The 144,179-nt window shown below is 38.1% G+C and overlaps 1 protein-coding gene across 5 annotated transcripts; it reads left to right on the top strand.

Annotated features, from left to right (window-relative positions):
• Positions 1-55,188: 55,188 nt before the first annotated feature.
• CLINT1 (clathrin interactor 1) lies at positions 55,189-122,140 on the top strand. Of its 5 annotated transcripts, none has more exons than XM_068536292.1 (13): positions 55,190-55,410; positions 83,669-83,739; positions 92,947-93,051; positions 93,584-93,680; positions 95,238-95,346; positions 96,299-96,463; positions 99,674-99,851; positions 103,429-103,675; positions 105,791-105,860; positions 113,096-113,170; positions 116,727-117,019; positions 118,678-118,882; positions 119,866-122,140. In XM_068536292.1, the coding sequence occupies exons 3-13, from the start codon at positions 92,960-92,962 to the stop codon at positions 120,210-120,212; spliced, it is 1,878 nt and encodes a 625-aa protein (XP_068392393.1). In that variant the 5' UTR covers positions 55,190-55,410; positions 83,669-83,739; positions 92,947-92,959; the 3' UTR covers positions 120,213-122,140. The 5 variants fall into 5 exon arrangements, with proteins under 5 accessions (XP_068392395.1, XP_068392393.1, XP_068392392.1 ...); XM_068536293.1 differs by lacking the exon at positions 55,190-55,410 and adding an exon at positions 79,735-79,750; XM_068536291.1 differs by lacking the exon at positions 83,669-83,739 and having other exon boundaries at positions 118,732-118,882.
• Positions 122,141-144,179: the final 22,039 nt, after the last annotated feature.

Here is a 144,179-nt window from a genome sequence, read left to right as displayed (position 1 = left end):
CCTTTTTTTTTGTAAATTTTTTTGGTTGCGTTGGGTCTTCCGTTGCTGCGTGCAGGCTTTCTTTAGTTGCGGCGAACGGGGGCTACTCTTCATTGCAGTGCGTGGGCTTCTCATTGCAGTGGCTTCTCTTGTTGTGGAGCACAGGCTCTAGGCATGCGAGCTTCAGTAGTTGCAGCGCATAGGCTCAGTTCTTGCGGCACACGGGCCCCAGAGCACGCAGGTTTCATTAGTTGTGGTGCATGGGATCAGTAGTTGTGCCGCACGGGCTCTAGGGCATGAGGGCTTCAGAGGTTGTGGCTCAAGGGCTCAGTAGATGTGGCTCGCGGGCTCTAGAGCACAGGGTCACTACTTGTGTGCACGGGCTTAGTTGCTCCACGGCATGTGGGATCCCGGACCCAGGATCGAACCTGTGTCCCCTGCATTATCAGGCAGATTCTTAACCACTGCACCACCAGGAAAGTCCCTGTCTAGCAGTTTCTTACAAAACTAAACATACACCTACCCTATGACCCAGAAATCCTACACCCAGGTATTTACCCAAAAGAAAAACATCTCCACAAAAAAGAATAACTATAACATCTTTATTTATAACAGCCAAAAACTGGAAATAGCCCAGGTGTCCATCAATAGGAGACTGGAAATACAAACAGTGGTGTAGTCATACCATCCCCAGCAACAGAAACAAACTACTGATACATGCAACAGACTGGGCAAATCTCAATAACATTATGTTGAATAAAAGAAGCCTTACATAAGACTATATACTATATGATTCCATTTACATGAAATTCTATAGCAAGCAAAATTAATCTATGCTGGAAAGAATTAGAACAGAAGTTGATTTGGGGACAGGAATTGACTAGGAATGAGGGAACTTTCTGGGGTGATGACAATGTTTTGTATCTTGATAAGGATTTGTCAAGTGGATGCATATGTCAGAACCCACCCACTGAATGCTACATAGGATTTGTGTATTTCATTGTAAGTGAATCTCATAAGAAAAAAGTACACAAACAAATATTGAATCTTAACAATATGTATGATGAAGTACTTGGGAAGAAGTGTACTGATGTCAACAACTTATTGTGAAGTGCATCAAAAAATAAGATGAATTAAATAAAAGACTGGATACATATGTGATAAAGCACATGTAGTAAAATGTTGATTGTAGAATCTAGATGGTGAGTATATGAATATTCATTGTAAAAGTTTTCCAAATTTTCTGTAGATTTTGAAACGTTATAATAAAATGTTAGGGAGAAAAGTTAAAAAAATTGTAGAAAGTATGGAAAATTCAAAAAGTTCAAAGAAAATGAGAATCTTCCAAAACACTACTGCCCAACAGCAATATGGAAAACAACAGTGAACTGCTTTCCAACATTTTTTTCTATATTTACAGGTGTGGGTGGGTGTTTCACAAAACTAGTATCAAACAGATTTATATCTTCCTATTATGAAGTAGCGTTTTATCAATGGCCCTTTTCCAGATGATTAAATATTTTGCAAAAGTATTGTATTATCATTTATTTAAACATATTTGAAATATTTTAGGTTATAACACTTGGATGAACATACACAAGTAAATATACATTTTCCCCGGGGCCTGACAGCTACCTAATGCTTTTACCAAAGGAAGTGTTTTTTTAGGTCAGTACAGCATTGTGGTTTAAAGAGTGCACATGAGCCCAACTCCTGCACCTACTCCACTGTTACCTTGGGAAATTTACTAAATGTTTCTAGATCTATTTCTTCTCCTGCGCTCTGAGGTAGTTTGTGGGAAGTGCCTAGCACTGTGCCTGGCACATAACTCCCAGTAAATGGCAGCTATTATTATTTCACCCAGCCATGTTACTTGTGTACTGCGACAGCTAGTCGAGAATATTTCAGACAAAGGAAATATTCAGGGTTACATAGAGAGAACCATAGATATAACAAGGACCATATCTAATTTGACTTAGCATCACCATGCCTTGCATGGTTTCAATCACATAAGAGGTGCTCAATAAATATAAGCTGAATAAATAATGAATGAATGTATAAATAAGAGGGTAGCTACCGGGCTTTAATTCATCTAGGCATGAGGCCAGCCTCAACCTCCCTTGTAAGTTTTTCCTGCCCCATCCCCTGCAAGCAGCTGAACACATCTCTCCTTTGTTAGCTGAAATTGTATAATACACCTCAATTAACTAACTGGGAGACCAAGGTTCAAAGTCTGGCTCCATCTCTAACCAGTGGTGTGTCGGTGAACCAAAACATTAGTAACAACATTCCCATTATTCTATTAGACTCTTAAAATAGTCTCCAGTGAGGGAGGGGAAGCAGAGCATGTCATTCTACCCCCTGTTCAGAGGAGGAAACTGAGGCCCAGAGAAGTGAAATGATTTGTCCAAATACCCTCCTCCAGATCAGGAGGCGGTCAGGTAAAAAACCTCTACAGGCTGGTTTGGCTCTATGGGTCTTAAACTGCGACATTTCCTCTTGACCACCGCCTGACTGCAAGTAAGTTCCCTGATTGTATTGTCCTTTCTGCTACATCCTTCGTTGTTAACTCCCCTCGGGGCTCCCTTCCCCAAAGTCAGCTGTGCCAAGCTGCGCTAGGGATTTTGGACAGCAGAGGGGGCTGCTTAGCCAAACCGGGCTTTCTCCAAATAAGGAAGCGAAAGAAGTATGCTTGCCTGCTGAGATGCAGCCTGACTTCCTCATTCTAACCTGAGTTCTGAGAAGACTCATAGGTCGCAGTAGTACAAAATACTCTAGGGATCTGTAGTACAGAATATAATCCATGAGGAACATGTGCTCTGGTCCTAGCTCTGCCAATAACAATTTGTCACCCCAGGAAAGTCCCTTCATTGAAATGTAAAAAAGTCCTAGCTCAGGGGTTCTCAAACCCTGAGCTGCACATCAGGATCTCCAGGGCTGCTTATTGAAAATACACAATCTGGGGTTCCAAGCCAGACCTACTAAACCAGAATCTTCAGGGGCAGAACCAAGAAATCTATCATTTTACAATTTAAGATCCCGGGATTTTCTAAAGCACAGACATGTTTGGGAACCACTAAACTAGATACATTTGAAGGTTCTTTTTTTCATTCTAAAACTAAAAACTCAAAATGTGTTGATCTCTTTCCCACTTCCATAAAACATGACTGCTTTTATTTCTGGTTTATTGGTAATTGACTGCCTAAAGAACTGTCTTAAGAATGATTTGAAGGCAGGACCATACGGTAGTAATAAAACACGAGCCACAAGTGTGAATACCACATACAATTTTACATTTTCTAGTGGCCACTTTAAAAAAGTTAAAAGAGGGGCTTCCCTGGTGGCGCAGTGGTTGAGAATCCGCCTGCCAATGCAGGGGACACGGGTTCGAGCCCTGGTCTGGGAAGATCCCACATGCCGCAGAGCGACTGGGCCTGTGAGCCACAACTACTGAGCCTGCGCGTCTGGAGCCTGTGCTCCGCAACGAGAGGCCGCGATAGTGAGAGGCCCGCGCACCGCGATGAAGAGTGGCCCCCACTTACCACAACTAGAGAAAGCCCTCGCAGAGAAGCGAAGACCCAACACAGCCAAAAATAAATAAATTAATTAATTAATTTTTTTTTAAATGTACTTAAAAAAAAAATTTTTTTTTAAAGTTTAAAGAAACAGGTAAAATTAATTTTAATAACATATTTTGTTTAACCCAATACATGCAAAATATCATCATTCCAACTTGTAATCAATATAAAAATTATTGAGATATTTTATATTTTTTCTTTTGTGCTAGGTCTTCATGATCTGGTATGAATTTTACCTATAAAAACATATGTCTATTTGGACTAGCCACATTTCAAATGTTTGATGGCTGCATGTGACCAGTGTTTACCAAATTAGACAGGGCTGTGAAGCCACATCAATAGGAGAAGGTGCAATAATCAATTAGAAGCATCCACAATGAGCAGGGAATTGGAGGGGAGGCACTAGTGCCATATAGTTGTCATCACCGGGTAGTGGACACCAAATGGCCTAATTACTAGTTCTCTGAAGATCAGGAAATAAAAAGAAAGATCAGGGGTGACTCGGCCTAGCATTCAATCATGAGGAGGAAACATGATTGAATTCCACACTAGTAATTAGTGGTTAGGAGCACTGTAATTGAGTATAACATTAAAATAAGAAAAAGATTTAACCAAAACAAGTGTAGAATAGACCCAAGCACCAGCACTTGAGAATATATGTTGTATTCTTTCTGTGAAAATAATCTTCCTGACTGTCACTGTCAATATAAGGGGCCTACTGAAGGGCTAATATTGATTGATTTATAAGGAGCATTCACAGCGTGGTTGAATCTCCACTATGAGAAACAGCCAGCTGATACACTGCAGAAGAAGTGGGGGAGGAGGGTATCTATGGCCATGAAAACAATCATGTAATCAGTAATAATAATAGGTCATATTTAAAATTTATGATTTTAAAAAGCACTTTATCCATTCTCATTTGTTCCTCATGACATATGGGACAGGCAGGTGAGATGCATGTCCCCTTTTAGACTGGGGAACTGAGATTCTGAGTGTTTGCCTAAGTCTCATAGCCAGAGAATGAATAGCATAGTTTCTCCACATGAAGCTCTCTGGTCCATATGGGAATTCAACCTTGCCTTCATTATCAGCGAGCTCTTTCCAGCTACTTACCTGATGCAGCTATAAATATCATTAATTCACTTTTCAAAGGCCTTTCCTCTTCTAACAGATTAAGTTCCTGTTAGCCTCCTATCCACCCCCTCCTCTGTGTCTGTGTCTGCATCTCCTCTGTCAGTCTCTAATCATATGTGTCCCTGGAAGGTGTAAATGCCTTTGCCTGGGGCAAGGCTGCCTTTTCTAAAGCACCATGTGGAGCCGCTAGCAAGCTTGTAATGTGGGAGCAGCACTTTTCTCTGATGGCTGAGTCCAGATAACAAGTTGCAAAGTCACTCAGGAGGCATGGAAGGGTTTCAGGCTTAAAAGTGATGTGATAAGACAGGATGGTGCGTGAGGCAGGTGTGGTCACCTGCCTCACACACCTATATAGCACTAGAGCACTGTTGTTGAAGTGGAAAGAGAGAAACGGAAATAAAAAGAGGAAGACGAGAATCATATCATCATCATCATCATCATCATCATCATCATCATCATCAATATCGGCTCACCTTTCAGCTCTCAGTTTATATCAGTTCCTCGAGTCCAATCTACCTGTCCAACCTACCTAAAGTAGCCATCCCATCACTCTCTATAAGATCATCATCCTTTACTTTCTGCACAGCATCTGTCACTCTCAGATGTTTTTGTTTGTTATTATCTGTCTCCACTCCAGGTTGACTATCGGGTCCAGGAAAGCACAAACTCTTTTATTCATTGGTCTTTCCGCAGATAATACAACTACACCTGGCCCTAGTAAACACTCATTAAATATTAGTTTAATGAATTAATGAGGGGCTGAGCTAAGTACTTAACATGGTTTACAGGTTATATCACTGAATTCCCACATTAATCCAAGGAATTACGTCTTATCATCTGCACTTTACAGGTTCCTAATCTAAGTGTGAGATGATAAGAGTTTATAATCTGCATACTGTAAAGTCACTAGTAATTGTCTAATCCCCAAAACTAAAATCCTTTTCTCAGTGAAGCCTTTCCTCATTCATTCCAGCCTTGCTTCAACATTGGAGACTGTCAACCCTAGGTTTCTCCTAGAAAATCCCTTTTGGATTCTACTCATTGCGTCATTCAACAGAAGTTTGTTAAGTACCAATTATGTACCAGTCACTATTCTAAGGGCTGTGTGTGCAAAGTTTTGATGGCCAAGCAGGAATTGGGAAGGGTCCCAATGTGGCGATGCTGCTTTTCTGGATGCTGGATTGCTTTTTCGCTAACCAATGCATCGTTTCTTCTCAACCTCCTCTATTTTTCCTCTATCCCTCAAATGTGAGTGCTCCAAGGTCCAGCTGTAGGCCTCTCTCTGTGTACATTTCCACCTGTGATGGTGATTTCAATCTACCATAGCCTCTTAAACAGTCACCTATGTGTAAATGCCTCCTAAATCTATAATCTCTAACATGGACCTTTCTCCTAAACTCCAAATCTGCATCTCTTTTCTACCTGGACATCCCATTACCACCTCATCTCAACTCAACGACCCTAAAATGGAATCTATCCATGTGCCTCACCCTCCCAAACTAGCTTGCATTCCTGGCATCTATTCTATCAGAGAAGTCACAAGAAAGAAACCAAAGGGGCAAACTATCGGTAGGAGTATTGATCTCACAGGATGACAGTCAGATTGGGAGAGTCTGAAGTACGGTGCCCTAGAAATCAGGGCTGTAAGTACAATGGAAACATTTTCAGCTGCACCTAAGGGTCAGCAAAAGGTCTAAAGGCTTCAGTGTAGAAGGTGGGATCAAGGGCTCCTACAAGAATGTTCAAATCCTTGCAATTAAGTCATTATACACTATTTAAAGCTCCCATTGTACTGATTCCACTTCAATCCCCATGCAGGGATGGGCTAGAGTCAATCAGGAAAACCTTTAACCAAATACACTTTCTTCAAAAGTTGCCCAAAGCATTTGAGTTGCAAAAACAAATGGAACATCCTTGGCCTAATGGATCCAGGTGAAAGGAATGCAGAGATTGCATAAGACTTTAGCATAAGAAGTCAACTCAACCCCCATCACTGGTGGAGGAATTCCCTATACTGCAGAAAAGACAAACTGAATTCATTGAGGACAACCGCTAACCAAAAATCAGCACCTGTGTGCTGCACATTCTTTGAGAAAGAATGCCGTGATTGATGAATGATTTCTGCCATGGTGGGGAGGAAGACACAAGGTAATAACAGGATTATTTCACATATTTGCCATCTGGGTGGTCAGATAGTTTTTAGACGTATTCTACTAATCATACTCAACAAACATCAACATTTTCTTTCGGTACAATGCAAAAAAGTAGATTTAATTTTGACCAAACATGTTTTATTTGAATTAAGCTAAGGAATAACTGCTAACAATACCATACTTCTAATGTCAAAGCCATGAGTTCGGTCCCTGTGGGCAAGACAACTTTGCTCTAGTGAGCAATTCCTAATTTCATCCCTCTTCAAAGTCACATATTTACTTATAACTACGCTATTCAGTTATGTAAAAACCAAATCAAAATGAAACGCACTGTTGGTATTTAGATGTAAATTCTCCCCAAATTAACCTATAGATTCAGTGCAATCTCAGTCATAAATCCCAGTTTCTTTACAGAAATTGACAGAAGTTGATTTTTAAATCTAAACGGAAATGCAAAGGATAAGCAAAATAATTTTGAAAAAAAAAAACCAAAGTAAGGGAACACACACTACCTGATTTCAGGAGTTATTATAAAGCTATCTTAAAAAGAAAATGTGGTATTAATAAAAAGACATACTTACAGATAAATTGAACAAAACAGAGACTCCAAAAAGAGATCCACACATACAAACTCAATTAACTGATAACAAAAATGTCAAGGCAATTCAAACAGGAAAGGATAATCTTTTCAACAAATGATACAAGTGAATAAACCTCATCCTTCCTTTATACCATACACAAATAATAACTCAAAAGGAATCTTACAGCTAAATGTAAGAACCAAAACTATAAAACTTCAAGAAGAAAACATAGGAGACTTTGGAGTAAACATTTCTTAATTCAGACCCATGAATACATTTCTTAACTCAGACCCATGAACACAATCAAAATGAAAAACTTTTACTCTATAAAAAAAAAAAAAATTATTAAGAAAATGAAAAGGAAAGTCCCAGACTGGGAGAAAATATCAGCAAAATAGTTACCTGATGAAGGACTGTAACTAAAAAATATAAAAAACACTCAGAACTCAGTAATAATAGCTTAAAAATGATAACATATGCAAATATTTGAACAGTCATTTCACCAAAATAAAAGACATACAGATATCAAATAAGCACACAAAAAGGTGCTCATCATTATTAGTAATTAGGGAAATGCAATTTAAACCACAATGGGATATCATTACACAATTCTTAAAATGGCTAAAATTAAAAAGACTGACACTACCAAGTGTTGATAAAGATGTAACTGAAACTTGCATACATTGCTGGTAGAAATGCATAATGGTAGGACAACTTTGAAAAAAATTGGACAGTTTTTTTAAAAAGTCAAATATATACCTACCATAAAATTCAGACATTTCTCTCTCCTAGGTATATACCCAAGAGAAAAGAAAGTATATATCCAAAGAAAGACTTATATGCAAATGTTCACAGCAGCTTTATTTGTAATAGGCAACTGGAAACAACTCAAATGTCTACCAATATGTGAATGGATAAACAAATTGGAATTCCATACAATGGAATACTACTCAACAACAGAAATGAACAAACTGTTGATACACATGACAACATGGATGGACCTCAAAATAATTAAACTGAGTGAAAGAAATCAGACAAAAAAGACTAATACTGTATGATTCCATTTATACAAAATTCTAGAAAATGCAAAATAAACTATAGTAAAAGAAAGCAGATCAGTGGCTGCTGGGGATTATAGTAGGGGACATAAAGAAACTTCTGAGAAGTATGAATATGTTCATTACATTGATTTCAGTGATGGTTTCACAGGTGTAGGCATATGTCAAACTCATCAAATTGAACACTTTATATATGTGCAATTTATTTTATGGCAATTATACTAAACAAGTTGTTTTTAAAAGCATGAGAAAAGACTAGAAATTTAAATAAAATGTTTAAGAAATTATATTTGATTACAGAAGTACAGACACTATACATTTTCCTTTGCCCTATTTGTATTTTCCAAAATTCTAATATTTATTATTTTTGAAGGTTTTTTCCCTCAAATATACCTTTATATTTGCTCATTATAACAAAGTTAAACAATAAAGGAGTTTAAAAGGCAAAAATCTATTCATCACTCTGACTACCAACATCAAATCCCAATCCCAAATTAACCACCATTAACAATGTGGTGTGAGGCTTTCCAGACTTTTTTTAATGAATGAATTAACATGAACTCTGTGTGTGTGTGTGTGTGTGTGTGTGTGTGTACATACACATATATAGATTTTTTTCCCACTTCTGTGGGAAGTTAGATCATGTAGTTTTAGAGATTACTGAACTAACACTAATTCTTGGAAATGCATGATGCATGATTCTACCAGTTAGAAAAGGGACTTATGACTCAGGTCCATCTCACAGTGAGTCCAGTGGTTCCCTGATTCCACGCCATGTTAAATACAAAATTTCTTGTGCACCCAAACTTATAAATGTGACTGGATCTGGCATAATATTCCTTTCACCCTCACCCATCCAGATTCATTCCCTAACATATTCCCTGGATTTCCATATATAAAAAATATAGAGAGACAAAATCTTCCACAATTTTTGGCACTTATGATCCTTCCCCATGAGTTACACTTTGTACCTGACCTCCTGGTGCCTGCCAAAACTAAGTCTGGGTTAAGTCTACGGGCAATGAGAGTGGTGGGAGGTAGGTATTGAGGAGGATCAGTATTCTACTGTAAAGCTACCACTTCAAGAGAGGCTGTTACAGGTTCTTCAGTCAAGGGAAACTAGACTTCTCCAATATGGGAGGTCACTGCTACTGACCAAAAATGTTCAGCAAAATTTGGAAGTTCAACAAATAACAAATGTTGGCAAGGATATGGAGAATAGGGAACCTTCATACATCGTCAGTGGGAATGTAAATTGTGGAAAACAATATGGAAGTTTCTCAAAAAAACTGAAAATAGAACTACCATATGACCCAACAATTCCACTCCTGGGTATATATCCAAAAAAAACAAAAGTGCTAATTCGAAAAGATACATGCACCCCAATTTTCATAGCAGCATTATTTACAATTGCCAAGATAGGGAAATACCTAAGTGCCCATCCACAGAGGAACCGATAAAGAAGATGTGGTATATATATACAACAGAATACTACTCAGCCATAAAGAAGAATGAAATAATGCCGTTTGCAGCAACATGGATGGAACTAGAGATTTTCATACTAAGTGAAGTAAGTCAGAAAGAGAAAAGACAACCACCATATGATATCACTTATATGTGGAATCTAAAATATGACACAAACGAACTTATCTATGAAACAGAAACAGACTCATAGAGAACAGACTTGTGGTTGTCAAGGGGGAGGAGGGGTGGGTGAAGGAAGGATTGGGAGTTTGGGATTAGCAAATGCAAACTATTATATATAGAATTGATAAACAACAAGGTCCTACTGTATAGCACAGGGAACTATATTCAATATCCTGTAATAAATCATAATGGAAAATAAAATGAAAAAGAATACATATATGTATATCTACATATAACTGAATCACTTTGCTGTACACCAGAAAGCAGCACAACATTGTAAATCAACCATACTTCAAAAAATTTTTTTAAAAATTAAATTTTGCCATTTGCAGCAACATGGACGGACTTAGCGGGCATAATGCTAAGTGAAAGTCAGACAGAGAAAGACAAATACTGTATGATGTCACTTATATGTCGAATCTAAAAAATATGACAAACTAATGAGTATAACAAAAAAGAAGGAGATTTACAGATATAGAGAACAAACTAGTGGTTACAGTGGGGAGGGAGGAAGGGGTACTATGGGGATGGGGGAGTGGGAGGTAAAAACTATTGGGTGTAAGATAGGCTCAAGGCTGTATTGTACAACACGGAATATAGCCAATGTTTTGTAATAACTGTAAGTAGAGTGTAACCTTTAAAATTGTATTTTAAGAATAGTATTGTACCAATATAAAAAAAATTTTTGGAGGTTCAAAGTGCTGAGCTTTACTGGAATCTGCCCATATATCCCCATCTTAATTTTCAGGATCCCACTCCTGCCTACACGAAGCATAAATTTAACATACGAGACCTTGTGAGACTTGTGAACTCCATTTGTGTTGTAATTCAGCCACTCACAGGATTAGACTTCGGGTCTGATTTTCAAAAACCTAACCCCATGGCTACAAAAGATAAGCCTTTTTTTTTTTTTTGCAGATAAGTCATAGAAGCTTTGTGTTTCCTTACTTGGCCCTTGAGCTAAGAATTAAAAATCCCTGAGCTTATTATTTTCTTTCTCCAAATTCTCTGGTGCCCTTGAAGTAGTTAATCAACTCCAGTCCTTAAATTTTTACTTCCACTACAGTGTTTTATGGTAGCAGCTACTTGGTTATCTTGCCTTCCATAGGCACTTGGCTCCAGGTGACTACAGGTGATCAGTTAAGTAAGTGATTTGCCACTATATACCATATACTATCAGTGTCCCATTTACCAGTGGCAACAGGCTCATTTATGCCATAAAATCAAATCCGATCAAACAGCTAATTCCAGATTCCAATATTTATGGTCTGATTTCCTGGAACCATTCCAGTACCAATAACTGTATCAGAGAGGGTTCGGTCAGGGAAGCAAAATCACTCTGAGTATATAAAATAAATACTTTATAAAATAAATACTTTAATATAGAAATCGGATCTTACACAATTGTGAAAGAGAGGGTTCAGTCAGGGAAGCAAAATCATTCTTGAGTATATAAAGTAAATACTTTATAAAATAAATACTTTAATATAGAAATCGGATCTTACACAATTGTGAAAGAAACTGTGAAAGAAATAAAGGTCAAGTAGGGAAAACCAGATGGTCAGAAGAACCACTAACCTGTTAATCTGAGAAGCCAAGAGCAATCAGCCTCTGAAGTATAACCACAAATAAGGAGCTTGTGGAAAGGTCTATGGAAAGCTGTTGCTTCTGTGTTACTACTGCCTCTGTGGGTCCACAGCCAAGCATCTAGTGCTCGGTCTGGGACCCACAGTTAGGAAGACCTGAGAGCACCAAGGACAAACTGGAACCCTCCCAGCACCTGTCTGTCACCACAACTGACCACAACAACCCTCTGAGAGTAATGGCCATTTCTTCACTTCCACCTGCCCAATCTCACAAAAGCTCCTCTTTTGGCCAACTCTTAACACAGAACCATACAGGGAAGGGAACTCTGGGAAATGATTCCCAGTTAAACCAAGCTGACCCAGCATAATCTAGCACGTATAGTATACTACAACATAGGCGTATCATGCTTTCTTTGTTCCTTTATTGATTACATGTACTTAAGTTGACTCTATTAGCTGTTTAAAAGTGCTCCAATAAATATCCTTGAGTATATATATATATATATACATTTTTTTTTTTAACCAGTAATTTTTAGATAAATTCCTAGAATTAAAATTGCTGGGTCAAAGGACATATGCATTTCAAGTGTTTATAGATGAGTCCAAATTGTCCTCCAAAATGGTTATGTCAATTTATACCCTTTTCTGCCTTCTTTCCTTGTCCACACTGAATATCATTTGCCAATATGATAGAGAAAAATGACATCTTGCTTTTTTATATCTTTATATCTTTCATATGTCAAGAGATTTATATTTCTTCTTTGAGTTATGATTATAGTCTTTGCTCTTTTTATACAGAGTTAACTTTTTCTTGTTGATTTTAGGAGTTCTTTATCTTTTAATATATTTTAGGTAAATATTTACAAATATTTTCACTCAGCCTGTAGTTTACATTTTAATTTGGTTTATACTGTTTGACTTTTTGTTTTATTTTGTTTTGGTTAGGATCCTATCACTTAATAATGAAAAATGTCAATGTGTGCTTGTGGGCTTCGTGAAAATATGACTCTATCAGTGTAAAAATTCCCCACTTCAAGAAAAACCACAGATGTATAGATCCAATTGATGGCAGGTTAGAAGCAAAGCTGTCCTAAATGAAGCAAAGAATTATAGCTATTCCTCTGCTCTAAACAACCCAACTGTAATTTTGAGAAAGTTCACAGAATCCTAATTCTGAATACAGAAAATCTCTTTGAATATTTAACAAATAATCGCATTAGGTTTCAGAACTCCAATTGGAATTTCTTAGAGCTTATTCGACCAAGGGATATTAAAAATGAGGCACCCGTGCTATTATCACCACCACCGACCCCTTTTTTCACCCATGGTAGACAGTGCTAATTGATTATTCTTTCTTTCGGAGCCCAGATGTGTTCTAAAAAGCTTTCTCTATGAAGCATTCAAGGGAGCTGTTACCAATCAGTCAGATAAAATCTGTTTTGCCACTCTGTTTCTAATCTAACCTCCCATTTTTAGAGGAATAAATGAGAGTCCAAGGCAGGGATGTGACTTACACAAGAACATTCAGCAAGTTAGTTGCAAAGCCAGAGCTCAAAGCTAGCCTTCTGCCTCCCAATCTAACACTCCTTCCATGGGACCGTTGTATCTTGCCACCACTAGCGAAAGCCCTTCATGGAGCATTTGGTGAAGACCTTTTCAAAGAATGAATACTACATAAATGGTTAATCACAGCATATGTGTCAATAGTATCCTGATAGCTTTAGAGCTGGGTTAACAGGGGACTAAGTTGGGCAATTAATAACCTATAAGAGGCACTGAAATACAATGACAAATCAAAGAAAGTGGAGACCTTGTCTCACTAAAAGCTCCACATGGAATTGGATGAAACACTGAGGATAAGTTGCTTGCAGAGGGCATAGGGAGCAAGGGTCCCATCAAAGAGCAAGCTCAGTACCAAAAGATCGTCTCTAAACTATTGCTCTAGGGACTTCCCTGATGGTCCCGTGGCTAAGACTCCGCGCTCCCAATGTAGGGGGCCCAGGTGCCCTCCCTAGAACTAGATCCCACATGCTGCAACTAAGAGTTCAAATGCCACAACTGAAGACCCCGCATGCCCATCCTGCATGCCGCAACGAAGATGCCGCGGGCCACAATTAAGACCCCGTGCAGCCAAATAAATAAGTAAATATTAAAATAAATAAATAAACTAGTGGTGTAATTAACTTTTGTTTTGCAAAGTGGAGCAATAATAAATTGTTGGGGACAATCAAGGAGAGACTAAAGGCTAACAGAAGCTAGCCTCCTCTCTGTCCCTCCCCCATGCATGTTCCACTTCACCTCTAAACTGATCCTGAACAAATATTTAAGGACTGTCAATTTAAAGGATCACCACATTATTGGTCTGCTCTGAGCACCAAATCACTGATCCTCAGGAGGCAGTCCCAGGTCTCCAGCTAACTCTGTATACCCCCGCCCCCAAACTCTACCCATCCTTGCATCTTAACTACTCTACAAAAGCTTTCCTGATTCCCACCCTGCCCACGGTTATCCATTTCTCCTTTTGCTTATCATCTGCATCCTGATTAGGCCCTGGGAATGCCCCACTTGTTATCAGCAAGTACCCCTCTATGGAGGGACAACCTGCTTCTTCTTCTCTATCAGGCACAAACTGTGCCTTTTCCTTATTTGTATGCCATGCAGCACCTGGTTGACACAGTCAGCGCTCAAAAAATGTCTGTTGATTAAGTGGCAAAAAGGAAAATTCACAGTGACTCCTGGGCTTGACTTTCAAAGGGTCTGTGGAGACTTTGGAAGCACACAGAGTTCCATTTCCTCAAAGACCTGACTGGGTCCTGTGCCATTTGTGGAGGGGTTCTGCTTGGAGAGGAATGATTTTGAATTGCCTACACTGGTTTTGTTTTTTGACTGACTCCCATTTTATCATAATACTACACATACAGTAGTAATTTGTTTCTATTTGCTCTCATGCCTAAGGCTAGCAACAATTTGTCGTGAGACCCACAATGTAATTTATGTTATCGTGTATCATAAGGGCTGCAATAAGGGAGAGAGATGAGAAAGAAAGAAAAGTGGGGCAGGAATAAGAGGAGGATGAGGCTGCTGGTAATGTGAGTTCACTGATAAATGCAAATCTTTATCTAGAAGAGTGGCTCTTAACTAGGGGGAGACTGTCCCCCCAGGTAGGTTACCACATTAAATATAGTATATCCAGTTAAATTTACACATTCTAAAATTTATTCATTGTTTCTCTGAAATTCAAACTTAACTATGCACCCTGCATTTTTATTTGCTAAATCCGGCAATCCTACCCAGAGGACACGTGGCAATGTCTGGAGGCATTTTTGATTGTCATGACTTAGGGGTTGTTAAAAGATAAACAGAGGCATATTAAAATTCTTAAGAGTTTATTTGAGCAAAAATCAATTCGTATTGGGCAGTACCAAATGGGAAGTGATTAGGAACCTCCTCCAACAGGAGCTAGGGGCAAGACTTTTAGAGATGAGACCACAGAAGCAATGCAAGGAAAGTATTTGATTGGCTATGGCTTAAGTGGTTGCCCTATTTGGGAAAGCCTAGGTTAGCTGTTTGTGCTTGGTTAGCCTTAGGTTTTGATACCTTAACCTTGGGGCATTTACATCCTTAGTCGTGGTTGCTTACAGAGACTGCTAAGTAAGGCATTAGAACCACCTCAGTTTAATGGCTTCCTTGTTTAATTAATTTCACAGGGCGCTACTGGCATCTAGTAGGTAGAGGCCTGGGATGCTGCTAAACAGTCCCCCCCATAGCAGAGGATGATCTGGTCCAAGATGTCAACACTGCCACTGCTGAGAAGCCATGATGTAGAAGAATAATTTTCATCCCTAAAAAGTACCTAGTATGGCTAAAATAGCACCATAGGAAAACAGTATGCATATGTATACATAAGCATATATATATATTTTGTACCCAGAAAACATGTATGCAAAGCTTTTCTAATTTAAATCTACAAGCTGTGATGATCTACGGTTTTATCACAGTAATTTCTCCAATTTCTCCCAGGGGAGATAAGACAAAATTCAGATCACATTTGGGGGAAAAATACTTAGAAATAGTAAGTGATTCTCCAGGATCCCACAGAGCCCCAAGGAAGACAGAACTAAAGCTCACAACTGCTAAACACACTACTCATTCCTATAAAGCCAGCCTCTCTGCACCTCCCCTGTTCAGCTCTCACCACGCTCAGAATAGGGCAATTGCAACGGGTTTTCGTTTCCAAGAGATCAAAAGTTTTCACAACTGATTAGTATCCAAAAAGCAACAGCCTCCTTTAACCTTGAGAGGCAAAGAGCCCAAGATTGTCAAGGGATCTGAAGGGCTGGAGGATCTGATTAGTTTCACATGCAAAGTCACAGGATGGTCCTGCCTCCCCTCCTCCAGCAGGAAAACTGTAATAAGACTCTGAGCTTTACAAACTTGGACTAATTGGTCTGTACCCACCCAGCAGAGTTCATTATTGTCATCCCCATTTCATAAAACACAGAAGGTGGGTAGAAATCTTTTTACTCCACCACCACTGGGCACGGGCTTCTTTATTTCTCTCTTCGGATCACTATACGTAAACTCCAGGTACCAAAGGTGGGGATTGCTCTGCTAATTATTCATACTAGAGGGAAGGAAAGGTCTAGAATTAAGTCAAATCTCATTGCATGTGCCTCTTAACATTCCACTTGAAGGTGAGTCCTGGCCTCAAAAAGGTTTAAAACAGTTCAGCACTCTTATCTAACAGTTCAGGAAACCAGGGAGGAAATTGCTGTCAATTACAGCCCGGACTTTGGAGCATGAGCTAAATTGATTGTGAAAGACCTGATTGCTGAACCACTTCCCGCGCACTGGCGGCCAGGACTGGAGCCACGGCTGACTTCTCCAGACGTGCCGTGGCAATCGAGATCCAGCCAGGTGGCCAAGTCCATCCTGCAGCCTGTTGTCACAATGGATTTTCCACTCACATATGTGCAGTTATGTCTGCGTGTCTTTTGTCATCACCTCACTCTCCGAAGGGCAGCATGTCAGCCTCCTCCAGGACCATTTAATGGCTGGAGAATCTTCCATCAGGAGACCCTGCGTGACCAACGAGGTTTATGACAATCCCAGACTCTCTAGGGTTTTCACCTTGATGTTTCCCTTCCTCTGGCGCTGATGAGGCTTTATCTTACGCAAGCTGGCAGCTCACTTTCTCAAATCGGCCAAAGGATACTGGTGGCAAAGAGTTGCCCAGAGAGAGTGTGGCCAGCCAAAGATGCTGGTGGAATCCTCGCTGGCAGCACTGACTCTGGCTGAACAGCTCGGCACTGGCTCCCTCACCCTTTAGGCTTTCCCCTACCTATCAAGAAAAAGGCAAGGCTGATAACAGGAGGTCCAGCCCTACAAAGACTTCTGTCCCCCTTACCTCTCGGGGATGCTTTTAACAGTAAGGTGTGGTGGTTAAGAACAGGACTCAAGTTTCTGCCACTTTGCTGAGCTCATACAAGTTACTTTTTAACTGCCATTTCCTCATCTATAAATAGGGGATAATGATACTGAGACCACAAAGAGTTGTAGGGAGCAATAAATGAACCATGGGCCCATGGCAAGGACTCAATAAATATGACCTTGTATAGTGGTGGTGGTGGTGTGGGCGTCCCCTGTCAATCAAAGTCATAGGCAAATTTAAGCCTCAGGCCCACTCTATGACACCCACGAAAATCCATCAATCATGGAAAAAACAAACTCCAAGTGGCCTCATTTTCTTGTTAGCCTGTTGCACTCTAAAACCACTCTCTATCCCCACCCAGTCCCAGTGCCCTACTCCTGCCCTGTTTTTAACAGAAATCTACACCACCCTTTGACCTTCACTCAAACAGCCCTTTCACATGCACCCTGGCACACATTAAAATCCTGCTGCCCATTCCATCAAAACTCCTGCTGTCTCCATCGCTCTAGTCTCCTCCAGCATCACAGCATACACACTGGGCTGGCCCTGGGCACTGGCAGGTCACACCACTACCTTCAAAGGGTGATTGAGGAATGTCAGGAGGCCATTCTTGTCCAAGGACCTCCCCCCAGTGGTCAGTCTCAGAGCCTTCCTTTTTTTCTTACTGGCCTAAAAGGCCCAGTGTGAAACTTTTAGTTTAGACAACATCAAGTAACCCATGAGCTACTATAGAGATGTTCATTTATTACATGAGAGGTGAAGGAAAGCCACTTCTCTTACTAGGTACCCAGTAAGTCATTAGTTCACCAAAATTGATCAGATTAGTGCATTGAAAAGAGAGCAGACTGAGAGAGCTGGGCCAGAGATGGGGAAGTTTTGCTGGGATCATTGGGGAAAACATTTTACTGTATGAAGAACAGGCAGCTCTGGGGACCATAATTATTGGGGGAAGAATGAGGGCTTGATATCTAGGAACTTAGAAGGTAAGAGGCCCAAGACTGTAGGGCAGAGATATAGGAAAGGTCAACTTCTCCCACTTCCTGTCCTATAGCCTGAGTCCTGCCTCCCTGAACCAGAAGGCAACAGCTGACTGGCTGGATATGCATGTTCATGAACCCATGCTGCTGCAGACAGAAAGGCATGAATATTTTAAATCTACATTTTCTGTTTCTGTCAGGAGCTTGAGAAACTTTTGCAATCAAATTGTGGAAGGCAGGAAATCTGAGGGTAGAAGTCATTACCTTCTTGGGCTTAAAGAACAATAAACTTTTTCACCTACAGGGTCTGTTGGGTAACTCATATCAAAAGAAAGGGGTAGCACAGGGAACTCTACTCAATACTCTATAATGGCCTATATGGGAAAAGAATCTAAAAAAGAGTGGATATATGCATATGTATAACAGATTCACTTTGTTGTACATCTGAAACTAACACAACATTGTAAATCAACTATACCCCAATAAAAATTAAAAAGAGGGGCTTCCGTGGTGGCACAGTGGTTAAGAATCCGCCTGCCAATGCAGGAGACACGGGTTCGAGCCCTGGTCCAGGAAGATCCCACACGCCACGGAGCAATTAAGCCCGTGTGCCACAACTACTGAGCCCGTGCGCCACAACTACTGAAGCCCGTGCGCCTAGAGCCCGTGCTCTGCAACAAGAGAAGCCACAGCAATAAGCCTGTGCACCACAACGAAGAGTAGCCCCCACTCGCCGCAACTAGAGGAAAGCCTGTGTGCTGCAACAAAGACCCAATGCAGCCAAAAATAAATAAAATTAAATAAATTAATTTTTAAAAAATTAAAAAGAAAGGAAGGGAGGGAGGGAGGAAGGAAGGAAGGAAGGAAGGAGGGAAGGAAGGAAGGGGTAGCGAGGAACTCCGCGCTTCCACTGCAGGAGGCGCAGGTAATATCCCTGTTCAGAGAACTAAGATCCCACCTGCATGCCGTGCAGTGCAAAGAAAGGGGCAGGGGAGGGTGCTCCACGTGGGGCTTTTATCATGTCCTTGTGGTGGGTCACTTTATATGGGAAAAGAATCCAAGGGTAGAAAAAGCAATAATAAATGCAGCTGAGAATAGCACAGATTGTAAAGTATCTCAATTTATAAAGTCATTACTTTAGGTGACCTGAAACACTTGAAGTATCAAATGTAATTTTTTTTTTTAACTAATTAATTAATTTATTTTTGGCTGTGTTGGGTCTTCGTCTCCGTGCGAGGGCTTTCTCTAGTTGCGGCGAGCGGGGGCCACTCTTCATCGCGGTGCGCGGGCCTCTCACTATCGCGGCCTCTCTTGTTGCGGAGCACAGGCTCCAGACGCGCAGGCTCAGTAGCTGTGGCTCACGGGCCTAGTTGCTCCGCGGCATGTGGGATCTTCCCAGACCAGGGCTCGAACCCGTGTCCCCTGCATTGGCAGGCAGATTCTCAACCACTGCACCACCAGGGAGGCCCCAAACGTAATTTTTTTGACTTCTATAGATGCCATTAACATTTGGCATCTAACTCCCTGATGTCTGCACACCTAAAACTAAAGAGGAAAAAAAAGTAGGCAGACACAGTAGGGTAAAAACTCTCCGCCCACCACACCAAATCTCAGTGATTTGAGAGATAAAGGTTTATTTCTCATTCCCATCACAGTCCAGTGTGGCATGCAGTTCCTCAAGCACCCAGATCCTTCCAGTGAATTCTCTCTTTGGAGCTGGTCAAGAAGGGAGAAGGAGAGAGCCCAAAGAAGGCTTCCTTGTGCTTAACCGGCTCAGCCCAGAGGTGACTCACATTACTTGAGCTTATATTACATTGGTGGGAACTAGTCACATGGCCCAGACTTAATACAAGGAGCTGGAGAAACATAGTCCAATATATGTGCCCAGGCAGAAGAGAAAACGGATTGGCAAGCACCTAGTCTCTACCATAGCAAGTGACATTAATTTTAGCATCTAGTCAGTTTCACATTTGGTTTTCCCTTCATTAGCACAATATATAGTGCAGATTATGGTTGGGTTGAGCAAGATTCTAATTCAAAGTAGTCAGAGGAATCATCTTTCCCTAGATTGCCACATCCTTGGCAGGTTTGCTGTCACTTCCTATTTCCTGACCATAACAGACATAGTTCATTAATCATGACATTCTTCCCTATAACTCTAGTCACAGCCCCACAATCCTTCTCAGTATAGAACTACAGATATTCAGGACCAATGGATCAGAGGCAGCATGTAATACAAAACCTATTTTCATCAAGAATCATTGGATTCTTTCCACCCTTTACATTTTATAGATGAAGGAACTGAAACTTAGGGAAGTAAAATAACTTCATTCACTGACAAAGTTCTCTTTTGGCCCTACTATATATTAGACATGCTAAGTTTAAACAATACTCCTTCAAACAAGATACAGGCCTGCCTCCAGGAACTTAAAGGACAGTGGGAAGTCAGATGAGAGGAGGGTAATTACAATACAGTGTGACAAGTGCTACAAAAGAGGTAAGGGCAGGATGCTATGGGAGAACGTGACTGACATCTAACCTGCTCTTGATGAGGGTTAGGCAAATCTTGCTAGAGGACGAGCCATCTACGCTAATCATAAAAATGAACAGACTTTAGCCAAGCAAAGGGTGAAGCTGAAGGGTAAGAACATTTCAGGCAGAGGAACCAGCCTGTGCAAAGATCAAAAGGTAAAAATCAGGATGGCAATATATAGAAAACTGCAAGAAATTTAGCCTGACTGGACCCCACAATACAGAGAGATGAAATTAAGGGTGTATCAATTAGCTGCTGCTGTGTAACAAACCACCCAAAACTTAGTGGCTTAAAATAATAACATCATTATTATTGCTCATGAGTCTGTAGTTCAGCTGAGCTGTTCTTCTGGTCTTGGCTGGCTCATTCATGTATCAGCAGACAGCTGAGAGCTGGGCAGGTAGTCTCTCTCTCGCATGTCTGGGCATTAGCTAGCTATAGACTGGTTTAGGATAGCCCTGGCTGTGACAGCTGGGCTCTCCTCCAAATAGTCTCTCATCCCCCTGCAGGCTAGCCTGACCTTGTCCACATGGCAGTGGCAGGATTCCAGAAGAAAGGGCAAAAGCACTCCAAGCCTCTGATGCCTGGGCTCAGAAATAACACAGTGCCACTTCCAGTGCATTCAGTAAGACAAAGTGACAAGGACAACTCAGAGTCAAGAGGTGAGAAAACAGACTCTACCTCTTGATGGGAGAAGCTACACAATCTTTTTGCAAAGCATGTGCATACAGGGAGGAAGAATTTAATCTATTTTTTAAAAAGTCAACCTGCCACAGAGGGAGAGCAGTGGCAAGAGGTAAACCTGCAAAGATAGACAGGTCCAAGACATAAAAAGTCTTGTTTTCCAAACTCAGGAGTTCAGAGAGGCAATGGAGAAACAGGGAAGAGCAGCACGTTCAGATGTGAACTCTAGAAAGGTGTTACTTTAACCCAAAAGATAGTTGATGAAGGCCTGGATCATGGCAGGAGAGACGGATTGCACAGTGATTAGATTCAAGAGATAACTACAGATACTACCTGTTGTGGGCATGGAAAAGAGGGAAGCACCTAAGGTTTTATAGCTGGTGAGTAGAAGAGCTAAGATTAAAGCCAGGCCTTCTACATCCCAATCTCATGTTACTGCCATTCTTCCCATGAGTACAGTATTTTAATTAAGTTCATGGATTTTTCCATCCCTCCCCTACCAGTTACAGTGTTTCCTTGGCTGCTTTCTGAATCCCTTACCAGGAAACAGAGGCACCAAGGCCATTCTAAGAAGTAAACCTCATTGAGATATGAAGCCCTGCTTATCAGAGCTAACTATCAGCGGTAGAAAGCCTTTAGAGATAGGGAAATAACAATAGACCCTAATAACAAAGGGTGTCCACCTGGTGTGGCCTGGAAAATCATTAACCATTGTTAAAGAAATCCTGCTTATTGCTTACCCAGGAGCATGCTTCTCAAAGTTGCTTATGTGATAAGCAGCTCAGTTGCAAATCAACACCTGTCATTAGGAGCATTCACCCTTTTGACTTTCAATTTAGGACTCATATTTGAAACCATTTTGTTTTTCTATGCCTACAGCATCTCAGTCCTTTGGCCTGTCTCTCCCAGTCAGCAGTCTGCAGGCCTCAGTTGAATTTTAACTGCTCTAAAGAATGGCTTCTTTAGAGAGAGCTCCTCACAAGTGAATCTCATGCATGCCAAATCAATATTGCCCATATTTTGTCTGATCTTTGCAAACATACCCTCCAAACCTGACGAAATCTACCTAATTGATTTTGTAGGTCATGGTGACAAACAGAAACTACTTCTGTTTATATATAGTGGATAATTGCCCATACACTGCACTTTTCTAGCAAGGGGCTTAAATCAGTTTTTGAAACTTCTTTCACTTAATATTACACCTTGACAGGTATGAGTCAGCTGTCATTATTCCTTTCTTTTTTTCAGGTCCATTGTGACAGTTGATCTCCAAAGATGGTCTCAATAATTCTGCCCACCCTTTATGTTGCACACCCTTTTTCAGCAATTCCCACCAAGAAGTGGAATCTGTTTCCCCACCTCTTGAATCTGATTTGGCCTCATCACTCACATGAACCAACAGAATATGGCATGAGTGACACTGGGCAACTCAATTAGCCTTGCAGCTTCTGGTGTGGCTCTCCTGGAGCTGCTGCCATGTTAATTAATGGGAGCCTGCCAAGCTAGCCAGCTAGCCAGCTGGAGGATTAAGCAAGAGAATGTGTACTAAGTCCCCAGCACATAGTAGGTATTCCAGTACATGTGAGTTTCTTGCCTCATTTTCTATAGTAATCAGTTCTTATCTAGGTAAGGCTTGAATTAAACTAGTAATTTCTGCACATCTCTTTTTAAGAGTAGGAGAATGGTTTTTCCCTCTTCCTTGTTCAGAAATGTACTAAGAACCTGGTGTGATCATGGCCAGTTGAAGCGTGTCAAATATGATTACCATCTGAAGGACAACAGCAGGGTTCTTCAGAAACCCTCTGCCCCTTACTGAGAGAAAGGGTTCACTTTGTAATATGTTCTCAAGCAATGAGCACAGAGAGGACTTTGAGTTCTGAATACTAAGTATAGTTCAAAAAATCCAACTCATTGGAAAGGAAAAAGGAGAATCACAGGTTTTACAACAAAGTCACTCTTCAGGTTCTCAGAATCAGTTTAAAAGACCAATTTTACTGTTTGCCTGCCAAACCTGAGTATTTTCGTCCTACGGCTGCTAACTGCATAGGTCTCCATGGGTCCCCAAGGCCTCAGAGACTGGGCTGCTGTAGCAGGAAAAACCAGTCAAACTGGTGGAGGGCAGTGCAGCAGGTGGCAACTTACTCCTTCCTTGGAGTCCTTTGAGGTTTACAAGGAGAAAGGGGTGTGGGAGGTGGGTGGTGGCAGTGGTGAGGGTAGTGTGACATTTTCTTGCCAAGACTGTGTGACAGCAGCAGTGGCAGAGCTGATAACAGTCCAAAATCTGGAGAGTCATTAATAGAAAAAAATACAGTGCCTGCTAAAACCTCCTGACCACCAGCAGGAAATACAATCAACCAGGGTCTGTGGTCTTTCAAAAGCACCCATCCAAGACTCCAATGCACGCTCTTCCATTTGCGGAGGCTGTGCCCATATATAGCGTGCTGTGGGTGCTAGGGACTGAGAACAGAGAAGGGAGGAAGTGAGAAAGTCAATAAGCCCCACAATCAGGTGGGGAAGGTTACTCCTATGCCAGTTTTCTTTGGCATATGAGTTGATGCTTGCCAATACTTGCAATGAATTGAAGCCTGTATGAAAGTTATTTTAGTGAGTAGAAATCGTGACTCAATACTCCCGATTTGAGCAATGTCACATTTTTTTAAAAAATAAATTTATTTATTTATTTATTTATGGCTGCGTTGGATCTTCGTTGCTACATGAGGGCTTTCTCTAGTTGCAGTGAGCAGGGGCTACTCTTTGTTGCGGTGCGCAGGCTTCTCACTGCGGTGGCTTCTCGTTGCTGAGCACAGGCTCTAGGTGCGCAGGCTTCAGCAGTTGCGGCACGTGGGCTCAGCAGTTGTGGCTCGCAGGCTCTAGAGCACAGGTTCAGTAGTTGTGGCGCACGGGCTTAGTTGCTCCGCGGCATGTGGGATCTTCCCGGACCAGGGCTTGAACCCATGCCCCCTGCGTTGGCAGGCGGATTCTTAACCACTGTGCCACCAGGGAAGTTCCAATGTCACATATTTTTATTTTTATAAACCATACAAAATCCACCTTCATGTCCCAGACGACAAGGTCAGTGAGAAGATGACATCTGTCATCCGTCATTTTTGTGGCTTCTCCTCTCTGTCTTGGTTTCTATCAGAGCATGGGTGTGGTGCACTTCGGGGAAAAATGGAGGTAAGAGCTCTGGTCAGTCCCTGCTGGTCACTATCATCACCACTGTGCCTTCTAATATGTGTGTGAGGGTTGAGAGCTGCTCCCTCCATTTGTTGGTACTAGCCACTCTGTGTGCTCGCTCCTTCAGCCTTCCTCTCCCTAAGTCCCTAGGCCACAGGGGCTGAGACATTCTTCCCAAGAGCACAGCAGCTACACAACCACCTGCTGGCCAAGGGCCTGTGATTTTTGAAGGGTTTTGTACAAGAGGCAGCCCAGATTTCAGACACCCTACACAGGAGTCTACAACCCCCATCCCGCCCCCGTCTTCAGGACAGAACTTCAGCACAGCCCTCTCATCTGGAAAATAAACAAGGTGGTCAATGCACCCGTGGACCAGGAACCTGAAACTCAAGGCTGCCTGCCCTTCCTCAGATGTGAATGGAAAATCTACCTCCTCATTCTTTGGCTCTGAGTCCACCACAATGAATAAAACAAAGCATAAACTAAGTAATTATTAATGACGGCCTCCCTGATGCTGAACCATGGTCATTCCTCTGTCTTTCCACTGTTGGTAAATAACAGTAAACCTTTCCTGATAGACGTAGAAATGCAAAGTCACTTACACAACTTGTCCATGCTTTCTCTGTCCAAGCTACTGTGGTCTCTAAGACAGTCAATTCCCAGGGAGTCATCAACAACTGTTTACTTTTCAGTATAATTACAATATGATGCACATCTAGGCGGTTATGTATAATGATCCCTTCTAATAATAATTATCATCATCATTATCATTATCATATATTATCATTTATTGGGAGATTATTTTGTAATAAGCACTATGTCAAGAGATATACTTGCATTACCTTATTTTATCCTCGGAACAACCCATAGAAGCAGGCATTATTATCCCCATTTTCCAGCTGTGAAAATCAAAGCTCAGAAAGATTAAATTGCCCATGACCACCAGCTAATACATACAAGAAGTGAGGTCAAGGATACATTGTCTGACTTGAGAGCCCAAGCTTTGAACCTCTAGGATACGTAGTCTCCCTACCACATACAGGATATGCCCAAGCGTGGCTTACTAAGCCCCCGCCCGCCTCTCCAGACTTTTGTACAGCCACACATTTCAGGTGCAGCAAAGAACATACAACTCCCTGAACACGACCTGCTGTTTTACACCTTGGAGCCTCAGTTTCTATGGATCACTCTGCTAGGATCACCTGCTCCCCACCGCTTTTGCTCATTCATCTCACACAAATCAGCTGAGACATAAGTTCCCCAGGAAACTTTCCCCAGGCTGGGTTTGTGTCCTCACTCTGTTGTCCCCTAGCACTCTAGGCATTCTTCTGTCATTGTCCTTACCACATCATATTGTAGTATTATATTTCCTGTTTATTTATCTGTCCTACTAGACTTTGAGCTCCTTCAAAAACAGGAGTTATGTAATATATGTTTTTATATAATATATAGTCATATATAATTTATATAATATATATTATATTATATATAATATATGAGTCCCTTGAGCCCACTGTTAACTAAAGCACAGATGAAATGACAAGGTAGCTGTGTCAAAATATTAAAGCGTATCTGTATATCAATCAGGCAAATGGTATTTATATATATATAAATATATACATATATACATATGTCCTGTTATATACATTAACGTTATATTCTATGATAAATTTGTATTTTATATATATTTTTAATCTCCAACACTTCATACATTCCCTATTGTGTATCAGATACTCAATAAATATTTGCTGACTTGTACTTCCAACAATGTTAAGTGAGTTTCCCATGCTTATCTAAAAGTATTACCCACAGCTTTGAAACAATGTTAAAAATGACCACCATTTAATTCAACCAGTATTTATCACAGTCACTAAAAGAGCACAAAGAGACCTTGGCGAAAATTTAGTTCACAATGGCATATAGATGAAAGACTCTGTCTGGAATGGGAAGCAAGGAGCTGAGTTCAAGTCCCTCTTAGCTACTTTCCAGCTCAGGCACTCGTGACCTCCCTGAGCTTCGGTTGGCTCATCTGTGGAACAGGGGGAATCGTACCTTATCTACCATGAATGGTTGGTGTGAGGATCAATTAGAATATTTATGAATACTGAAAACATTATATAATTAAATAGCTTTGTTTTGTTTTTGCTTTGCGTAGAGCCTGGGACATAGTAAATGTCCAATAGTTGCCAATAAAATGAATTAATGATTAAACTCTTCATTCTCTGGTTAAGATATCAGAAGTCAGCTTAGGGACTTCCCTGGTGGTGCAGTGGTTGAGAGTCTGCCTGCCAGTGCAGGGGGCATGGGTTCGAGCCCTGGCCTGGGAGGATCCCACATGCCGCGGAGCAACTAGGCCCGTGAGCCACAACTACTGAGCCTGCGCGTCTGGAGCCTGTGCTCCGCAACAAGAGAGGCCGCGATAGTGAGAGGCCTGCGCACCGCGATGAAGAGTGGCCCCCGCTCGCCGCAACTAGAGAAAGCCCTCGCACAGAAACGAAGACCCAACACAGCCAAAAATAAATAAATAAATAAATAAATTTATTTAAAAAAAAAAAAAAAAAAAGTCAGATTAAATAACTTGCTTAAGTTTCCCCCTAAACTATAAGCTCACAGAAAGCAAGACATTTTTTTATCCCCAGCACCTAACACAGTACCTGGCCCATGGTAGATGCTCCATGCGTTTGTGGAAGGAAGAAAGGGAGGGTAGAAAGGAGGAACATCAGATAGCTGGGAGTGACTGAAAAAAGGCCCTTGCGCCTGATTATGGCATTAGGTACTCTAGGTCAGTGGTTCTCAAAGTGTGGTTCTGAGAAACAGCAGCACCAGCACCAAGCGGAAACTTGTTAGAAATGCTCAGACTTCATCCTAGACCTTTTGAATCAGAATCTCTGGGGGTGAGTCCCTGCAATCTAGGTTTTAACAAGACCTCCAGGAAATTCTGATGTGTGCCAAAGTTAGACATCATGGCTGGAGGAGAAACTCTTCATCATCCGCTTATATCTGACACTAAATGGACAGAAAAGGGTGAATGTATTTATGGCTTTTAAATAATGTATTCAAAAACCCTAATGCATATTATTTTCATTGTCATTTCCTTCTGACTTGATATATTTATGATACAAGGGGGGGTACATTGCTGGAAAGACTGCATCAATAATGCAATATGTTTTTGGTTAAAAATAACATTTACTGAATTGTTTTCTAAGTATAGAAGACTACATGATCATTGCTAATAATATGGATAATACTGAAAATTGTAATGACACTTACATAGTGTTACTATATACCAAGCACTATTCTTTTTTTTTTTTTTTTTTTTTGGTTTATTTTTGGCTGTGCTGGGTCTTCGTTGCTGCTTGAGGGCTTCTCGTTGCAGTGGCTTCTCTTGTTGTGCAGCATGGGCTCTAGGCGCATGGGCTTCAGTAGTTGCAGCACGTGGGCTCAGTAGTTGCGGCACACAGGCTTCAGTAGTTGTGGCGCACGGGCTTAGTTGCTCCGCGGCATGTGGGATCTTCCCGGACCAGGGCTCGAAACCGCGTGCCCTTGCATTGGCAGGCGGATTTTTAACCGCTGCGCCACCAGGGAAGTTCCCCAAGCACTATTCTAAGCAGCTTTCCTATCTTAAATAACTTATTACTCAAAACAATCCCATGAGGCAGGTATAGTTTTTATCATCCTCATTTTACAGAGGGAAAATTGAAGCATGTAGAGATTATGTAACTTGCCAAACAAAGGTCACATGGCTGGTAGAGTCAGGATTTATATTCATGCGGTCTAGCTCCAAAATTCTTGAGATTAACCATGTTATACCATAAATCACCCATAATTTAGAGATAATCACTGATTATTAATATTTACAGAGAATTCAGAATTTTCCTTGAGGTTGGTAAAATATATATATATAAACATATACAAATATACACACATACCTGTGCATTTACATATGTGTATATAATATATTGATAAACATATTTATTTGTTTATAATTTATTTATTTACATGTAACTGATCTTAATAGTTTTTACATTTTTAACTTATTTTTATATTTTTTACAAATACATTTATTTACAATTTAAAAAATAAAACTGGGTCATACGCTGCTATAACCTAATTATTTTATTTAATAATATATTGTATACACATTCCAATATTACTACAACTCTACAATAATTGTAATGGCTGTACTGAATTGTCTTCTAATTTATTTAATCAGTTCTCTATAGTGAACAATCAGATCATATCCAGTGTTTTGTATGGTAACACGGTAATGAACATCTCTGAACTTAAAGTGTGACAATCGTGCACTTCAGTTTTGAATCTCTGAATCACTCTTTTTTATTTATTTATTTATTTAATTTTATTTATTTTTGGCTGTGTCGGGTCTTAGTTGCGGAATCTTCGTTGTGGCATGGAGGCTTCTCTCTAGTTGAAGCATATGGGCTCAGTGGTTGTGGTGCACGGGCTTAGCTGCCCCTTGGCGTGTGGGATCTTAGTTCCCGGACCAGGGATTGAACCCGTGTCCCTTGCATTGGAAGGCAGATTCTTTACCACTGGATTCAGGGAAATCCCTGAATCACTCTTAAACATGGGCCCACATAAATAAAGAAAAATAACTCTCTCCAAACAGTACATACAGTCCATAAACTTTCTCATTTTAATACTTTATGACAGCAAAACCTAATTATGCCCCACTGCCCAGCAGCAAGACTAATAATTGTACATGTCATTTAAAAATACTCTGAGTGACAATTTTATTAGCTTTATATTAAGGAAACCACAGGCACTATCTTCAGAGATTCAGAGATGCAGTAAAGGAAGAACTGAATAGCAATAAAAGGTCAAAATATTTATGAAGGAAAATAAAAGCTCTCCTTGTATCTAGATTCATCCCAAAGGCTAGACAGTGTCTAGAACATAGCAAATGTTTTGTGAATGAGTATCCATCTAATACCAGTAAATAGATGAAAACATGAGAGAAACTAGAGAAAAGGAGAAAATAGGCCCTTTATGCAGACTTTTCTGAAAAAGGCTGTTCATCCCATTGTGGCAAATAATTTGGATATGATTCATACACCAACACTAGAGAGAAATATAAATAGCAAAGTGATTCATTTACATACCACCACATTCCTGGTGCAGACTTCTAGGGCCTCGATGTGTTTGGATTTGGCCTGAGGTTTCTCAAATCCAAACTCCCAAGGAACTTGAGGGAAACCAAAATATTTAAGCCAAATTGGATAGGCCCAGGATGTCTGCTGCAAGCTAGTAATAATAGGATCTCTGGGTCCACACCTGTTACAGTGGGAAGGGGAGGTGCAACTCTACTAACCCAGATTTAACTGGAGGATCAGTGCTGGGAAAATGTGTGGGGAGGAGGTAGGTCGGTAGTGCCAGGTGTTTCAGGAAACTCCCTCCTTCTCTGCGTGTTGTGTGTGTGGAGAATCTGGGTAAGGAAACAAACACCCAACAGTTCCCAAAGTTAAAACCACACTGTAGTACGGGAGTGGAGCTAAGCTTATATTTGGACTAGATGTGATACCTGAAATTGGAGAAGAAAAAATAATGATTGAAATAGATGTATACTGCCGGGAGCGAGCCAGTCATTTCAGTGTCAGAACGTACCGAGACCTCGTTTCCCATCATTATCTCATTCATACTTTCTTGCCAAAGGAAAATTTCATACTGTGGAGAGACAGGTTCTTCTGGTATAACTGATCCTTTTGGATCATGTAACTAAATTTTAAAGGCATGCTGTTGACTTAAATGTTTAAGAAGCTTAAGATGCTGAAGTTGGAAGGACTTTCATGGTCAACAAATCTCAATCTAGCATTTCTCAGATGAGAAAATTAAAGCCTAAAGAGATGAAGTAACTTCTAATACCACAGAGCAAATCAGTGGCACAGCCAAGATGAGGGCCACAATTTTGATTTCTACTCCCATACCACATGGCCACTACCCCATGCTTGTGGCCTCAGTGTAATGATATTACACTTCCTCAGACCATCAGCCAAGAAATTTTATTTTACCCCAATACTGCTTAATTCCTTTGCATTCTTTCATTCAACACCTATTTACTGAACACTTTCTAGATGTCGATATTCTAAATGCAGGTGAGAAAGTAATTAGCAAGATGTGTCCTTGTCTTCATAGATTTAGGGGGATACAGACGAGGAGCAAGTAAAGAAGATAAGTTCAGGTCATGATAAATGCTATGAAAACAACATAATACCATGGCAAAGGGTGTCTAGGATTGGAAGAGGCTACTTTATAGAGAGTAGTCAGAAAAGGCTTATCTGAGCAGGTGACAATTGAGTTAAAACCTGAAATATGAGTAGGAGTTGGTCAATCAAATATCTAGGTGAAAAGCATTTCAAGCAGCGAAGAAAATAAGTGGAAAATCCCTGAGGCAGGAGTGCCAGTTCCAGGTAAGATGATGTAAGCACATTCTCTCCCAGTAGATATGGCTAGAAAGCCTGAAGTTTTCTTAACTTAAACCATAGAAGGCAAATTAGAGAAGATCAGAATTTGAAATACCACCAAACCAGCTGTGAATTTCCCCTTTTTTCCCTGGTATCCCCAACCTGGTTTCTAGACATCCTGATATCCAGAGCTTGGCAGGAGGCAGAGAAAGAGAGGTCCAGGAGAAGCCTTCTAGAGCTGGGCTAATGCTAAGGGAGAATGGAAAATTTCTTGGGGGTTGTCCTTTTCTCTGTGCTCTCATGCACCAGCCCTCAGGCAATCCCACAGTAGCAACGATAGCAACAATAACAGCAGCCAGGGCCTACAGGTGTCTACTTTCTGAGGAGGGGAGCCTTTCTCTCTCATGAGAGGGACTTTGAGCCTAAGGAGGGGAGAACACCTATTGCTTTTTTCTTTCTTACTGTTCTCCCACCACTGATGCAGGCACAGCTGTAGGAAGTCCAAGGCTGAGTGTTGTACCTAAAGGCCTGAGGACTGAACAGGGGAACACCAGGAACCTGGAAACTACAGGGAGATCATAGAAAAGGAGGAGTCAGAATTCTTTCATAAAAAAAGGAAATGCAAATGACTCTTAAACATATGAAAAGATGTTCCATCTTGCTCATAGAGAGAGAAATGTAAATTAAAACCATGCTGAGATACCACTTCTTACCTATCAGATGGCAAAAAGTCCAAAAGATTGACCACATATTCTGTGATGTTACTTTGGGGAAACAGAACTTTTCATTCCTTTATGGTGGGAAGGCAAAATGGTACAACTTCTATGGAGGTTAGTTGGCAATATCTACAAAATTTTCATTTTCTCTTTGACTCAGAAATTCCATTTCCAAGTTTAGATCCCAAAAATACACTTACAAAAATATGAAAATTTCTGTGTATGCTGTGCCAAGTGCAAATTGCATTACTTGGAATAGAAAAAGACTGGCTACAACTTAAGTGTTCATCGGTAGGAAGCTGTCTGCATAAATAATAGTCCACGCTCACAGTGGAGTTCTCCAAGCTGTAAATATGCTATGAAGTGATTTCCAAGGTATAACAATGAGTGAGAAAACAAGGCAGAGAAAAGTTACTGCAGTAAGCTCCTGTTTAAATACATATATGCTTATACATACATGATATCTATGGTATATATATACATATATATATATATATATACACACACATATTATATATCTATATATATATGCATATATATAAAAGAGACTACATATATTTAAAACAAAATGTTACCTGCTGGGGAGAGAGTGAACAAGATAGAGGGAATAAGATGAGAAACTAGACTCTGCATATAATTTGTTTTATAGATTTGACTTTTAACCACCTAAATGTCTAGATGATTAACTAACAAAAATAAAAATAAAGGCACTTCCTAAGAAATAAAAACAAAATAAAACAAAAACTAACAGTATAGGGCTTCCCTGGTGGCACAGTGGTTGAGAATCTGCCTGCCAATGCAGGGGACATGGGTTCGAGCCCTGGTCTGGGAAGATCCCACATGCCGCGGAGCAACTGGGTCCGTGAGCCACAACTACTGAGCCTGCGCGTCTGGAGCCTGCGCTCCGCAACAAGAGAGGCCGCGACAGTGAGAGGTCCGCGCACCGCGATGAAGAGTGGCCCCCACTTGCCACAACTAGAGAAAGCCCTTGCACAGAAACGAAGACCCAACACAGCCAAAAATAAATAAATAAATAAATAAATAAAATTTTTTAAAAAAATTGTAAACTTTAAAAAAAAAAAAGGGGAGAGAAGCAGTTGCACATATAGGATAATGATGCAGTAGTTTAAAAAAAATAAAACTAACAGTATATTGAAAGGAATTATTTCACATGATTTTAAAACTTAGTAATTTGGCTATGTATCCCTAGTAAAGAAAAAGAACTGCAAAACTATCTTAAACTATGTTTAGTAATCATATTGTTAGTAATAATATTGCTGTTACTATTCTGAAACTATTAGATTCATGGTAGAATAAAGCAAATAAGTAATTGTTAATGTTGTTAGGAACCAAGATTTTCAGATTAGGAGAAAATAGATACAAATACTATGAAAATCAAAGATATTACATAATACCCTGTAATAATAAATTTGTATTATTATGAACTCATGATGTCTTTTCTTTTTACAATAAAAAAAGTATTGCCAAGATCTCTCCACTGCAATGTCATAAAAACAATAATAAATCCAATAGAAATGAGCAGTGCTAATCTTCAGATCATGGCCTCCAAACACCATTTCCTTGGAAAAATGGTTGACTTGAGGTTTAAGCAGAAAATGTAAAAGACAAGTCTGGATATCGTGTAATAACAAAAAGCGAGGAAGCAGTTAAAGAAGTCTGGTGTTGTGTCAAAAGGACTCAGGAGCCATAGTGAAAAAGTCCCCCTTGACCAAAGTTGGAATAATCTGAACATTAAATAGAATAACAACTGTAATAAATTCAAACAAGTCAAATGTACTAAACTTCATGAGTTCATTTTTAAAAAGAAGCATTTCTGAAAGATGCTAGGGAACCAACTCACTATTCTGAATACTGGTGAATACAGAGAAAATCAAGCATTTATTTCTGTTCTCAGAGTTTCCAAACAATTGGTGAAGGAAACATTTCTCTTTAGAAAAAAAAATAAATCCCAGTTGAATGAAAAAGTAATGACAGAATTAGAATGTGACCATTTTTGCAAACCCTGAACGAAATAATGGATCTAGTCAATAATCCTCAATGGCAGCTTATATTGCCATACAGGGAGACGACCCCTCACTATGTGCCTCGTGATAGAAATTCCCAACACCACCTGTGTTCGTTTTCTAGCCTGGGTGGCTGAAACAAAAGAAGTTCATTTTCTCACAGAGGCTAAAAGGCTGAAATCAAGGTGTCAGTAGGGTTGATTTCTTCTAAGGCCTCTCACCTTGCCTTGCAGATGGTCCATCTTCTTAGGTTTTCACTCTGTAACTGTCTGTGTCCAAATTTCCTCTTCTTATAAGGACACCAGCCATACTGGATTAGGCACCAGCCATACTGGATTAGGGCCCACACTAATGATCTCATTTTAACTAAATTACCTCTTTTTTTTTTTTTTTAAACATCTTCATTGAAGTATAATTGCTTTACAATGGTGTGTTAGTTTCTGCTCTACAACAAAGTGAATCAGTTACACATATACATATGTTCCCATATCTCCTCCCTCCTGCATCTCCCTCCCTCCCACCCTCCCCATCCCACCCCTCTAGGCGGTCACAAAGCACCGAGCTGATCTCCCTGTGCTATGCGGCTGCTTCCCACTAGCTATCTATTTTACATTTCGTAGTGTATATATGTCCATGACACTCTCTCACCCTGTCACATCTCACCCCTCCCCCTCCCCATATCCTCAAGTCCATTCTCTAGTAGGTCTGTGTCTTTATTCCCGTCTTGCCACTAGGTTCTTCATGGCCTTTTTTTTTTTTTTTCCTTAGATTCCATATATATGTGTTAGCATACTGTATTTGTTTTTCTCTTTCTGACTTACTTCACTCTGTATGACAGACTCTAACTCCATCCACCTCATTACAAATACCTCCATTTCATTTCTTTTTATGGCTGAGTAATATTCCATTGTATATATGTGCCACATCTTCTTTATCCATTCATCCGATGATGGACACTTAGGTTGCTTCCATGTCCTGGCTATTGTAAATAGAGCTGCAATGAACATTTTGGTACATGACTCTTTTTGAACTGTGGTTTTCTCAGGGTATATGCCCAGTAGTGGGATTGCTGGGTCGTATGGTAGTTCTATTTGTAGTTTTTTAAGGAACCTCCATACTGTTCTCCATAGCGGCTGTATCAATTTACATTCCTACCAACAGTGCAAGAGGGTTCCCTTTTCTCCACACCCTCTCCAGCGTTTATTGTTTGTAGATTTTTTGATGATGGCCATTCTGACCTGTGTGATGATATCTCATTGTAGTTTTGATTTGCATTTCTCTAATGATTAATGATGTTGAGCATTCTTTCATGTGTCTGTTGGCAATCTGTGTATCTTCTTTGGAGAAATGTCTATTTAGGTCTTCTGCCCATTTTTGGATTGGGTTGTTCATTTTTTTTGTTATTGAGCTGCATGAGCTGCTTGTAAATCTTGGCTAAATTACCTCTTTAAAGATCCCGTCTCCAGGAACAGTTCACATTCTTAGGTACCGGGGATTATGACATCAACATACAAATTTTGGGGAGACACATTTCAGCCCATAACAACATCCATGACATATTCTTGCCAAAAACTAGAATCTGAATTAGATCACAATTAAATACCAGTTTACAGGGAATCTGGGGTGGGGGGGGCAGTGTTGCGGGGGTGAGAAACATGTTAAACAACACAATGGGAATGCAGTCCGCAAAATTCAGAATCTGGAAAACTACAAACTTCCAAGTGACCTGCTTCTGCAACAGATAAATTGCAAGGACAAAAGAAAAGAGAGAGGTACCCGCAGATTATCAGAGACATAAGAAATACATGGATCAAATGCTATCTATGTGCCTCATATGGATCCTAATGAAATCAAGCAATTTTTTTTTCACGTTTCATTAGTTTTATTTCTGTAACCTTTAAATCATACCTCACAAATTAGATTTTGTCACAACTGGATTTAGCAGAAGCAGAGAAATCAAGTTCACTATTTTCTGAAACACTGACAAAAAAAAGGGGAAAGGAACAAATGACTTAGAAAAGGTTTTCATAAAAAAAACAGAAAAATCCCTAAACAAAAGCTAAATAATCATTAAGTTTAATTCTAATTGGTAATGGGTTTTATCACAATTAGCTGGTAATTAAGGTTCTTGCTTAAGTTCACAAATCTCTCCCTAAATGTTACGGATCCTTTGTTAAAGGATAAATGGATGAACTCAGCAGCACTTCATAACACATAGCTAGCTGTTGGAACATTCCATAGAAAAACAGAAAATAATTTTGTAAGGACATGATGGCAACCATCAGCAGCCAAGCAATTTTTTAAAAGACATATTTGTGAGACAATTGGGAAATTTGAACATTAACTGATTCTGAGATTTTTTACATTATTAAGGAATTGTTTTTAGGTGCACTAATGTAGGTTGTGTTTTTAAAACAGTCCTTATCTTTTAGAGATAACATACTAAAATATTTACGTATAGGTGATATGATGTCAGGGATCTATTTAAAAATAATCCAGTGGGGAAGGAGGTAGACAGGTGTAGATGAAAAAAAGAGTGGCAATGAGTTAATGCTCACAACTGGGTGATGGGTACATTGGGCTTGCTTATACCACGCTCTCTACTTTTGGGTATGTTTGAAGTTTTCCATAATAAAAAGCTTATAAATCAATAAATGAATGAACGAACGGGTGGTCATACCATGCATCCCACTGGGCAATAGCAAAACAACTGAGACGAAAACAGGGAATATTAACATACTAAGGGAAGCAATTGGGAATAAAATGTGACTAACACATAATAGCAACTGCCCTTTGTTGAGCAACAGCTAGATTCCAGGACAAGCACTAGGCAACATCATACATCTATAGGCATAGTCACAAATCTCTACTGCTTTTCATCTTTATAATGTTCCTGGAGCAGGGGAGAAACTGGGCCATTTTACAAATAGAAAATCCAAGATTCAGAGATGCCTGAAACCATAAACTGGTAAGGACCTGAGATAAACCAGCACCCAAGACTTTGGTCTACAATGTGTATCCCCTTTCCCTTATCCCACTCTACCTTGGGGGTTCAACAGGGAATGAAATAATGGCCAAAACTTGAGTCAAGAGGGAGTGGCCTCAATCTGGAAATAAAACTTTGTTTTCTTTCTTTGTTCTTAAGGAAATTAGTTTTAAGAGTTTTTTTTTAGAAAAAAAAAAAAAAAGCACTTTAAATGGTCCTCATCCAACAGAAATGCTTGCAGTCACACTTCTCTGCAGGTTCACTTTTACAGTAATGAATACCAAGCCTTTTCTTCATCCCCATGATGATATATGTAGAGCTATGACACCAACTTGAAAATATAAAGAAAACAGATAGTGTGGAAAATATGTGTGCATTTTTTATCTTCTGCTATGAGTTTCTAGGTATTCCTCTCTGCCAAAATAAAACACTTCAGACATGATTCACAAGCACACGGTATCTCAAATAAAACGTCATCCATCTTTTTCATTTGTAGACTATGTTTTGGTTCTGTTTTTTATTTTCAGTACACTCTTTTTAATAATGTGGGGAAGTAGACTCCATTTTAGAAAGATTTCCATCAAGACAGATAACAATGAAAGGATCAGCCCATGAAGCTGAAGCCTGGCTCACCTGTGATTCTATACAACCAGCCATTACTCAAGCTACTAGAATGTCAGCTTCTCTCTCCCCTTAGATTTTTATCTCCCTCATGAATGTTAGGGAAAGAGTTGAGGTGGAAGTGGACGTTAATGATTTCTCCCTTCCAGAATCATCTGTTTGACTGCTCCTTCAGGCTACTTGGTCTTTGGCCACTTCTCTCTCTGCAAAGGTGGTGGGAGGGATCTGGGGAGAGAGAGCCCTTACTTCCCTTTATGAATCTGCCTTGAGCACCAGGATTGGGAGTAGAGGGGTGCAGAGGGGACTTTTGGTCTGGCCTCCCATTCATGAAAGGATTAAAGTTCTCCTTTAAAGATTTTTCTCAGTGGGGTTATAAATAAAGATAGGAAGATAAGGTGACAGGACTGGAAGATACTGATGTTTGCCTTGCCTTTCAGCTTTAGGCTTGTATCCTATCCCTGAGCTACAGTGTCCATAGTGCGCAATTTGTATACCATTGTAATTACCCCATAAAGAGCGCAGTTTTATTGCTTGTATTTCTCGTGTGTGTGTTGCAAAACATTAATTTGTGATATGTAAATGTTTAAAGCATACCAATATTTTGCAATCATACTTTGTAATTTCCTTATTTTTTAATACACTGGTAGCCTCAAAAAATGGAAGTAGCTCTGGCTCCTTTCGCTGTCTGAAAGGCCTTGAGAGGGACTTCCCTGGTACTCCAGTGGTTAAGACTCTGTGCTTCCGATGCAGGAGCCTCAGGTTCGATCCCTGGTCGGGCAACTAAGATCCCACATGCCACATGGTGTGGCCAAATTTAAAAAAAAAGAAAGGCCTTGAGAAGAGGAAGAGGAGAAGGTATGGTAACAATAGGCACAACAGTGAACATATACTGAGCATTTTTATGGGCCAAGTGCTGCTGGGTATCCTAATTTAACTCATTAATTAGCACTTTTTTTTAAAAATAAATTTATTTGTTTACTATTTTTTTGGCTGTGCTGGGTCTTCACTGCTGCATGTGGGCTTTCTCTAGTTGTGGCGAGCAGGGGCTACTCTTTGTTGCGGTGTGTGGGCTTCTCATTGTGGTGGCTTCTCTTGTTGTGGAGCACAGGCTCTAGTAGTTGTGGCATGTGGGCTCAGTAGTTGTGGCTCGCGGGCTCTAGATTGCATGCTCAGTAGTTGTGGCGCACGGGCTTAGTTGCTCCACAGCATGTGGGATCTGCCCAGACCAGGGCTCGAACCTGTGTCCCCTGCATTGGCAGGCGGCTTCTTAACCACTGCGCCACCAGGGAAGCCCTAATTAGCACATTAATTAACATGTATTAATTAATTTAATCCTCACCTAAGAGGTAGATATTATCTCCATTTTACAGATAAGAAAATAGAGGCACAGCTGACAAGAAGCTGTGTATCAAACTTTACTGAAGGGTGGGAAGAAGCCAAAGGCATTACAGAGTATGAGGGAAATAGTATAAAACTAAATACTAAGTATAACTTTTCGTGGTTAAAAGGAAAAGCACCTAAGAGGTTAAACCCTCCATAAAGGGAATTTCCTTCCTGGAATCCCCCCAGATCCTAACCTTGTTTCTGGACCCTCATATTCTCATATGAAAGCACCACCTTCCTCTCTAATCTTTGGAAAATTCCACCCTTCCTCACAAGGACTGTTTTTGCCCCAGGGCCATATCTCTTCCCCAACCAGGGGATGTGTTTCCCCTAGGGAAAATATCTCAAATTCTGAGTTACTCAGTCTGACAGAAATTTGTCGAGGAGGTGGGCAGTAGGGGAGGGGGTTGTTGATACTCCAGGTGCCCAGTCCTCTTTGGTGTCTCTCTTGACATGGTAGGTGACAAAGATCTTCTATCTTGGCCTGTCAATAACTTTTGGACCTACTTGTATCTTCCAAAACTTAACATTAATCATCAGAGGCAGTTAAATCTAAACCAACCCACAGGGATATAGAGAATCATACCTAAATGCTTCATAATTTGCAAATGTATCTTTCTCAACACTGGAGTTAGTGCTCTGGATTACTACGGTTCCTTTATTTGGTTCACTGTCCCCCTCCCCTCAAATAGGGTTCCCTTGAGCAAACTATCTTCCTTCCCGTAACTACTTGGGGTGGATGGGAGGTGCGTGGGCGAGGGTATGAAGACTTAGGTCTTCCAGCTGCACCGCAATGTAAATAAGGTCATCTGAGACTTTTTTTTTAAAATATACTTCCTCTATATTCTAAGTCATCAATAAAAGACTATGGTTGATATTATTCGGTCACATTTTACCCCAGCACCAAAAGTATTCATTGAGAGTTCCCTGAGAGCTTGGTTGTTAATAAACGCCGTATAACTACTTTCTGTGAGGCAAGTACCAGGGCCTGGCCCTTACCCAGCTAAGTTGCAAGAAATCTCGTGTTAATGTTTTATTATTGTAAACATTAGTTGGGGCTGTCCCCAAGCACAGGGATAAATCGGTACTATAAACAATTCAAGGGCAGTTTTTAGAATGAAAGCAATACCCAGAATAAGAAGTTTTCCAAAGCACTTTTATACCTACTACATTGTTTCAGTCTCACGATAACTCAGAAAGGTCCTTAAACTTGTCATTATTACCTGCATTCATAGAACAGGAAATTGAGAGTTTAAGTGATTGGGCAAGGTCACCCAGTTAATTAATCAAAGTGCAAAGCTTGCTTTCGGACAACCTAGTCCAACTTTTGCCAAAGCATTGACATTTGCCTTCTTTATATCTGTAAAGCATTTCACAGGATTAAAACTCATTTAATCCTTGTGATGGTTAATTTTATGCATCAACTTGACTTGGCTAAGGAATGCCCAGATAGCTGGTAAAGTAGTGCTTCAGGGAATGTTTCTGAGGGTGTTTCAGAAGAGGTTAGCATTTGAATTGGTGAAAGGAGTAGAGCAGATGGCCCTCCTCAATGTGGGTGGACATTATCCAATCTGTTGAGGGCCTGAATAAAACAAAAAGGTAGAGGAAGGGTGAATTCACTCTCTCCCTGTGAGCTGGGACATCTGTCTTCTCCTGCCCTCGACATTATAACTCCTGGTTCTTGGGCTTTCAAACTTGGACTGGGACTTACACCATCGTCCTCCCTCAGCCACCTCCTTTAGTGGGTTCAGCATTGTGTTAATCAAGAATACAAGTCTGGGACTTCCTGGTGGTGCAGTGCTTAAGAATCTGCCTGCCAATGCAGGGGATACAGGTTCGAGCCCTGGTCCTGGAAGATTCCACGTGCCACAGAGCAACTAAGCCCGTGCGCCACAACTACTGAGCCTGTGCTCTACAGCCCATGAGCCACAACTACTGAAGCCCGCATGCCACAACTACTGAAGCCTGTGTGCCTAGAGCCCGTGCTCCGCAACAAGAGAAGCCACTGCAATGAGAAGCCAGTGAACTGCAATGAAGAGCAGCCCCCACTTGCCACAACTAGAGAAAGCCCGTGCGCAGCAACGAAGACCCAATGCAGCCAAAAATAAATAAATAAAATAAATAAATTAAAAATAAATAAATAAAACAAATAAAAATTAAAAGGTAGATACGGGAGGAAAAAAATGAAAGAATACAAGTCTGAGATCCTGGAATGACCTCTGAAACAAAAGTACCCAAACTGAAGGAGACAAAAATTCTTCATGGAAACTAAGAGCCAGCAATAATTCTAGTCATTATTATTGACGTTAGGAATAACTTCTGAGAGTTATCATCAATCAACTAAAATAATTCATTGGGAAAAGAATAATCTTTTCAACAAATGGTGCTGGGACAACTGGATATTCACACGCAAAGAATGAAATTGGGCCCCACTTCACACCATATACAAAAATTAACTCAAAATGGATCAAGGACCTGAATCTAAGAATTAAAACTACAAAACTCTTAGAAGAAAATATAGAGGTAGATCTCTGTGACCTTGGAATAAGCAATACTTAGGTACAGCACCAAAAGGACAAGTAATGAAAGAAAAAAATTAATAAATTGGACTTGATCAAAATTTTAAAATGTTGTGCTTCAAAGGACATTATCAAGAAAGTGAGGGACTTCTCTGGTGGTCCAATGGGTAAGACTCTGAGCTCCCAATGCAGGGGGCCCGGGTTCAATCCCTGGTCAGGGAACTAGATCCCACATGCATGCCACAACTGAAGAGTTTGCATGCTGCAGCTAAGAGTCTGCATGACAAAACTAAGAAGTCTGCATGCCAAAACTAAGAAGTCCACATGCCACAACTAAAAGACCCTGCATGCCACAACTAAAGATCCCACATGCCTCAGCGAAGATCCCGCGTGCCTCAACGAAGATCCCACGTGCCGCAACTAAGACTCAGTGCAGCCTAAATAAATAAATACGGACTTCCCTGGTGGCGCAGTGGTTAAGAATCCGCCTGCCAATGCAGGGGACATGGGTTCAATCCCTGGTCCAGGAAGATCCCATATGCCACGGAGCAACTAAGCCCATGAGCCACAACTACTGAGCCTGTGCTCTAGAGCCCATGAGCCACAACTACGGAAGCCTGCACACCCTAGAGCCCCTGCGCCGCAACTACTGAGCCCACACGCCACAACTACTGAAGCCCGCGTGCTCTAGGGCCCGCGAGCCACAACTACTGAGCCCGCATGCTGCAACTACTGAAGCCCGTGGGCCTAGGGCCCATGCTCCACAACGAAGAGTAGTCCCTGCTCGCCGCAACTAGAGATAGCCTGCATGCAGCAATGAAGACCCAACACAGCCAAAAATAAAGTTAAAAAAAAAAAGACTCAATTGACTGGTCTTAAATCATTATTATAAATAAATAAATAAATAATTTTTTTAAAAAATTTTTAAATTTTGTTTTATTTTAATTTATTTATTTTTGGTTGTGTTGGGTCTTCATTGCTGCGCGTGGACTTTCTCTAGTTGCGTCGTGCGGGGGCTACTCTTTCATTGTGGTGCGCAGGCTTCTCATTGCGGTGGCTTTTCTTGTTGTGGAGCATGAGCTCTAGGCACGTGGGCTTCAGTAGTTGTGGCACATGGGCTCCTTAGTTGTGGCTCGCAGACTCTAGAGCGCAGGCTCAGTAGTTGTGGCACACGGGCTTAGTTGCTCCATAGCATGTGGGATCTTCCCCGGACTAGGGCTCGAACCCATGTCCCCTGCATTGGCAGGCGGATTCTTAACCACTGCGTCACCAGGGAAGTCCCTAAATATTTTTTTTTTAAGTGAAAAAGACAATGTACAAAATGAGAGAAAGTACTTGCAAATCATATATCTAATAGGGGACTTGTATCTAGAATATATAAAGAAGTCTTACAACTTAACAACAAAGACAAAAAATTCAATTAAAATATGGGCAAAGGACTTGAATACATAATTCTTCAAAAAAGATACACAAATGGCAAATAAGCACATAAAAAGATGTTCAACATCATTAGCCCCCAGGGAAACACAAATCAAAACCGCAATGAGGTACCACTTCACACCTACTAGAATGGCCATTATCAAGCTCTAAAGAGGACGTGAAGAAACTGGAACCCTCATACATTGCTGGTAGGAATGTATAGTGGTGCAGCCACTTTGGAAAACTCTCTGGCAGTTTCTCAAAACGGTAAACATAGAAGTATCATATGACCCAGCAATTCCGCTCCTAGGTTTATACCCAAGAGAATTAACATATGTCCACACAAAAGTTTGTACACAAATGTTCACTTTTGTGAATAAATAGCACTATTTATTCAAAGTAACTGAAAAGCAGAATGAATGTGCATCAACTGATGCACGGATATACAAAATATGGTATATTCATACAAAAGAGTAACATTCAGCCATGAAAGAGAAATGAAGCACTGATATATGCCACAAATGAATGAACCTTGAAAACATCATGCTTAGTGTAAGAAGCCAGACACAAAAGGTCACATATTACATGATTCCATTTATATATAATGTCCACAGTAGGCAAATCCACAGAGACAGAAAGTACATTAGTGGTTGCCAGCGACTGGGAAGACAGGGAGATGGTAAGTGACTGCTAACAAATATGGGTTTAATGATAATGTTCAGGAATTAGTGCGATGTGAATATGCTAAAAATCACTGAATTCACACTTTAAAAGACTATTATGATATGTGAATTATATCTCAATTAAAAAAATAAATTCCAGCTTCTTACAGGTGCTACATTAAGGAAAACACAGATAAATCAATTCAGGGCATCTAAGCTCATCATCAGGGAACCCAGTGAGGAAAGAATAATGCTCAGAAAATCACCAGGGAGGTCAGATTGGCTGTTATGACTCTAAAAGTATTCTAGTAGCACTCCATGTCAGTCTCTAGGAAATCTGCATCATGCTTTATACGATGACTAGCCCCAAAGTGAAGCTATGGCCTTAGGACCAAGCTGGTTTCATTTCTCATTCACCTCTATCTTGCCATCTTTCAGGTGTTTCCTCTGCAGTATCAGAAACAAGGACAGTCAAGTTTATGACTGAACTCAACTTATTCAACACATTTTATTGAGTACCTGGAAAGTGCCAGGCACTTGATACACCCAGGGAATCAGCTGTGATCAGGAAAAATGCTCCCTTTCCTTGATGAAACATATTCTAATAGGAAAAATGGATAATAAAAAATATGCTGCTTCTCTTCAATGGCTCTCCCATCTCCAGCCTATTCAATGGCCTTTTCTGACCTGCTTCTGGAGAGGTAGGGTTCACCTCTGAGAACTGTGTAAACCAGGCTCCCTTTTACTAGCAAGAAATTAGGCAGCAGGAAGAGAGAGATGAGGGTATTTCTTCTCCCTGCCTCAGCCTCACAGTTCTGGCAGTAAATTTCAACTACTACATCTCCTGTAGGATAGACTTCCTCTATAGCACCAGATCTCACTGGAAATTCTACTTTCTTCCTCTGTCTTTTCATACTGAAGCATGTGTGGCAGATTATCTGAAAAGACAGCTACTAATGATTCATTTCAACCTATATGTTCAAGTTGATCCTCCCCTCAAAAAGTAGTATCTAGTTCACCTCCCCGTGAATCTGGACTTGCCTTGTGACTTGCTTTGACCAGAAGAACGTGGCAAATGTGATGCTCTGCCTGTTCTGGGACAAGTCCTTAAGAGGCCTGGCAGCTTCCACTTTGACCTTCCCGGGACCCAGCCACCTAATAAGCGCTCAGGCTAAATTATTAAATAGGGAGAGATCACACGGAGAGAAAGAGAGACAAGCCTAGCCCACCACTCACCAGTCCAGCCACCCCAGCACAGAGGCACCAGATGTATGAATGTACCCATCTTGGATCTTCACTCAGCTCCAGTTGAATTTCCCCGGCCAACTCTACCAAGTACAGGTCGGAGACGAGCCATTTCTACCAAGCCCTGCTCAAACTGAATAATCGTGAGTAAATAAATGGTGGTTGCTTTTTTTAAGTCACTAAGTTGTGGGCACCTTGTTAGCATAGCAATAGAGAACTGAAACTGATGGTAATGGGTCCTCACTGCTGCTTAGTCCCAGATGCCTCGACATCCTTATTAATACCCTTAATCCTGACCTTGGCTCCATGAAGGGTCCACTGGCTTCATTCTCTTCAATTAAACCCTCTTGAGTTCTGTTTTATGTTCTGTTTTGAGTTCCAAGACACTGCTCAACACAACAAGTAAATAACTAAATAAGACAATCACAGATTCTTGTTGGTACCAGGATGAAAATAAGCAGGTTGCATGACAGGCAATGACAGAACCAACTTCAGGCAGGGTGTTCAGAGAAGGCCTTTCTAACTAACTCTGCTTAAGTCAGCTAACATCTGCAGCAAAGAGGCTGAAGGAAATGCAGTGCTAGTGGAAGCAAGGTTGGTGACAAACTCAGCTGAGGAATCCACTTCAGGTTCAAGTCACTTTTTCTGGTGTCTCTGCCCCGTGCCACAGAGCTAAGGCTTGCAACTGCTTTCATATCTATGGGTATATCACTCATTTCATTCGTCCCATTAAGCTGAATATTTGAAGTAGAAGACAAACAAAAAGAATGGGAATGGCTCCTTCCCTGCCATGCTTGCCTCCCATCTCCCAATATACCTGAAAATACAAGTTTGAAGGGTGTGAGCCATACTGCCTAAGAAGAACCAGGACTAAAAAATGGGAGGGATGTTAAAAGGGACTTTTACATAAGGTATGAAAACATATTTTTTCCCCACAGTTAGGAGTAATTTGAAATTAAGGCAACATATTTTTATCAATACAATTGGCAAAAATTCTAAAGAGCAATAGCATCTAGTGCTGGTGAGGATGTGACAAAATGGGCTTTTCAATATGGTGCTTGGTGAGAGAAAGAACTGCTATCCTCTCTTTGGTATACAATTTGCCAACATCCTTAAATAAAAAAACATATAACATATCTTTCCCTGGTCCCACTTTTGAGAATCTACTCTAAACACCATATGTAAAGATAGATGTGCAAAGATCTATTTTGTTGCAATATTGTTCACAGTGGCAAAAATAAAAAGTAGGAACAACCTGATTATCCATCAATAAGAAAATGGTTCAATAAATTACGATACACTCATATTAAGGAATCACACCAGTATTGAAAAGAATGAATTAGATCTATATTTATTGAATTGGAGGGATATCCATAATATATTATTAAGCAGGTATTTTAAAAAGCAAGCATCAAGCATCATGTATAGTATGATCCTAAAGCAAAAGTTACATATGTGCACATATATTTGTTTATATTTATAGGAACATGAAGACAGTGTGGAAAAACACATATGCTTTTAACAGGATTACCATAGAGGGGTGAAAATAAATGGAAAAGGATTACTTTTCTTTACATATTTTTGGATTGTTTCATTTACTGAAATGAGTGTATATCACTTTCATTTTTAATTCTGCTGTCCCCACCCTTCTTTCCACCTCAGGCAACCAGTTCTGATTTACTTCACCTTAGATTAATTTTAACTGTTCTAGAATTTTATATAAATGGATTCATAATTTTTTGTGTCTGGCTTCTTTTGTTCACTGTTGTGCCTGTGAGATTCATCCAGGTTGTTGTATACATTGGTAGTTTATTCCTTTTTCATTGCTAAGTTGTATTCCATTCAAATGGTGTATCACAATTTGTCCATATCCTGCTGATGGACATTTGGGTTGTTTCCAGATTTTGGCTATTGTGAACAAAGCTGCAGTGAACATTCTTGTATGAGAATTTTTTTTTTAATTGAAGTATAGTTGATTTACAGTGTGTTAATGTCTGCTGTACAGCAAAGTGATTCAGTTATACATATATATATACACCTCCTTTTTTATATTCTTTTCCATTATGGTTTATCAAAGGATATTGAAGATAGTTCTCTGTTGCACAAGAATTTTGACATAGATTTCCATTTCTCTTGGATAAATACCTAGGATTTGAATTGTTGGGTCAAAGGGTAGATATATGAGGATGTATGAACATATTTTACTTTTAGTAATTTTAAAAAAAACCAATAAAAGCATTTCCAATAAAAAATTTTGAAGAAAGAGAATGAATCTGTACTTCAAAACGATAATAATCCTTGCTATCTTTTTCTGCATCCTTCCCCTCCCAATAGGTGTTTGCATCTGTCAGTTCTTAGGCTTCCCAGGCCAGATCAGTGACCCACTACTTTTCAGGATGAATCATCAAAGATGGGGAAATTCTAATGTTATACCTGCCCAACAGGAACTAGGTTTAGATAACGCCCACCAGAAGGCTTAAGACTCAAATGATAATTCAAGAGAACTGCTAACACACAGGAAAAGCGGCTTCTATAGTCGGAAACTTATTGCAAACCAAACAAAACTCATGACACTCCTTTTCTATAATAACAAGTTGTCACCAGAATAGATACTTAGCATGAAAAAGAAGAAACGAGTCAAATCAACACAGTAACAAGAGTAGCAGAAGTAACCCTACTGCAAGGGAGGGTTTACAAACAAATGGTGAACCAAACCTTGGTAACTTTCCAAACTTAAACTGAAAGTCCAAGATGCTATAAAAATCCAGTCAATACCATGAAGACCTATTCTAGGAAGGATTGGCTGGAATAAACATATTTTTTTAAGTGTTAAAAAAAGGGGTACTGCCACACTGTCAACGACAGATTTTAGCACCCTTTTTCTCAGAACCGACCTTGAGTCTTAACCCATAAGAGGGTCACGGTTTCAGTATATCCTCCAGGATACAGCTGTTTAGACCAGGGATGGACCTCAGACAGTTCAAGTTTGGATTCGAAGTGCCATGGGAAGCCAATAAAGTATTTTGTGCAAGTAGTAACATGGCCTGATTTATGATTCAAAAAGATCTTGGAGGAATAAATTAGCAAGCATTTGCAGTAGTTCAGATGAGAAATGATCATGGTTGACGATGGCAGTGGAGAAGGAGAGAAGCCCTAGGCAGCCCCTCAACATCTACAAGCCAGGGAGAGGAACAAAGGGTTTCTGAAGGAGTCAACATGTAGACCTAAAAGACTGTGGGGTCATGAAAGCTAAGAGAGAGGGAGTTTTTGAGAAGGAAGAAGTGATCAACTGTGGCTTCAGAAGTAATGACGAGGAGCCTATTTGTGAAGAAGACAGCTCTCTGTTAAAGGGAGCAGAGAAACGGGGCGGTAGCAGGAAGAAGATAAAGTGACAAGGAAGTGACTAAAGCATGTTTGTAGCTTCTTTTGCACTGCAGATAGAAATCTAAAAGGCCATGTTCTTAACTTGCCATACAAGTCCCTCCATAGTGTAACCACTTTTATCAGTCAGGTTCCCAGTAGCAGACACTGGCACACTCAGAGTTTAGCTAAAGAGAACACCGCAGTGGGACAATTTACAGCCGTGCAGGCAGGGTGAGGAAACTCACATCATTTGGGGAAGCACCCAGGAGTTAGCTTCAGGGTGAAAACATTGCCACACAAAGCCTGAAGAGAAAAGGGAAGTAAACTTAGAGCTGGAGCCATGGAAGGGGGGCCACCTGACACCAGCAGTGGCCACAGAGGGCCAGAACCCTGTTGCTAAAGCAGGAAGGAAGGAGAAAGAAATACCTCTGCCCCCGTTTTCTGATCCACCCTCACAACATTGGCTGAACCCAACTGGAAACCAGAAGCCATGAGAATGCAGGTGATGGACTCCACAGAGGTCAGGAGGGCACAGAGCAAGGCAGAGAAATCCCTGGGAAGTGGATCGAGCAGGCAAATCACCAGCACACCCTTGCTCACCTCCCCAGCTCATCTCTGACCACTCCCCCTCCCCTCACCCCCACCAGTGAGCCTTCTTTCACATCCAGGAACATGCCGAGCTGCATGCTACCTTGGGCCTGGGTACAGGCTGTTCTTTCTATCTGGAATACTCTTCTCTCCACCTCATTAGCTCAAAATTATCTTTCCACCTTCACTTTATTTTTTATTTTTTTTTTTTAAAACCCTTTTTTTTTTTAAATTTTTTTTTTTTTTAATGATATTCTTGTCTGCTTACATTCTTTTTATGTATGTACGTATGTATGTATGTATGTATGGCTGTGTTGGGTCTTTGTTTCTGTGCGAGGGCTTTCTCTAGTTGTGGCAAGCTGGGGCCACTCTTCATCGCGGTGCGCGGGCCTCTCACTATCATGGTCTCTCGGTGACGAGCACAGGCTCCAGACGCGCAGGCTCAGTAATTGTGGCTCACGGGCCGAGTTGCTCTGCGGCATGTGGGATCCTCCCAGACCAGGGCTCGAACCTGCGTCCCCTGCATTGGCAGGCGGACTCCCAACCACTGCGCCACCAGGGAAGCCCCCACCTTCACTTTAAATGTCACTTTCCCAGAGAGGCCTTTCCCAGCCCTTGTCCCTATCCCATCTTCAGGAAACACCACCGTTACATTCTCTCATAGCACCCTGTTCTTTTCTTCTACAGCATTCTTCATCGTGTGCAATGATAGCTTTACCACAGCATTATTTGTTTAACATCCACCTACTCCCTCAGACTAAACATCATGAGAACAGGAATTTGTGTCTGTTTTCACAGGATGATTTTGGCAATGGGGTAAATGCCCAAACACATATTTATTTAAACACTTAATGAACCTGTTATAATACCCTCTCCATGTCACCCATGATCTCTGAATACAAACGGTTTAGCAATGATAACAGATCTTATTTAATCCGTCCTTGTTACATGTCAATCCGTCCTTGTTACATGCTAGAAATGTATGTCATCTCATTCACCACCCACAACAAAGTCCTAAGAGTCAGGGACTCTTTTCAGCCCCATTTACCCAGAAAGGGCACCAAGGCATGAGAGGTCAAGGAATTTAGTCAAGGTCACACAGCTATGGGTTGTGAACCAAATCCCACTGATACCACAGCCGGTGCTCTGACCTTCCTCCCCACCCCCGCCCCCATTGTACTGCCTCATTAAACATGTCCCTCTGGTTTTTGCTTGTTTGTTTATAAGTCTATCTTCCATATTAGACTATAAGCCCCTTGGGTAACAACAGGTTTTAGTCAACTATTTAACCCCACTGCACATTGCAGATGCTCTATAAACACTGAATGTCAACTCTTTCCTACCAGAAAAGCAAGTCTTGCGCTGACTGACCTCTCCCCTCACCTCCAGTCTTTACCCACATTCATTCTGTTTATTAAAGAACAGTGGTCTCTCAATCAGACTCTTTTGATGTCCACTGCAGTGACGTCTTCCACTAGAGCACAATTCTTTTAATGAACTGATAAAGAGTTCAAGGACCAGCAAAGCCTCCTGTGAACTCTGAACACCTGGGGGCTTTCCCAGGACACTTGCCCTTATCCAGAAAGACCCTGCCTCAGAAACCAGCCAGCCCATCCTTTCTGACATCCACCCAATTCACTCCTCAATCTCACTTGACAAAGCAGGATCAGTTCCCACAGTCACAGCTGCCTAGTTGCTTCACTGACGGCAACTTGGATTCCTGTGAATAGAGCTTTCAGAGGCCCAGCCACCGGGAGCAGCACATCTACTCTGGGCTCGCCTGTGCTCAGGGGACAGAAGGAGAGAGAGCATCCCAGGAGGCAGGAAAATGATTCCAAGAGCACTTCTGCCTCCATCTCACCTACTGCCAGCACCTGTGCATTCTTGCAGAAGGACTTGGAATGTGTTAGCCCTTTAGAGAACCTACCAGGCTCTCTGCAGTCAAATGCTCTACCACTGAGCTATACCCCCTCTACCAGGCTCTCTGAACAGGTCCACCCAAGCCCTCTAACAGCCCTGAAAGGAGACTGAATTTCAGCCAAGAAGAGCCCAACTGTCAGCAGAACAGAGAGTTAGCGAGGGCATGCCCTCCTACCAGCTTACCTGCTGCACGATGCTACGGCTCACTTAACTCCTTCCTTCTTCATTGCTTCTTTTTCTTTTCAATTATCCCCATGGCACTCTTTTCTCTTTTGCTCTCCACAACCCAACTTCTGTGTGATGTGGACCAAAAAAAAAAAAAAAAAGGTCAGAGCTAGAAAGAACCTTGTGTCATCTAACCCAAGGCATCCCAAGCCCTGGCAAAATCACTTAAGAGGTTTTTTAAAATACAGATTTCTAGACCCTACCTTAGACCTGCAGTAGTACATAACTATTGCTTTTGTCTGTCGAGGCATGGCTTTCTTCAGAGTTTCTTCAGAGAACTTTTCTTTCCCCACTCTACATGGTTCTCCTAGGACTAGCAATTCCATAATGCATGGCCCCAAGATAGGTACATGATCCAAACTGGGCTAATCAGTCATTCCCAGTGCTATTAGACTCAGTGGATGAAAGATTAAAGTGTCCCTTTCCCAGTGGTTGCCTAATCAAAACAAAGGCAACCCATTCTCCACAGGGTAGTAGCCCTATTTCCTGCCAACTAGAAGAAACTTATCTGCAATGAAGGAAAATGAAAATCAGAGAGAGTTCTGACCATATTTGCTAAGTTCCTGAGGCAAATTCTATCTCTGAACTCCTCCGTCTCCTGGGTCAACAAATTCTCTTGCTCTGCTGAAGCTAGTTTTGAGAGTTTCTGTCATCTGTGACCGAAAGTATAGGGATTAATACATCTACTGAATCAAGAACTCAAAGGTTAGGAAAGAGAATCTGAAATTTTGAAAGATGTGCAGGGATTTCTGATGTATGGCTAGGTTTAGGATATTCTGATAGACCAACCCCTCAGCTTATAAGGATAAAAGCTGAGATCCACATAAGGGATTTGATAATAATGATGAGGTAGAATTTAGTGAGCACTTACTACATGCAGGACCCAATGTGAAATGAGTTATATGTATTACTTCATTCAATCCTCAGCACATCACTTTGAATTTACTATGTTTACCATATCTATTTGCTTGTTTACTATTTCTGTTTTATCTCCAATTATACATCTACCACCTTACCACCTAGCACAGTGCCTGCAACATAGTAGGAGCTTAATAAATACTTGCAATATTGAATATATTTTACAGATTAATACAATTACTAGCAGCAGTAGTAGTAGCAGCAGGATTACTAACATTAACTGAGTGTTTATTTTGTGTTAGATTCTATTCTAAGTTCTTTTTAAACATTAGCTTAATTGTCTGAAAAAGCTTTTAAGGTAGGTTTCTGTTATCCCCACTATGATAAGAAAACTGAGTCACGGAGATGTCAAATAATTTCCCCAAGGTCACATAGCTAGTAAGCAGCAACACTAAGATTCAAACCCAGGCAATCTGGCTCCAGAGTCCCAGTTCACAACCACTATGCTATACTGGTTTAATTAACTTATTCAGAATGACCAAGCTACTGAATAGCAGATACAGAATTTGGGCCTAGGTTTGTCTGAGTCCAAAATCTGCACTTTTTAACCACTACTTTATACTTCCTGTCTGTGGTTAATTGTCTGACAGTTCGTGGTAGTCCACATAAATGGTGCCCCTGGGGTCGTGCAATATATAATCTGCATAGCTCTTGTGGCAACCCTCAAGATATGATTCGAAACCAAGTATCCTGACTTCTAGAGAGGAAGAGTTAGGTGTGATCAAAAACAACACTCACTGGGCCAAATACTGAAACCAAGGTACAACTGTTTGCCTCTTGTGTCCGTTTGGATACTGCAAGAAGCAAAAGCCAAGATGGAATTAGAAGTATAAGAGATTTACTGAAGGATAAATGGAAGAAGGAACAGGAGTACGTGGGAAGAGTTTCAGACTACAAGGAAGTTCTGTCAAGAGAGAAAGGAGAAGGAAGATTGGGTTGGAAGAGAATCTGTCCAGTTGCAGCAAAGCTCTGAGGAAATGTGGGCCAGGTCAGTGGGGAGCCCAAGGCAATGCTGGCCCAGCAGAGGAGTCCTGCTTTGGGCAGAAACAGCCTCACTCCAAAACACCTTGCCCAGTCATTGCCTGGGAGCAGCCCAATGACAGCAGAGCCTTGGCATAAATGCTGTGGCTGATCCCCAAGAAGTGGCTGTCGGAGCTGCTGGTCATCCACACTCCTCTCAACTGGTTCTCTTGAAGAAAGATCTGGCCAGAGTCTTCCCGTGGCTGCCACAGCCCTGTACTAGGAATCAAACTCCTCTGAAGGAAACACCAAGGAGCCAGCCATAGGAGAGAAGCAGTGTTTACAATTGCTCCTCGCACATAAATAACACTGCTGAGTACATTTGCTTTCAAACCTTGTGTTGGTTTGGCCTTACTTAAAAGCCCATTTAGTGAAAAATATGTTTTCCTGAAGAGGGGTCGGTGGGACTTTTTCTTGTTTATTTTTCTACTGTGGACACATTTAAATTGCCACAAAGAAGTTACTATGGAAACTGCTCCCAAACTTGCAAGATAAAGGGCAAAAATGGAACACTTTGTTAAAATGCAAATCATTAGTCTTTAGAGACCAGAGCACTTTTTAACAAACTCTCCTTGTCTGGTTCTTCTGAGTCCATTAAGGGCTCTCTTAAATCAAAGGTAGACAGGCAGGTTTTTTGTGTTATATTCTGGATGGCACTGGTCAACTGTGAAAACACCACAGGTGGCAACTCTGGAATAAATCTAGACACTTTCAAACTTGTTGGATCAGGCAAAGTAGATAACAGCATTGTACTCTGGGTAACTCTGGTGAAGCTGACTATGAATTACTATGAATGTACAAACAGGCCGAGGGCGGGGAAGGTGGTTATTTTTATGTCAGGCTCATTCTGCTGGTGTACCCTGAACCCGCTTGTTTGAAAGTTAATTTACTGAGCTCTTATTTATGGAAAGCAGTTTCCCTTTCTTATCTCCCCTGGCCACATTCCACCCTTTGAATCTTGAGCTGGACGGTCCTTTCAACACGAAACACAAACTTCTCATTCGAAAGCCCCATTTCTCTGCCTATCTCTTTACCTGCCCCTCCCCACCCACTCTCCAACTCACTTTACTTCTGTCTGCCTGAGCAATCCTAGCTTGACAAAGCTCTCAGATAGCTTTGTCCTGATTTCTGCTTTTTGTACTTTTCTGCCTGGCAATTCTTTCAACTTGCTTGTCTTGTTGAAATCCCAAAGTCTTATTGAAACCCTTTTTCAGAACTGCTTCCAGTTATTAAGTGGATGCAATATGAAGGGGTGATTTGACCTGAAGAACTAACTAAGGGGTCACATGTTCTAGATTCTTGATTTGGGATCATTGTTACCTAGCTTCATGACTAGCAGCAATCAATTTCAGGTCTCCTTTGTGAATCAGAGTCTTCATCTGTTCCCTTCACCAGGAATTCTTTTCTTGCAGTTGTTTTGTTTGTTTGTTTGTTTGTTGCCAGCTCCTTTTTATCATTCAAGTTTCAGCTTAAATAAAATGTCATCAGGGGACTTCCCTGGCGGTCCAGTGGTTATGACTCCAGGCTTCCACTGCAGAGGGTGCAGGTTCAATCCCAGGTTGGGCAACTAAGATCCTTCATGCCAAAAAAAAAAAAAAAGTCCTCAAAGAGGCCCTAAATACTCCCTAATGTTATTTTCCTCTAACATCATTCTTCATAACATTATCTTCTGTTTTCTTCAAGCACTTTCTAGCTGCAATTATCTTAAATGTTCCCTTGATTACTATGTTTTCCTCCAAAGGACCTTTAAGATCCAAGAGAGCTGAGGCCTTGTCTGTCTTCTTCCCAGCTGTATTCCCCACTCCTGGCACATAGGAAATGCTCAGTAAAAATTTGTAGAATGAAAAAAACTATAAAATTTAAGCAGTAGGACCAAATGAACTTTAAGGTTACTTGTGGCTTTAACATGAACACTGTCAAAAATGAGTAAGTGAAAAATAAAGTGACAACAACAATTGCAATAAAACAATGAATGCAGTGTGGATGTATACTTACGCTTTAAGAATATGCACCTGCCAAGTTCTTGGGCCTGCCATAGTGTTGTACTGCTGTTTTTATACAGTTTCCCAGGGAGTGTGAACTGAATTTCTGAGCTTTATAATACAATATTTAACAAGGACATCAAGTAGCTGTCTAAATATAAGAGCACTGTATCACAGAATTAGAGTGGGATAGGTTTTAAAATACAATCTCTTCAATTTACAAGGATGTAAACTAAAGCCCTGGGAAGGAAGTATATTTGGACATTTGGAACCAAATACAGCGTTGCTTCTGTCAATGAAGAATACATATACCAATCACACTTCCTTATATGTAATCATTATTAATAACATAACAATGCTTTATATTTGAAAAACAAGTTTGTGTGACGAGATTCTATACCGGTGGTTCTGAAACGTGAGCACGGAGGATTTGTTAAAGCACAGACTGCCGACCCCACCCCTAAGAGTTTCCGGTTCTGTGGGTCAGGGGGCTGGGGAGGGGTGCGGAGAACCCCGAGAATTTAAAAGGAACCCTACTAATCTTACCTCAGCAACTCTCTCAGCTTAACTGGCCCGCTTGGCGCGCTCAAAGAACTACAAGTCCCAGCGTGCCCCGCGCGCAGCGGGAGGAAAGTCGGGCACTTCCGCTCCACGCAGCGCCTCTGTCCCCGCGTCTCGACGTGTCACTGGCGGCGCCGCGGCTGTGGCACGATAAGGCGCTGACTGGGGGAGTTTGAGGCGGCGGCGGCGACCCCGGCCTGGATCTGTCCCGGCGCGGAAGGGTTCCGGGGTCCTTGGGGAACAGGAAGGGGAGGTGGCGGCTCAGCCCGCTCGGGGCACGATGTTGAACATGTGGAAGGTGCGGGAGTTGGTGGACAAAGCGTGAGTATCGGGGGTCAGTTGTGGCCGAGGCCCACTCGGGGGAGGGGCGGGGGGAAAGGGGATCCGGGTCTGCGCGCTGGGCCTCCCGCGTCACGCCCCCCGTCTCGGCCGGCCCCATCATGGCGCCGTCCGGCAGTCTTCTCGGCCCCGGGCCGCGTCCCGAACCGCCAGTCTGGGAAGGGACCCTTCCTCGTTCGAAACATCATCTTAGCTCCCTTCTCTCCTAAGCAGGCCTTCCTCACTCTGCCTCTACCCCCACCCTTCTAGGCACAGACACTTTGGTCGGGGAGGGGGCGGGGTTGTCTAGAGATGGGTCAGTGCCCTGGCCGGGGAGCTGTCTTGGCCCCAGGCTTTGGGCTTTGCCTCCTGGGCAGCAGCGAAAGCTTGCGGGTGGAGGACTCACTTCACTGGCTCTCTGTGCACCTCAGAGTGTGGTGCAGAGACCTTAGGCCTGGTCGGGAGGTGTCCTTTACCTTTCTGGGTTTCGTTTAATTCCTAATGAACCTGAAGTGTTGGAGTGGGTGGTAGGTGTAACAAGTGGCCACTGTGGTCAGACTGAAGTTACTCAAGAGGAGACGCTTTTCTAACATCAGTGAGAGTAGATCACCACATAGCTTACTGCGATTCTTTTCCTCTGTTTCCTTTTCCACTACACTTCATTTTTGGAGGGCCACTTGTTCCATTTGGTTTAATTAACAAGTCATTGAATTAACAAGAAATTTCCCCTAAAGAAGGAAACAACCCAGGTTTATATCCTGTTGATCTACTTTTAACTTCCCTGACAGGTAAAATGACTAATATATAGTTGATTTTCTTTAAGATTTAAGTGGTAACTTTAGTATCTTACACTTAAATTGAGTGTATCAGATAGATATAACAGTGGTTAAGTAAGGTCTGCTAGGCCAGCAGGAAATAAAGTTTAAGAACTTTCCCCTTCCTTTCGGAGTTTAGTGATGATACAATGTGTGGTGACAAAAACATTTCATTTGTGCCACTCACCCAACCTAAAATCAGGAAGTGTAGACGGCAAATTCTTGAGGCTTTCTTGACCCCAGAAAAAATAATTCATTAAGAGATACAAACTACTAGGTATAAAATAAATTAGATCCAAGGATGTAATGTACAGCACAGGGAATATAGCCAATATTTTATAATAACTTTAAATGGAGTATAATGTATGAAAATATCGAATCACTCTTGTACACCCGAAGCTAATATTATAAATCAACTATACTTCAATAAGAAAAAAATTCACAGTGGCTTGGGTAATACATCAGATAGAATTTAGAGTCTGACCATATTTTCAAGTTTTCTGTGCTACCAAGAAGGCAGTTGAGTGCCTAAGGAGCACAGGTTTGTGAACCTGCAGAGCTGGATTCAAGCTCTGTAACCTTGGCAGATTACTTAACCTTGAAGTGCTCCAGTTTTCTCAGGTGCAATATGAAAATAATGATAGATACTTAGAGTGTTGTTGTGAGAATTAAAGGCTAAGGACTTAGATAGCATATAAAGCCCTTAATACAGTAGGTTTAGATCAGTATGGTTTTGATAACTATAGCAGATGTTCTGCATCAAGAATAAGATTAAACTTCATTAAGAGAGAAGCTCCATGTTTGAAAAGTGATTTGGTGATTTTGCTTTATCAACTATTTATTTGACCATTAAGTTCTCAGTCCTTTATTTTAGGTTTGTTTTGCTATTTATATAACCTTTGCTTTCCAAAGATAAAATAAAATCATGTGTTTTTTTTTCAGATCCAGGTTCGTTGGTTGTTTTTTAATATTTGGTGTAAGACTAGGATACCAGCTTAAATAGTCTTTAAAAATCCAAAAGTCTCTACAAAACTATCTCTTTATTTCTTAGCCAGAGGACAGTGGAAGAAAAACCACTAAAAAAACTCTTAGGGGACTAAATCTGTAGTACTCAAACATGTGAAGAGACTGTACATTTTTCAGGAGACAAATCAAGGCAATATTTCTGCTTTAATTATTTGTTTCATATTGTTTTTATCACCTTTGTTACTAATTTTCAAGTGCTTCAGGTTAAATTTGTCACATAAATAGTTATCAAGTCAATCTAATGGAAGAGCTGCTGTTGAAAAGTAACTTCTCTCTTCCTTTTTACTTCCCAATTTAGAATGGAGACTTGAACCAGGTTATTCAAGAACATGTAAGAATGTTGCCACCAAGGACTTTTTAAAGCTTTCGTGGGTGTCTGACACACGATATTAGGATTACAACATGAGGTTATTTTACTGATGAATACTCAGAATTTAATTTTCATCTTTCACTGGCAGGAGAGAAGAAATTCTTCCCCCCAAATGAAAGCATTTTACAGAACCAATACCTGTGGCACTGTGCGCATTTACACCTTAAATTGCCATAATGAAGCTGAAGCAGATCCATAGAACCGCTGTTCTGATTATCAAGGGGATAAGGTGATGAGGAAACTTGCAAATGAGGAAACAATGAAGTGACTAAGGACTGCTCTGAGAGCTTTGTTGAATACAAATGAGGCTTTATATGATAGAGCACTGGCTAGAGGTTTAGGAGACCTGGGTTCAGATTCTGATACTGCCTTTTAAATTAGCCGTATGTCTGATTTGAGGCAGAATCACATGACTCTCCAGACCTTGGATTCCTTATCTTTAAATTGATGGGATTGGGCTAGAGTAAGACTTTCTCCAACTTCACTGGCATATTGGAGGCATGAATTTCTATCGGGGGCAAAAAAACAGAGCAAATATTTCATAAGAGCAGATAAATTTTAGAAAGTTATTATCCTCCAGAGACAGTTTCAGCTGAAAAGGGAATTTTGTTTAAATGTGGCAATCAATAAATGTTATATTTAAATGCTTTATGCAGTAAATAAGTGCAACCCATGACTCTGGAAAATTAGGACTTTTATTTAGCATATATCCCTACCCATTGAGGTTTACTTCAGAAAGAAAAATTGTGGTCTTTCAAAATGTGTCCTCTGGAGCTACTGTTAGATCCAGCATGGTGGCAGTTCTTACGTATAATGATATATTTCAAATACTGGCTTTTGAGATTTTGTAGACTTTTATGGAAGGTTAGGGAGATATTTTCCACAATTGTTGCACCTGCTGGTGGTATTAAATGGCTCTGTTTTGCAGAACATTGTGGAACTGAGGAAAAGCAGATAAAACCATAGGCCAGCCAGAGCTTGGAGTGCCAGTTTCCTCCCACTTGTACTCGAGTTGCATTAAAGAGAGCGGTGGCAGGAAAGGATAAGTGGCACCACTCCCACCAACTGGGAAAAGCTTGACCATTGTCATCCTTTGACCTGCCTCCCTTTACTTGAGGCTGTAATAAAATTGAACACTTTTATATTTTGTTATCCTGTTTATGGTATAAATTGAAAGTTGCTACAGTTCTGTTGTCTTTTTTCTTCAAATTTTGGAAATGCAGTGAAGGTAACCTGGTAATGGTCAATCAAACTGCTCCTTACTGTTCAAGCCCAGCCAATCCTTCTCTTTCATGCAGGGAGTAATATTAACAGTAAATCTATTTCATCAGTGGCCCGTATTCTTTTTATGATAGTGATTCAAACAGGGCTGGCCAAGGTCCTAAGGCAACTACTGTAGATACTCCATTTTAAGTTATTCTCTTAAGCATAGCTTGCATTTTTTTTTTTCCCCTGTAAGCTGATTTTTGTTGGTGTTATTTGCATGATTTTAGTTTCTAAATGGTCACGTAATGTAATAGAACTGTGGAAACTACTGATCTAGTCTAGCTGACCCCAGAGGGAGAACCCTTTGCTTTTATAGAAAATATTTCATTTAGTTATTTCAACAGATAATACATTTATTATTTATTGGAATAGTACTGTATTTTCTGAACTTGAAAAATACAATACCTGCCTTCAAGAAATTTGCCACTGCAAATTGGTGCACTTGAACTATCATTGGTTTTCCACTTCAGTCCTCGGATGTGTTCCCCCTATTTCCCTATCTTACCAGTAAATCTCTGTTCAGTTTGCTTCTTAGAACTTGAAAACAAAGGTGATTTTCAGCTTTCTAGTCTCCCCCTATCAACTTTTCTTTAAACCAATTGTTATTGCTGAAACAGTAAATTCATTATCCTTCCTTTCTTCTAGTAACTGGACACAAGTAGATATTAAGAATTTAATTGCAAAGAAAGATGATTTTATCTTTGCCAGCATTTCTTAGTAGTGATTTTCTGTAGTTCAAATTAGTCTGTTTAGTACCATTGCCAAGGTGCTTTTAAAAAGCTCTTAGCTGCCTCTTACGTTTTCCTGTGCCCTTCCTGTTTTCAAGTAGTTTTTCATTTGTTTACTATGCATCCACTCAAAGTATTTGGCCTTTTTTATTTTAAGTACCACTTAATAGTACTCACTCCTAGGTTTTACAGTATGGCTCCACAGTTGAACCTTTTTCTATGCTCTTGTATTATTTTCTTACTTATTTCCAATGTTTATTTAATATTTCCTTTAAGAAAAAAAGGAAGAGTATAGGCAGCTTAAATAACTTTTTTTAGTCTTGAAGAAATTTTATTGTCTTATCTTTAATATTTAGATCTGTCTAGTTGGAATTTACTTTTTGGTTTTTATTATGGAAAATTTCAAATATATCCAAAACTGGAGGGACTGTTGTAATGAACCTCTGTGTACACAGACCTAACTTCAGCAGTATGACTAGTCCTGCTTTATCTGTGCCTCTGCCTACCACCCCCACTCCGTATTATTTTGAAGCAAATTCCAGACACTATCATTTCATCTATATCAATCTGCAAAAATAAAGAGTCAACTTTTTTTTTATCATAACCATAATACCATTATCACACCTTTTAAAAAGGATGATTACTTGATATCAAATGCCCAGTCAGCATTTGTTTCTCATTTGCCTCATGATTCCTCTTTGATGTTTCTGAGTTGGTGGGTATATCTCTTGATTCTTTTAATGTGTAGGCTCAATCTCTGTCTTCTTTTTTTCCCTCTTAAGGTTTACGTGTTAAAGAAACTGAGTTTTTTGTACATTCCTCAGTTTGGTTTTTGCTGATTGGATCCCATAGGGTTGTTTAAGTGTTTCTCTAACCTCTGTATTTCCTGCAATTTGGTAATTTTATCTACTCACTTGATAAATTCAAGTTCCAATTTGGAGGGCAGCAAGACTACTTCATAGATTCAAAGTACATTTTTAGTACTTGTAATGGGTCTTATGTATAAAGATTTAGCTCTCTTTAGTCTCAGCTGACATTACTTAACATTCTGGGACAATGTATTTAACTGTTTATTCTTTTTTTTTCCTAAGGTGTCACTTCATATGAGCTTTCATTGTTTAGTCTAATTATGTGTGTGTGTCCATCTATATATATTTTTTAAATTAATTAATTTATTTATTTTTGGCTGAATTGGGTTTTTGTTGCTTTGCACAGGCTTCTCATTGCGGTGGATTCTCTTGTTGCGGAGCACAGGCTCTAGGCGCGAGAGCTTCAGTAGTTGTGGTACACAGGCTCAGTAGTTGTGGCTGGTGGGCTCTAGAGCGGAGGCTCAGTAGTTGTGGCACTTGTGCTTAGTTGTTCTGCGGCATGTGGAATCTTCCCGGACAAGGGCTTGAACCCGTGTCCCCTGCATTGGCAGGTGGATTCTTTTTTTTTTTTCTTCTGACTGGTGACAATGTTCTTTATTCTTTTCCTTCTTTTCTACTAATTTTTTTTTAACATCTTTATTGGAGTATAATTGCTTTACAATGGTGTATTCGTTTCTGCTTTATAACAAAGTGAATCAGCTATACATATACATATATCCCCATATCTCCTCCCTCTTGCGTCTCCCTCCCACCCTTCCTATTCCACCCCTCTAGGTGGTTACAAAGCACCGAGCTGATCTCCCTGTGCTATGCAGCTGCTTCCCACTAGCTATCTGTTTTACATTTGGTAGTATTTGTAAGTCCATGCCACTCTCTCACTTTGTCCCAGCTTACCCTTCCCCCTCCCCATGTCCTCAAGTCCATTCTCAATGTCTGCGTCTTTATTCCTGTCCTGCCCTGAGGTTCTTCATAACTTTTTTTTTCTTAGATTCCATATATATGTGTAAGCATACAGTATTTGTTTTTCTCTTTGACTGACTTCACTCTGTATGACAGACTCTAGGTCCATCCACCTCACTACAAAAAACTCAATTTCATTTCTTTTTATGGCTGAGTAATATTCCATTGTATATATGTGCCACATCTTTATCCATTCATCTGTCGATGGAAACTTAGGTTGCTTCCATGTCCTGGCTATTGTAAACAGAGGTGCAATGAACATTGTGGTACATGACTCCTTTTTTTTTTTTTTATAAATTTATTTATTTATTTTTTGGCTGCGTTGGGTCTTCGTTTCTGTGCGAGGGCTTTCTCTAGTTGCGGCAAGCAGGGGCCACTCTTTTTTTTTTTTTTAACATCTTTATTGAAGTATAATTGCTTTACAATGGTGTGTTAGTTTCTGCTTTAAAACAAAGTGAATCAGTTATACATATACATATGTTCCCATATCTCCTCCCTCTTGCGTCTCCCTCCCACCCTCCCCATCCCACCCCTCTAGGTGGTCACAAAGCACCGAGCTGATCTCCCTGTGCTATGCGGCTGCTTCCCACTAGCTATCTATTTTACATTTCGTAGTGTATATATGTCCATGACACTCTCTCACCCTGTCACATCTCACCCCTCCCCCTCCCCATATCCTCAAGTCCATTCTTTAGTAGTTCTGTGTCTTTATTTCCATCTTGCCACTAGGTTCTTCATGACCTTTTTTTTTTTTTTTTTCCCCTTAGATTCCATATATATGTGTTAGCATACTGTATTTGTTTTTCTCTTTCTGACTTACTTCGCTCTGTATGACAGACTCTAACTCCATCCACCTCATTACAAATACCTCCATTTCATTTCTTTTTATGGCTGAGTAATATTCCATTGTATATATGTGCCACATCTTCTTTATCCATTCATCCGATGATGGACACTTAGGTTGCTTCCATGTCCTGGCTATTGTAAATAGAGCTGCAATGAACATTTTGGTACATGACTCTTTTTGAATTATGGTTTTCTCAGGGTATATGCCCAGTAGTGGGGTTGCTGGGTCGTATGGTAGTTCTATTTGTAGTTTTTTAAGGAACCTCCATACTGTTCTCCATAGTGGCTGTATCAATTTACATTTCCACCAACAGTGCAAGACGGTTCCCTTTTCTCCACACCCTCTCCAGCATTTATTGTTTGTAGATTTTTTTAAAAAATATTTATTTATTTATTTATTTATGGCTGTGTTGGGTCTTCGTTTCTGTGCGAGGGCTTTCTCTAGTTGTGGCAAGTGGGGGCCACTCTTCATCTCAGTGCGCGGGCCTCTCACTATCGCAGCCTCTCTTGTTGCGGAGCACAGGCTCCAGACGTGCAGGCTCAGTAGTTGTGGCTCACGGGCCCAGCTGCTCCGCGGCATGTGGGATCTTCCCAGACCAGGGCTCGAACCCATGTCCCCTGCATTGGCAGGCAGATTCTCAACCACTGCACCACCAGGGGAGCCCTGTAGATTTTTTGATGATGGCCATTCTGACTGGTGTGAGGTGATACCTCATTGTAGTTTTGATTTGCATTTCTCTAACGATTAGTGATGTTGAGCATTCTTTCATGTGTTTGTTGGCAATCTGTATATCTGCTTTGGAGAAATGTCTGTCTGGGTCTTCTGCCCATTTTTGGATTGGGTTGTTTGATTTTTTGATATTGAGCTGCATGAGCTACTTGTAAATTTTGGAGATTAATCCTTTGTCAGTTGCTTCATTTGCAAATATTTTCTCCCATTCTGAAGGTTGTCTTTTCGTCTTGTTTATGTTTTTCTTTACTGTACAAAAGCTTTTAAGTTTCATTAGGTCCCATTTGTTTATTTTTGTTTTTATTTCCATTTCTCTAGGAGGTGGGTTAAAAAGGATCTTGCTGTGATTTATGTCATAGAGTGGTCTTCCTATGTTTTCCTCTAAGAGTTTGATAGTGTCTGGCCTTACATTTAGGTCTTTAATCCATTTTGAGTTTATTTTTGTGTATGGTGTATTAGGGAGTGTTCTTATTTCATTCTTTTACATGTACCTGTCCAGTTTTCCCAGCACCACTTGTTGAAGAGGCTTTTTCTGCATTGTATATTCTTGCCTCCTTTATCAAAAATAAGGTGACCATATGTGTGTGAGTTTATCTCTGGGCTCTCTATCCTGTTCCATTGATCTGTATTTATGTTTTTGTGCTAGTACCATACTGTCTTGATTACTGTAGCTTTGTAGTATAGTCTGAAGTCAGGGAGTCTGATTCCTCCAGCTCCGTTTTTCTTTCTCAAGATTGTTTTGGCTATTCGGGGTCTTTTGTGTTTCCATACAAATTGTGAAATTTTTTGTTCTAGTTTGTGAAAAATGCCATTGGTAGTTTGATAGGGATTGTGTGGAATCTGTAGATTGCTTTTGGTAGTATAGTCATTTTCACAATGTTGATTCTTCCAATCCAAGAACATGGTATATCTCTTCATCTGTTTGTATCATCTTTAATTTCTTTCATCAGTGTCTTATAGTTTTCTGCATACAGGTCTTTTGCCTCCTTAGGTAGGTTTATTCCTAGGTATCTTATTCTTTTTGTTGCAGTGGTAAATGGGAGTGTTTCCTTGATCTCCCTTTCAGATTTTTCGTCATTAGAGTATAGGAATGCAAGAGATTTCTGTGCATTAATTTTGTATCCTGCTACTTTACTAAATTCATTGATTAGCTCTAGTAGTTTTCTGGCAGCATCTGTAGGATTCTCTATGTATAGTATCATGTCATCTGCAAACAGTGACAGCTTTACTTTTTCTTTTCTGATTTGGATTCCTTTTATTTCTTTTTCTTCTCTGATTGCTGTGCCTAAAACTTGCAAAACTATGTTTAATAATAGTGGTGAGAGTGGATAACCTTGTCTTGTTCCTGATCTTAGTGGAAATGGTTTCAGTTTTTCACCATTGAGGACGATGTGGGCTTTGAGTTTGTCATATATGGCCTTTAATATGTTGAGGTAAGTTCCCTCTATGGCTACTTTCTGGAGGGTTTTTATCATAAATGGGTGTTGAATTTTGTCGCAAGCTTTTTCTGCAGCTATTGAGTTGATCATATGGTTTTTCTCCTTCAATTTGTTAATATGGTGTATCACATTGATTGATTTGCGTATATTGAAGAAACCCTGCATTCCTGGGATAAACCCCACTTGATCATGGTGTATGATCCTTTTAATGTGCTGTTGGATTCTGTTTGCTAGTATTTTGTTGAGGATTTTTGCATCTATGTTCATCAGTGATATTGGCCTGTAGTTTTCTTCCTTTGTGCCATCTTTGTCTGGTTTTGGTATCAGGGTGATGGTGGCCTCGTAGAATGAGTTTGGGAGTGTTCCTCCCTCTGCTGTATTTTGGAAGAGTTTGAGAAGGATAGGGGTTAGCTCTTCTCTAAATGTTTGATAGAATTCGCCTGTGAAGCCATCTGGTCCTGGGCTTTTGTTTGTTGGAAGATTTTTAATCACAGTCTCAATTTCAGTGATTGTGATTGGTCTGTTTATATTTTCTATTTCTTCCTGGTTCAGTCTTGGAAGGTTGTGCTTTTCTAAGAATTTGTCCAGTTCTTCCAGGTTGTCCATTTTATTGGCGTATAGTTGCTTGTAGTAATCTCTCACGATCCTTTGTATTTCTGCAGTGTCAGTTGTTACTTCTCCTTTTACATTTTTAATTCTATTGATTTGAGTCTTTTCCTTTTTTTCTTGATGAGTCTGGCTAATGGTTTATCAATTTTGTTTATCTTCTCAAAGAACCGGCTTTTAGTTTTATTGATCTTTGCTATTGTTTCTTTCATTTCTTTTTCATTTTTATTTCTGATGTGATCTTTATGATTTCTTTCCTTCTGCTAACTTTGGGGTTTTTTTCTTCTTCTTTCTCTAATTGCTTTAGGGGTAAGGTTAGGTTGTTTATTTGAGATGTTTCTTGTTTCTTGAGGTAGGATTGTATTGCTGTAAACTTCCCTTAGAACTGCTTTTGCTGCATCCTATAGATTTTGGGTCATTGTGTTTTTGTTATCATTTGTTTCTAGGTATTTTTTAATTTCCTCTGGTTTCTTCAGTGATCTCTTGGTTATTAAGTAGTGTATTGTTTAGCCTCCATATGTTTGTATTTTTTACAGATATTTTCCTGTAATTTATATCTAGTCTCATAGCTTTGTGGTCAGAAAAGATACTTGATACCATTTCAGTTTTCTGAAATTTACCAAGGCTTGATTTGTGACCCAAGGTATGGTCTATCCTGGAGAATGTTCCAGGAGCACTTGAGAAGAAAGTTTATTCTGTTGTTTTTGGATGGAATGTCCTATAAATATCAAATAAGTCCATCTTGTTTAATGTATCATTTAAAGCTTGTGTTTCCTTATTTATTTTCATTTTGTATGATCTGTCCATTGGTGAAAGTGGGGTGTTAAAGTCCCCTACTATGATTGTGTTACTGTCGATTTCCTCTTTTATGGCTGTTAGTATTTGCCTTATGTATTAAGGTGCTCCTATGTTGGGTGCATCAGTATTTACAATTGTTATATCTTCTTCTTGGATTGATCCCTTGATCATTATGTAGTGTCCTTCTTTGTCTCTTGTAATAGTCTTTATTTTAAAGTCTATTTTGTCTGATACGAGAATTGCTACTCCAGCTTTATTTTGATTTCCATTTACATGGAATATCTTTTTTCATCCCCTCACTTTCAGTCTGTATGTGTCCCTAGGTCTGAAGTGGGTCTCTTGTAGACGGCATATATACGGGTCTCATTTTAGTATCCATTCAGCCAGTCTATATCTTTTGGTTGGAGCATTTAATCCATTTATATTTAAGGTAGTTATTGATATGTATGTTCCTATTACCATTTTCTTAATTGTTTTGGGTTTGTTATTGTAGGTCTTTTCCTTCTCTTGTGTTTCCTGCCTAGAGAAGTTCCTCTAGCATTTGTTTTAAAGCTGGTTTGGTGATGCTGAATTCTCTTAGCTTTCACTTGTCTTTAAAGGTTTTAATTTCTCCATCAAATCTGAATGAGATCCTTGCTGGGTAGGGTAATCTTGGTTGTAGTTTTCTACCTTTCATCCCTTTAAATATGTCCTGCCAGTCGCTTCTGGCTTGCAGAGTTTCTGCTGAAAGATCAGCTGTTAACCTTACGGGGATTCCCTTGTATGTTATTTGTCGCTTTTCCCTTGCTGCTTTTAATATTTTTTCTTTGTATTTAATTTTTGATAGTTTGGTTAATATGTGCCTTGGCGTGTTTCTCCTTGGTTTTATGCTGTATGGGACTCTGCGCTTCCTGGACTTTATTGACTATTTCCTTTCCCATATTAGGGAAGTTTTCAACTATAATCTCTTCAAATATTTTCTCAGTCCCTTTCTCTTTCTCTTCTTCTTCTGGGACCCCTATAATTTGAATGTTGGTGCGTTTAATGTTGTCCCAGAGGTCTCTGAGACTGTCCTCAATTCTTTTCATTCTTTTTTCTTTATTCTGCTCTGCAGTAGTTATTTCCACTATTTTATCTTCCGGGTCACTTATCCTTTCTTCTGCCTCAGTTATTCTGCTATTGATCCCTTCTAGAGAATTTTTAATTTCATTTATTGTGTTGTTCATCACTGTTTGTTTGCTCTTTAGTTCTTCTAGGTCCTTGTTAAACGTTTCTTGTATTTTCTCTATTCTATTTCCAAGATTTTGGCTCATCTTTACTCTCATTATTCTGAATTCTTTTTCAGGTAGACTGCCTATTTCCTCTCCATTTGTCAGGTCTGGTGGGTTTTTGCCTTGCTCCTTCACCTGCTGTGTGATTTTCTGTCTTCTCATTTTGCTTAACTTACTGTGTTTGGGGTCTCCTTTTCGCAGGCTGCAGGTTCGTAGTTCCTGTTGTTTTTGGTGTCTGTCCCCAGTGGCTAAGGTTGGTTCAGTGGGTTGTGTAGGCTTCCAGGTGGAGGGGACTATTGCCTGTGTTCTGGTGGATGAGGCTGGATCTTGTCTTTCTGGTGGGCAGCTCCACGTCTGGTGGTGTGTTTTGGGGTGTCTGTGGCCTTATTACGATTTTAGGCAGCCTCTGTGCTAATGGATGGGGTTGTGTTCCTGTCATGCTAGTTGTTTGGCATAAGGTGTCCAGCACTGTAGCTTGCTGGTCGTTGAGTGGAGCTGGGTTTTAGCGTTGAGATGGAGATCTCTGGGAGAGCTTTCGCCATTTGATATTAAGTGGAGCCGGGAGGTCTCTGGTGGACCAATGTCCTGAACTCGGCTCTCCCACCTCAGAGACACAGGCCTGACACCCGGCTGGAGCACCAAGACCCTGTCAGCCACATGGTTCAGAAAAAAAGGGAGAAAAAAGAAAGAAAAAAAGTAAAATAATGTTACTAAAATAAAAGATAATTATTAAAAATAAAAGAATTAAAAAGTAATAAAAAAAATGGACAGACAGAACCCTAGGACAAATGGTAAAAGCAAAGCTATACAGACAAAAATCACACAAAGAAGCATACACATTCACAGTCACAGAAAGAGAATAAGGAAAAATATATGTATATCGTTGCTGCCAAAGTCCACCGCCTCAATTTTGGGATGATTCGTTGTCTATTCAGGTATTCCACAGATGCAGGGTGCATCAAGTCGATTGTGGAGATTTAATCCGCTGCTCCTGAGGCTGCTGGGAGAAATTTCCGTTTCTCTTCTTTGTTTGCACAGCTCCTGGGGTTCAGCTTTGGATTTGGCCCCGCCTCTGCCTGTAGGTCGCCTGAGGGTGTCTGTTCTTCACTCAGACAGGACGAAGTTAAAGGATCAGCTAATTAGGGGGCTGTGGCTCACTCAAGCCGGAGGGAGGGAGGGGTACAGAATGCGGGGCGAGCCTGCGGCGGCCGAGGCTGGCATGATGTTGCAACAGGGCAGGTGGATTCTTAACCACTGCGCCACCAGGAAAGTCCCATCTATATATTTTTATAGTAATTTGCTAGCTATCTACACTTATTTTTTTAATTTTTTTTTTGGCTGCTTTGGGTCTTCGTTGCTGCATGCAGGCTTTCTCTAGTTGTGGTGAGCGGGGGCTGCTCTTCGTTGCAGTGCGCAGGCTTCTCATTGTGGTGGCTTCTCTTATTGCAGAGCACAGGCTCTAGGCCCATGGGCTTCAGTAGTTGTGGCAGGTGGGCTCAGTTGTGGCTTGCAGGCTCAGTAGTTGTGGCACACGGGCTTAGTTGCTCTGCGGCATGTGGGATCTTCCCGGACCAGGGCTCAAATCTGTCTCCTGCGTTGGCTGGCGGATTCTTAACCACTGCGCCACCAGGGAAGTCCTATACACACTCTTATATTTAGACACCTCCATGTGATGTTTACTGGATCTGGGAAGAAGTTTGTGGTTCAGAGATCGGAACTGGATTGAAATCTTAGGTCCACCACTAAGAAATAGTGATCTTGGGGATTGGGACAGTATCTCCAAACTTTACCATCTATAAAATAGGATGGTATTTATTTTACAGGGTTCTTGTGAGGATTATGTTTATGTGAAACACTTAGCATAGCACTTGACATAAAATAAAGTCTTGAAACACTGTCATTATTGTGTAATTAAAAAAGTAATTTATAACAATTTATAACGTGTAGAAAAAAATGAAAGGAATATAGTGTTTGAAGGAGTAAAGAAAATGTCAGAGTAGATTATTTCCAAGTATGTAAGAGCTGTGTCTTAATCCATAAATCATCATTTTCAATGTATAGTCACCTCAATAGACGTGTTAAGCAATGTATAGGAGAACTTATAAAATTATCTGTAATGTGTGCCTTATGTTGTGTTCACCAAATCACAAATGCCTTTAATATTGTAAAGCATATTACAGAAATAACTCTTTCAAAAGACATAAGTAAGGAATAAAGTCTTTGGAAGGACATATTGCATTTCCATCTGCTAATTTTTATTCAGTTGTCTTGTATTTTCTCAAGATTTTAAAGATGCTGCTAATCTAAAATATTTCTTCTAAAATATAAAAAGATTTATTTTATGAGGGCAATTTGAAGTTGACAGTCTATCCTTAAAGAAACTGAACAAAATCAAGAAAAAGAATCCTCTAAAATGTGATATCCAATTCATAATCTCTGATAATGGATGAGCAGTATATATAAGGAAAGCACATTGCAGTGTGCTTTCCAGTTTTTCAATACACTCTCCCAAATTGGCAAGAAATTCTTTTGGCTTACCAGAGCCCTTTAGCCAGAAAATTTCATACAGGTAAAATAACATAATGCATTCCCATGTATTGATAGCTCCTCATGACTATGAACTGTAGTAAATATGAGTGATTTTGTTAATGTGCAACAATAGCCAAGAGCGTTTTGTACTTAAGAGAAGTCTAGTTAGCCAATTGTTTTGGAGTGTCTTCTCTTGACATATGAGTTGTATTTAGTTTAGAAATTCTTAGGAGAGTAAGTTCTACCTAATTCTAATATAAATAATTTTTTTATAACTTCCACACAAACTCACCATTATGTGATAAATGTGTATGTATGCATTTAAAAATGTTTCACTCAAAAAATTCTCGTCCAGATAGGGTTGTTTTTTTTTTTTTTTTGGCCATGCCACATGACTTACGCAATCTTAGTTCCCCGACCAGGGCCTGAATGGGACCCTATCAGTGAAAGCGTGGAGTCCTAATCACTAGCCTGCCAGGGAATTCCCTTAGGTAGCTTTTATTTTTATAGTAGAAAGAAGACATATATTTAAAATTCAGTTTCTTGTTTTTCTTGCTATTTGTTTCTATGCAGTTTTAGCAAATCATTAAAGAACAGTGCATATTCATCACTTGTAATTTTTAAAAGTGACTTAAGATTGTATGATTAAAACTTTTTATTTGAAGTTAAACCATAATGGTTAAAAGTAATATCCCTAGTTTGATATGTTTGGTTTATAGTTATAAGTTTGGTATTGAATGGGTTTCTGAAGTGTGGCTCATTTCTCATGAAGCCAAATAAAAATTTTAATCCTATAATCTGTTCTGCACACAGCAACAAGAGTGATTCTTTAAAACTCTTAAGTTTTAACTCATATCTGCTCAGAACTCACCAGCCACTTGTTATTTTGCTGCTTACCAGCCTCTACTTGATCTGGTTCTGCTGCTCCCTCTGACCTCATCCACCACCACTCTCCCTCTTTCTCTCAGTGTTCTGTGTCTGTATAAAATGTCCACATTCACACACGCCACTCTCCCCTCTGCTTCCTTAATTTACATGTATCCGTCTGCTGCCTCTGGGATATAAGCTCCTTGAGGGCGGGGACTTCGTTTTGTTTACTGCTATATTACTTACTCCAGGTACAGTGTGTGACATACAGTAGGTGTTCAATAAATATTTTTTGAATGAGTATGTTATATTTGGTAAGTTGTTTTATATTACTGAGGAAATCTTTTAAGTACAGATATTTCTAATAAAAACAAATCGTTACTGAGCATTTGTCATGTGCCAAGAACAATAGTGACAACATTATTGTTATTCTCAATTTGTGGTTGAGGAAAATGACCACAGAGAAGTTCAGAAACTTGCCCAAAGTAGCACATCTAGAAAATAGAGTCTGGATTTAAATCTAGTGTCTGCTTTCAGAACATATATTTAACAGTTTTTGCTAACTTGTACAAGCCATTATTCACTGTAATAGAGGTGAATTACTAGTGTATGCCTTAAACAAGTTAAACATTACTTGAAAAAAGTTTATAATAAGCTTCTGAACCAAATTCAATGAGTGTTTATTCCTTTTTTCCATATATGTACCAGTCATAAAAGAAAAATTTTCTGGCCTCTTGTAATACTCTGAATAATGTAAGTAGGATGCCCCTCAATGATCCAGAAGCAAACAGTTGTAGGTGAAAAAGGAAATCTTTTTTTTCTTGTAATGAACTTGCTCACTGTAATTAATCCTAAAAAAAATGTCATGACAGTCATGAGCTGTAGTATGTGGTTCAGAATTAGTCCCCTGTAGTTGTAGCTTCCACAACTTTAATAAGTTTCACACAATTTTTTGATCTTTATATTGTGGTCATTTAGCTGTGCCTGTAGTGCTATGTCTTATTAATCTCTGATTTATGTACAACTTTTCCCAATTTTTCTTATGCTCAGATTGGATAATTTGGGAATAATTTTCCTTAGTTCGTTATGTACCTATCCAAGGAGTGTGTTTTTGGCATAGGTTGCAAATGTTTAAATGGTATATAATAACTGAAAATACATTACTGATATCCTTACTAATCTTTGCCATATCTTATAAGGATCTTTCAGTGAGTGCTTATTAAATATCTGCCACAAGCACTGTACAGTACTGTAAACTGACTGACAGACCTTATGGTTCCAGTAGCAGCTTATGATTCTGTGAAGTGGATGCACATGACAAGCACATGAAAAAGACAGAATAATATAAGATGATATGATATCTGAATTTGGGGTATAGGTATATATACTGTAGAAATTCAGAGAATGGAAAGAACAATTAAGACGGAGCAAAGGCTTAATGAAAAAGATAGATCCTGGTATTTCAAAATATGTGTTTGCTGCAAGGAGGATAAGGCCAAATAAGGAATCAAACATGGAGTGAAAAATCTTAAACACAGGTCAAACGATGTGGGATCACTGATAAGAACCTACACCCAAATGGTTCCAAGCAGAGGATGACATTACTGAATACTGTCTAAGAAGCTGTTCTGTTGCAAAGGGAGGTCCCCCTTCTATCCCAATCAAATAGTCCAGATTAAATAATTTAAAGTGTAGATGTTTGGTGGTTTGTGTTTGTTTGAGTTTGAGGGGAAATAAATTATATAGGCTTCAAAATTTTAGTAGTGAGGTTCTGGAAACAATTTCCTTCATGTCAGAAAAATTGAGCCTAGTTTTTGGGATTTGGAAATGCATTTGAGTAAATCTAAGTTTAATCGATCATGGATGAAAATGGGGGAAAAAACTATTGCTGACTTACTTAATATTTTTAAGTTTTAAATTTTATTTAAAAATTTTAAATTATTTGAGTTCACTTACAGGTAGTTTTACAAACTTATCACTGCTGAGGTGCAGGATTTCTCATTTTATTATTCTATTGATAGGATTTCTTAGTTATATACTTTCAGTTAGTGTTTGATATTTGGCAGTGCATCTGAACTTAATCACATAGAAGTGAAAACATCTATAAGTGATGTGATCAAACTGTACAACGTCAAGCATTTGTGTCTACAAAGATGTAGTTTTCACATATTATCCCAGTGCAGGATGTTTCGTAATTTTCTCATTCTCTTAGAAGGGTTTTATGCTTTTTTTTAAGCTTAACTAATTTTAGTACTTTCTTTTAGATTTTTTTTCCTGAAGGAGTCTCATAATACAGTTAATAAAATTACCTTAATAGGGTATTTTAAATAGGGTGCCACATATTTTAAAAGATAATTTGTTATGAGTATGCCCAAGCTGAGCAAACTTCTTTGGGTTTCAGTTTTATTTTTAAATGAGGGGTGAGAGGAGCAATTTGAGGGAAGACATCATAAGTCAAGAGACTTTTTGTGCATTTCTGTATGAAATGGGCATAAGGTCTACCTTCCAGGAATGTTGAGAGAATTAAATGAGTTAATATATTGTGAAAAGGTTTACCATTGTATTCTCAATAAATTCTTGTTCTTTTGTTTTGTTTGGTCATTATGAGATAGCTTTAAAAAGGTGTAACCTAAAGTTAAAAGATATAGGTGAACAAAAACTGTCATTCCTTAGATTAGTTCTAAAGAGTAGGAATTTAAAAGTTGGCAAAAAATTTTAATAAACTTTAAACCCCTTTAACAGTGAAATTTTTACTATTATTTTAGTAGCTACTATTTTATCATACCTGTAAAAACTAGAATTGGGATTTATAATGCTAACAATTCTTATGCTATACTCTTTTTTTAATACACTGCAATATTTGATTTGCTTCTGAAACCAGTTTAAGATATGACATCTCTTGATAAGAAAAACATCACACTGTCCTTTCTTTTTTGGGAAAAAAAAATTGATTTACTAAGTAACCTGAGCAAGTGACCTTAAGCAACTGTCAGCAATAGGAAAGATTGTTTCACAATTAAACTTACACACAGAACAATGCAAGTCTGAAGCTGCTTAAGGTAGAGAAGGACTGTTTCTGGTTGTTGAATAGGAATAATATTCCCATACGTTAAAAAAATATGGACCTCAGGAGCTTACACTTTCAAAATTTATTAGAAGTTGCATTTGAGGAACTTGTGCTTGAATTGTTAACGTGTGTCATAAGATATATAGTTGAATTTGTAATGACTGGTATTTCCAGAACAATTTTCAAATAAATACTTTATGCTAAATATTTAACTAAAAGTTTTTCTAACAAGTGGGAATGGGTGTCCTAGTTATTTAGAGTCATAAATAGAACATTACTTTTGTATCTAAATATAACATTTAGCTAGCTTTTATTAACTTTTGTCATTAAAAAAAAATGGTAATAGATTACTGTTTTTCATGAGAACTTTGTAACTAGAATAATCCTAAGAGAGTCCTTGAGGGTGTGATTGGCCTATTTATAAGTTGTATGAAATGTTTATAACCTTTAGGATTTTTTACTCATATAAGTACTTAACATTGCTTGACATGTTAACATGGTTTGGGGGAGGGGGTGTGGTAGTTGGTGTACCAAAAGAATGATTTGCATATGCTATGTTACTAATTGTTCTTTTTTACTATAATTTAATTATAAAATAGAATGATACTAATTATAAAAAGTCAGGTGAGCCTAAATTTCATAATGCATTTTAACTGTGATAAACTTCCTTTACATTAAAACTGATGCATTCTATATCTAAAAGCATAATGTATAGTGTTCACTCTATCAAAACTCTTCGATGCTTTAATGGAGGAATGATTGCACTTGAGAAAGCTAGTTTACTGCCTAATTTGACACTGAAATAAATGTTCTCCAAATTATAGAATCAAGAAAATGACAGCTTGAAATGAAAAAGAAATAAACCAATCAATCCTTTCATGAAGTTTGACTTTGCTCCAAGTTATTTGTGTTACTTAGAGGGGTAGTTTTAGGGAAAAAAATGTTTTTTATTGTCGTTAAGATTCACATAGCATGAAATTAACCGTTTTAAAGTGTTGAATCCAGTAGCATTTAGCACATTCACAGTGTTGTGCAGTGAGGCAGATTTTTAAATAACTTTTTATTTTGAAATCAAAGTTTTAAGAATAGTAAAGAAAATACCTGTATACCCTTTATCCATATTCACCAATTTTTAAGATTTTGCCATAATTGCTTGTCATTTTCCTCCTCTTCTACTCTCTGTCTTTATCTCTCTGTCTGCACACACACACACACACGCACACACACTCTCATCTGATCCATTTGAAAGTAGGTTACGTGACCCCTTTGCCTCAAGATTTAAGTGTGTATTTTCTAAGAACAAGGTTTGTTCTCCTATATGGCTATGATATAGTTATCAGATTCAGAAGATTTAACATTGAAACAATAATTTTATCTCCCTTTGGCCTTATTCCAATATTGCCAGTTATCCCACTCCAGTACAGGATTCTGTCTGGGATCATGTATTTAATTGTCATGACTCTTTACTCTCCTTTAATGAAGAGTTCCTTAACCTTTCTTTCCTAACAAAAATGACATTGGCACTTTTGAAGGTTATAGACCAGTTATTTTATAAAATATTCCTCAATTTAAGTTTAGCTGATACTTCCTCAGGTTATGTATTCTGAGCTGGAAAATTACATTAAGTGATGCTGTGTCCTTTTCAGGGGGAAAACAGTTTCTGTATGTTGCTCAGTAGTGATGTTAATTTTGGTCACTCAGTCAAGGTGTTGTCTGACTCCTCTACCATATAGTTACTATTTATCTAATTGCAACTAATAAGCAATCTGTGGGGAGATACTCTGAGACCCCCTCCTCATCAGACTCCCCCCTGGATTTAGCATCTACAGATGATTGCTTGAGCCAATCTTTACTATAATGGTTAAAAATAGTGATGCTCATCCCTCCTCTTCTCTTCAGAGTTATCAGTTTACTTTAAGCAAGAGCTGTCATTTTTTTTCTTTCCTCCATCCCTCTCTCATGGATTTTCATTTTATTCAGTGGATTGTAATCCATTACTGTCTGCCACTTACTTCAGTACTCAAATTGTCACTGATGTAGCCAGTGAGAGCCCTGTGAAGCTGGCCTGTATCCTTTCGTCATGCCGTTTTATTTTTTTTCGCCCTTTCTGGCACAAGATGTTTCAAGCTCGTCCTGTATTTTCACTGCTTCAGCCCTGGAGTCAGCCGTTTCTGCAAGGACCCCTGGCTTTGGTTCTTTTTAGCAGTGGGACAGATTTTAAAAAGAGATTATATGGTAGATTAGAGAGATTTTTGTCATAATTAAGATATTGCTAGAACTTCTTACATGTAGTAACACCTACAGTACAGAGAGGTGGCACATGGGATAAAGACCTCTTTGGAAATGTGGTGGTATTCTTCTTTTGGATAATTAAAGTTTAACATTTTGTTTTCATATTTTTAAACCTTAAGAGAATAAGATTTGTGAAGGATGCTGCGTTGCTATTCTCCTCCTGTTCCCATATCCAGCAATGTAATTTGCTTTCAGTAAATCAATTAAGTATGAAAAGACAAAAATCAAAGCACTTGCTATACAAGTATATACATTGTAGATAATCTGATTATGTCAATAAAATGCTGTCACAGAGTACACTTTTCCTAATGGTTATTTCATGTTACAACCATCTACCTGTACTTCACATACTTTTTAGTATATCTCCTGTTTGGCTTTTGAATTGTTTATACTAGCAGCTGATTACTGAGTAATTTAAGTCTCACTTAATTATGGCAGTACTGTTCTAATTAGAATGCTGGATGTTGGTGTTTATTTAACTAGCAAATGTAAAATACTTATGTTTGTGACATTTGTAGAAATAAGTATTGAAGATTAATTTTCTGTAGATAATGTTAGGATGTATAGCTTAAGTGTAGACTTATGCCTACTTTACCCCCAAACCAAATAGATAACTCATTTGGAATATGAAACACTTTTGACTTAAATTGGAAAAAACTGGCCATATGTTGAGAGTCTCATTTTCCGAACAATTAAAAAAATAACTATATATGCATAATGTTAAAATGCAGCAGAATTACACAATTTTAAATAATTAAATAAAAGTAATTTGAACATTAAGAGTTACAAGAGCTTGAGAAATTTGCTGCAGATACAACACTGGTGTTTGACTTTAACATAGGTAATATCCCTTTGGTCATGTTAAGATTTATAAGGAATAATTTGAAAATAATAACTACATAATTAACATTCCTTTTAGACTGATAACATTTTTCAGATGAGTTTTTTAGAATAAATGGTGATGATCGTCTTTTAATGAATGAGTTATATTCTTAATGCTTAGATAATCTCTGATAAAGAAAACTCAAAATTATAGGTATGCTTCTCATGTCAGATACCCATACAAGAAAGAAAATGAGGTGTTGTACTAAGGATCGCAGGAAGCCACAGGATAACCTGGCTTATTCATTTAATGAATATTTACTGAGCATCTGGAACTCTTTCAGATACTTGAAGTATAGTTGTAAGCAAGTTTTGGTGGGGAGAGATAAAAAGAACAAGTAAGCAAAATAATTACGTATTTTTTGAGTGTTATGAAGAAAAGGGGCTGAAGTAGAGAATGATGAATGGGGCTGTTTTAATTAGGGTGGTGAGAGGAGACCTGAGGATATGGTATCTACATTAAGACTTAAAGAATTTAGAGCACACAGAGTAAAGGAGGAGTGTTCCAGAGAGAGGGCATTATGGAGTGAGCAAAGACCCAGAGTGGGGAAAGAGCTGGTGAGAAAGTTAGAGAACAGTATGGCAAGAGCATGTGGAAGGGAAGTGGTAGGCTCAGGGACTTGGCCATTGCATGGAGTTTGGATTTATTTTAAGTGTATAAAGCCAGTGAGGAATTTTGATAAGCAAAGCAGTGAAATGATCTCACTTATGTACCTTACTCTTTTTTTTTTTTTTTTTTTTTATTTATTTATTTATTTATTTTTGGCTGTGTGGGGTCTTCGTTTCTGTGCGAGGGCTTTCTCTAGTTGCGGCAAGTGGGGGCCACTCTTCATCACGGTGCGCGGGCCTCACACTATCGCGGCCTCTCTTGTTGCGGAGCACAGGCTCCAGACGCGCAGGCTCAGTAGTTGTGGCTCACGGGCCCAGTTGCTCTGCGGCATGTGGGATCTTCCCATACCAGGGCTCGAACCCGCGTCCCCTGCATTAGCAGGCAGATTCTCAACCACTGCGCCACCAGGGAAGCCCCTGTGTACCTTACTCTTGGTACTGAGTTGAATAATAGATTGAGGGTGGGGACAAGAGTAGAAGGGGGGCACTGGTTAAAGTCATGATTATAGCATAGCAGTTAGGAGTGTAAGCTCTGGACCTTTATCTCTGGAGTCAGATCATCTAGTTTCAAATACTGAGGTCCCTAATCATTGTGTGGCCTAGAGTGAGATAACGTAAACTCTTTGTACCTCAGTTTCCTCATCTGTAAAATGGGGATAATAATACTATCTGTCTCATAGAGTTGTTACGAGAATTAGATGAATTGTTTTTAAAGGGCTTAGACATTGCCTGGCCTGTAGAGTTACATAAGTGTTTAAAAACCAGTAAACAAATATATATGGCCATCTTATGGAATAGAATGTGAAGCAGGCAATAAAATGTGCTCATTTGCCTCTGCCATTTGTGTTACTTTGGAAGGAACACGTGAGAATTACTGCTCTGCAGTCTTTGCTTTGCTCAGTTCTTCTGTGGTAATAGATTGTGCCAAGTGAGGGCCTGGTCCAATATGTATGAGTTTCAGTTAACAGGGTGCCATGCAAAGGGAGGGCTGCTTGTATATTAGAATTCCAGCATCTAGAGAAGTGAAATTCATGATGCTCTAAAATTCATAGTTGATACTGAGCATAAGTAGGAAGTTTAAAGTCTTTGAAGTTTTTTTTGGGTTTTTTTTAGCCTTAAATTTTATATTTAGCTCTTTACATGTTTCTGTGGGACATAGAAGTCCTATGCCAAGGTATCTTAACTTTTTAAGTCTTTGCTAGGGGTCAGTAAGCTAATTTTAAGGGATAGAGTAAATTAACAAGTCTTTCTTGCTGTGATTCCAAAAAGCCTGAGATTGAAACATTCTATGTCAGCTTTTTAAAAAAGAAATTTTTTGAGGGTAGTATTTCTCATGTCATTCTCTTTTGTGTATTTGTTGGTCAGTGGGTGTTTATTTTAGTCCTCTCTATTCATACCTTAATCTCAGCTTCCTTATCTTCCATCCCCCCCTCTCTGTTACCAAGAGATCATAGATTTCATTTATGTATTCACTGGTCAGTTATTAAATACCCATTTTATGTGAGGCATTCATTGTTACGCACTGAGAGGGAAACAAAAATGCATAACATATAGTACAGTCAATTCTGATTATTTGAGGTAGTTATGTTTTAAAAAGTCACTGCAAACACTGAACCTTTGTTCATAGGGGAAATACAGGGTTAGTTTCCTGTAGGCCTCTGGTCACATTTTCATCAACCAATTAGTAACCTTCTTTTATGTGTGTTTCTGTTTAAAGATGCCTTCTTTAATACGTGTATTGTTGATTCATTAACATTGAACTCAGGGCCAAGTACACTATACTTCATGTCTTATCTAACATAGGTATTTTCTCTGTAAGGCACATCATAACCTTCTTACTTTTAGAAACACTAGACAGCACTTCAGCAGTCAGCTTGGGGGCCATATTAAACAATGAAATCAAGAAAAATCATAAAGATGTGAAAAAACAACACTGAATAGACCAGAGAAAGGACGTTTGTTTACAGTACAAGAACTGAAACAAGAAGACAGAGCATCACCTTTTTGACCTCATCTGGGAATGCATGATAGATGACTCAAATGTTTTGCTGCACTCTTCACAAATGACCACAAAAGCACTGTGAATATTGATTTTGGTGTTAAAAATACATTTCAGTGAGCAAATAAACTAACAGAGTTCTCAAATAATCAACTCTACTTGCTTTTTAAAAACTTACATTGTATTAAGGGAATTAAGATAAATTCATACATAGCCATTGTACGGGCAGAATATAATTCATAAGAGTTATAAATGTAATGTTTATATCTTCATAGGAAAGGGAGACTATGGGCTGGAAAGAGTCAGGAAGGCTTCATTTTTGTATCTTTGTTTAAAACTAGGCTTGATTTTAACTGAAGAAGAGGTGGGGATTCCAGGAGTGAACAGTTACTCAGGTAAGAAAGTAAAGGGCATGTTTAAATTCCAACTAGTAATACAGTATGATTATCCCGTAAAGTAAATGAAACAGAAGTAGTGGGAGAAAAGGCTAGACAGATAGGTTGAGTCCAGATTATGTAGGTCCTGATCACCTGCATGATCAATGAGGACTTTTTTTAGTCAGAGGAAAGAAGCTATTTAAGAATTTTAATCCTTTTGTTTAATTAGTCAATAAATATTTATTAAACATCTGCTGTCACCAAGCCTGTTCCTGGTACTGGGGATTTTAAGTGAGTTAGACAATTTGTGTCCTCTGGATGTTTTCAGTCTAGAAGGGGAGACAGGCAAGTAAACAAACACATCCATTATATAGTACACTGGTTTTAGTTTTAGTTCAAGGTAATAGAAAGCACATAATGTGCTTTGCTGTGTAGAGCACATAGGCAGATCCCCAGAGTTGAAGGAAGATTTCTTGGAAGAAGTAGCATTTAAGCTAAAATCTGATGATAAGGTGGGATTAGGTGGGGGGATGGGATGTTTGGGCAGAGGATTTAGAAACAGAGGGAATAGCATGTGCAGAGACCTGGAGAAAATAACAGTGATGGGACTGAAGAAATAAATGGGTATCTCATATGAAGGAATGTGGACTTCATCTTGAAGGTAATAAGGAAGACTTTGCTGGATTTAAAATGGGAGCTGAGATAGATGGGATTTGTATTTCAGCAAGAGTTCACTTTGTTTCTAGCCTGTTGGAAGATAGAGGGGAAGCAGAGAGACTGGTTACAAGGTTGTTGGCAGGAATCCCTGTGAGAAATGGTGGTCACCCTGGACCAAGGTAGTGGCAGTGTGTGTAGCTAGAAGTGGGTGGACATATTTGAGAGATACTTAGAAAATGGGGTTGAAAAGACCTGGGAATGGATTGGATGCTAGCTAGAAGACGGGAGAGAAGTAATCAATAGTGATGTTCAAGCCATAACCCAGGATGGTACCACTGTACAGGAGGAGGAAGATGTTTCAAGGGGAAGGTGGTAATGAGTTTGTGGTAGACTAACATGACCAACACTAAATACTAGGAAGATGAATCTGATTGTGCTTTGGAGGATGAATAAAAGGAGAATACACCTGAAATGGAGAGATCGTTAAATGCTTTTGTAGGAGTCTAGGCTAGAGGTAGTGCCTGTATTTTTAATACAGATTGAACAGGTTTTGGAAATTAATGGGAAGTAGGCATTGAGGGAAAACTGAAGATGACTCTAGACATCCCAGCAACTGCACCCAGCCTGCCCAGGTTTATGATGTGCCCTGAGATCATATATCAGGATGAAAAACAGTGAAGCTGCCTTCATGTTGCTACCTCGCAAATACATAGGAACTAACATTTTATTGTTAAAAAGCAGCTCTAATTTGTAAGAATAATCATTTTTTTCCCGCTCTTGGGACTTTCTTTTGGGGTATCTCATATATGTATTTAATTGATCCTTGTGAAAAATGTTAGCTCTGCATGAGGGAGCCTAGAAAAGCAGCTACCAGTGTGAGAGTAAGGGGCTGTGGGGAGAGGCCAGCCATCTCTTTTCCTGAGCTCTTTGCTGTGGTTCTTCTTGTTCAGCTGTGCATTATAAAATATCATAAAATAAGTAAAATATATAGGAAATAAAGATGTTTAACATATGGTTATTAAATGAGGATTAAGAAATTAAAACTTGAAGCTGAAATAAAGTGAGAACTTTGAAGGGGTTGGAATAAAGTTTTAGAGTTTTTTAAAACCCAATGCAAAAAGGACTACAAAAAGAGTAAAACAGATGAGTCTTAAAATAATATTGAGGGAATTCCCTGGCGGTGCAATGATTAGGACTCAGTGCTTTTCACTGCCAGGGCCTGGGTTCGATCCCTGGTTGGGTAACTAAGATCCTGCAAGTTGCATGGCACAGCCAAATTTAAAGAAAGAAAAAGTATATGTATAACTTAGATCAACAATAAAGTTCAATCAAGGGTTTTTTTTTAAGTGTGATAAAAAATAAATAAGAAGTAAAGCAAGGTAAAAGGCTGAAAGCCAGTCAACAGATAAGAGTTTAAAAACATAAAAGGTTTTCATTAGGTTAAAAATGAGAAATAACAGATACTAAAAATAATGGCAAGGTAAAAGGTATCAACTGACAATATTTTTGGAAGTTTGGAAAAAAGGGCCTTTTTAAAAAAATACATCAAAGTGGGTTTCTTGGGACACTTTCAAAATGTCCCAAGGGAAAAGGTGTGTTGTCCCCAAAGTTTTAGAAATGTTTAATATAATCCCTGTTGGAGACTCATAATGCACATGAGAATAGTAAAGCCTCCAACAAGTGTTGCAGTAATAAAGTTGCCTTTGTTTTACATAACATTTCCTAAACTTTACCATGGAACACATTTCTCACATAACACCTATTAATGTCTCCCAGAGTATTTTTCACATAACACTAGAGTACTGTTTCAGAAGAAAACAAAAAATGAAAATCTTAACGGTTACAGAGATACGTGATAAAAAAGAAGAAGTCAGCTGGAAATAAGAAAATGGTTTTGGGTTGGGACTGGCATTCATTCCTTGGGTATGTCTCTTATTGAGGCAGCAGTGTTCTGCAGGAGCCAAGGGGCAGAGAGCAACCTGATACCTTTACCTTCTGGCCCTCCATCCATAGCTGTCTTCTTAGAAAGCTTTTTATCTGTGCAGACAGAGCATTGATATAACACACAGGCTGCTGAGGCAGGGGAGTGAAAGCTGATCCTCCTCCAGCCAATGGACACTTACCTAGCAAGTGAAAAGAAGTTTTATATACAAGTACTGTTTTTCTTTTCTTTAAAAAAAAGATCATGTTTTTTCATTGTGTAAGTGAAATTTTAAACAAATGTGCCTCCACCCCAACACTTCTTATGGGCATTTTTCCTTTAGGCTTTGTCCACACGCACATGTGTTTTTATATAGTTGGTAGTAGTTATTTAATGTTCATACAATTTTGTGTTGTGAGAGTTTTTTTCTATAGCCATGAAGGGAAGAATTTCCTAGTGGTGGCTGCCTCTGCCTGTTCTGTTGCTACATTGTTCCAAGCACCATTTCTGCAACATCTTGGGAGCAGCTTTTCATTCTGCTTCCCTGAACCACTCAAAAAGTCTTCCCTTTTTCCAGCCTCCCCAAATCTTACTGCTGCCAGAGTGCCTCTCTGGAAAATAATAACTCCTTAGCATTGTGGGACTAGCCTATGTTGGGACAGCTTTTTTCTCAGCCTGTCGTCTGCTGCCCAGGTCATGTTAGCAGTGCTTATGCTAGAGAGACATTAGAAGGGCTTCCATATAAACCATCAAGACCCGTGAACATCCAGACATTTCCTAGTATAATGATTTTGCTGTTATAGAGGAAACAGGATAGAGAAACTGGGTGTCATGGCTTTTCTAACATCCTTTGTTCAGCTAGACACCTCATGGAGTGAGTTACATGGACCTTATTTTTGGTACTTTGAAAGCTCAGAATTCTGCAACTTTTTCAGTATCCCCAAATTGTAGATATAAACTTCATGCTAAATATGTTTCTTCTTATAATAGCTTAAAAGTCTGTTTTTCAAGTAATTTGCTTTGGGATGTGTGGCTCCAGTAGCTGATATTTATGAGTTAGTTTAGTGAATCCAAAAAAATGTTAGAGACATTATCAGATGATGTCAGATTACCACTACAGGAGAAATTGCTGCTTAATGTAAAAATAAAACCCTAGCTCATGGTTGGTGGTGTACCAAGATTAAAGAGAGTGAACTTCAAAATACAAACTCTGTTAAGCGTAAAATGGCATTTCTGTGCTAGGGCTTGTATTGATACTTGTCCTGTCTCTTAGTGAAACTCAGTTCCAGATCTTTGGCCATTTTAAAATAATAGCCATCCTGCCTTGTATAGTTATGTGCTTGAAATCTTCATTTCAGTGTGCACACCGTGGGTCACATAGGCTGCCAATTACCGTGACTGTAAAGTCCCTCAGCAGTGAATGAGATGGGTAAGTAATAAGTATTAATGCTGGTGTACTCTAAGGGGCCATATAAAGAATATTTCAAACTAAAAATGATAAATACTGGCAGAAAAGTAACCATGTGTGCTAAACGTTTTACATGTCATTTCATTTAATCTCTGTAATACATAGGAACTACCTTTCAGATGAGGAAACTGAGACACATCAGTGGTTGATTTGTCCAGGGATCAGAGACAAGATATGGGCCCTATTCATTTCTAATAAATTATTGATCAATTAATATACATATTACTTTGCTTTTCTACAAAATAACCATAAAAGATGAATCAGATCATGAAAATACATAGATGTGCAATGTTTTCCTCTAGTGTGGCCTTGTGTTTTGGAACAGTTCCTGGAGTCAAGGCTTATTTTAATGTCTGAATAAGGGCTGCTATAAAATGGATTATGTAATTTGCTATTGCTAACCACTGAAGTTGTAAGGAAAGGGAAATAGTTTTACAGTTTCTTTCTCCCACAGGTCATAATTTAGTTGTGGACATCAGGATGTTTTTCTTGGCTTATCTCATCCATGTAGTTTTCCTTTGCACATCTGTTACATAAATTACTAAACTATTTTCTTGAAAAGTTGCCAGTTTAAGTCACACTTAATAGTGATCAAGGGGTCGGTACCTTTTGGAAAAAAGAATTAAATGACAGACTTTGAGGGGCAGAAATCCAACTACCATCCCAATTTAAGTATTTTTTTGTTTTGGATCAATTCCTGTATTTTTTTGAAAATTGAAATAATTATATGTGGTTTCTAGTGTTTCCCAAAAGATTTTATGTTGGACTATAAATATTTAATGATCTTTCATATAAAATGAGGTATTTTAGTTACTGCTTCTGTAAATTATCTTTCCAGTGATCAATTTATGTATACATTCTAGTCTGGTACAAAGTTTGCCACTTGAAATTAAATTTGGAGTATTGACTTCTTTAATGATTATTCATCTTATGTACCCTTACCTTGAATTCTACATAAACCATAAAATAGTGATTTTTCTGGGGGTTTTTTTGGGGGGGACAAATTCATAAGATTTATTATTTCTGCTAGTTACATGTTAGGACTACTTTATACTTAAATGATGAACAAATCAGGAATCTCAGAAATTTTAGATATGGGTCTGGTTAGTTTTGGCTTGTGCAAACTGATACTGAATCAATACTGGAAATTTTCGTGGAATGTTCGGTAAACTGTTACATAAGCAAGGGCCCAAGTATTTTTTTAATGCACATTGTGAAATTGTGTGGATTTGGAATGCTGGTTTTTAAGCTTGAAATCTTTAGATAACGATATCATTTAGAATACTGATAATCTGTAATGGCTGTTTTTAGAGATTGGAAGAGAAAGTACATTATAAATCGGCGTCAGTTACTGATAAAAGTTCTTAGATAAAATTTTTTTGCATTACATTTCCTACTGTGTGACCGTTCTCCTTTCTGAATTACGGTACAGTCTTGATAGATTTTTCTGTTCAGAGTTTTGACTTTTTAGAACAGATCTTAGAAGATTTGTTAACAGGAAATAATGTATAATTTTGTTATGATCCAAATCTGACTTGCAGTCAATGGGAACTAGTCACTTAGCTAATAAGCCAGTCACTGGCATCCACCTTGCAGCTCAGCCCTGTTGTGCTCCAGTTCTGGGGCTGTGGTAACACCTTAACTTTTTTTGTGTGAAAAACGACTCAAAAGAAAGCCAACCTCTGGTACTGGTATTGAATGTGGCAGAGCCTAAGAAAATGATGATTCACAGGCAGAAAATAGAAGTTTTACGCATATTTAAAGAGGAACACATTGGGTTTGGTAGTACCTTGGACTGATGACACAATCAAATCCATATGGAATCAGTAAAAGAAATTTATGGAAAGTGTTCTGCCATGCAAAAGTTTCTCACCTAAGAAATAAAATTTAGTGAATCTAAATATTGGTTACCCTGTGTTAAGGAAGTATAATATGCACAGGATACTTTAATTTTTGATTGAATCTGGGAGATTGTCAGGAGTCTACATTAACATTTTTATTTTCACAATTTTAAAGATACACAAAGGTCTTCAGCTCATCTTTCAAGAATGTTAGGGATTTATTATAGTTTCTTCTACCTGCAAAGTAGTGTTTAGTGTTTATTTTGCTCTCTGTTTGCCCTGTCCCCCCCAGAATGAAAAATACTTTTATAGAAAACAGTTTTGTAGAATTCATCTTTCCACTTTATCTGTAAGTAGTACAAATGCAGTGTAAAATTTTGAGTTAAGATGACGAGAATATTGAGCCGTATCTATCAACAGTGTTCAGTAATAGTAAAACATCACAGGTGATTAAAATTCTATAGTTGATTTCTCCACCCCATGATTATACTGGTCTGAACTATTTATTGAAATTGAAGGCCGGCATCACTCAGAATGGATCAAAGAATTTGGTAGTAGAATTGATGTGAGAATAGCTTTTGATTAAGAAAAGAGTATATAGTCCTTAATTTTCTTACACCTTAAAACAATTAGAATTTCAAAAATAGTTATGTCAGTTAGGAGTACTTTTCATAATAATATGTGGGGAGGGAACAATTAAAATGGTGTTTTGAACAATACATTTTCTGTGGTTTTAATGTCATATAGGCAGGCTGCTTGAGTTTGGACTTAGTTTTTCTGTCTGTGCCATTTTTTAAAAATGTATTAGGTATCTAGTTATAGTATGATCTTTGTAACTTGATCTTTAAGTATCTAGAATTATTTTAAAAGTTAGAAGCTTTAAAAAGGACTATGGGACCCCCTTCCTCTCTCAATAAAACCTGGCAGCAGATTGCTCTTTAATATTTATTTGGGTTTAATTTTTTTTTTTTTTTACTGTGATAGCTAAAGGAAGAGGTATAATATTTCAGTGCATATTCTTGTTGATTATTTTTAAAAGTAGCAAGTTAAATATTGTAGCATTTAGCATTTTAATGTTCCCTCTTGAAAAGTGAAGAGGAAAACAGAAGGTACATAATCCAGCACAGTCCTCCGTGTAAATAGGTGAAGTCATAAATAATATGCACATGAGCATACTACATACCTATAAGTGGATTGAAATAGGGTATTTTTTTTTAAGTAAGCAGGTTATTCTTTTCTGAAATCTTGTTACTGCAGAAGAATGGTTGAGAGCCTCAGATTTTAGATGTCTTCAATTTCAGTTCTTTCCTATTTAATCTTTACCTTGCTTTTAAGAATATGTATGTTTAAGAGGGGGTACATTGGTTTCCTTCTTTTCAACTGGATAGTTTGTTTTTAATTTTACTAAAACCAAAGAAAATGTAATTTCCATGACCGAGAATACATCTTTTTAAACATTAATTCAGCATTTAGTTCTTTTAGTAGCACAATTTGTGATGTCATCTTATATATTAATTAGTAGACTTTTAGCTCAGATGATACTACTAATTCTCTGATTTTAGAGCATTACGGCATAATAGAAAATGGGCTACATTTAATTAGAATTAGAAAAACCTAACAAAATTTGGACATCTATTGCTGTTTACTAGTCATGTGATCCTGAGTGTAAGTTTATTTAAACTTCTCTACTAAGGAGATGCTATTAAATATTTTTCCCTCTCTCCTCACTCAAATTTTTAAATTATTTATTTTTTGGTAGGGGGGCTTTTGCTAGTAATGGCAGCGTGGTAGCTAGCATTAGAGAGAAAGTGGCAAGCATCAGGTTTGTTATTTGTTTTTTCTGTACTTACCAATATTTCATTAGTTTTCTTATGATACGGATGGAGTACTGTAGTATTTTCCTTGTTTTAGCACTGTAGCTATATAACTATGTTACTGTATAATTAAATATGATAATAACATCTGCTTTAGCAACATTAATTCTTCTACTGAACCATTGCTTGTGTTAAGACATAATTCATTGCTTTGTGTTTCATTTTCAGATCAAGAAAAGGCTTTTTTTTGGATGGGTAGCAATATGAGTATTGAACCTGTAAATGTTCAGCTTGCAAATAAGGGTAATGTGGTGAAGACCATCATCCCCTGATGAAAAATTAATGTCACATGGTCCATTATCTAGCTTTTAGAGCAAGTATTCTTAAAACTGTTTCTCTGCTCTTTTGGTTAGAAACATTTTTAAAAAGGAACAGATTTTCCTGGCATAAGTAATTTGTTACCTGAGAAAACTGTCTTTTTCAGTGTTCATTTTAAGGGTGTTTTATTGTTTTTAAAAAGTTTCTTAAAGATTGATATTTTTAGAGGGAGCATAATAGTTTTACCTATATCGTAAAAGTATCTTCTGAAATCTGTGGCACTAAGATCAAGAGGTCACTTTTAAATATAGATTTTTTTAAAAAATATTTTTATTTATTTATTTTTGGCTGCGTTGCGTCTTTGTTGCTGCGCGCGGGCTTTTCTCTAGTTGCGGCGAGCGGGGGCTACTCTTCGTTGCAGTGCGTGGGCTTCTCATCATGGTGGCTTCTCTTGTTGCAGAGCACGGGCTCTAGGCACGTGGGCTTCAGTAGTTGTGGCATGTGGGCTCAGTAGTTGTGGCTCGTGGGCTCTAGAGCGCAGGCTCAGTAGTTGTGGCACACGGGCTTAGTTGCTCCGCGGCATGTGGGATCTTCCCGGACCAGGGCTCGAACCCATGTCCCCTGCATTGTCAGGCAGATTCTTAACCACTGTGCCACCAGGGAAGCCCTTAAATATAGATTTTAATGTTGGGAATTATTCTTCCCTAATACAGTTTTTTTTTTTTAATCACATTAATTTCAATATTAGGTACCTAAGTTGTCCCTGTGGTTTTACACACATAGCATTTGGTATACATATTTTAGTTTGTATACATATATTTTAGTTACTAGTTTGCTACACTTATTAGCCTGATAACAAGACATTGGAAGTACAAATAATACTAATTTGGTCTACCATAATGCTTGTTTGCCTATAAATAATTAAAATGTTGCTAATGATATAGTACTCGATTTGTATTCTTAATGGCATTTTAATACTTTTCCCTTGGTTATAACATAATGTTCATAGGGGAAATTTTGGAAAATATAGGAAAAAAGAAAACACAGTTTGAAGAAAAGAAATAACATTATTTAAAACATTACTTTGAATGCTGTATTTGTCTCTGTCTCTTGCTGCCTCTGTTTTTCTGACTCTCTTGTGTTTGTAAGTGTGAATGTTCGTACGAAAAAACACAAGTTTAACCGTCTAATAGAAAATACTGCTGAATATTTTTTCCTGAGCTCGGAATGAATAAAGGCTTTATAATAACTTTAAAACAAAAAGAAGAAACCATATTAAAAATACAGACCCATTTGATTCCATTTTGTTTAGAAAGAAGTAAAATTTAAAAGGCAGGCTAAGAAAAAGGCTTCTTACTAAAATCTGTTTCAATTTTCGTATTCCTTTGTTAGCTGTTAAGACTGGATTATACCTGTACTTTACCTTTTCTCCTGGTCTGTCATTTTGTTTTAGCAAAGCATATTCTTGAACTTTTGGCAGGAAAAAAATACCGTAAGACTATTCAAGTTTTTTCCTGTCAGTCATTTTTCTGATTATTCTTAATGCAGATTAGAAGAATCACTGACCATCTATAGGTAAAGCTCCATTTTAGCTTTTACTTTCAACCAATTTTGCCTCTAAAACCTGGACCCAAACTGTTACCAAGTAAAATAACTTGATATTTATCAGTAGTGACCAGTGAAATAAGCAGAAAATGGGGAATAAAGAGGAGGGCCCAAACACTAATCATTAACAAATTGAATAATCAACCCTTGACTTAATTGAATATTGGCTGTGTTCATATAGCCATAGAAGCATGTGTACAGGACTTGAGGATGGTAACTTTTAGTAGTTAGCATTAAAAATCCAATTGAGTGAGTAGTGCTGGGTAGTGCAGAGTTAACTACTCTCTTTGGGGACTCTTAGTCCTGTCCTACCTGCCTATTGCTGGGGTGCTGTGAGGAGCACATGTGAAGTGTGTGAAAACACTGGTTTGATTTTAATTGTGGATTTTATCCTTATAAAAAAGCAGTGGTTCAATATTACTGTAAGGTAAAAATCTTCAGAACATGAGCAGCTTCTTATATTCTTCACTCTGGTCACTCCCTGGTAATTTCTTTTAATTTTGTTTGCAGAACAGATCCTTGACCTTTGTCTGAATTTTGTGTGTTTTAAAAAACTGATGAGAGATCCCCCTCTAGTGTCTGAATTATCCATTCTTAAAACATTTGTGTCAATCGTAAGAAGTTTTAGGAATTAAGCTGGCTGTTTTTTCCTTGCACATCTGGACATAACTTTTTTTTTTAACTTTTCTTTTTTGGGGGAGAGGGGAGGAGTTATTTTCCTTTCTTAAAAAGGGCACTGGAATTATGGGTAGGGTGTGGATTGAGGGCAATAGAAAACATGGGAAAGGAAGGATCAAAATGCCATTTCTACCTTTTTAGAAACAGTTATTTTTAAATGACCTGGAATAAGGCCAAACTATACAGTGTTGTTTTGTTTTAGTTTACATTTGTTTCTGAATTAAGTGCAGCTTAAAAATACTTTGTTTTGGAATTCTTTATGTCATCAGATCTCATCTTGAGCGTTCCAGTTTCTGGAAAGCAGCGGTATTGTTGGAAAATGGTTTTAAAATAGAGCCTGATACTCTTCATGGAGGTGTTCTAACTTTGTTACTTTTTGTTACTATTGTTGCCATATTTTTCCATGTTGTTGCCATTTTATATTTTATGTTGTGTGTCCTAATGGCAAGTTGTGCTTTTACATAGTTCCCATTGTTTCTCAACCAAGGAAATAAGGAGATTCTTAAGCTATTGGCTCTCTGCCACCTCTTCCTCTTAAACATACAGCACTCAAACACATATAGGCCTTCAGCTAAGAATCTTGTGAAGGGTTAGGGAAACAGGACCTTTCTCATTTGACCCATGGGCTTTTGTAGCTTGAACAAGGAAAGTAGTGTTCTGAAAGCTACAGCATTTATGAAGGCTCTAGCAAAAATATTTCATGTACATGGACTAGAGATTAACTCTTCATCTTGTTCTCCAACAAATTAAACAGTGCAAACAGTTTCAACTGCATTCTTGGTCATGAAATGCTTGGATGAATTATAATCCTAATTGCTATTGTTCATTCCCACAGCTGTACTTTTAACTGCTGAAGCCGTGCATTCTTCAGCCAGTAAGATAAATAACAGCATTCTGAAATCCATTATTTTGTGGCATCTTAAATTGCAAATATGTCATTGGCCACCTTAATCTTATTTTTGTTCAATTGTTAGCAAAATTAGAAAAAAAGTTACTATTTCTTTATATACATAAAATTTTTGTTAATAGAATGATTATGGGGTTTTTATAAAAATCCATTCATTAATAGTCTTAAATTTTGAAGGAGGCAGTGGAGACCAGGGATTTATTTTAGTGCCATGGAAATAATTTGTATTTGTTATCAAACAGTTGATATTTTAGGAGGTAGCTTTCTCTAAGATTTGAAAGAAAGTAATAGGATTTTGCTTTTCTACCTTAATAGAACAGTATTCTGAATGTAAATCTAGAAGCCAGATTTATTCTGTGATTTGGCAAGTCATTTATATGCATAATGGTTCCTTTAAAATTTGAACTGTTTATTAACTGAAGTATTTGTAATAAATTTGAAATTTATATTTGAGAGATTCGAGTGCCAATTATAACCAAACCTTCCTTATTTAAAACAACTTTTTGATGACTGAAAAACCGTACAGCAAAAGTGGGGTAGATATAACTAGTAAGAGTTACCAAATTTTTATTTTTCACTCTTTCTAAAACTCAATTTTAAGTGGAAGATTTGAATTACCATATTTACAGGCATCTGTTATAACAATTGTTCAGTAATAATTGGAGCGTTACATGTCAAATGAGTACTACTATAATATGTCACATTTCCACAGTATGTACTCCTCAGAATGTCTTTGAATTCTTCAATCCATATAAGCATGAGAAATTCTTTTTTAACAACCACACATTTTGCCATCTCATATCTTAATTGTAAGGTATTCTTTTCAAAGTTAGTTCTTTCTTATAAAAATATTACTTAATATTGGTATTTTTAAATTCTAATAGGTGATATTATCTCCAATAGCTAACTTTTATTGAGCACTTCCTATATATGTCAGACACTGTACCATTGTGTATCATTTGATATGTTACCCTTTGAGATAGTAGTAGTATTCTTCCTTATTCCCATTTTACATTTGAGGAAACATGAAGAGAAATATTGAGTTGGCCAAAAAGTTCGTTCGGGTTTTTCTGTAACATCTTACAGGGAAAAACCCGAACGAACTTTTTGGCCAACCCACAAAATAATTTTGCCAAAGATCACAAAGTAAGTTAATTGGAGTCAGATCTTTCTGACTCCTAGAATCCATGTTCTTGACCACTGGTGAAGTCTTATGTGAAAGTTAAATACATTATCATACAGTCTCCAGATGGAATATTGTGTAGCCATTAGACATGAGGGCTGGGACTTCCCTGGCGGTCCAGTGGTTAAGACTCCGTGCTTCTACCACCGCAGGGGCACGGGTTCGGTCCCTGGTTGGGGAACTATGATCCCACATGCTGTGCAGCACGGCCAAAATATAAATTAATTAATTAAAAAAAAAAACAACCACTGAGGGTAACAGTGACTACACAGTGACATAGAAAACGCACGTGGTACAGTAAGTGAAAAAAGACAAGGACTACAGTTAAATGTTCATAGTGGTTCTAAACATCTTTAGACTGTTATCTTTGATTTTTCATTGCTTTTTTTATACAGTATAAATAACATTTAGCTTTTATATAATTTTGCTCATTAAAGAATTTCTGTGAACAGGAAACCTAAGACTGCATGTAAACCAGGTCTGGTCAGCAAAATGACAACTTAGCTTTATAATAGACCGTAGCATGTTCAATTTCCTTTTTAATTTGACCTAAAGCCATTTTTTACTGGACTTATGCCAGCTCTAATGTAATCTCTCATCTGTATTCTTGAAGCCTAATGGAATAGTAAAATCTTCTTAAAGATAACTTAAATGTGTTATATAGTGTCCTCAGGGTAGCTTGTGCACAAAAGATGTTTTCTTTCCCACCCTGTAGAGGTATCTCATTAGGACACCCAGTAGTGTCATTATTAAGTTTTCATGTGTTTCTCAGTTTTGATGCTAATCTTTGTGCGTATGTGCCTGCATTTTTTTTCTCTGCAGCACCAATGTGGTTATGAATTATTCAGAGATAGAGTCTAAGGTTCGAGAAGCAACGAATGACGATCCTTGGGGACCTTCTGGGCAACTCATGGGAGAGATTGCCAAGTAAGTGATAATTTGACTCAGCAGTGCAGAAAGAATGCAACTATCTGCACCCAGAAATGTGAAATTTGCTTTCAGTTTTAAACTGTTTAGCTGCCAGATATAAATTTTGCATATAATCATTCAGATATTAGTGGGGGAAGTTTTACAGAGGATCCATTCCCCTTAGATATTAGCTCAGAAAAGTAAAATAAAATTTTTCTTTTTCAATGAAGTTTAGAAAAACTTTGTTAAAATTTTGACAAATGCATGTAAAATGACTTAAAGCTAGGAAAATTTTTTCCTGATGAACATCTGGATGATTATGCCAGTGAATGAAGGCCTTGTAAAATATGATATTAATTAGTGGGACTTATGAATGTGCTCGATATTGTATAAAATATAAGAAAGACATTTTTAAGGAAGCATATCTAAATTTTTTTGAATTAAGCTTATTAATTTTTTAAAGCTCTTTAGGAAAACACAGAACAAGCCTGCCATCTACTGTCAGAATTAACACACTGCAAACTCTTAAGGAAAATTATTCTTTTTTCAGGGCTACATTTATGTACGAACAATTTCCAGAACTTATGAACATGCTTTGGTCACGAATGTTAAAAGACAACAAAAAAAATTGGAGAAGAGTTTATAAGGTATGGGTTTTAGTCTGTATTTATTATTTGACACGTTGAAGACAAATGCTTGAAGTTTTAAGGTGTACATACATAAGTGATTATGAAGGATGTTGAATCCTAGAATAGAATATTCTAAAACATTAAAAGAAGTAGATTTGCTGTTTGTGTTCTGTTTTCTAGTCACCATAAACAACTCTTCATATATTTGTGCATGTCGAAAGTAATGAATCTATAGTAGTATGCATGTTTAGTGTATGAGCAGTTAAGATGAAAACCATCCTCTAATATGGTTTGTCATCTCTACGTAAAAATTTGCCAGTATTATTACAGTATTGTGCACCAAAAATATGTGTTAAATTTAAGTATAACAAGAGATTCTAAAACATTAAAATTCTAACATTTTAAAATTTGCAAATATGTACTCTTTTGTTAGATTCTTTTCATTTAATACTGATTTCATCATATGTAGAATTCTAAAACAAGATAGTAATCTGTTCTTCCATCCCCACGATATTTTCTCACTGCTGAGAAAGTTTTTCTGTGCTTTCCAAAATGGTGTTATTATATTTATATTTGAAATTTTGAAAGCAATGTTTCTGGTTTTTAGTATTGAAAATCAATGCTTTATTTAGTTCCATGTTTTTGATGTTGTTTCTGAAAACATTCACTGTCATTCCTTTAGCTTATACAGTAGTAGTGATGAAATAGTTTAAATTTCTATAAATTAATTTTTTTTAATTAGAGCTTTTTGTTTGTTTTAATAATTCTTGGGTAAACTACTTTTTTAACGAATAAATTCCTGGTAGAATGAGGGTTTTTTGCCCCTCAGTTTCTTCAACCTAACTAGATTTTCATAGATCATTATGTGAGGTTTGTTCCAAACAAAGTTAAGTTCAGAATTCATAATTCACTGGTTTTTAGTGTATTCACAAAGTTGTGTAGTAGTTACTAATGTCTAAACCAGAACATTTTCATCACCTCAAAAAGAAATCCCGTAAACATTCTTTTCTCATATTTGTTGGCAGCAAGTTTTTTTTTTCCTTTGATTCTTTTTTTTTTTTTTAACGTGTCAGCATAAATCACGTTTTTAGCAGAAAATATCTATATTTTCCAAAACAAGCAGCAATTTTTTTAAACAAAAGCCACATCATAAACCTCCCAAATTAAATTTTATCCAGGAAAAATGCTGTGAGGTCATATAATTACCAAATAATTGTTCTCTTTAAACTGATGTTTCTAACACTAAAACTGAACCAGCTTTCTAAAAGCTTAGTGTTCATTTATATCATACATTCAGATATTTAACATCTAAGTTTTTTTTTAATCTTTTGACACATGTATCCAGTGGACAGTTTATAATTACTACGCTTGGTATAAGAGGAACTTTAAATTGATAATATGAGTTTTTAAAGGTACTTTTAAAGTCTAATGTAAGGTAAAGAACCCCACACACACATACACACACAAAGATTATTTATTTGCTAATGTTAGAATTTTTTTTTTTTTTAGACATTTACCAGAGCTCTACCAGAATTTATTTCATTAAATCTCATTTGGTGCTTTGTATTTTTACAGTCATTGCTGCTCCTAGCTTACCTCATAAGGAATGGATCAGAGCGTGTTGTTACAAGTGCCAGAGAACACATTTATGATTTGCGATCCCTGGAAAATTACCACTTTGTAGGTGAGCAATAGAAAAACCTTATAAGCAAATTAAAACAGTAGTTGGAGTTGTCAGTCACCTGAACCAGCTTAGAAGCTTCTCCGCTCTAATTAGAATGTGACTGTTGCTGGTTGTGTGACGAGTGCAGAATCCAAGACGTGGGGCCCTAGAGTATTAATTAGTGAAGACAAGAACTTGCAGAAAAGACTGGCTAATAACAACAGAACCAACACAACATGAGTGTTCGGGTTTATATTAAAATATGCACTGGAGACTGGTCCCCTGTGGTGTCCATAAAGGAATAGCTTTAATCATATGGGAAGAAAAGGTTAGAGCTCCAAAACACACACATCTGTTTGAAGCTGGGGGGTTTTTTTCCTCCCACCAAATAATATTTACTGTGCAAAGGCAGCAAGGCCAGAGTGTGTTTTGAATGTGAAAGAGGATACAGAATGAACCACATTTCATTTTGTAGCATACCCCAGTTGAAAGCACTTTAAAAATTCAGTTTTTCAGCTACACTAAATCCTGGTAATTAGTGTTTCCAAACTTGTATTGGGGAGACAAAGGCGTTTGGATGCTTTTCAGTCATTAAAATGTACGTTTTGTTTTGTTTTGTTAAAATACCATAGAAAAAGAAAATAACATTTTTGGATATTAGTCCATTTTGTATGGTTATTGTTAGTAATCCTTTTTAGTGGATCTTTAATTGATTTTGCATAGAACCGTTATCTGTGGTCCTTTTTAGTTCATCTTTGCACTCTCTTATAAGGCAAAATTGCATCTCAAGACTTAGGATTTGATGAGGGAATGACAAAATTCAGTAACACAATTTGCCTCTTTTTATTCATTTTAAAATATTGAAGTTGGTTTCTTGTGTTGAAATTTTCATGTCTTTTTTGTATGTGTTAAAGGGTTTGATACATATTAACTGAATTCTTAAGGTTTTGTTTCTCCCTTACCATCCTCACAGATGAGCATGGCAAGGATCAAGGTATAAATATTCGCCAGAAGGTGAAAGAATTGGTTGAATTTGCCCAGGATGATGACAGGCTTCGTGAAGAGCGAAAGAAAGCAAAGAAGAACAAAGACAAATATGTTGGGGTTTCCTCAGACAGTGTTGGAGGATTCAGATACAGTGAGTATCAAAGACAGACTGGCACCTAAGCATCAGTTTAGCTTCTTGGGTGTATTTTAAGAATCACTGAAATACAGAAGACAAAAATGCTATTTTGAATACATACAATACTGAGATATATGTAATACTCATTTTGGCTCCTGTAGATCTTAGGAATCTTTCTATTTTTTACTTTTGTGGTTCAAGAATATGATTTTAACCATTAAGCATTATTGAATGACCAAACTTTGAGTTGACATACAGAGAGTAAAATAGATATATGCCCTTTCCTCTTGGGGTTCCCATTCTAAGAAGAAAAAAGGATTTCTGTAACTTACCATGTAGAACATTAAAAAAAAAAGTTTGATGAAGAGATTCATCCTCCTAGTTCAAAACCAGTTTAGTTCTATTTTTGGCCAAAAATAGAGCTACAGGTTAGTCCATCCTCAGTCTCTTTCCTTAATTAAGCACTGCGTTAATTTGACGTAGAAAAAGGTAACTGACAATACCATCAGTTTTTTGTCTAGGCCTATCACTGTATTGTTCCTAATGTATTTAAGAACAGCTAGAACATTCATCTCTCATGTTTATTTTATTTATTTATTTATTTCGTGAATTATATCTTAAATTTTATTTATTTATTTATTTATTTATTTATTTATTTATTTATTTATGGCTGTTTTGGGTCTTCGTTTCCGTGCAAGGGCTTTCTCTAGTTGCGGCAAGTGGGGGCCACTCTTCATCTCAGTGCGCGGGCCTCTCACTGTCGCAGCCTCTCTTGTTGCGGAGCACAGGCTCCAGACGCGCAGGCTCAGCAATTGTGGCTCACGGGCCTAGTCACTCCGCGGCATGTGGGATCTTCCCAGACCAGGGCTTGAACCCGTGTCCCCTGCATTGGCAGGCAGATTCTCAACCACTGCGCCACCAGGGAAGCCCTCTCATGTTTATTTTTAATGTAATAATATGGTTTTCCTAAAATAGATCACTAGGTAGGTGCTTGAAACAGATACAGAAAATAAGAACTCTCTTTCACAGGATGTTCCTTTGGACTCGTTCTGTCTTCTGTGAACACTGACAGTCCCTTGTCATTTTGTATATACACAGACAGGCCAGTGCCACGTATACTTAGCAGCTGCATATTGGGGCTCTCTAACTGCCCCCCAACCATATCTAAGTTTGTTTATATTTGAATTACACTGAGATCTTGTAACTCCTTCATTGTAACTGTGTAAAAAATCTTCTATTTCTTACCTTGCGAGTATCTATAAAATGTCTTCGCTCCTTTGCTCCTCTGTTTTCTTGCCCTCAAATTAAAAATACTGCACTTAATTGGTTGATGTTTCTAACAGCAGAAAAATTCCTTTTTTTAATGTCCCATATCACATTTAAGTCAGTTCTTGAATTGGGCAAAAATGTTTCTCTTAAATAAATCACATAAATATGTTTTGGAGTTTTTATTTGTTTAGGGGAGTAAGAAGTCTTTTAATTATTTACACAAGTTAATATTTTATTCTTTAGATTTTTCAAAGTAGCTTTAGCAGTTTAATGTGTTTTTGAGTAGAAAGAGCTGTTCTCCACTCCTTTCCTCATTCTACTTGCTAGTAGTCCTTTTTTTAATCAGCACAATATATAATTAGATAAATTTAGACAATTGAGTAAGTTTTTAGACTTAGAGTGAACTAATTACATCATCTGCATTAGAGATAGAGTTGAATGTCCTGTGTATCTGCATTGCCTTCTTTTATAAATTATTTTTAATGTTATATATATTATTCAGAGACTTAATCAACTTTAACTATTTTACATGCTTTTTATTTTGACGTTAGATAATGTTTTGCCAATATCCAGTATCTCTGGCACTCATTTAGTATGATGTCCACCGTGCTAATTTAGTTTTCATCTGCTTTCATTTATCCTGTAAATTTGTTTCTTTTCAAAGTCTAGTTCATCACATTGTTATTGAAGTGTACATATACATTGTTGGAGAGCCATTCATTTTTATAATACCATCCTGGCTTAAATTTTGTCTAGAAAACATTTTGTTATGTTCTCTTTAAGTTGGTGGTCACTTTCAGGTTTAGTAGACGTATTTTTAAATCCTCAAACTCTCACAGAAAATTGTGGCTTTGCAATTTTACTGAGTAATTCAGCAAAATGGTTTTGTTTGATCTCCAGAGGGCATGTATGCCATCAGAACTTGTTAACCAAAGTTTAAACAAAAGCTCAGTTATCTACCTTTTGATTATTTTGCTGTTTCCTGTTGGTCTTTCCTTTTTCTCTGCACCCTGCCTTAACTTTCGGTCTTCTTTTTAACCACACGTGATTTTTCTGCACCTTGTACTCTTGGCTCTTAAGTTGAGTTTGGACATGGAAATGGAAAAGGCTCCATTTAGTGCCTGTGATTCCTATCTCTTCTTTAGGCCCTCAAAGTCAAGGACTAAAACAAATCTTGACATTTTGGGGCTTTTTTTCACTGCCAGTGATCTACTATCTCCATTATCAAATTCACACAGAGGCTCCCTAGGTTTTGCCAGTCCCAGCATAATGTTTGGACTTGGTGTTTGAATAGATCATCACTGTTCTGAACTGCTTGAGCATATTTCTTGATTCTAGTCTGTATAGTTTTTGGTAGTTAGAATATTCTTTTCTTTTTAAAATAATTGAAGGGTGCCTTCCCATGCCATGAAGTACATTTATTTTTCTAGTTTGATGGTAAAGAATGACAGTTATGAGTCTTTACAGTATATTGGGATATGTAGCATTCAGAGTAGTGTTTCCTATAGTTTGTGTTTTGTAAGAGATTGTTGCTTTCCAATGCTTTTCTAATAATTGAAAAACCATTAAGAAATGGGAATGAAATATAATACATTAAGTGACTTTTGTGAAAACAAAAGATTTCCATTTCTCTTTTGCTTATATAGCTTGTGTTGGTTTTTGTGTTTTCCTCTACTCCTTTCAGCAGCCCTTAAGAACTTCCTGATATGCTGTGCTGTGCATTAAGGTTGTGTTAGTTTTCATAAACAAAAGCTTTTGAATCTGCATTCCTGCCACTTAATGACTGGCACTACATGCTGTGCCTTGCTGTAATTGTGTTGATTCAGCACTGTGGGAGCTTTCTGTTTTCCTTTGAAAACTGTTTTATTATGAGGAAAAGCTTCAGAAATAAGGACTATAGACACCTTTTGAATTTAATGTCCTTAGAGTTGCTTCTCTTTTTAATGCTTTATATAGGTGAAAGATATGATCCTGAGCCTAAATCAAAATGGGATGAGGACTGGGATAAAAACAAGAGTGCTTTTCCATTCAGTGATAAATTAGGTGAACTGAGTGATAAAATTGGAAGCACAATTGACGACACCATCAGCAAGTTCCGGAGGAAAGATAGAGAAGACTCTCCAGAAAGATGCAGGTATTAACACTTTGTCTCCTGGGTCTCTTGGAAAGGGTACTAAATTGACACAGCTGGGTCTTGGGTTTTTTTGTTTATTTGTTTTGGGTGTTGGCATTATCTGAAATTCAGCTTTATTTGTTTGTTTCTTTAATAGATTTTATTTTTTAGAGCAATTTTAGCTTCACAGAAAAAATGTGCATAAAGTACAGGGAGTTGCTACATAACCCCACCTCTCTGAGTGCAAAAATACATGCACACACACACAGTTTCTCCTGTTATTAACATCTTGCATTAGTGTGGTACATTTATTAACAATTGATAACCAATATTATTAACTAAACTCTTCAGTTTGCATTAGGGTTTACTGTGTTGTACAGTTGACAAATGCATAGTATCCACCGTTACAGAACCATACAGAGTAGTTTCACTCCCCTAAAAATGCCTTGTGCAAAAATATGGAACAATTCATGAATTTGCGTGGGGGCAGGCTAATCTAGTTCCTGACGCGGGATTGAACCGAGACCATGGCAGTGAAAGTGCCAAGTCCTAACCACTGGACCGCCAGGGAATTCCCAGGTCATGTGAATTTTCGCTGTATTGTTCCAGTTTTAGTATATTTGCTGCTGATTTATACATATATATAGTGTGTGTGTGTGCGTATTTACACACACACACATCATATATACAGTGCAGCTGTTTATAAGATGCTATGTCAGACATTATTTGCATTTAGTATTGACATACTTTCCTTGTCTGTGTCCATTTATTTCTAAAATTGATCACATTTCCTGTATGTTTTTATTCAGGCCATTTATTGGAATTTTTTTTCCCAGTAAGAACTTTGACAGCTTATTTTGCAATTGGGCATCTGATGATCCAGGGATCTAAGGTATTGCTGAGGGATAATGAAGTTTATTATTTTATTAGATTTAAACAAAAGTTAGGGGTTTGAAAATTCTTCCTGTGACATTTCATTAAGATTCTGTGCCAGTTTATACCAGAAAAAAAAAATCCAGATGGATATTTGGACTAAAATGTTTTCGAGTGTGACCTATATTTTCATAGATTACATTTTCTAATGTTGGGGTATTTGTATTTAGTTTTACATAGAACAGTACTAGGAACCTTTTAGCATTCACTTTTTCTTACCTACCAATATAACTATTAACTAGTTTTTCTGCCAGTTATAAGGGCAGTATATGTAGCGCTTAATTTGCAAAGCAAGTTTTATAAGATACTTGTCATTTGTGCCTCACTGTATCTCTATTAGATAGTCTAGAGCAAGGATTTTACCATTAGTTTTTGGGAGTAAGAACTGAAGCCCAATCAGGCTGTGTGGAACTTGCCTAAAGTAACACAGAGATGCAACCAAAACTTCAAGTGAGTTCTTGTAACTAAGTATCATCTCTTTTTCTCTTATAAAAAAATCTTAACAGTTCAGATTTAGGGGTCATTAAAAAGAAATAAAAATAATAGTTTTGAAACTATTCAGATTCTAAAATATTTTAGTGTCTTCTCAGTATGTTTCCATATTTATTAAATCTGTGGAATTCCTGTCTGTTTCTGGAATATGATCTTTGAAGAACCAGAATTTATTTTTAATACTTTGAATATATTTTACAACTATATTTCTAGCTCTTTTATACTGAAAGTGTATGCATATGGCAATAATAAATAACTAAACTTTGGAAAACGATGCCTACCTCAAATACTCTGTGCTGTTTTTCCCTCTTTAATGTTCTTGTGGCCTTTGTGTTCACACTTTTGGTTTGACTTAAAACATAGTGGCCACATATTCTGTTGCTATTTCCTGAAGAAGTATGGGAATCAGGTAGGTAGGCTGGTTAGAAATCTAACTATGTACCTTCTTGTTTTGTTACTTTCTCTTCTTTGCCCTCCACCCTCAATTTTTCTTTCCTTGCTTTGTCTTCCTATTCTTTTTTTTTTTTTTTCTGTTTCTCCCTTGATTTTTTCTTTTCTACATTTGCCTCTAAGACAGGGTCTGCTAGCGTTCCTAAATCTTTTATATATTCAGGTTTAAAAGAGTGAAAATGTAGTGTATGTTATTTGTTTTAGTAACTAAAGAGCAAACCAGGGACTTACATCTTGGAGTATTTGTGAGAGAAGAATAGATTTTTAGACAAAGTTGCATGGGACCTATCTGGCATGTTATCAGAATTTTAGACTTATTAGCTCATTATTAGATTCAGGAATTCTTGAACACTGATCATATATGAAGCTGTCATTTCATTGTGTGCTAGTCAAGTTTACATTCTCACCTTGTAAAGAAATTATCTTGCACTGTAATCAAATTGGACATCAGAAAGGTAAGAAATTTCAGTCTTAGATATAGGACTGATGGTGGGAATTTTTAGGTCATTTGTTGCTGAGAAATTAGTAAGTGACAAAGGGGTTTTGAACACTTGATCAGAACTTGTAGATTCCCTAAAATGTTTATAGATAAAAATACATTTAACCCCTTTGCTCAGTGTGGGAAGCCATTCTTCTTGATTCTTGATTTGTACAGGTTCCAAATTGATTTATATTTAAGTAGAAATTGCTTTAGATTAGTCCGAGTTAAATTGCATCAGTAATAATAGTCATAGTTTTAAGGAGAATTTTAAGTATTTTACTTCAGAATATTTATAATTTAAACCACCTACTCTGAAATTAAGAAATAGTAAGTAATGGAACGTATTTCAGGCAATTTCTCTCTCTGTCCTACTTGCACCAGAAAAAAAAACCCAATGCATCATTACTGGAGAGCACACTAGTACTGACATTTTTAATTTGGGGCATATGAAAAACACAGTTCTTATACTCATTCTGTATTTTTTTCCTTTTGCATGTTAAGAAGAAGAAAAAATCTTTGAATGTGCCTGAAAAGGAATTCTTTTAAAATATTTTAAATATATTTAAATTTTCTGTCAAGCAATTTTCTTAGTTTTGTAAAAGTATGATCTCGTGATTCTATATAGTAAAATAGAGCACAGTTCTTGTAAAGTGTGTTACCTCATTTTTCTGCATTTACAGATGAGAGTTTAATCATTTGAATGCAGATAGGATAATATTTAAAAGATATCCATTGAAATTATAGTATTTTATTATATATTTGCATTAGTATATGAGTCAGTGACAGAATCTTGTTATATAAATGGAACTGTAGTTGTTGCACACAGTCCATTTCAAGAAAATGGTTATCAAATGCAGCTATTTGAGCTCCTAGGCTCTAATCAGTTGATTCTGATATGATAATAACCCTGCTATTTTATTTTTTAATTAAGCTTTAAATCTATAATAAATAAGCGCTTGAATTATTTCAGGCTTTTTTATTTGTACACATTTATGTAAATACTTTTTTGTAGCAGTATTTTAGACTTACCTGGGGAATTTGATGGGTTCCCACTTCTGCTCCCCAGTGCATACATATGATTATTCAGGTAGCTTAGATAACATTCTCTTGATCCCTGTCAGATAGTCAAAGTATGGAATTTGGAGTTACTGCATTTGAAATTCTTTAGCTCAGATCACTGAGGGGTCCATTTTAAAGTAATCCCTAGTCTTATTATTTTCCTTCATTTTTAATATCTTTTAGTGACAGTGATGAGGAAAAGAAAGCAAGAAGAGGCAGATCTCCCAAAGGTGAATTCAAAGATGAAGAGGAGACTGTGACGACAAAACATATCCATATCACACAGGCCACAGAGACCACCACCACAAGACACAAGCGCACAGCAAATCCTTCCAAAACCATTGATCTTGGAGCAGCAGCACATTACACGGGGGACAAAGCAAGTCCAGATCAGAATGCTTCAGCTCATACACCTCAGTCTTCAGTTAAGGTGGGAATGGCACGAGTTTACACATTGTACACAGTTTTATTCTTATAAATTACTTTTGGAATTACTGCATTAGTAGGCTCAGGCATTTCTAGGTAATCATATTAATTATTAGATCATCTGGCATGTATTACTCAGTCATCAATAATAAGAAATCTCTTTGGAGGAAGAAACCTGTCCAATTGCTGAATGCTTATCTATGCACTTTCTATGAAAATAGTAATAACACTCTTGGTTCATTTGGGAAAGGTTGTGAATCAGAATGTAGTGCATCTGTTTCCTTCTAGACACCACCACTGCTACCAAGTGTGAGATTCACCAAGGAAAACATGGTAGTGTTTGGAAGTTGTAACAAATGACCACTTGTATATATGACAAGTAGTTATATAGCGGAACTGGTCGTGTTTAATACAGAGATCGTTCCTGTGAAAAGGAGGTTTATTTGCCCTGTGGTCAGTATTGATCAGTAGCAGCACTAATTCTTGTACTGTCTTCACTTTTTATTCACCACAGAAATGAAATCCACCTGCTAGATACCTGGCTGCAAGCTAGTCTTTTGGACAGAAATCTGCCTAAGAGGGAGGAGGTTTGCCCCGAAAGCCTCAATAGTTGTTCTGTTACTCTCCCCCCACTAGTATTCACCCAGCTTGTATCTTTGCATCAAATGTAGCTGAAAGCTAGGGAAAATATTTTTCTAATGTATCTTGCAAATTGCAGGTGACTCTAAAAATAAAGCTAGTCCTACTTAGTGTCAAGAAGTGTGTCAAGTTTTCCCACATATCTTCTGGTGTATAATTTCACCCATATTGTGCTCTTTTTAGTTTTGACAAAAACCTCAAAATTATAACTCAACTAGTTGTAGTTAAAAAGGGGAAATGGATGTGTTATTTCCTTGTGGTCTTAGTTTTCTCCTGCTGTGGATACAGTTAGCTTACTGATGACTGTCTTAAGATCTGGTAGATAGTCATAATTAAAACCCAAATAATACATGATGGCTGTTATATGGAGAGTTCATTTATGGTTGCATGGGGAAAGTCATCCAACCTGTATAATTCTTTTTAACAGTAAACTGAGACTTTTATATCTTAAAAGGATTTTAAATATCAATTTGTAGTACAGCCTGAATGTATGTCACTGCCATAAATATTTTAAATTTATAGTGTAAGCTTTTTGACTTTGTTTTTATTACCAAAAAAATGCATAGAACTCTGTGAAGTTCTTGGCAAGTTACTCAGCTGCTTCAGATCTCTTTCAACCTCAAGGCCTTTTTGAACCACAGTATATAGTGTTTTAATCTTCAAAGCTCAAATTAACATGCCTAGGAATTTACAGTGTTTTCCTATTGCCTAGCACTTCTGTTCTAATTTAACATGTATGTATTGAACATACAGGACCTATGCATTAGGGTGCTTAGAACTATGTATAAGAGAAAAATCATATAACAACTCCAGCCCCACAGTTTGGGAACTAAATATAAAACAGATGTCAAGGTATATCAGACCAACATGGAATTATACTGACCTGTATGGTATACAAACAGTGTTGCTAAAGTTCACAGAATCATAAAATTTTAGAGCTAGATAGGATGTTGGCCTCCAATCCAGTAGATCTCAGACCTTCTTATGCATTGGAATTACTAAAGGAGCTTTGTAAGACTGTACAGACCAAGATCCCAACCTGGGCAATTATGATCCAGTATGTTGTGATGGAGCTGGGCATATATATTTCTTTAATGCTTCTCAAGTGATTCTTTGTTAAGATTTGAGTGAGATCTGGAAGGTATGTTTTTTCAGAGTGAAATGCAGTAAGAAATGAGAAAGTAACCCAGGAACAGTGGACATGCCTAATCTTGTCTGATCTCCGAAAAGAAGTGAGTTAGGGAAAAGAGGAGTGTGGATGTTAGGGACTTTTACAATGCTAGGAATAGAATACTTTAAAAATACTATCTCTCCATAAGGATTCAAGGTCACTTCTCTTTTTTCAGAAAAGGAAATCTACCTTTATTAAGATAATTACAGGTATTTGTGTCTCAGTTAGGAATTACAGATGAGTAGAGCAGATTTAAAAAAAAAATAGAAATATGTTTTCTAAGCTTATTAGTTCTGTGTGTGTTTTCAGACTTCAGTGCCTAGCAGCAAGTCATCTGGTGACCTTGTTGATCTGTTTGATGGCACCAGCCAATCAACAGGTAAGCTTCCACATTGGCTTTTTCTTTTTATCAATAGTATTCTTGGTTTCAGAGTAATTTTTTTTAATGGCAAATAAAAGATGGAATGAAAATTTAAAAAAAATTTTTTTTGCATTAGATTTATTTTTAATGTGAAATTAATTCACTTTGAGCATTATTTGGGAGGAAGTGTTTAATTGCCTAAAATAAGGAAGGTGAGCACTTAAATATTTGACTGATAATTCAGTGATCTCTCTCAATTTCTTTAGCACTGAGTATTTGGGGTCGCTTTGCTTTTTCTGTAAGCGAAATGTACTGCTCTGCCCACTTCACTGTCTTTCCATATAAATCTTAATTCTGGCTGTCGAACTACCCACGCCTAGAGTTCATTTAAACTTTTAATTCATTTATTCACTAAACATTTATCGAACCAGACACTGGCCTGGGTGCTTGCGGTATAATGCTTATTAGTAAAACAGTTCTTGCCCTCATGGGAAGGTCAAGTGGAGGAAGTAATCATTAATCAAAGAGTCACAAATAGTTACCTAGTTACAAACATACAGAGTGCTTTGGAGGAAAGGGGCATTCTGTGAAAGTGTGACATATTTTAAAGAGGGCTGCAGCAAAAGAATAGTCCATTTACCAAGATTTTCTCACAGGGAAGATTAACGATTTCTTCAGTTTGATGTCCAATACGTGCTAGATTTTTTTTTGAGTAATTCCCTATAAATTGTTTTCAAGAAAATTGATTATTTTAGGTTGCATTTGATGATTATGGAGTCGTAATAAACTGTACTGCAAGTCAAAACAGCTTAAGAAATAAAACTTATGTTTAAAGTTCATTTCACATTAAAATGTAACTGACGAGATTGGCATAGAAATAATGTCAAAGTAAATCTGTTGTTTCTAGTTGTGTAATAATTTTTCAAAACTGAATTGTTTTAAAATTTACATTAGTGTTTATGATGAAAATTACTTCTCACTGATAGTTTAGTACATATGATTAATTTAAAGTCTATTATTTTCTCCCTCTCCTTGCCTACTATCATAAAATTAATTCTTAGACTAGGTGTGAACTTACTAGGGTGTCTGGTTCAATCCAATTTCTGAGATTCTTCAGTTCCCACTCCCTTTTTTCTGTAAATGTAACTGTTCGTAAAATTATTCCTTAAACTCTATTGAACTGTCATGCCCAAGTTTGCAAACAACTACATTAGTTGTTTAACAATTTATGTGCTGTCTTTTTGTATGTTGAAGATTTTAATAGTAGTATTAACTGGTAGTTAGCATGTAGTCATATAATACAGACTTAGTGTCACAGAATATCAACTATTTTGGATTTCCTGGTATGAAATATTAAAGAGCCCCTTTCATGCATCTGTGAAAATTTTTAATGGAGCAATCAGAGAAGAATTAACTAGGAAGGTCAGATGAGTGAATCTAACTTTTTTCCTTGGTGTTAGCAAGATTGCTTTGAACAGAGAGAATTATTAAATACCAGCATGCTTCCTTTGCTTGGCAAGAAACCTTTGAGTGGTTTTTCTTCTCCAGTGCAAGCAGTAGATTGGCTAATTAAATAGAAGTAGCAATTAATATTAATACAGTAATTGAGACAAAGTCTGAATGAAATCTGGAATATTTCTTGCCTTAATTTTCTTATCTTGATTATTTTCTAAAAACCAACTGAAAGTGGGTTGACATCATAATTTTTTTTTTTAATTGTTCACTGTTTATTATTACGGTCACTCTTTTTTTTAAATAATTTTTTTTTTTTTGTGGCTGCGTTGGGTCTTCGTTGCTGCGCGTGGGCTTTCTCTTGTTGCCGTGAGCGGGGGCTGCTCTTTGTTGAGCTGTGCGGGCTTCTCGTTGCGATGGCTTCTCTTGTTGCGGAGCACACGGGCTCTAGACGTGCGGGCTCAGTAGTTGTGGCTCGTGGGCTCTAGAGTGCAGGCTCAGTAGTTGTGGCGCATGGGCTTAGTTGCTCTGCGGCATGTGGGATCCTCCTGGACCAGGGCTCGAACCTGTGGTCCCCTGCATCAGCAGGAGAATTCTTAACCACTGCACCAGCAGGGAAGTCCCCATAATTATTTTTTAAAGTTCTCTCCTATTTGAAACAGTTTGTTTAACCAGTTTGTGTAGAAACCCCTCCAATCAGTAAGATGAATTTCATTACCATGAATTTCTATTTAAATATTTTAGTAATAATATATTTTAAATTGAATTCAGCAGTGGAGAAAAAAATTGGATGTTAAATCTTTAGCACCTACATGTAAGTAAGTCTAAGAATCTACCATATTAGCATTGCTATTTGGTATGCCATTTGGGTGTCATTTACCATATGTGCCTATATTTATAATACTGCTGTCATGCAAGTAATATGGACATAAACTGTAAACCTAAGCAGATACAGCTTCTGTACCGTTCACCAGATAAATGGCTCCTTGGAGAAAATGCTCAGATTTTCTTTTTTTATGTGTTATTTCATCCTTTTTGTTAGCATCTTCAGAAGTATATGTGGTAAAATCATAGTGGAATATCAACCAAGTTTAAAAATACACATGTGAAACCCATTCATCAAGATTTTCTTGAGACTGTGATGATAAATGTCCCACTCTGGTGATGTTCTTTTAAAATCTGTACTCAAATGATACTTTGGTGACATTTATATATAGTATGTTTCTAAGTAAACATTTTTTAAATGAATAATAATGTATTTAGAAAATAAGCCAGTTACAAATATAATGCCAAGAACCATTCCATTTCATTTTTAGTATATCTCGTCTTCAAAGTTTTCATTGTCTCCTTTGTCCCTTTTGTAATTAAGGAATTTAGGTCTTGATTAACATACTACTACATAAGTTGTTTCTAGTACAATGAATGAGGTTGAAGAGAAAATATAAAGACTTTACAAGGCTTGCAATATCTTTTGATTTTTTGGTTGTTAAAAAATATTTTTTAAGATTAACGTGTATCAAATCCAAAATGTTCATTACATTTACATTTGAACCTGTTGCCCTGTACTCCGTTATCACTAAATTTAGTTGAGGATATTTACATGGATGTGAACCACCTTGTTATAGCCAAGTTACTTGTTATTACAACCCAACTTATATATTAGAATTTTCATGGGCGTCGTCTCTAGTTTAATCTAAGTTTACTAAGAATAAAATGTTTTACCATATTCTGTTTTCACTCATTAAAAGTAGTGCATGCTCATTTTAGAAATTTTATGGAAAAAAAGTAATTCACTGTAACTTAGGTGCATAAAGTTAACTATTAATAATTTTGGTGCATAGTCTTTCTTTAAACATTTTCTATATAATCAGTCAATATATTTAAGCATTTATTTATTTATTTTTTCCACAACTCACACACTGTATTTTATTTTTACAAAAGATAAATAAACTGACACCAAGCATTGTAAATTAAGCATTTATTATGTTGAAAATCTTTTTCAGGCTTCTAGATAAAGATTTTATTGTTATTATACTTTTTTGTAAACTCTTTTTCATCTAAAATCTCATGACCATTTCCTTATTATAGTTGGTATTTTACAGACCTTTTAATTGCTTTATAATCTTAACATTGTGTAAATATGCTGTAAGTTACTTGACCAGTCAGCCTCTTATTTTTTGGACATTAGGTTTTGATTTGTTTCCAAACTTCTCTCTGTTATAAAGTAGTGAAGTAGCATCTTTCAAAATCTTCCATTTTGGTAAGGAGAAAATAATATTTCATTCTATTTTGCATGTGTTCGATGACTGACTTTGAAACTTTTCATGCTTTTATATTGCTAGTTGTAACTTGTCTATTCATGTCCTTTGTCCTTTTTTTTTAAATTGGGGTTGTTTATCCTTATCGATTTTTTTAAAAACTTATTTATATTAGTTCTTCATCATATATTTACAATTTTTTGCATTTTGTCATTTCTTTTAATTTTGTATTTATTAGAATTCCTCATGCAAAAGTTTTCATAGTGTAATCTAGATTAAATTCTTCGTTAAAGAAAATTTCCATTTATAGTTAAAGCACTGTCTAGTTCAGCTATATTTTTCCTGTTCACAGTGTGGCTTTGGAAAATACATGTTCCCAGCTGGTGATTGTAAATAACCTCCTTGCTTCCCTGAAAAGGCAGATGGAAATGGTTCATTTATAATGACACCTCTCATGTGGGAATCTTGAAGGATAGCTCTTATTGTGAAATTTCGCAGTCTTCCACATGCAGCAATTTTTGGTAGACTCTTATTTAAATTCCCTTAGATAGAAGTTATCTGGGAAAAATGCTTAAGTATAGAAAATGTCTGTTAAATTTAAGGCATTGGTATGCATAACATCATGCATATAGATATGGATAGTCCCTCCTAGGAGGGAGAAGCTTTTCCTAAATGAAATAAGAGATTTTTAATTTCTGAGATAGTTTCCAAAGTTGAGGATCACATTATGTAAAACACAATAGAAGTATAATCTGTGGCACTTCAGAAGATGGAGAAAAGTTAAATCCTTTTCAAGGAAAGGTGGCTTCTATTTGTAAAATACTTATGTGTGTGTTTCCACTCTTTTACCTCCAGTGTTCTTAAATTAGTCATGTTTGAAATTAAACTCCCTGTAGTGTGGATGGAGAGAATAATAATATTTGCTATAGACAAGTTATGAACATAGTATAATTTTAGCTTAGGTGTTAGAAGGTAGAGCAATAGAATAACTAAATAGATAATTATTTGAAATATTAAATTCAGGATATGACAAAAATAAAATATGTCACCCAGTTTGAAGATGTGATTCACAGTATTCAGTGCTATACTCCACAGCATGAATTTTCTTTGTAGCCCAGACTGGATAAGATTTGAAAATTCCGAACTTATTTGGCATAATAAATTACATATTGATGTTTATTCTCTGCTTGGATGAAGAAAATGAAAATAATCTCCTATTTTCAAATCCCTTAATGTTATAATAAAAGATTAACTATCATTCTGTTACGTAACAGTATTCTTTGATCAATATTTTTTTAACATGAAGGAGTATTACGGAAGACACACACACTTATGAATATTAAGCAGCAACTGTTCACACCATTGATTTCCCTGCTAGATTTTATTAATATATGTGTGCTTGTTTATATAGTTTAAAAATATAGCTCATTGATCTTTTGTACCTATCGTCACATTTATTATGACATATGTACCTTTAAAGAAGAGAAAAATCACTGTGATATTTTCCTTTGGATAAAGCAAAAGCAGACACATGAGCTGTAGTTGTTGCTAGGAGTAGAGAACCTTGGCCTTGGTGGAAGTTAGTTCACGGTGAGTGAGTATATATGTGAATATGTGCATCTGTAATGAGGTGAAGGAATAAGGAATTTGTTAGGCCTGCTGATAGTTGACTACAGTAAATGTGCGTTAAAAAGAAATACCAAGTTCACCTGTGTCAGAAACTGATTTGTTCCTTTTATTACTGCTGGCTATTTATTAAGAAGGGGAGATGGTTCTAGTTTAATTAACCCAGTTGAGTGTAGCAGATGGGACAGAATGTCTTGCAGCGATAAGACAATTCAGAAATGGCACCAGATGTTGGAAGCTGTCCCTGGTGGTATTTGAGTGCAGCCCAGATGTTCCAGTCCCACCTGGCTAGTTTCTAAGCACTGCAGGCTAAGCAGCTGTGATGTAACCTATATAATGTTCACATAACACTAAAAGCACTATAATTGAACTGCCGCTCTGAATTTCTAAGGTTGTGACTCTTAAGAGGTGAAATCTTTAAGGACAAAAATAAGGACAACTATTTAAGGTTTTAGATCCTTCGACTATTGCTGTTTCATTGATAACTGAATTGAGGAGAAGTGGAATATAAAATTTAACATAATGTTACTGTTCAAATTATAGATAAAAGTAAATATTCTTACCTATTTAGTGTTTACAAATGAAAATTTGTATGAGAATGTGATGTTATGCGTGCAGATTGATCTGCAGCCTTATGATTTGAATCTCACCCCTTTAAAAACACCAGTCTGGAAGTAGCAAAAAGCTACTGGGTTTTTTTTCAAGGATTAAAAATGCAAGTATTTTGCAAATATTTGCAAGTAAACAATAGGAAAAAATAGTCCACCTAAATCATTGCATTCATTTTTCTTCCTATAGCTATTAAAACTGATTTCTATGCAGATCAACTTCAAGGGTTTTTGGGGGTTTTTTTTTCCCTTTTATTTAAAAAAAGTCAAACTGCAGAAAATTTGTCACATTTTCTTTGTCTCTCTCTAGTTCTTTTTTGGTTTTGTTTATTTATTGTGCACCGTTTGAGAGAGAATTGCAAACATCATGACATTTTGCCCCTAAAATACTTCAGCATATATCTCCTTACAACAAGGACATTCTCCTTCACAATCATCATATAATTATCATACTTGGGGAATTTAACATTAAAACAGTATTGTTGTATAATAGACCATATTCACATTTCCCTAGTGTCTCAATTACATCATTTCAGTATAGCACTTACTTAAATATCCAGAGTCCAGTCAGGGATCACCCATTTCATTTACTTGTCATGTTTCTTTAGGCTTCTTTAATCTGGAGTGGTCCCAGTCTTTGTCTTTTATGATGATATTTTCTGAAGAGTCTTGAGAGCTGTTTTGCAGAATGTCCCTCAGTTTGTATTTGTCTGATTCATTCTTCATGATTGGAGTCAGGTTAAATATTTTTGGGAAGAATTTGAGTGATGATCTCTTTTTTAGTCCCTTTATATTAGAAGACCCATGAGTGCTATTTTGTCCGATTATTAGTGACATTAAGTTTGAGCACTTGTTTAAGGTGGTATCCATCTGATTTCTGCACTGTAAAAGTAGCTTAATCCCTTTTTATTTGTAAGTAATCTGTGGGGTGATGATTTGATTACCCAGCAACATTTTACCCAGGTTTTAGCATCCATTGAAGATTCTTATAAAGAGCATAATTGGCCAGATAAACTGCATGCCTACGTTATGTTCGTGAAATGTAAGTAAGGGGTGACTGTAACCACAGTTGTAGTATCTATTATATTACTAGTTATAGAACTGAGGGATACTGTAAGAGAGTCTGTCCTGTGGTAGCTTAAAGGGAACATGGTGACGTGAAAAGCTGGATCAACTAACTAGCTGTTATGATGGGTCTTGGGGCTCTAGTATTGGGTATTTTTTGAGTGCAGTGCTAAAATGGCTTCCTAAAAGTGCTATCAGTTGTGCTGTGGTTCTGACAGTTTTTTTCCTCATACTTAATTTCTAGGAGGATCAGCTGATTTATTTGGAGGCTTTGCTGACTTTGGCTCAGCCGCTGCATCAAGCAATTTCCCTTCCCAAGGTACGATATGATTTGATTGGCCAGAAATCTAGGGGCAGTGGAAATGTTACCAAAACAAAACAACTCTTCACCACCCCACCCCCATCTGCTTCTTTTGGCCACTTTCTACTTGTAGCAGTGTCTATAATTCCCAATTCCCAAAGAATTTATTCACAAAGGTACTTTATTGGGCCAGTATCCTAAATGTGCCAGACGAATTAATCTGGTTGCAGACTACTCAGGTACACCTAAATAAAATTGCCCTCACTCATAAGTGACTCTTGTTTTATTTTTTTGGGGGGGGGGGTGCGGGGAGTAGGTGGGTAGGGAGTGTGAATAAGTATAATTCTCATTTTAGCAGCAAGAATATTATGGTTTATGTTTAGCTTATATGATTTTCTTGAATGAAATTCGGGGACATTGGAGTTGGGCAGACCATCTTACCAAAATTCATTTCTTTATAATTTAGATATCTTAAAGAGAATTTCTATGAAAAATAACTGAACTTCATTTTGGCATATCCTTAAATGTGAGCAGTTGAACCTCAGGCAAAAAAAAACTTCCTCATTCCATGTTAAATTAGAAATTTTAAAATACTCTAGATTTGTTGTGATCATTTCACAATATTTGTAAAGATCAAATCATTATGTTGTCCACCTGAAAGTAATATAATGTTATGTGTCAGTTACACCCTCAATTTTTTTAAAATGGCAAAAAAAAAGCTAACATCCAAGCAGAATATAGGCTTAAACATAATGGATTGAGGTGAAGGGCTTGTATTTTTCCCCCTTACTATTGATATTTTTATCTTACTACCTGTGCCATATACTTTGGTAGCTATTTAACTTTATGAAAGCCTCAGCCTCCACCTTTCTAAAATTGGGAATAATGCTACTTGTCTTGGTTCTTTATAAGGATAGAGTAACGTCTGTAGAGACGGGTAGAATAGGGTCTGAGTTCATTATTAAGTGTCTTTTAGGTTGTAAAGGGGTTGGTTCTAATGTTTTTTTTCCATAAAATCTGGTCAGTCTGAAGTTTGAGAGATAATATAAAAAATTTAGCTATAAAAACCATAAACATGAGGTGAGGCAAGGAGGAAATATTTAACTGAATTAGTTTTATTATTCATTTCAAGTAGAGTTATCTGTCCCCATTAATTGGATTAAAATTTATATTTAGTACTGTCTAGTTTAGGTTAGTGACACATAGGTTTTAATGTGATTTGGGTTATTTGGACCGCTTGTGTAAATTCCAAGTACTTCCCAGAAACCAGGATTGTGGAATAATGAACTGCTTCATTTTAGAAGTGTGGTTATGCCTTGTAAGGGTTAATACCTTGCTTTAGGCAAATCAAAGTGGAAAATAAACATTGCCCTAATTTTACAGACTGCCTGTGTAATTCTCAAAGTTTTTATGTATATGAAGTTGCCTACTATGCAAATAATTCAAATATGTTAATGTTGCTAAGTGATACATCTCTTCATCTTATGTGATTAACAGAACCTGATCACCATTACGCAAGGGGCTGAAACTGTTGCAACAATGATTAATGATTGCTGAACAATATATGCCTCACTAGAAATCTCTTCCTCCCATGATTAATCATCTCAGATAAAGTTTTCAGATGGGGCAACACATTTTGCCCCAGTTTCCATTCTTATTCTGTTTTCTAGATCAAGCAGATAGAAAATCAGCATAAAGTTTACCTTTATCCAGCAGTCTTCCTTAAATTAGTTTAAATTGCTTAATACATAGAACTAATTGTAAAACTCTTAATTCAGTCTTTTTTGTAAAGAAGATCAAAGACATGTTTTAGCAAAACCCGGAAGTAGTGAATATCAGCCCAGTTCTTATATTAAATTGTTGGTAGAACTTGGGGTTTCTAAGTGAATTATTTTCTCTTTTAAGGGTGCTTACATTACAAAATGGTAATAGAAGGTATAATTTTAAAGACTTAATGTTATTGTTCTCTTGATATTTAGCGTAATGAGACAGTATCACAGTGGTTGGTTACCTTTTAGGCTAGACAAAATGTATTTCCAAGTTGTAAGTGAACATGTAGTGCAAAGAAATGGTGTTAATTAACTTGGAACTACATACTGTTGGCTTTCAGATGACAGTTTATATGTAGCTCTTTCTTCACCGTTGCTTTTTTCAACTTCCATTAATTCATATTTATCTGTTTGTCCTTTTCTTAAAGCAAGGTTTGTTTACTTAGTATAGCCTAGTTAAAAAAATTTTTTTTCAAGTATCACTTGCCTTTATATTTATTGTGTTCCCAATAGCTAGTATTATGTATGCAGAATTTATAGAAGCTTGACTTATACTTTTATATGGCATACCTAAAGGAAAGAAAGTGTGATGCTTTGCCTCTCCTCTGTCTTTTCACAATTAATCCAAAGTAACAATAAACCTCAAATGGCACTTACTATATATTAAGTTATTCAATCTTTGCAACTTAGATTTTTTAAAAAGTATGGCACAGGGGACTTCTCTGGCAGTCCAGTGGGTAAGACTCCGTGCTTCCACTGCAGGGGATGGGTTCGGTCCCTGGTTGGGGAACTAAGAACCCGCATGCCTCACGGCGTGGCCACATAAATAAATAAAAGCTCTCCTTTAAATAAAATAAAAATAAAAAGGCACAGAGAAGGTTAAGCAAGGTCACACAGCCAGTAAAATACAAAATCCGTTCTCTTAAATATTTCAGTCTATTAATTAACCTATTAATTTTTATATTATTAACTGCATTAAATCTTTTTTATGCATTAAATCTTAAACTTGTTATAATTATACTTTGAAGCATAGTGATAGTTTTGTTTCTTTTTTTAAATATTAGCATGAGTTCCCCTCTTAAGACTATACCCCGCTTTTTACTTAAATAGATTGAACAGTCCCATTTGAAGTAAACAATGTACTAAGGTTATATATCATGGCTCTCTGTAGCCTTTGTGTTGTCAGTGGAAGCATGGCCAAATGGGTGAGAACTTCTTACAGAAATTTACTAATCCTAGTCTTAATTTTATTGAGTTTTTGGGTTTTTCTTTTTAATGAATTTGGGGTTTTATTTACATGAGATGGTATAAATCATAGTTTGATTTCTCTTTGAACTTTTCCAAATAATGAATGAACAAAATGAGTTGAACTGTCTGATTTTACTGAGTTACTCCTTGAATGAGGATTCTGGATCTCCCAGCAAAGAGTTTAACCAGTTTAGAGTTTTTTTCTTGTTTTTTGGGGATCTCAGGCTAGTTCATATTTGTTTAGCTAGAAACATATTTGATATGCAAACTTAGGTTGAAGGAAAGTTTTAGTTTCTGTAATTTCTTTGTGTCACCTCAGACCTGCCAATGCCCTTAAGAGATGGATTTTACTTTATATGTGGAAGTTTTATTTTTTTCTTTGCCACCTTGTTAACACTCGTGGAATATTCATGAGAAGGAATAATGTCCAGATGGAGATGGTACCTGCAGATGTTAATCTGGATGGACACAGATCAGCTCTAATTTGTTTCAGTTGGTAGATTGTCATATGTGTTCTGTGCATTTCAGAAACTTTCTTACCCTTCTTTCTTTCTCAGTAACAGCAGCAAGTGGGAATGGAGACTTTGGTGACTGGAGTGCCTTCAACCAAGCCCCATCAGGCCCTGTTGCTGCCAGTGGTGAGCTCTTCAGCAGTGCCTCACAGCCAGCTGTAGAGCTTGTCAGTAGCTCACAACCAGCTTTAGGCCCACCTCCAGCTGCCTCAAATTCTTCAGACCTATTTGATCTTATGGGCTCATCGCAGGCAACAATGACATCTTCCCAGAGTATGAATTTCTCTGTGATGAGCACTAATACTGTAGGACTGGGTTTGCCCATGTCAAGATCACAGGTAAGTTGTCTGCCTCCCTTGGAAATTGTGATTCATAATCTTTGAGATGCTCTAACTAATCTAATGGCAGATTAGCATAAAACAGAAAAATAAGCAAGTGATACATAGATTACTTTTGTATATTGCGTTTACCTTGTGTCCTTTCCCCTGGAATAGTCATTTGGGTTCTTCAGGGCAAGGCCTTCTCACTCCTCTTGCTATCCATGCAAAGCCAAGTGTGATGCCTTGCACAGAGGAGGCATTTGTTGAAAATTTATTGAACTAATAAACAAATTGGAATTTAATAGTTTAAAAAATTGTTTTTAAGAAGAAGGAATAGAGGAGTTCCCTGGTGGCCCAGTGGTTAAGACTCTGCGTTTCCACTGCAGGGCGTGTGGGTTCGGTCCCTGGTTGGGGAACCAAGATCCCGTGTGCCGTGCAGCACGGCCTAAAAATAAAAAATTAAAGATATTAAAAAAAAGAGAAGAAGAAGGAATAGAGATATATTGCTAATATAGAAAATTATTCTCTAAAATAATGAATGTTCTTCCCTATTCTGGACCTGCTCTACATTATATGATGTTTATATAGACTCTTCTTTCAACTCTTATTTTCATAAAGGAAAATAACTAAACAGGAACTTTTAAATTCACTTTTTAAAATTAAATCTAAATTACCTAATACTAGCTTAGAATTCAAACAAGTGCAGAATATATGTGTCTGAGTTGTACCAGGAACTTGCTATTTTTGACTCAGGCTATTTGGAATATTTGTTTATGATGCTAATTATTCATTTTAATATGTAGATTCTCCTATTTTGGGTGTTAGGATGAAGGAAGAGAAGAAAGAAGCAGAAAGGTGACTGATCTGTATAACAGATATTAGACCTAACATTAAGAAAAAGGACATGAAAGCCATACCAGTACCACTAAATTGAACTGAACAAGCTCAAGCCAGTTTACTCTGTTTCTTTCATATGGTCTAAGCATAAAGCCAATCTACTAATTTGCAATCTTAATTGCAACTGTGTTGTGAGTCTTTGCATTGGTCCATTTTTAATTATTCCTCCTATTCGTATTTATTACCCTTTTTCTGTCCTTGTTACAGTTATTCTGGTAGTAACTACCAGGCTCCTCTGCTGCTTTTTCCTGAATTTCTCCTTTCTTCTGTATTGGTCCGTACTGTATCAGATGCCACTAGTGTTGCTCGCTTTAGGCAATAGAAATACACATGGAGCAGGGATATGTCGGTCAGGTTATGTGGAATATAATTTGCTGTTTTGATGGTTTTGTTTTTTTAACATGAGCAATCATACCCCGAATTCCATTTTGTAAGAATAAATTTCCACTTGTATATTTCCTTAAAGTTGTACTAACCCGAAGTTAATAGTAGCCCCAGGATTGTGGCTTCTAGACTTGGGGTGATGGGAGGATAACTGTTAGTGTAAATATGTTAGTTTTTTCCCCACCCCAAACATGATTTGGACTTCAGAGAAATATTATGGGAAGCTGGTGATTCAGGATATTGAAGACCTTAATGTAGAACATTTGTGGTTCTTATTGGTTTCAAGAGTTTATTACAAAGTCTAGTATATATTTGGAGTTACTATGATTAAATTGCCATCTGGTAATCTTTATAGAGCAGATGCTTAATTTTTAGAGCATTTTTCTATTTTCCAGCCTTTGCAAAATGTTAGCACAGTGCTGCAGAAGCCTAATCCTCTCTATAATCAGAATACAGATATGGTCCAGAAGTCAGTCAGCAAAACCCTGCCCTCTACTTGGTCTGACCCCAGTGTAAACATCAGCCTAGACAACTTACTACCTGGTATGCAGCCTTCTAAACCCCAGCAGCCATCGCTCAATACAATGATTCAGCAACAGAGTAAGTTACTGCAAGACATCCCATTTCTTTGTGTACTTGTAATCCTTTGCCCTTATGCCGGGACTACTTCAAGCCATGAAATAAAACTGTACTGAAAGCAACTGTGTATTCACTTAAGATTTTTTTCACATAATACCTGGTATCCCTCCTGGCACATTGAATTGCTTTGTATTCTGCTCTTGACATGGTAACATTTATTGTATGGTGGTGAGTTTTGGGAGCCTGATCACTAAAATAAAAGTATTTGTTGAGAAAAAAATTTTAATATAGGCAGATATGTCAAGAAACAAAAATCATCTGAACTCCATAATCCAGGGATAATCACCATTAATTCATATTTCTTCATAGTCCATCTTTTCTAACCACATTTTTAATACTTGAGATCATTCTGTCTATATTTTGTTTCTTGCAGTTCATATTCAACATTATTGTTTTTTCTGTTGAATATTCTTAAAGAAAGAAAGCATGATTTTTGGATCTTTATAGTTATCCATCATATTAGTGTGCAGTTCCTCTATTGTTGGTTATTTCAGTTGTTTCCAGCTTTTTCCTATTATAAATAACTCCATGGTTTTGTATAAATCTTTTTACTTGTGATTTTTTTCCCTTAATATAATGTTCTAAAAATAGAGTGAGTCAAAGGATATAAACTTTTTAAGGTTTTTGATACACAGTAGCTCTTGACAACTTGTTAGGTCGGATTCAGTAATAGATTTTATAGGAATGGTTTTAAAGTGCCTGATGTTTTCCGCCAGCCCACTCTTACTGTTGCTACATCTTGGGGAAATCAGAGCTAACAGCCACTGAACATTTCTCAAGAGAAAACAATACAAGTTAATTGACTTCTCTTATAAAAAATCACTATAAAGTAATTTTATTGGAGCTTACAAGTATTGATGGTCAGGAAAATTGTATTATTTTTCTGCTCTGTGAATCTAAGAATTCAGTGTGATAAAGTTCTTTTGTCTCTTTTCTTCTGTTAGATATGCAACAGCCTATGAATGTGATGACCCAAAGTTTCGGAGCTGTAAACCTCAGTTCTCCATCGAACATGCTTCCTGTCCGGCCCCAGGCTAACCCTCTGATGGGGGGACCCATGCCTATGAGCATGCCCAGTGTGATGACTGGCACCATGGGAATGGCCCCTCTTGGAAATAGTCCAATGATGAACCAGAGCATGATGGGCATGAACATGAACATAGGGATGTCAACTGCTGGGATGGGCCTGACAGGCACAATGGGAATGGGCATGCCCAACTTAGCCATGACTTCTGGAACTGTGCAACCCAAGCAAGATGCCTTTGCAAATTTCGCCAACTTTAGCAAATAAGAGATTGTAAAGGAGCAGATTGAATGAAGGATTTTTAGTGGTGCAGATAGGTGATGTTGGGATGGAAAATGCTAGTCAACTCCCCTTTCTTTCATCAATTAATTAAAATAAACCTACATTAAGAACCAAAAAGGTTGTTTTATAAAAGCGAAATATCTAGTATTTCAGATGGCCAAGCAAGGGCACTTCAGATGAGGCAGTCAGAATCATTTTTCCCAGTGAGACAAGACCACAAATGGGGTAGTGAGACCACTGAAAGCCTTTATAAATTGAGGAGCCCATTTTAATATCATAATATGTGGGAATACTAGAATAGGGCTGAATAAATGTGTTTGTTTGAATCTCTAATTTTATACTTTTCTTTTCCTGAAGAACTTGATTTTTCTGTCCCTGAATCGCCTTGTCACAATTGGGTCTGTTCCTTTTACTACCACTCTTGAGTCCATATATGAAATCATTAAAGTTGGATGATCAGTTTTTTATAAAAATATATATTTTTGTCCAAAAACGGCATACATATGTGATTATGGCTAAATCAAAGGTAACTGGAATGTATATACTTTTGCTAATGTTCCAGCAATACTGCTATTATACTATCCAAATTTTTATTGTAACAAAACCTCTTTAAGCAATTGGTGATAGCTATGGGATTTTCCCATTTCTTCTGCTATAACTATCCTGTGCAGAACTCGGAAAAATATTTTTTTCAGGACTGCTCTATGGTTTCCTTTAAAAGAAAAGAGAAAAAAAACCTCCAGTATTTTTATTTGTTCTTAGCAGTCATTATTTACACTTTGCAGTGATAACTTGGCAAGGCTTCCTTCTGTGTTTATCCCTGTAGGCACCATGTAATAGTCAGGAACAGTCAAAAAGAAAAATATTTATTTTTTTTTGGTGTCTTTGCAAAAAATTGAAAAGGGTAAAAATCCATTAAGACCTTAAATATAAATGTTAGAACTCAACAATGTTGGCTTTTAGATTTTATACAGTATTGTTTTGGTTTTGAGTGTATATAATATGGCATTAGCAACATGGTTCCAATAGAGAGGAGTTAAATATATATATTATTAAAGGAGACCTGTAGCAGTCAAAGATTTTATTGATTTAATGGCAAATAAAGGAAATTAATTAAAATGTTTTTGTTTTCCTGCTGTATTTCTGCATTAAGGTCACATGAAAATCATGATTCTAGAGTTTGGAATGCAAAATTGTTTCACCCTCAAGCTGGGAATATTTTTTAAAATAAATACTATAATATAGGCATCAAATTATTACCTCCCCACTTTGTGTTGAAATTTTTTTTATTAAATTGATAAAACTTTGTTTCCATTGTATTCATAATATAGTTCTGTTATACATAATATTAAAATGTTCATTAAAATCAATGTTGAACTGCTTTTTCTTTCATTATGTTAGACATTTGAGACCGTTTGGGGAAAAAATAATTATAATTTGGGCAAAGTAATTTTTATAAATAATTTAAAATTATTTAATGACTTCTCTATTCCTTCCTATCAGACTCTGCTGTTAGGAATTAAAAATGAAGCAGCAAAGATATCCTGACCTGCTCCATTCTTGCTAATGTTCCATCTACAACATTTCTAATTAGGCAGAAATTCATGTACTTCAGCTAAGTGGTAATGAAAAGTGATTCATTTGCTGAATAAGAGATGAGAGTGTAATTAGCTGACTGTGGTTTTTAATCTTTCAACAATTCAATGTGTTTAAATTAGTTTCAAAGAATAGGAGCTTTCAAGTGTTGTTACTTCAGAGCAATCAAGCCAGGCTCTGGTGGCAGCTTGGAGAATATCTTCACTGATATTTAAAACCCGCAATCTTAAATGAATGTTTTCTTTAAATTGAGAGGTATGGCATCACCTTTTCAAATATGTATGATTCTTAAAGGAAATAAATATTTTGTTTCTAAACTTTCGTGTTTAAAATTTCTTTCTAATAAAACTGATTTATTTCTAAAGCATTTTCTTTACTACTATGCCTTCTTCCAATGTTGTATTCTGAAGACAGAAGGGAACCCCTACCTTAGTTATTACTGTACCTCAACATACAGTCTGCTATCTTACCAGTATTTTTTGTTTCAGAGCCCATGAAAGAGGAAAACAAGAATTGCCTCATTGGGGTTCCATTCAATTTAATGACTTGTCTCTGAAGGGGTTATTAAGTGATACCTAAAGAAAGGTCTGAATACCCCAAAATAGTTTGGAGCTGGCAAGAAAATACTCTTCTTTAATAATCTGTTGGGCTCCCTTTTGCCCATCCTGTACTTCTTTCCTTTTTCAATAGCTTCTCTGTTGTATCTGTTTTTCATTTTGCCTACTATTTTGGGGAGAGAAGGGGAATTAGTTACTGTTCTTGCAATTTACATATAATGTGTGAATCTCCCCTGCCATTCCATATTCATTTTTTTCCCTCTTAAAATGTTTTTTACTTCTCTGATATGATCTTCAGGAACCATAAATAGATACAGTGTTCTTGTACAGTACTTGGGATGTCTACTTTTTTGTTTAAAATACATTGCCTGAAACCCATAATGCTGTTGGTTAGGAGCTAGTCACTAATAAGTTGAGGCCTATAGTTACTTATATTTGGGAAGGGTTAATATTTGGGAGGGAAGGGTTAATACTTTTTTCTTCTCAAATATTTTTGAAACAGTAAAATAAAGCTAACTGTCCTAAGCACAGAACACACCTTAACGGTAAATAGATTTCTGAAATAAACTGGCTTCGTGTTTCAGCTCTCCTGGGAGACAACACTGCATTGTGGAAAGAGCATGGACTTGGAAGCAGACATCTAATCCCATTTCAACACCTCACTGTCTGTGTGACACCTTAAATCAATTGATCTTTTCTGGGCCCTAATACATTTTTTCTAAAAATAACTTAAAATCTGGAAGTGTTGGATAATTAAAATAAGTGAGATCAGCAGCACTGACATATATATGCTGTAAATGTTTCTCTGCCTCTCATTTTTATTATTTATGCAAATGTGCTTACATATGAGGAACTTCCTATGTGCCAGTCACTGTGCTAACCGTTCCACATGCATGTCATTTAATCTGCATAGCAAACCCAAAAACCTCATACTCCTAAAAGGAGTGTGTAGTTAAGAAAGCCTGAGAGGGACTTCCCTGGTGGCGCAGTGGTTAAGAATCCACCTGCCAATGCAGGCGACACGGGTTCGAGCCCTGGTCCAGGAAGATCCCACGTGCTGTGCAGCAACTAAGCCCGTGAGCCACAACTACTGAGTCCGTGCACCACAACTACTGAGCCTGTGCTCTAGAGCCCACGAGCCACAAATACTGCGCCCGCATGCCACAACTACCGAAGTCTGTACGCCTAGAGCCCGTGCTCTGCAACAAGAGAAGCCGCCACACCACAATGAAGAGTAGCCCCTGCTCGCCGCAACTAGAGAAAGCCTGCGCGCAGCAACGAAGACCCAGTGCAGCCAAAAAAAAAAAAAAGGTTTAAAAATAAAAGCCTGAGAGACTGTTATTAAGCTGATTTCTAATTGAGGATTTTCCTATCTGCCTGTATTTAATTCTTTCTTTTTTTAACCGACAAGCAAGTTGTAAACGAGCTGCTTTGTGAATGTATTGACTCACTTATACTTACCACATTAGTGCAGATGTGAGGGAGAGAACTATGAAAGTGAGCTCTTGACTTGCCACACAAATAACCCTCAGAATGTTCTCAGCTTTTAGAAGCAGTAGAGATCTCAATTTTTCTATTGACTTCTTGCAATTTTCTTGACTAAGATCTTGTTATTCTAATATCCAGAGAAGCAATCTGATATAAAAACTAAAAAAACAAAAACATAAAAGAGGATTATTTTCTCTCTTTTTCTTTTTTTTTTTTTTTTTGGCTGCTTGCAGGATTTTAGTTCCCCAAACAGGGATCAAACCCACACCCCCTGCAGTGGAAGCACAGAGTCCCAACCACTGGTCCACCAGGGAAGTCCCTAAAAGAGGATTTTATGTTTACTTTTAACCCATTATGACCTTAATTCTTATGTGTCTTCCTTCTATGAAAATGGCAGCCTTGCTAATGCACTGCTCTCACAGACATAATAAGTAGCTCCTAGCACCCCTTCACACTGCACTGGCTTACCCCAGTGGGGGGGGGGGGAATCAGCATGCAGCCAATTCAGATGCTTAGTTTCCCAGGGATTTTGAATGGATTTGAAAGTCCTGATGAGCAAACATAATTTTCATTTGTTACCCTTAAAAACAAGTGTCAGGAATTCCTTGGAAGTCCAGTGGTTAGGACTCGGCGCTTTCACTGCGGTGGCCTGGGGTTCAATCCCTGGTCAGGGAACTAAGACCCTGCAAGCTGCGCGGTGTGGCCAAAAAAATAAAAATCATAAATGTCATTACTTTAAATAACTGAGTCCTGGACTATGGAACCCTACATTTCCATTTGATTTTTCTGAACTGTCCATCTGTGTTCTTTAAATGCTCCAAGCACATTTCTTCCATTTGAGATAAGAGTGCTTAGAGTTGGTATATGGAACAGTTTGACCTCAGGATGCCCTTAATGCCATTAACAACTAATGAGGACCCCAAAGAGCTTTTGTTTATGTGGGTCATATCTGTTAATACTAACAAATAAAAGGTGAGAAACTTTAAAAATATTAATTGGTTTTATAGTAACAAGCCCATCACCTGCCAAATTACAATTTTATTAAAAACTTTTTCAAAATAAAAATCTGTGAGAAGAGTGGCATTGTTTTACATTTCTGAAAATCTCTTTATTACCTGGCTTAGCAGAATACAGCTGGATTCTCTTACCTGCTTCTGCATTCGATCTGCTGTGCCATGTTGTTTTGGTGGAAATACATGAAAAAAGTCAGGCCTCAGAAATACGTGGTTGGAAAAGGTGGAACCTCGCAGGTCCCCTGAATGGGTCTCAGGGCGCCCCAGTTGTCCTCAGGCCACGGGTAACTGCTCCTGTCTGTTGCGGATTAACAGATAAGTATTTCTTAGTAACTATGTATCCATTTACTTGATTTATTCTGTTTAAACATAAGGTGATCTGCTTGAGGTACAAAAAATGTAGTTTTGGCTTTCACTTCAGTCACAAGCAAAATGCTTGTCATGAACTTGCTATCTGGACCCTGAATATTAAAAATTGGTGACACCAGAGCTCTTGCGCAGTTTTCAACATTATTTCTTCTGATACATAGTGCATATTTACTAGCTTTTTATAATTATGAAGAAGTAAGTTTCTTACCCACTTTAGGTTTTTTAAGGAAAGCTTAGATTGAGAGACTGGGTGCTGAGAGCTTGGTGAATTATAAACGTTTTGAACCTCCTTTTCTGTCCTTTGAGAAGAGAGAGTAAAACGGGTCAAACCTGAAGGCCTCTGAGTTGTTTGCAAGGGGGCCTGGCAACTTTGTACACTGTTCTCTGTCAAATACTTCACAGAAGGATATGGCTATAGAAATAGTGCATCCACATTCATAGTGTTCCTTATGAATCCTAGATAAATTTTATCCCTAACATGGAGGAATCCAGCAAGATTTCCATCCTCTTCATGAAATGGCGGTAGCTAGCTCTGTCCTTATATACATCAGCTCCCTTCATTGTCATAACCTATGGAACAATGACCTCCCTCTGATAAATACAGAACAGGTGTGTCAGAAACAAATTAACCAAAAATAGCTTTGCAAAGATTGTTGTGCAGGGTCCCCAAAACAGATTTCCAGTAACTGATCACCATGGTCAGCCTTCAGTATGTATGCCTGGCAGAGTTTTAATCATGGAAATAGGAAGGAAATCCTAGGCAGAATTCCCTCCCATATCAGAAGAGCTCTGTTTTGGAAACATGCATATAGTAGTCACAGAATTAGCTTTTGTTAATGAATGAAGTGTTGAAGGTTTGATCTTTTGTGTCTGGTAATTTATAAACCAGTTTTATTGGACTGTATTTTCTAAAATGTAGCTAAAATATTAGGTAGTAGACTGAGTTCCAGTATTCCTAGATTTTTTTCATGATATTTCACTTCTCAGTCATCAAAAATCTAAATCTAGGAAAACAATCACAAAACAGTCAAGATAAAAGTGTAGAAAGTCCAAACACTCCCAGCTAGGAAACAAGACTACAATGTGGTAATGAGCCACTAAACCAGAGGACCACCACCCACATGTTCTTCCATATGTTTATGCATGCAGAGATCTGAAGAATGATGAGAAGGAGCCAGCCCTGTGAACTACACATGTGAACACCCCAGGTGGACAAGAAACATCAGAAGTTTAGTAGGGTGTGTCCAGAGCTTGATGTAGAAGGAGTGGGACTGGGGAGATAAGCAAGGACATGGTAATAATAGGTGCTTTGGGCAATCTACAGATTTAATGCAATCCTTATCAAATTACCCATGACATTTTTCACAGAACTAGAATTCACTAGTCCTAAAATTCATATGGAACCATAAAGGACCCACAAATGCCAAAGTATTCCTGAAGAAAAAGAACAAAGCAGGAAGCATAACCCTCCCAGACTTCAGACAATACTACTAAGCTACAGTAATCAAAACAGTGTGGTATCGGCATGAAAACAGACATATGGATCAATGGAACAGAATAGAGAGCTCAGAGATAAACCCACAGACCTATGGTCAATTAATCTTCAACAAAGGAGTCAATGGGAAAAAAGTCTCTTCAGCAAGTGGTGTTGGGAAACCTGGACAGCTGCCTGTAAATCAGTGAAGTGAGAGCACACTCTCTCACCATACACAAAAATAAACTCAAAATGGCTTAAAGACTTAAACATATTACATGACATCATAAAACTCCTAGAAGAGAACATAGGCAAAACATTCTCTGACATAAATGGTACCAATGTTTTCTTAGGTCAGCCTCCCAAGTCAATAGAAATAAAACAAAAATAAACAAATGGGACCTAATCAAACTTACATGCTTTTGCACAGCAAAGGAAACCATAAACAAAACCAAAAGACAACCTACAGAATGGGATAAAATATTTGCAAACAATGCGACCAACAGGGGCTTAATTTCCAAAATATATAAACAGCTCATACAACTCACCGACAAAAAACAAACAACCCAGTCCAAAAATGGACAGGTGATGTAAATAGACATTTCTCCAAAGAAGATATACAGATGGCCAGCAGGCACAAGAAAAGATGCTCAACATCGCTAATTATTAGAGAAATGCAAATCAAAACTACAGTGAGGTACCACCTCACACCAGTCATAATGGCCATTATTTAAAAGTCTACAAATAACAAATGCTGGAGAGGGTGTGCAGAAAAGGGAAACTTCCTACACCATTGGTGAGAATGTAAGTTGGTGCAGTCACTGTAGAAAACAGTATGGAGGTTCCTCAGAAACCTAAAAGTAGAATTACCGTATGATCTAGCAATCCTACTCCTGGGCATATATCTGGATAAATATATAATTCAAAAAGATACATGCACCCCTATGTTCATAACAGCACTATTCACAATAGCCAAGACATGAAAATAACCTAAATGTCCATCAAAAGGTTAATGGATAAAGAAGATGTGGTACATATATACAATGGAATACTATTCACCCATAAAAAAGAACAAAATAATGTCATTTGTAGCAACATGGATGCAACTAGAGATTATAATACTAAGTGAAGTAAGTCAGAAAGATAAAGACAAATACCATATGATACCACTTATATGTGGAACCTAAAATATGACACAAATGAACTTATCTATGAAACAGAAACAGAATCACTAACATAGAGAAGAGACTGGTGGTTGCCAAGGGGGAGGGGGTTGGGGGAGGGATGGAGTAGGAGGTTGGGGTTAGCAGATGTAAGCTTTTATATATAGAATGGATAAACAACAAGGTCCTACTGAATAGCACAGAGAACTATATTTAATATCCCATGATAAAACATAATGGAAAAAAATACATATTTTAAAAAAGGAATGTATATATGTGTATAACAGATGCACTTTGCTGTACAGCAGTAATTAACACAAATTGTAAATCAACTATACTTCAATTTAAACAAAGGAGTCACAATCCCTCCCTTTAAAAATGCATATACACTTTATACTCTTTTTTTTTTTAACATCTTTATTGGATTATAATTGCTTTACAATGGTGTGTTAGTTACTGCCTTATAACAAAGTGAATCAGCTATACATATACATATATCCCCATATCTCCTCCCTTTTTCATCTCCCTCACACCCTCCCTATCCCACCCCTCTAGGCGGTCACAAAGCACTGAGCTGATCTCCCTATGCTATGCGGCTGCTTCTCACTAGCTACCTATTTTACATTTGGTAGTGTATATATGTCAATGCCCCTCTCTCACTTCGTCTCAGCTTACCCTTCCCCCTCCCCCTGTCCTCAAGTCCATTCTCTACATCTGTGTCTTTATTCCTGTCCTGTCCCTAGGTTCTTCAGAACCTTTTTTTTTTTTTTTGTAGATTCCATATATACGTGTTAGCATATGGTATTTGTTTTTCTCTTTCTGACTTACTTCACTCTGTATGACAGACTCTAGGTCCATCCACCTCACTACAAATAACTCAGTTTCGTTTCTTTTTATGGCTGAGTAATATTCCATTGTATATATGTGACACATCTTCTTTATCCATTCATCTGACGATGGACACTTAGGTTGCTTCCATGTCCTGGTTATTGTAAATAGAGCTGCAATGAACATTTTGGTACATGACTCTTTTTGAATTATGGTTTTCTCAGGGTATATGCCCAGTAGTGGGATTGCTGGGTCCTATGGTAGTTCTATTTTTAGTTTTTTAAGGAACCTCCGTACTGTTCTCCATAGTGGCTGTATCAATTTACATTCCCACCAACAGTGCAAGAGGGTTCCCTTTTCTCCACACCCTCTCCAGCATTTATTGTTTGTAGATTTTTTGATGATGGCCATTGTGACTGGTATGCGGTGATACCTCATTGTAGTTTTGATTTGCATTCCTCTAATGATTAGTGATGTTGAGCATCCTTTCATGTGTTTGTTGGCAATCTGTATATCTGCTTTGGAGAAATGTCTATAGAGGCCTTCTGCCCATTTTTGGATTGGGTTGTTTGTTTTTTTGTTACTGAGCTGCATGAGCTGCTTGTAAATTTTGGAGATTAATCCTTTGTCAGTTGATTCATTTGCAAATATTTTCTTCCATTCTGAGGGTTGTCTTTTCGTCTTGTTTATAGTTACCTTTGCTGTGCAAAAGCTTTTAAGTATCATTAGGTCCCATTTGTTTATTTTTGTTTTTATTTCCATTTCTCTAGGAGGTGGGTCAAAAAGGATCTTGCTGTGATTTATGTCATGCCTATGTTTGCCTCTAAGGAGTTTTATAGTGTCTGGTCTTACATTTAGATCTTTAGTCCATTTTGAGTTTATTTTTGTGTATGGTGTCAGGGAGTCTTCTAATTTCATTCTTTTACATGTAGCTGTCCAGTTTTCCTAGCACCACTTATTGAAGAGGCTGTCTTTTCTCCACTGTATATTCTTGCCTCCTTTATCAAAAATAAGCTGACCATAGGTGCGTGGGTTTATCTCTGGGCTTTCTATCCTGTTCCACTGATCTATATTTCTGTTTTTGTACCAGTACAATACTGTCTTGATTACTGTAGCTTTGTAGTATAGTCTGAAGTCCGGAAGCCTGATTCCTCCAGCTCCGTTTTTCTTTCTCAAGATTGCTTTGGCTATTCGGGGTCTTTTGTGTTTCCATACAAATTGTGAAATTTTTTGTTCTAGTTTTCTGAAAAATGCCATTGGTAGTTTGACAGGGATTGCATGGAATCGGTAGATTGCTTTGGATAGTATAGTCATTTTCACAATGCTGATTCTTCCAATCTGAGAACATGATATATCTCTCCATCTGTTTGTATCATCTTTAATTTCTTTCATCAGTGTCTTACAGTTTTCTGCATACAGGTTTTTTGTCTCCTTAGGTAGGTTTATTCCTAGGTATTTTATTCTTTTCCTTGCAATGGTAAATGGCGGTGTTTCCTTAATTTCTCTTTCAGATTTTTCATCAGCAGTGTATAGGAATGCAAGAGATTTCTGTGCATTAATTTTGTATCCTGCTACTTTACCAAATTAATTGATTAGCTCTAGTTTCCTGGTAGCATCTGTAGGATTCTCTATGTATAGTATCATGTCATCTGCAAACAGTGACAGCTTTACTTCTTTTCCAATTTGGATTCCTTTTACTTCTGTTTCTTCTCTGATTGCTGTAGCTAAAACTTCCAAAACTATGTTGAATAATAGTGGTGAAAGTGGACAACCTTGGCTTGCTCCTGATCTTAGTGGAAATGGTTTCAGTTTTTCACCATTGAGAACGATGGTGGCTGTGGGTTTGTCATATTTGACCTTTATTATGTTGAGGTAAGTTCCCTCTATGGCTACTTTCTGGAGGGTTTTTATCATAAATGGGTGTTGAATTTTGTCGAAAGCATTCTCTGCATCTATTGAGATGATCATATATGGTTTTTCTCCTTCAATTTGTTAATATGGTTTATCACATTGATTTGCATATATTGAAGAATCCTTGCATTCCTGGAATAAACCCCACTTGATCATGGTGTATGATCCCTTTAATGTGTTGCTGGATTCTGTTTGCTAGTATTTTGTTGAGGATTTTTGCATCTATGTTCATCAGTGATATTGGCCTGTAGTTTTCTTTTTTTGTGACATCTTTGTCTGGTTTTGGTATCAGGGTGATGGTGGCCTCGTAGAATGAGTTTGGGAGTGTTCCTCTCTCTGCTATATTTTGGAAGAGTTTGAGAAGGATAAGGGTTAGCTCTTCTCTAAACGTTTGATAGAATTCGCCTGTGAAGCCATCTGGTCCTGGGCTTTTGTTTGTTGGAAGATTTTTAATCACAGTCTCAATTTCAGTGCTTGTGATTGGTCTGTTCATATTTTCTATTTCTTCCTGGTTCAGTCTTGGAAGGTTGTGCTTTTCTAAGAATTTGTCCATTTCTTCCAGGTTGTCCATTTTATTGGTATATAGTTCCTTGTAGTAATCTCTCATGATCCTTTGTATTTCTGCAGTGTCAGTTGTTACTTCTCCTTTTCCATTTCTAATTCTATTGATTTGAGTCTTCTTCCCTTTTTTCCTGATGAGTCTGGCTAATCGTTTATCAATTTTGTTTATCTTCTCAAAGAACCAGCTTTTAGTTTTATTGGTCTTTGCTATTGTTTCCTTCATTTCTTTTTCATTTATTTCTGATGTGATCTTTAGGATTTCTTTCCTTCTGCTAACTTTGGGGTTATTTTTTGTTCTTCTTTCTCTAATTGCTTTAGGTGTAAGGTTAGGTTGTTTATTTGAGATGTTTCTTGTTTCTTGAGGTAGGATTGTATTGCTATAAACTTCCCTTCTAGAACTGCTTTTGCTGCATCCAATAGGTTTTGGTTTGTCATGTTTTCATTGTCATTTGTTTCTAGGTATTTTTTGATTTCCTCTTTGATTTCTTCAGTGATCTCTTGGTTATTAAATAGTGTATTGTTTAGCCTCCATATGTTTGTATTTTTTACAGATTTTTTTCCTGTAATTGATATCTAGTCTCATAGCATTGTGGTCGGAAAAGATACTTGATACGATTTCAATTTTCTTAAATTTACCAAGGCTTGATTTGTGATCCAAGATATGATCTAACTTGGAGAATGTTCCACGACCACTTGAGAAGAAAGTTTATTCTGTTGTTTTTGGATGGAATGTCCTATAAATATCAATTAAGTCCATCTTGTTTAATGTATCATTTAAAGCTTGTGTTTCCTTATTTATTTTCATTTTGGATGATCTGTCCATTAGTGAAAGTGGGGTGTTAAAGTCCCCTACTATGATCGTGTTACTGTCGATTTCTCCTTTTATGGCTGTTAGCAGTTGCCTTATGTATTGAGGTGCTCCTATGTTGGGTGCATAAATATTTACAATTGTTATATCTTCTTCTTGGATTGATCCCTTGATCATTATGTAGTGTCCTTCTTTGTCTCATGTAACAATCTTTATTTTAAAGTCTATTTTGTCTCATATGAGAATTGCTAGTCCAGCTTTCTTTTGATTTCCATTTGCATGGAATATCTTTTTCCATCCCCACTTTCAGTCTCTATGTGTCCCTAGGTCTGAAGTGGGTCTCTTGTAGACAGCATATATATGGGTCTTGTTTTTGTATAGATTCAGCCAGTCTATGTCTTTTGGTTGGAGGATTTAACCCATTTACATTTAAGGTGATTATCAATACGTATGTTTCTATTACCATTTTCTTAATTGTTTTGGGTTTGTTATTGCAGATCTTTTCCTTCTCTTGTGTTTCCTGCCTAGAGAAGTTCCTTTAGCATTTGTTGTAAAGCTGGTTTGGTGGTGCTGAATTCTCTTAGCTTTTGCTTGTCTGTAAAGCTTTTAATTTTTCCATCAAATCTGAATGAGATCCTTGCTGGGTAGAGTAATCGTGGTTGTAGGTTTTTCCCTTTCATCACTTTAAATATGTCCTGCCACTCCCTTCTGGCTTGCAGAGTTTCTGCTGAAAGATCAGCTGTTAACCTTATGGGGATTCTCTTGTATGTTCTTTGTTGCTTTTCCCTTGCTGCTTTTAATATTTTTTCTTTGTATTTAATTTTTGATAGTTTGGTTAATATGTGCCTTGGCATGCTTCTCCTTGGATTTATGCTGTATGGGACTCTCTGCACTTCCTGGACTTTATTGACTATTTCCTTTCCCATATTAGGGAAGTTTTCAACTATAATCTCTTCAAATATTTCCTCAGTTGCTTTCTTTTTCTCTTCTTCTTCTGGGACACCTATAATTCGAATGTTGGTGTGTTTAATGTTGTCCCAGAGGTCTCTGAGACTGTCTTCAATTCTTTTCATTCTTTTTTCTTTATTCTGCTCTGCAGTAGTTATTTCCACTATTTTATCTTCCAGGTCACTTATCCGTTCTTCTGCCTCAGTTATTCTGCTATTGATTCCTTCTAGAGAGTTTTTAATTTCATTTATTGTGGTGTTCATCATTGTTTGTTTGCTGTTTAGTTCTTCTAGGTCCTTGTTAAAAGTTTCTTGTATTTTCTCCATTCTATTTCCAAGATTTTGGATCATCTTTACTATCATTATTCTGAATTCTTTTTCAGGTAGACTGCCTATTTCCTCATCATTTGTTTGGTCTGGTGGGTTTTTACCTTGCTCCTTCATCTGCTGTTTCTCTGTCTTGTCATTTTGTTTAATTTACTGTGTTTGGGGTCTCCTTTTCACAGGCTGCAGATTCGTAGTTCCTGTTGTTTTTGGTGTCTGCCCCCCGTGGCTAAGGTTGGTTCAGTGGGTTGTATAGGCTTCCTGGTGGAGGGGACTAGTGCCTGTGTTTTGGTGGATGAGGCTGGATCTCGTCTTTCTGGTGGACAGGACCACGTCCGGTGGTGTGTTTTGGGGTGTCTGTGACCTTATTATGATCTTAGGCAGCCTCTCTGCTAATTGGTGGGGTTGTGTTCCTGTCTTGCTAGTTGTCTGGCATAGCGTGTCCAGCACTGTAGCTTGCTGGTCGTTGAGTAGAGCTGGGTCTTAGCATTTAGATGGAGATATCTGGGAGAGTTTTTGCCGCCTGATATTACGTGGAGCCTGGAGGTCTCTGGTGGACCAATGTCCTAAACTCAGTTCTCTCGCCTCAGAGGCACAGGCCTGACACCGACTGGAGCACCAAGACCCTCTCAGCCACATGGCTCAGAAGAAAAGGGAGAAAGAAAGAAAAGAAAAGAAAAGAAAAGAAAAGAAAAGAAAAGAAAAGAAAAGAAAGAGAGAAAGAAAGAAGGAAAGAAAGAAAGAAAGAAAGAAAGAAAGAAAGAAAGAAAGAAAGAAAGAAAGGAAGAAAGAAAGAAAGAAAAAAACAAAATAAAGTTATTAAAATAAAAAATTAAAATCTACCAATGATAATAAACTCTAAAAACTAAACTAAGATAAACATAAAACCAGAAACAAATTAGATGCAGAAAGCAAACCCCAAGTCTACAGTTGCTCCCAAAGTCCACCGCCTCAATTTTGGGATGATTCGTTGTCTATTCAGGTATTCCGGAGATGCAGGGTACATCAAGTTGATTGTGGAGATTTAATCCACTGTTCCTGAGGCTGCTGGGAGAGATTTCCCTTTCTCTTCTTTGTTCGCACAGCTCCTGGGGTTCAGTTTTGGATTTGGCCCCGCCTCAGCGTGTAGGTTGCCTGAGGGCGTCTGTTCTTCGCTCAGACAGGGCGGGGTTAAAGTAGCAGCTGATTAGGGGGCTCTGGCTCACTCAGGCCGGGGGAAGGGAGGGGTATGGAATGTGGGGTGAGCCTGCAGTGGCAGAGGCTGGCATGATGTTGCAACAGCCTGAGGCGCACCGTGTGTTCTCCTGGGGAAGTTGTTCCTGGATCACGGGACCCTGGCAGTGGCGGGCTGCACAGGCTCCCGGAAGGGGAGGTGTGGACAGTGACCTGTGCTTGCACACGGGCTTCTTGGTAGCTGCAGCAGCAGGCTTAGCGTCTCGTGCCTGTCTCTGGTGTCCGCGCTGATAGTCACGGCTCATGCTGGTCTCTGGAGCTCGTTTAGGTGGTGCTCTGAATCCCCTCTCCTCATGCACCCCAAAACAATGGTCTCTTGCCTCTTAGGCAGCTCCAGACTTTTTCCCGGACTCCCTCCTGGCTAGCTGTGGTGCACTAGCCCCCTTCAGGTTGTGTTCACGCAGCCAACCCCAGTCCTCTCCCTGGGATCGGACCGAAGCCCGAGCCTCAGCTCCCAGCCCCGACCTACCCTGGCGGGTGAGCAGACAAGCCTCTTGGGCTGGTGAGTGCTGGTCGGCACCCATCCTCTGTGAGGGAATCTCTCCGCTTTGCCCTCTGCACCGTTGTTGCTGCACTCTCCTCCGTGGCTCTGAAGCTTCCACCTCCCGCCATCCCCTGTCTCCGCCAGTGAAGGGGCTCCCTAGTGTGTGGAAACTTTTCCTCCTTCACAGCTCCCTCCCAGAGGTGCAGGTCCCTTCCCTATTCTTTTGTCTCTGATTTTTTTTTTCTTTTGCCCTACCCAGGTACGTGGGGAGTTTCTTGCCTTTTGGGAAGTCTGAGGTCTTCTGCCAGCCTTCAGTAGGTGTTCTGTAGGAGTTGTTCCACGTGTAGATGTATTTCTGATGTATTCATGGGGAGGAAGGTGATCTCCACATCTTACTCCGCTGCCATCTTGAAGGTCTCCTATACTCTTAATAATTTGTACTAGAGTTTAAAAGCTTAAAAGAAATAATCCTTGCTTTGGGGGTTGAGGTAAGTGATTACTTCACTGTCCTCAAAAGTTCCTCAGAGGGAACTATGACCACCAGAGGTGGTTTATTCTAAAGGCATGGCTTGCTTTCATTGCCATGGTTGTCATACGGCTCACTTCATTTATTTTTAAATTTTTATTGGAGTATATTTGATTACAATGTTGTGTTAGTTTCTGCTGTACAGCAAAATGAATCAGTTATACATATACATGTATCTATTCTTTTTTAGATTCTTTTCCCATATAGGTCATTACCCAGTATCACAGGGCTCCGTTTAAAAACTTGACTTGGACTTTAAAAACTTGAGTGGAAAATTGTATGGCAAGAGTTTGATATTTATTGTTGAACCTGAAATACATTAATAGTGAATTTATATGTGAAAGATATGAATTTTTGGTATCTAAGGGACATTTATAAAGACAAGTTGAGTATTTCAAATAGTCATAACTTGCATTTGCATATTAGTTTACAGAATGGATTCACACTCATTTCCTCCCTGATATTCACAATAGCCCTAAGCTAAGAAGGTAAAACAGTTATTATCCCCTTGTTAAAGATGAGGAAACAGGCTCCAAGAGAGCAAAGCTGTCAGTGAAGCCATGTCTCCTAGGATAGGTTTTTGGAATCCAAATCCAGTTTTATTCCACTATCCCTCATTACTCCTCTATTAATATTTCAGACCTTTTAATTTAAAGACTGTACATGCCATACAGATGTACTGTCAGCTTTTTGTTACATATCCCTGATCTCTGACCACATTGTCCCAGATGCCACACATAGTAGACCGCTAGTTAATGGTTAACTCTTATGTTTCTTAAGTAAGCACTAAATGTTTATGAAGTCTATTTACATTTTCTAAAGGTTACCAGCTGGAGAAGAGCCACAGAGCAAATAAAAACTGATCTATTCTGAAGAGTAAACCTTTTATTTCTTTTGCAGGAATGGTGATACAACTTGCACAGGACATTAACCAAATCTCAAAGTCAGGGAGTTCCCTGGAGGTGCAGTGGTTAAGAATCTGCCTGCCAATGTAGGGGACATGGGTTCGATCCCTGGTCCAGGAAGATCCCACATGTTGCGGAGCAGCTAAGCCCATGCACCACAACTACTGAGCCTGCGCTCTAGAGCCTGTGAGCCACAACTACTGAGTCCACGTGCCACAACTACTGAAGCCCGTGCACCTAGAGCCCGTGCTCTACAAGAGAAGCCACCACAATGAGAAGCCTGTGCACCACAACAAAGAGTAGCCCCCGCTTGCCACAACTAGAGAAAGCCGTGTGCAGCAATGAAGACCCACACAGTCAAAAATTAATTAAATAATTTTTAAAAAATCTCAAAGGCAGAAAATTCCAGCAGATTTGGAGTAGTGTAACACAAAGGCTCCTCAAGGGACGGGAAGACATATTAAGAGCAAGCCACAGTACAGTTGGATGGTCTTGGATTACTTGTTTAGGAAATCCATTTCAAAAAGAGTACTGCAATGTTTTCTAAAGATTATGTGTTCTAGGCTATTTTTAATTTGCTCCTGTGATTCTTGCATTTGAGAAATAGAATTAAGATGCCCAGTCACCAAATAAAAGTAGAAGTGGAAATTCTAGATTTAAGGTGCTCTTAAGGGAATATTTGGATTGACATCTTTAGAATAGGATTTTTAAAGGGCATTTAGAGACATTCAGGGGTTAAGATGGCAGAGTAGAAAGACCCTGAGTCTTGGTGTGCTCACCTCCTCTCACGAGCACACCAATATCACAACTATCTGCAGAACAACCATCGATAAAAAAAGACTGGAACCTCCCAGAAAAGATCTTCTACAACTAAAGACATAAAGAAGGAACCACAATGAGATGGGTAGGAGGGGAAGACTCACAATATAATCAAGTCCCATTCCTCTATGTAAGCAACCCACAAACTGGAGAATAATTATAATTGCAGAGGTTCTCCCACAGGAGTGAGAGTTCTGAGCCCCAAGTCGGGCTCCCCAGACTGGAGGTCCTGCACCAAGAAGATGAGCCCCCAGAGCATTTGGCTTTGTAGGCCAGAGGGGCTTAATTTGGGGAGTCCAACAGGACTGGTGGAAATAGAGACTTCACTCTTAAAGGGCACATTCAAAATCTCACATGCACTGGGACCCAGGGTAAATGCTGTAATTTGATAGGAGCCTGGGCCAGACCTACCTGCTGGTTTTGAAGAGTCTCCCAGAGAGGCGAGGTGGGGGAGGGTGCTGGTTGCAACTCACCCTGGGGACATAGACACTGATGGCAGCCATATTTGGGAACTATCTACTGCATGGACACTCCTGCTGGTGGCCACTATCTTGGGATCCTCCCTCTAGCTCATTAGCACCAAGACCTGGCCCAACCCAACAGCCTGTAGGTACTAGTACTGGGATGCTTCAAGCCAAACAACAGAATGTGGGGACACAGCCCCATCCATCAGCAGAGAGGCTGCCTAAAGTCTTCCTGAGCTCGCAGCCACCCCTAGACACGCCACTGCCCACTAGAGGGCCAAGACCCAGCTCCACCCAGCAGTGGGCAGGCACCAGCCCTGCCCTCCAGGAAGCCTGCACTAGCCACTGGACCAGCCTCACCCACCAGGGGGCAGACACCAGGCACAAGAAAACCACAATCCCACAGCCTGTGAACCCAGCTCACCCATAGCAGGCCAGACCCTGCCGTGGGACCAGCTGGGTTCTGGCCCTGCCCACTAGCAGGCCAACGCAAGCTTCGGGACACCCTAGACACCATACCCAACTGTGTGCCAGGAACCAGACCACTCCCCCGGCCCCTACCTGCAGTGATCTGACACTAGCTCTGGGATCCCTGAGCCCTGCAGCCAGCCAGACTCAAGGACCCAGCTCTGCCTGCCAGTAGTCCAGCACTAACCCCAGGACCTAGCTTCACCCACCTGTGGGTGGGCAACAGCCCCAGAGTCTTCTGAACCCTAACTTCGCTGATCAGTGAGCCAGCACTAGCCCCAGGACCTCCTAGGGTTCAACAGTCAGCTGCCTAGTGACCAGGCCCTGCTAGCCAGCAGCCAGCAACATCCACACAAAGCAGGGCCTGGCAACCAACCAGGCTAGGCGCCAACAAAGCCTACCAGACCACCCACATAGTTAGCTTGGCACAACAGAAGGACACACACAGCCCTCTTAGGGGGACCCCATAGAGCATATTGCTTGGGTGTCCAGAGGGGAGTGTACTACTGGAATGCATAGGACCTCTCCTACAGAGGGTCACTTCTCCAAGGTCAAGAAACGTAACTAACCACAGACACAAAAAAACAAATAGCACCTTAGGCAAAGTGAGGCAGCAGAGGAACACGTTCCAGACGAAGGAACAAGATAAAACCCCAGAAGAAGAACTAAGTGAAGTGGAGATAGGCAATCTACTCAAGAAAGAATTCAGAGTAATGATCTAAAGATGATCAAAGAACTCGGAAGAAGAATGGACACACAGAGAAGTTAGAAGTTTTTAACAAAGAGTTAGAAAACATAAAAAACAAACAGAGATAAAGAATACAATAACTGAATGAAAAATATACTAGAAAGACTCAACAGTAGACTAAATGATACAAAGGAACGGATCAGTAAGCTGGAAGACAGAGTAGTGGAAATCACTGCTGCTGAACAGAAAGAAGGAAAAAGAATGAAAAGAAATGAGAACAGTTTAAGAGACTTCTGGGTCAACATCAAGTACAGTAATATTTGCATTATAGGGGTCCCAGAAGGAGAAGAGAGAGATAAAACGCCTGAGAAAATATTTGAAGACATAATAGCTGAAAACGTCCCTAACCTGGGACAGGAAACATGCATGCACCCACTATAAGTGGTTGTGCTTTTGTGGACTTTACTGTACTGTACTCTATACAGTATCTTTATTTCAAGCCCAGGATGTCCAGAAGCAAGCATAAAAGCAGTGGTGATATAGCTGGTACTGCTGAGAAACGCCAAGCAATAATGACGGAATTTGCTGTGCAACATGAGGAGCTTACTAATGAAGAGCTGATGGAATTGGAGGCCCAGAGAAAGGAGGAAGAGAGACAAGAGGAAGAAGTAACTGAAGAACCAAAGAGATTCACGACGCAGGAAATGGCAAGGGGATTTTCTTTATTTGAGGAGGCACTGTTAGTTTTTGAGGCACAGGACCCGAACTTAGAACAGTACACAAAGGTTGCAGCAGCTGTTCAGAATGCACTCCAGTGCTACTGTGTCATCTATGATGAGAATAAAAGAGCTGCTACCCAGACATCACTGGATCATTTTTTTCAAGAAGGTAGATAGAATTGAATCCAGCAAGGAACCAGAACCTGTGCCATCAACGTCAGCCGTGAGTGAAACTGCGGCTTGCCCTCTGTCTCCTATTGCTGATGATCCTTCAGCTCTACCATCTCCCACCTCCTCTCCCTCCTCCAATCAGTAACTCTTCTTGCCTGTTCACTCAATGTCAGCCCCAGTATGCCAGCTGTTGTACTGTACTACTGTACTTTTCAAGGTACTGTACCATAAGATTAAAAATGTTTTCTTTATTTTCTGTGTTTGTTTTTTATGTATTATTTGTGTGAAAAGTATTATAAACCTATTACAGTACAGTACCATATAGCCGATTGTGTTAGTTGGGTACCTAGGCTAACTTTGTTGGACTTACGAACAAATTGAATTTATGAACGCACTCTCAGAACAGAACGTTTGTACGTAGGAGAGTTACTGTAGCCACGATAAGCAGTTAAGGGATACACAAAACAATTAGATGTAAAATATGATATCAAAAACAGTAAAAATGACGGAAGGAGAGTACAAATGCAGGGTTTTAAAAATGCAGTTGAGGGACTTCCCTGGTGGTGCAGTGGTTAAGAATCCGCCTGCCAATGCAGGGGACACGGGTTCGATCCCTGGTCTGGGAAGATCCCACATGCCGCAGAGCAACTAAGCCCGTGCACCACAACTACTGAGCCTGGGCTCTAGAGCCCGTGCTCTGCAACAAGAGAAGCCACCGCAATGAGAAGCCCGCACACCGCAAGAGTAGCCCCTGCTCGCTGCAACTAGAGAAAGCCCGTGTGCAGCAACAAAGACCCAGTGCAGCCAAAAATAAATAAATTTTTAAAAATGCATGTGAAATCAACAGATCAGCAACTTAAAACTATATATATATTATATATATATATATATATTATATATATATATATATAATATATAATATATTTATATATATATATATTATATATACACACTGCTATAAAGGGCATTTAGAAATACTTGGCAATATGAAAACACTAGTTTGATTGCCAGTAATTGAACTATCTTATTTTTGACAGGGAAAAAATACTAGTTTTAATGAAAATATAAAAGTAAGTTTGGACTCCCTCTTGCAAGAGCAACGGAATCACAACTAACTGCTGAACAATCATCGACAGAAGACACTGGAATCAAAAGATTTTCAGACAAGCAAAAGCTAAGAGAATTCAACACCACCAAACCAGCTTTACAACAAATGCTAAAGAGACTTCTCTAGGCAGGAAACACAAAAGAAAAAGGCCTACAAAAACAAACCCAAAACAATTAAGAAAATGGTAATAGGAACATACATATCGATAATCACCTTAAATGTGAATGGATTAAATGCTCCAACCAAAAGACACAGGTTCGCTGAATGGATACAAAAACAAGACCCATATACATGCTGTCTACAAGAGACCCACTTCAGACCTAGAGACACATACAGAGTGAAAGTGAGGGGATGGAAAAAGATATTCCATGCAAACGGAAGTCAAAAGAAAGCTGGAGTAGCAATACTCATATCAGATAAATAGACTTTAAAATAAAGAATGTTACAAGAGACAAGGAAGCACACTACATAATGATCAAGGGATCAAGCCAAGAAGAAGATATAACAATTATAAATATCTATGCACCCAACATAGGAGCACCTCAATACATAAGGCAGATGCTAACAGCTATAAAAGAGAAATCGATAGTAACACAATAATAGTGGGGGACTTTAAAACCTGATTTACACCAATGGACAGGTCATCCAGATAGAAAATTAATAAGGACACACAAGCTTTAAATGACACAATAGACCAGATAGATTTCATTGATATTTATAGGATATTCCATCCAAAAACAGCAGATTACACTTTCTTCTCAAGTGCACACAGAACATTCTCCAGGCTATTCTTATTCTTTAATAAGGCCTCAATTACTTTGTTTCATGATAAGGAAAAAAAAAGTGTTCGAAGACAGAGTTACATTCGACACCTGGGAACCTCCTAGAACCTCCTAGAACCTCCTATCCTGGAATCACATCTTGGGTGACAAATCAATCCTCAGTAAATTTAAGAAAATTGAAATCATATCAAGCATCTTTTCCGACCACAACGTTATGAGATTACAAATAAATTACAGGGAAAAAGATGTAAAAAACACAAACACATGGAGGCTAAACAATATGCTACTAAATAACCAAGAGGTCACTGAAGAAATCAAAGGGGAAATCAAAAAATACCTAGAGACAAATGATAATGAAAACACGACGATCCAAAATGTATGGAATTCAGCAAAAGCAGTTCTAAGAGGGAAGTTTATGGCAATACAATCCTACCTCAAGAAACAAGAAAAATCTCAAATAAACAATCTAACCTTACACCTAAAGGAACTAGAGAAAGAAGAACAAACAAAACCCAAAGTTAGTAGAAGGAAAGAAATTATAGAGATCAGAGCAGAAATAGATGAAAGAGAAACAAAGAAAACAATAGCAAAGATCAATAAAACTAAAAGCTGGTTCTTTGAGAAGATAAACAAAATTGATAAACCTTTAGCCAGACTCATCAAGAAAAAGAGGGAGAGGACTCAAATCAATAAAATTAGAAATCAAAAAGGAGAAGTTGCAACGGACACTACAGAAATAAAAAGCATCATAAGAGACTACTACAAGCAACACTATGCTAATAAAATGGACAACCTGGAAGAAATGGACAAATTCTTAGAAAGGTATAACCTTCCAAGACTGAACCAGGAAGAAATAGAAAATATGAACAGACAAATCACAAGTAATGAAATTAAAACTGTGATTAAAAATCTTCCAACAAACAAAAGTCCAGGACCAGATGGCTTCACAGGTGAATTCTATCAAACATTTAGAGAAGAACTAACACCCATCCTTCTCAAACTCTTCCAAAAAATTGCAGAGGAAGGAACACTCCCAAACTCATTCTATGAGGCCACCATCACCCTGATACCAAAACCAGAGATACAGCAAAAAAGAAAATTACCAATATCACTGATGAATATAGATGCAAAAATCCTCAATATACTAGCAAACAGAATCCAACAACACATTAAAAGGATCATACACCATGATCAAGTGGGGTTTATCCCAGGGATGCAAGGTTTCTTCAATATATGCAAATCAATCAATGTGATACACTGTATTAACAAATTGAAGAATAAAAACCATATGATCATCTCAATAGATGCAGAAAAAGCTTTTGACAAAATTCAACACCCATTTATGATAAAAGCTCTCCAGAAAGTAGGCATAGAGGGAACCTACCTCAATATAATAAAGGCCATATATGACAAACCCACAGCAAACATCATTCTCAGTGGTGAAAAACTGAAAGCATTTCCTCTAAGATCAGGAAGAAGACAAGGAGGTCCACTCTTGCCACTATTCTTCAACATAGTTTTGGAAGTCTTAGCCACAGCAGTCAGAGAAGAAAAAGAAATAAAAGGAATACAAATTGGCAAAGAAGAAGTAAAACTGTCACTGTTTGCAGGTGACATGATACTATACATAGAGGATCCTAAAGATGCCACCAGAAAACTACTAGAGCTAATCAATGAATTTGGTAAAGCAGCAGGATACAAAATGAATGCACAGAAATCTCTTGCATTCCTATACACTAACAACAAAAGATCAGAAAAAGAAATTAAGGAAACAATCCCATTCACCACTGCAACAAAAAGAATAAAATACCTAGGAATAAACCTACCTAAGGAGGTAAAAGACCTGTACTCAGAAAACTATAAGACACTGATGAAAGAAACCAAAGATGACACAAACAGATGGAGAGATATACCATGTTCTTGGATTGGAAGAATCAACATTGTGAAAATGACTATACTACCCAAAGCAATCTTTGAAACATATTCAATGCAATCCTTATCAAATTACCAGTAGCATTTCTTACAGAACTAGAACAAAAAATCTTAAAATTTGTATGGAAACACAAAAGACCCTGAATAGCCAAAGCAATCTTGAAGGAAAAAAACGGAGCTGGAGGAATCAGACTCCCTGACTTCAGACTATCCTACAAAGCTACAGTAATCAAGACAATATGGTACTGGCACAAAAACAGCAATATAGATCAATGGAACAGCATAGAAAGCCCAGAGATAAACTCACGCACCTATGGTCAACTAATCTATGACAAACGAGGCTAGGATATACAATGGAGAAAAGACAGTCTCTTCAATAAGTGGTGCTGGGAAAACTGGAGAGCTACATGTAAAACAATGAAATTAGAAGACTTCCTAACACCATACACAAAAATAAACTCAAAATGGATTAAAGACCTAAATGCAAGACCGGACACTATAAAACTCTTAGAGGAAAACATAGGAAGAACACTCTTTGACAAAAATCACAGCAAGATCCTTTTTGACCCACCTCTTAGAGAAATGGCAATAAAAACAAAAATAAACAAATGGGA

Source organism: Eschrichtius robustus, chromosome 2 (genome assembly GCF_028021215.1).
Source record: "Eschrichtius robustus isolate mEscRob2 chromosome 2, mEscRob2.pri, whole genome shotgun sequence".
NCBI classification, from domain to species: Eukaryota; Metazoa; Chordata; class Mammalia; order Artiodactyla; family Eschrichtiidae; genus Eschrichtius; species Eschrichtius robustus.
Note: the sequence above shows the minus strand (reverse complement) of the source record. Positions and strands in the feature narration are given on the sequence as shown.

What these genes read in the sequence shown, in the direction of transcription:
- CLINT1 (XM_068536290.1), top strand. Translation starts at nt 55,370, where the DNA reads ATGTTGAACATGTGGAAGGTGCGGGAGTTGGTGGACAAAGC. An exon ending in ATTGGAGAAGAGTTTATAAG is followed by an intron (nt 93,681 to 95,237) that starts GTATGGGTTTTA and finishes GTATTTTTACAG; the next exon opens with TCATTGCTGCTCCTAGCTTA. An exon ending in CACCTCAGTCTTCAGTTAAG is followed by an intron (nt 103,676 to 105,790) that starts GTGGGAATGGCA and finishes GTGTGTTTTCAG; the next exon opens with ACTTCAGTGCCTAGCAGCAA.